At 38.1% G+C, this 144,179-nt stretch overlaps 1 protein-coding gene and 1 long non-coding RNA gene across 4 annotated transcripts; one reads left to right on the forward strand and one right to left on the reverse strand.

Moving 5' to 3' along the window:
* The first annotated feature begins 12,335 nt into the window (after positions 1 to 12,335).
* On the forward strand, positions 12,336 to 51,219 carry RIPK2 (receptor interacting serine/threonine kinase 2). Its single transcript, XM_010353860.2, has 11 exons — positions 12,336 to 13,108; positions 18,183 to 18,336; positions 20,683 to 20,838; positions 28,703 to 28,860; positions 31,023 to 31,072; positions 31,949 to 32,110; positions 40,002 to 40,087; positions 43,983 to 44,072; positions 46,520 to 46,613; positions 49,566 to 49,727; positions 50,306 to 51,219. The coding sequence occupies exons 1-11, from the start codon at positions 12,936 to 12,938 to the stop codon at positions 50,641 to 50,643; spliced, it is 1,623 nt and encodes a 540-aa protein (XP_010352162.1). The 5' UTR covers positions 12,336 to 12,935; the 3' UTR covers positions 50,644 to 51,219.
* On the reverse strand, positions 19,233 to 111,953 carry LOC115899574. Of its 3 annotated transcripts, none has more exons than XR_004059225.1 (3): positions 111,652 to 111,953; positions 20,758 to 20,811; positions 19,233 to 19,385 (listed from the first exon to the last, which is right to left on the reverse strand). It is a non-coding gene; the product is annotated as an uncharacterized LOC115899574 (long non-coding RNA). The 3 variants fall into 3 exon arrangements; XR_004059226.1 differs by lacking the exon at positions 111,652 to 111,953 and adding an exon at positions 68,896 to 68,961; XR_004059224.1 differs by lacking the exon at positions 111,652 to 111,953 and having other exon boundaries at positions 20,758 to 21,486.
* Positions 111,954 to 144,179: the final 32,226 nt, after the last annotated feature.

Consider the following 144,179-nt stretch of genomic DNA (forward strand, 5'->3'; position numbering starts at 1 on the left):
CAGAAATACAAACTACCATCAGAGAATACTATAAACACCTCTATGCAAATGAACTGGAAAATCTAGAAGAAATGGATAATTTCCTGGACACTTACACTCTCCCAAGACTAAACCAGGAAGAAGTTGAATCCCTGAATAGACCAATAGCAGGCTCTGAAATTGAGGCAATAATTAATAGCCTATCAACCAAAAAAAGTCCAGGACCAGATGGATTCACAGCTGAATTCTACCAGAGGTACAAGGAGGAGCTGGTACCATTCCTTCTGAAACTATTCCAATCAATAGAAAAAGAGGGAATCCTCCCTAACTCATTTTATGAGGCCAACATCATCCTGATACCAAAGCCTGGCAGAGACACAACAAAAATAAGAGAATTTTAGACCAATATCCCTGATGAACATCGATGCAAAAATCCTCAATAAAATACTGGCAAACCGGATTCAGCAGCACATCAAAAAGCTTATCCACCATGATCAAGTGGGCTTCATCCCTGGGATGCAAGGCTGGTTCAACATTCGCAAATCAATAAACATAATCCAGCATATAAACAGACCAAAGACAAGAACCACATGATTATCTCAATAGATGCAGAAAAGACTTTTGACAAAATTCAACAGCCCTTCATGCTAAAAACTCTCAATAAATCCGGTATTGATGGAACGTACCTCAAAATAATAAGAGCTATTTATGACAAACCCACAGCTAATATCATACTGAATGGGCAAAAACTGGAAAAATTCCCTTTGAAAACTGGCACAAGACAGGGCTGCCCTCTCTCACCACTCCTATTCAACATAGTGTTGGAAGTTCTGGCTAGGGCAATCAGGCAAGAGAAAGAAATAAAGGGTATTCAGTTAGGAAAAGAAGAAGTCAAATTGTCCCTGTTTGCAGATGACATGATTGTATATTTAGAAAACCCCATCGTCTCAGCCCAAAATCTCCTTAAGCTGATAAGCAACTTCAGCAAAGTCTCAGGATACAAAATTAATGTGCAAAAATCACAAGCATTCTTATATACCAGTAACAGACAAGCAGAGAGCCAAATCATGAATGAACTTCCATTCACAATTGCTTCAAAGAGAATAAAATACCTAGGAATCCAACTTACAAGGGATGTAAAGGACCTCTTCAAGGAGAACTACAAACCACTGCTCAGTGAAATAAAAGAGGACACAAACAAATGGAAGAACATACCATGCTCATGGATAGGAAGAATCAATATCGTGAAAATGGCCATACTGCCCAAGGTCATTTATAGATTCAATGCCATCCCTATCAAGCTACCAAGGAGTTTCTTCACAGAATTGGAAAAAACTGCTTTAAAGTTCATATGGAACCAAAAAAGAGCCCGCATTGCCAAGACAATCCTAAGTCAAAAGAACAAAGCTGGAGGCGTCACGCTACCTGACTTCAAACTATACTACAAGGCTACAGTAACCAAAACAGCATGGCAATGGTAACAAAACAGAGATATACACCAATGGAACAGAACAGAGTCCTCAGAAGTACTACCACACATCTACAGCCATCTGATCTTTGACAAACCTGAGAGAAACAAGAAATGGGGAAAGGATTCCCTATTTAATAAATGGTGCTGGGAAAATTGGCTAGCCATAAGTAGAAAGCTGAAACTGGATCCTTTCCTTACTCCTTATACGAAAATTAATTCAAGATGGATTAGAGACTTAAATGTTAGACCTAATACCATAAAAACCCTAGAAGAAAATCTAGGTAGTACCATTCAGGACATAGGCATGGGCAAGGACTTCATGTCTAAAACACCAAAAGCAACGGCAGCAAAAGCCAAAATTGACAAATGGGATCTAATTAAACTAAAGAGCTTCTGCACAGCAAAAGAAACTACCATCAGAGTGAACAGGCAACCTACAGAATGAGAGAAAATTTTTGCAATCTACTCATCTGACAAAGGGCTAATATCCAGAATCTACAAAGAACTCAAACAAATATACAAGAAAAAAACAAACAACCCCATCAAAAAGTGGGCAAAGGATATGAACAGACATTTCTCAAAAGAAGATATTCATACAGCCAACAGACACATGAAAAAATGCTCATCATCACTGGCCATCAGAGAAATGCAAATCAAAACCACAATGAGATACCATCTCACACCAGTTAGAACGGCAATCATTAAAAAATCAGGAAACAACAGGTGTTGGAGAGGATGTGGAGAAATAGGAACACTTTTACACTGTTGGTGGGATTGTAAACTAGTTCAACCATTATGGAAAACAGTATGGCAATTCCTCAAGGATCTAGAACTAGATGTACCATATGACCCAGCCATCACACTACTGGGTATATACCCAAAGGATTATAAATTATTCTACTACAAAGACACTTGCACACGTATGTTTATTGCGGCACTATTCACAATAGCAAAGACTTGGAATCAACCCAAATGTCCATCTGTGATAGACTGGACACATATACATATGTGTAATGTATGTACACATATGTGTAATGTGTACATACATTATGTGTATGTATACATACATAATGTATGTACATACATTATGTACATACATTATTGTACACATATGTGTACAATAATGTACACATATGTGTAATGTGGCACATATACACCATGGAATACTATGCAGCCATAAAAAAGGATGAGTTTGCGTCCTTTGTAGGGACATGGATGCAGCTGGAAACCATCATTCTTAGCAAACTATCACAAGAAGAGAAAACCAAACACCGCATGTTCTCACTCATAGGTGGGAACTGAACAATGAGATCACTTGGACTCGGGAAGGGGAACATCACACACTGGGGCCTATCATGGGGAGGGGGGAGGGGGGAGGGATTGCATTGGGGAGTTATACATGATATAAATGATGAATTGATGGGTGCTGACGAGTTGATGGGTGCAGCACACCAACATGGCACAAGTATACATATGTAACAAACCTGCACGTTATGCACATGTACCCTAGAACTTAAAGTATAATAAAAATAAATAAATTTTAAAAAAAAGAAAAAAAACACAAAAGGCTAGAAGAATTACGTATATACGAAAAAAACCTTATTAGTTTCAAAAATGTGTGTATATAAATGAGATATTACTACACATTTATTAGAAAGCTAATATAAAAAATAGAGATAGATTCAGAGAAATGGAATCTTTCGTACATTGCTATGGGATGTTAAATGAAGCAGTCACTCTGAAAAACAGTGTGGCTGTTTGTTAAACAAATTAAAAATACTTTTACTGTGCAATGTAGGAATTATACTCCTGACCATTTATCTCACAGAAACAAAAACTTATGTCCACACAAAAATCTGCACACAATTATTCATAGCAGCTTTATCTGTAATAGGCAAAACTTGGAAATAACTAAAATATCCCTCAACAAGTGAATGGTTAAAACACTATGATACAGTACACAATGGATACTAAAGAAGAACCAAACACCAATTCTTTTTTTTTTTTGAGATGGACTCTCGCTCTGTCACCAGGCTGGAGTTCAGTGGCACGATCTCGGCTCATTACAATCTCTGCCTCCTAGGTTCAAGTGATTCTCCTGCCTCAGCCTCCCGAGTAGCTGGGACTAGAGGCGTGCACCACCACACCCAGCTGATTTTTGTATTTTTAGTAGAGACGAGGTTTCACCATGTTGGCCAGGATGGTCTCGATCTCCTGACCTCATGAACCGCTCACCTCGGCCTCCCAAAGTGCTGGGATTACAGGAGTGAGCCACCGCGCCCGGCCCCAAACACCAATTCTAAGCAACAACTTGGATGAATCTCAAGGTCATTATGCTGAGTGAACAAAGCAAATCTCAAAATATCACGTACTTTATGACTGTATTAATGTAATAGAGATGGAAAATAGATTAGTGATTAATAGGGATTAAGGATGTTCGGGGAGTTGGGGGTGAGTGTGAAAGTAAAGAGATAGTATAAATGAAATCTTTGTTATGGTGGGATAGTTCTGTACCTTGACTGGGGAGGTGATACAGGAATCTACACATGTGATAAAATGACATAGAACAATATACATACATTGGATGAATGCTATATTACTGGTTTTTATATTGTATTATAATTCTGTAAGACATAACCACTGGCAGGAACTGAATGAAAGGATACATGAGACCTCTCTGTATTACCTTTGCAACATCCTATAAATTTATAATTATCCTAAAAAGTATTTTTAAATTGTAGCTGAGTACATTAGATTCCTGGGGCTGCCATAACAAAACTACACAGAATGGTTTAAACAACAGAAATCTATTGTCTGGAAGCTAGAAGTCCAAAATCAAAGAGCCAGCAGAGTTGGTTCCTTCTAGTAACTATGAGGCAGAATCCATTCCATTCTTCTCACTTAGCTTCTGGTAGTCTAGTCTGTTCAATAGCTTGCAGATAGTGTTCTCCCTGTGTCTTCACAGTATCTCCCCTGTAGGCATGCTTGTCATGATGTACAAATTTCCCCTCATTATAAGGACACAGTCAGGATTAGGTCCCATCCTAACGACCTTATCCTAATTTGATCAGCTGTAAAGATTCTATTTCAAAATATGGTTGGTCACATTCATCAGTATTGAGGGTTAGGACTTCAACATCTTTTTGGGAAACATAGTTCAACCAATAATACTGGGTCTAAAAGAATCAATTGTACAAGTACAAGAGGGAAAACCTGTTTTAAAGGCACTTCATTAAGAAAAAAAGATGAAGAAAGAAGAATAGGAAGGGGGAGAGAGGGAGGGGCAGGAGGAAAAGAAGGAAAAAAAGAAGGAGGAGGAGGAAGAAAAGGAGAAGAAAGAAAAGAAAGAAAGACAAGACAGAATGAAAAAAGAAAGAAAAGAAAAGAAAAGAAAAATTAATTGAGGCCCAACCTAAATTAATAGTGTAGCAGGGCTGCCTAAAAAAAAAAAAAAAAAAAAAAAAAAAAAAACAGAATGCCATCCTTTGTGTGAATAGATTCAGATCAAAGACAGGTGCAGCCACAATCCCTCTCATCTGTCAGATTTCACAAAAAATTTTCTAATGTATTTGGAGGTGGGGATATTGATGAATACAGGACAACCACAGAGACTAAAAACCAAGTTGAAGTAAAAGAAGACTAAAGATGACATATCTATCTTCAAAGTATTTATCTTTTAAATCCCTCATACAACCTTAAAAGGGGTAGACCCTTTGTTTCAATTGTCTAGGTAGGAGAATTAGACTTTTTTTTTTTTTTTTTGAGACGGAGTCTCGCTCTGTCACCCAGGCTGGAGTGCTGTGGCCGGATCTCAGCTCACTGCAAGCTCCGCCTCCCGGGTTTACGCCATTCTCCTGCCTCAGCCTCCCGAGTAGCTGGGACTACAGGCGCCGCCACCTCGCCTGGCTAGTTTTGGTGGTTTTTTTTTTGTAGTTTTTAGTAGAGACGGGGTTTCACCGTGTTAGCCAGGATGGTCTCGATCTCCTGACCTCGTGATCCGCCCGTCTCGGCCTCCCAAAGTGCTGGGATTACAGGCTTGAGCCACCGCGCCCGGCCGAGAATTAGACTTAATACAGTAAAAGCCAGTAATACTAAGGCCAGAATCACCTCCTAAAATTTAAAATGTTAGAGAATTTTATCAAAAGAAATCTGTAACCAATGGAAACGGCTTGCTCAAAATTTAGTGATTTCCCTTTTGCCAGGGAATGTTCAAAAGAACTGGTCAACTCTTCATTAGATATTCTTGAATTAGGTGGGAGATTGTACTAGCTCAGTATCTCCAACTGCTTTGTTTTGTTTTTATTGTTCAGCACTTTCACAGAAATATATATTAACTTCACCTTCTTAGAATTTTTTAAAAATAATTTCACCATTTGTCCAAATGGTAAAAGATTTAAATGTAACTTTAAATTGAAAAATGTTGGGAGCAAGCCCCCCAAAATCTGGCCATAAACAAAATCTCTGCAGCACTGTAACATGTTCATAATGGCCCTAAAGCCCAAGCTGGAAGGTTGTGGGTTTACAGGAATGAGGGCAAGGAATACCTGGCCCACCCAGGGCGGAAAACCGCTTAAAGGCATTCTTAAGCCACAAACAATAGCATGAGTGATCTGTGTCTTACGGACATGTTCCTGCTGCAGTTAACTAGCCCAACCTATTCCTTTAATTTGGCTCATCCCTTCATTTCCCATAAGGGATGCTTTTAGTTAATTTAATATCTATAGAAACAATGCTAATGACTGGTTTGCTGTTCATAAATATGTGGATAAATCTCTGTTCAGGGCTCTCAGCTCTGAAGGCTGTGAGACCCCTGATTTCCCACTTCACACCTCTATATTTCTGTGTGTGTGTCTTTAATCACTCTAGCACCACTGGGTTAGGGTCTCCCCAAACGAGCTGGTCTCGGCAGAAAAATATTTGAGAAAAGTGTTATTAGTAAATATCACATTAAAAGGTTGATTTCCATGTAATGTTTCCTAATAATTCTAAAGAAAAAAAATCATTTTATCAGTCAATTTAAATATGACATGTTCAATTTTAGGATTCAATACAGATGGCTAAATGAGAAACATGATTTTTCTAATTAAATGTAAAAAGTATATTTTTCTATCTCATAATAATAGACTATCATCAGATACATCAAATATTAAGTTTTGAGGGGAAGGTACCAAATGTACCCCAAACATTAGTTTTCCCATGTAGTACATTTATTATCATGCAATTATAGAGACTTCCCCAGGATTTGTGCTTTTAAAACTTACTAGGTGCATTTAAACCAAAAATTAGAAAAGTTTACAATATGAAATGTTTGAAATTCTTAAATTTGTAGCTTTTTAAGTAGTTTATTTTTCCCTTTTTTGTCTTGTGTCTAATTGAAGAGATACGCAATTTCAAGGTGCAATTTCCTAACATAATACATACAGGTATAAATAAACCTTATCTCATAGAAAAACAAATCTCGCCGGGCGCGGTGGCTCAAGCCTGTAATCCCAGCACTTTGGGAGGCTGAGACGGGCGGATCACGAGGTCAGGAGATCGAGACCATCCTGGCTAACACGGTGAAACCCCGTCTCTACTAAAAATACAAAAAACTAGCCGGGCGAGGTGGCAGGCGCCTGTAGTCCCAGCTACTCGGGAGGCTGAGGCAGGAGAATGGCGTAAACCCGGGAGGCGGAGCTTGCAGTGAGCTGAGATCCGGCCACTGCACTCCAGCCCGGGCGACAGAGCAAGACTCCGTCTCAAAAAAAAAAAAAAAACAAATCTTGATGTAATTTTATAGAATTTTGACCAGATGAAATCAGTATATAGATGTGATTCTTGTTTTTTAAGCCAACTTTGCATTCATATTCTAATATTTTCTTTCTTGTTTAGTTGATGTATTTCAGCATCAGTATACCTTAAACTTTCTATCTTAAGCCAATTAATTGTGGGAATTGAACTATATGTATATGAAGATATATATAATTTAATTTCCCATATATGTCTAATAATGTATGTTTAAAACTGTATACTGGTAAATCCTATCATGAAAGCTAAAGGTTTAGGGTTGTGATTAAAAAATATTTAGAAGGCTTCTGATAAAAAGAATCTTAGCATTTACATGAATTTAGAAGCACTGACCACTTCAGAAATCAGCAGACCAACAATGTACCATCCATCTTAAAAAGGAAGGAAAGTAAGTGTGTGGAGAAATAGCTATTTTCATCATCTACAGTAAAAGAAAACTAGTATAACTTCAGTGAAGAACAATTCAATGACATGAACCAAAGTTATAAACCAACATACTCTTTGATCCAGCAATTTGGCTTCTGGAATATGTAGATATACATGTATGAAATAACATAAGCAAAAATTAACTATTGCAGCATTATCTGTAATAGCATATGTGTGAAAACAAAGTAAATGCCCATTAATGGGGGATAAATTATGGTATATCCATCAGCCTTTAGAAAATAAAAAAAGATGAGGGAGCTTTTTATGCATTCATATGGAAAGATATCCAAGATATATTAAGTGAAAAGTAAGCAAAGTGGATGGGTATATAGGGTTATAATAATTACATAAAAGTGACAGATATTTTATATATTTTATATATAATTAAATGTAAACATGCACACATAATATATAAATATAATATACAAATATATAATATATTATATTATAAATAAATAAACACATTCTCTAGAAGCTTTCTTTAAAAAAGGAAATGGAATGAAATATATATTATATATATATAATAAATATATAAATATATAGTTATATATTTATACATAAATTATATATATATTTATATATAAATTATATTTTTAAGTATATTTTTAAATATATATTTTTAAATATTATATATATATGTATATTTATATTAAGTATTATATTTATATTATATTTAATTTATGTTTATTTTTTATTGTTTTTCTAATTATAAAATTCTATTTATTTATCAATTATTCATAAAAATTTAATTTTTTATATTCTTTTTAATCATTTATATAATCTTACTTTAAAAATATATAATTATTATAAATATTTAAATAATTTAATTTAATTAATAATTAAATATGTAATATTAACTATTATTTAAACATAATTTTATAATATATTTAATATAAATATATTATATTATATATTTATATATAAACATATGTTATATATTATGCAATATATTAAATTATATATTTATAATATTAATATTTTCTATCATATAATATTAATTATATAATATATTATATCATATTAATATTTATGTATAATATATATTTATATATTTGTATATAATATATAAATATGAAAATATATAAATATAAAAATATAATAAATATATAATATGTAAATCTATATATATTTATGTATGCATATACAATATATACTTATATTTATATATGTGCATGTTTATTTTATATTTAAACCAATTAACTTTTTATTGAAGTATAAGAGTGAACATGACTGTAATCTTCAAGAATTTTCATAAACTGAACACACCCATGCAACTGGCATCTAGATCCTAGGTCCTGAATCAAAAAATAGAACATTGCCATCATCCCAGATACCTCATCATTAGCTTCTAATCAATGCCTCTCCCCTACTAGAGAGAAGATTTCTATAAGCATAAGTTAGTTTTATTTATTTTTGTACTTTATACAAATGAACTCATGCATTATGTACTCTTCCACATCTGGTTTTTTTCATCCAACATTATATTTGTACACTGTTTCATTTCATTCCCATTTAGTATTATATTGCATAAATGTGCCAAAATTTATTTATCTATTCTACTATTTATGGATATCTGGGTAATTTCCAGATTGAGACTATTATAAACACCACTGCTATGAATATTCTAGTAGATGCATACACATGTCCACATACCGAAGCAAGGAATTACTGGGTCATGGGGTCTGCGTATCTGCAGTTGTAATAGATACTGACATACAATTTACAAAATTGATTGTACCAATCAACACTCCCATGAGCAGTGTATAAGAGTTCCTGTTGCTCCAAATCCTCACTCGCACTTGGTATATTCTGTCTTTTTAATTTTATTCTTTCTACTATTTGGATAGTAGTGTTGCACTGTGAATAAAATTTGTGATTCCCTGATAATGAATGATGTTGAGCACCTTTCACCTCTTTTTCAAGGATCTAAGTCCTCTTCTCAATTTTTCCATTGCATTGTAAGTCCTTATTGTTTTAAATTTTAAACCATGTGAATATGGTTTTAAAAAGTAAATTTAAAACTAATGTAATTAAAAATACAAATAAATTCCATAAAGTTCTATGCTTCATGTTCTCTCCTTCTTAGAGATGTATATTAGCATTTCAAAAGCTCTGAAAAGTTCTACATTTTTCGCCACCACAAAACAGTTTAGAGAAATGTTTTTTCCCTGTCTGATACAATTTTCATGGAATTAACAATTGTCTCCTTCTTTTTACTTGTATTTTTTTACAATTCGTTCTCCAATTTTATCCCAGATTTCATTAGATCTATCAAACATCTATATAATTTCTCAAATACTCAAATTAGATAATCTATCATTTCAATTACTGTAACTACTGTTTTCTCTTAAAGTCTGCCATCTCCCTGTTCAGTGAAAATGGGTTGCTCTCCAATTCTGTCATATTTCTCTCATTCTGGAGTTTCCCTTCTTAATTTCCTGGTCCTGTTTTCTGGATCCCATGTCTTTCTTTTTCTAGGCCTACTCCCATGTTTTGCTGAACACATTCTCTAGGAGCTTTCTTTAAAAAAAAAAAAAAAAGGAAATGGAATGAAAGTATTTCATCCTTGTATATGTGAAAATGTTTTTATTCTGCCCTTATATTTGACAGATAGTTTGACTACAGAATTCTAAGTTGGAAGTTACTGTCCTTTAAAATACTGAAAAAATTTCACTTCATTATATTTTAGGATAACAATGACTTAGTAATATTGTTAAGAAATACAATGCCATTCTAATTCCCATTCCTTTAATTTTTGTTTCTGCCCTTTGAAAACGTTTAGAATCTTCCCTCTATTCTTAATGTTCTCACCTTTTTAATGATGTGCTTTCATGTAGGTATTTTTACTTGGTGAGCCCTTTAAATATGAAGACCCCTGTCCTGGCAAAATTTTTTAAACTATTATTTTGATATTTCTTCTCTGTTTATGCTTTGTTCTCTTTTTCTAGGACTCATGTTTTTAATTAATTGACTGGATAAATATGTCAGGCCTCTGAGCCCAAGCTAAGCCATCATATCCCCTGTGACCTGCACGTATACATCCAGATGGCCTGAAGCAACTGAAGAACCACAAAAGTGAAAATAGCCATTTCCTGCCATAACTGATGACATTCCACCATTGTGATTTGTTCCTGCCCCACCCTAACTGATCAATTGACCTTGTGACACTCCTTCTCCTAGACAACGAATCTCAGGAGCTCCTCACTGAGCACCTTGTGACCCCACCCTTGCCTGCAAGAGAAAAACCCCCTTTAACTGTAACTTTCCACTACCTACCCAAATCCTATAAAGACTGCCCCACCCCTATCTCCCTTTGCTGACTCCTTTTTCGGACTAAGTCGGCCTGTACCCAGGTGATTAAAAAGCTTTATTGCTCACACAAAGCCTGTTTGGTGGTCTCTTCACACTGATGTGCATAACAGAATCAATGGATAGAAAAGTTTTCTGAGTACTTTCTAAGAAAAAAGCTTATTGGCCGGTGGCTCAGGCCTCTACTCCCAGCACTTTGGGAGGACAAGGTGGGCGGATCACGAGGTCAGGAGTTTGAGACCACCTTGGCCAACATGGTGAAACCCCGTCTCTACTAAAAATACAAAAATTAGCTGGGGGCTGGGCGCCTGTAATCCGAGCTACTTGGGAGGCTGAGGCAGGGGAATTGCTTGAACCAGGGAGGTGGATGTTGCAATGAGCTGAGATCCTGCCACTACACTCTAGCCTAGGTGACAGAGCAAGACTCCCTGTCGAAAAGAAAAAAAAAACAAAAAAAAGTTAATTAAGCAAGAAAGCACAGGGCATCAGACCATATATTTAGTGCTGAACATTTTATTATAAATGATCAAAAATTTTTAACACACTATCGTTTACAACCTCCCACTATTGTAAAACCTAACATTGCTACTTTCATTTCAGGTAATGCAAAAATACGAGACGCATTAGCTGTCTGTAGGCAGAAATCTGTTCGAGTCATTCCTTATTACTGAAGCCCTAGAATTAATTAAACATCTAGTATGGACTTGGTATTGTATTAACATTTGCACTCATATCTTACAAAATAGTCACCTAAGTAGAAAGGTGTTCAAAGCAGCAAGATGGAAAAACGTTTGCAGTCTTTTTTGGTTGGCATGAAACACTGACTGCATTCCTCCCAGATTTATAAGAATTATTTGCAGTCTTACCTGGAGTTAGAGGGATGGGCTCTCTCAAGGTTATTTTTCACTCTGCATATATATACTTACGGAAGTAAGAAAGAAGAGGGAGAAAGGCAGATCCCACATAACAGCGGTTAAACACCTGAACTTGCTCCACTATGACAGGGTTTATCATCCATCTCTCAGTCCTGAAGTGACTGGAAATATGGAAATTGGAGTCCAGGTAGACAGGTGAGTGTACAACCTCTTAAGTGTGGAGCCCTCGGAATTCACAAGATCCCCCAAATCGCTTCCTGCGCAGGCGCAGAGTAGGGAGTGAGTCAGAAAGCAGAACCCCGAGCCCCCTAAGAAAGCCCCCAGCCAGACGCTGCAGCTACCGGGATTGGCAATTTCCGGAAGACCTGTGGCCCAGAGAATCTTGGCGGCCGGTGGTGAGGGTGAGGGTGGGGGGTGAGAGTGGGGGGTGAGGGTGGGGGGAGGGGGAGGGGAGGGGTGGGGTGGGGTGGGGTGGGGAGGGGGTTGGCGGCTAACCAATCCGACACCCGCCAGCAGGCTGAAGAGAGGGGCTTCCCAAAAGGAAAACTTTCCCAAACCTGGGGGATGGGAAGAGAAGACAAAAGGAGCGCTTCTGGCTCCCTTTCCCACTTCCCGGCCGCCCGCCCCAGCCCTCGGCCTCGGCTGCGCGACCCCGGCGGAGGATCCCGGTCGCAGGCCGAGGCGAGAGCCAGGCGGAAGGGGCGCGAGCGGGCTGCCCCTCTCCCTGCCTTGCTGTCCGCCGCTGACGTAGCCTGCGAAGTTTGGGGAGGGAGGAGCTCGGGCAGCCCGAGCTGGTGGCGGCGCGCGCCGGGGAGGGCCGGCCGGGGCGGCGAGAGAGGAAGCTCCTTGGGGCGCTACGGCGTTGGCACCAGTCTCTAGAAAAGAAGTCAGCTCTGGTTCGGAGAAGCAGCGGCTGGTGTGGGCCGCCCGGGGAATGGGCGCCCTCGTGACCTAGTGTCGCGCGGCAAAAAGGGTCTTGCCGGCCTCGCTAGTGCAGGGGCGGATCTGGGCTCCCGAGCGCGGCGGGGGAGCCTTGGGAGCCGCCGCAGCAGGGGGCACAACCGGAACCGGCCTGAGCGCCCGGGACCATGAACGGGGAGGCCATCTGCAGCGCCCTGCCCACCATTCCCTACCACAAGCTCGCCGACCTGCGCTACTTGAGCCGCGGCGCCTCGGGCACTGTGTCGTCCGCCCGCCATGCAGACTGGCGCGTCCAGGTGGCGGTGAAGCACCTGCACATCCACACCCCGCTGCTCGACAGGTAGGCAGCCAATGGGCTTCCCGGGAAGAGCCCCCAACTATCCTGCATCCCCTCAAGCCCCCAGACAAGCGGGCTCTAGAGCCCAAATGGCAGTGACGGCTTGGGGCCGGCCCCACCTCGTCACCGCTAGGCAGCCCTTCAAGCTTGGGAGGTAGGGAGCACCGACCCTTCAAGCTCTGGCACGGTAGGGAGCACGGGCTTCTCTGGAGATGCAGCAGTTGCATTCCTCCACGCATCTCTCCATTTCCCTTTCTCTCCTTCCCTCTTACTCCTAAGCGTTCTCTCTCCGTACTCCAAAAATCAGCAATCACTGCTTAACTCTAAACGCCGGGTTTATTGAAATTGGTGTGTGTTTATATATAGTGGTTGTGGGTTTTGCTTGCTTTGTTTTTTCCTTATTTTTGAAATCGGGCTGTAGGGCTGCAGTGTCCCGTAGGTAGCCCTTAGCCACAGGTGGGTACTGAGCACTTGAAATGTGCCCGTCCGAATTGAAATGTGACCTAAGTGTAAAATACCAAAGTTTGAATGCTTAGTATTTATTTTTAAAAACTTGTAATATTTTATTAATATTTGTTTATTATATACTGAAATGATAATATTTTTGATATCTTGGGTTAAATATAAGATTAAAATTCATTTTAATGTGTTTTTTTACTTTATGTGGCCATGAGAAAATTTTAAATTGTATGTGGTGGTTTTCACATTATATGTTTATTGGACAGAGCTGCTTTAGAATCTAGGATGTTTTGCTTTTTATTGTTTTTGTTTTGTTTGTGGTTTATTATGTGTTGTCAGGAACGTTTTATATCAAACTCAATATAATTCAGTTTCTCCCACTCTGTTTCTCTCACGGGAAGATTAAGTAGAGGAAATGTGTGCTATTTTTGCCACAATAAATTGAACCAAAAGACTGTTAAATGGCCAGAAATTGTAAATGGCTTTCACTTACTGGTTTGTACAGGTTTTAAGGGAAGGTTAGCATTAGTTTCTGTTTTCAGAAGAACATTACAACCGCGTGCCATAGACCTGTAACTGTGTATTAGTCAATGGGTCTGGTCACTAGTCTTGCGTATTTTACTTCCTATAGGGATTTAACTAGGCCCAGCATTCAGTTCTTAGTGAGTTAACATCCATGATTACAACATTTTCTTCTCCTCCTCCTATATCTAATGTGAAAATACGTCATCACAGATGCCTGATTGGCCAGAAGCTGTGAGTATCCAGTATCAGATAAATTCCTCAGCTTCTGCCCTGCCAAAGTTACTGGATTTTCACCTACCTGTGACTTTTCTTCATTGTCTCTCACTGTCAGGCTTGGATGGCCTAAATGGCACAGGAGATCTGGGACACCTCTAGAGCTTGTTTCCACTTCTTTTCTATCATAATCCAGATTCAGTGATATACAAGGTGTGGTGTCTGTTTACTCTGGGCCTTATATTCTGTGGAGCAAGTGCTGGGCAAGTGTGTATATGTGTCTGTAGTCAACTTTTAAAGGTGGTGGTTGGTTAGAGAGGATGGGTATATGTTAGAACCAGTTATGCGAACACTGTATGGAAATGTAGCACTGATGGACCCAATAGGTATTGAAAAGCCAATTGATCCTCCCACTTTGGGTGCTGCTTCTCAGGATTTTAGTTTATCTAAGCTTTGTACAGTTTGGGGACCAAGAAGTGAAGAGGGAGTTTCTTTCCCATACTCATGAACAATTTTCATAGTCTAAAATTCTTCACTGAATTGGGTAGGAAATTAATTCTGTCTTCGAGGAAGCCATAAGACCAGTGAAACACTCGGGCATTACTGCATCGCATTCTTTTTTCCAATGTGTTACTTAAGATCTTATCATTGCAGTATTTATGTAGTCTGAGCATTAGACGAGGCTATGCAGTTGACTCACTGGTGTCTCTTTCCTCACTTATAAAATAGGAATAATAAATACATGTGTGTCTCGGGCTATGGAGAACAATGTTTGCATTGTTCTTTGGGATGACCTGAAAGAAAAATAAGTTTATGCAATGTTACATGCCCTTATTTTAATGATTGGTGAATCAGTCTCCATAACCTGACTTCTGTCCGATAAGTGGACCTTCCCCAACAATCTTCCCACCCCTTATGAGTAATTAATCCAATTGGTTGATCAAATACCCTGTAGATGACATAACTGTTTTGATTAAATTTTTGAGTTAATTTTGGTGATGTGACTATAGAAGCTGTACTTTACGCCTTTATTTTCAAAATATAAAAATGAATTTTTAAAATCTTTTTGCTTTTAAAAATAATTTCCTACTCACTCAATCTTGCCAAAAATCTATCTTCAAGAACTGTCCTACTATATTCTTTGATCAAGCAGTAGGGTAGAAAGAATGCAGGCTTTAATGTCCCATAATTGCAATTCAAATCTGATGCCAACCCTGCCACTTATTAGTGCGACCATTAGAAAAGTATTAATTTTCCTGAGCCTCAGTGCCCTCATTTATGAAGTGGAGATAATGAAACTATGTTTAGAGGGTGATCTTAGGATGCTAGTGCACGTAAAGTGACTGACGTGTAATAGGGTCACAGTGGAAAGAAGAATGTCTCTTAATGGGAGGAGGAAAGAGTGTGTGAAGTATCACTGAGACTTCTGCAGCATGCACTCTCTGTTGTTCTTAGTATCCAGGAATCTTCAGGGTCATCCTCTGTTGTTGGCCCAAATCTCTTGGGGCAAATACAGAACTATTTCCATCTAGGGAATAAACGTTTAATTGAAATGGGTCTCACAAACTGATATAATTGGTTTCCTAGCAGTTGGAGTATTAAGTGATTGAAGAGATTAAGTGACAGAGAATGAGAGAAGCTTTTCACTTTATGCCTTCTGGTTACTCTTGAATTTTAAGACATATAAGTATATGACCTATTCAAAAAATAAAAGACCAAGATTCTTTTGCTTTGTTTTTTTGTTTGTTTTTAAAAGCAGTCCATCTTAGTCTGGTCTAGAATGTCTGTTGCTATTCATATTTCAACAGCCATTCATTCAGAGCTTGAGAGGTGTAAGAACTAACTTACCATCATTACTTACCTAATAGACTTCTCCTGGAAACATTTCTATTTCTGTCATTGCTGCAACCAACATCCAGTCACCCAGGGTAAAAAAAAAATGACATCTCCCATTCCTTTTCATTTTTTGTTTAACCCCCTACAGTCAGTCACCACAACCCGAGCATTCTATTCACTTAGTGTTTTTCTTTCCATTTCCACTGCTACCTTTGTAGTTTTAAGTTCACGTCTTAACTGGTATTAAAATCTCCTAACACCTGATTTTCAAACTCTACCACTTTCTACTAATCCTACATCTTGTTGCCAAATTAATCATCTTAAAATTTTATTCTACTGTCATTCCCTGACTCAGAAACTTTCAGTCACACCAGGTACGTTGGCACACCCCTGTAGTCCCAGCTACTCAAGAGGCACAGTAGGGAGGGCCAGTCTGGGCAACACAGCAAGATCTGGTCTGTTAAAAAAAAAAGTTTCCAGCCTGTATTCTGTATGTAAAAAAAAAACCGTCAAATAAACAAACCATCAGTCACAATTTAGTGACTGCTAAATGAAGTTTCACCACCCTAACCAGGCTTTAAGACTGAGAAATGGCCCTAACCTGTCTTATTCACCTTCACTCCTTTTATATTACATATCCTGATCTGCATTAAACAATTCAAAATTTCCCAAATTTAGCCTTCCCTTTAACTTCCTTGAATTCATTTGATACCTACCTATTTGAACATCTAATACATTACTATGTCCAGGGCACTGTTCCAAGTGCTAGGCATATACAGGTTAAAAAGAAAGCACATCCCCTCCTCAAGTGGAGGCCTCATTTGTCTTAGATACCCTCCAGTGTTTAAATTCTGTTCATTCTTATGGTACAGCTGGGATCAAAATCCTACTTTTCTGAAGATTGTAAACGACTCTCCTAACCTCAAATGTACTCTCTTTTCTCTGATTTCCCAATAGCTTCCTTTTATTTTCTCTTTTGGTGGCATTTATTACATTCTGCCTTATATTTTTATTTTACATAAAGATTTCAGGGCAACTCAAAGGCAAAGACTATATCTTTTTAATTTATATATTTTCCATAATGCTGAGCATCATTCTTTATCCATAATAAAAGTTAAATGTGGCCAGGCAAGGTGGCTCACACCTGTAATCCCAGCACTTTGGGAGGCTGAAACTGGAGAGTCACTTGAGCCCAGGAGTTTGAGGCCAGCCTGAGCAACATAGTGAGACCTTGTCTCTACAAAAATAAAAAAATTAAAAAATAGGCATGGTTGCATGCCTGTGGGGCTTGCTGGCTGCTGGGGAGGCTAAGGTGGGAGGATGGCTTAAATCCAGGAGTTTGAGGCTGTAGTGAGCAGTGATCACACCACTGCACTCTAGCCTGGGTGACAAAGAAAAATAGAAAAAAAAATAGTTAAATATATATTTGTTTTATATATGCATAAGCAAATGAACCTGGGAGCCAGTTACCCCAGCAGTCTATTAATATTATTAAGCATTTACTTGTTCTCAGTGTTCTTTTCCTGAGTTCTGGTATATAATTTATAAATATTATTGACTTTTATGCAGCTATTAAATCTATAATATTTAAATGTTTTAATATTCAGGATATTTGGAAAATGTTTATATGGTATGCAACCATAAAATTTAATATAATATTCTGATAAAACATGTTCATTTGAATACAATGTAAACTTAATATAATTAGTTCAAGCACCAATTATTCTAACCTAGATAGACTTTATAAATTTAATACTATGTTCTTTCCCTTTCCTAGGAAAAGTACAATAATAATAACCTGTGTTTAGCACTTTTACCTGTCAGTGGCTTATAGAAGTTATTTTAGTCTCTAAACAGACTTGTGGAATATATAGGGTAGGTATTATTTGTATTTTAAATATGATGAAACTAAGGTGCAGAGAAGTTGCATAATTTACATGAGGTCACATAGTTAATTAATGAAAAAAATCCAGGCTTAATCTTATAGGCATGATAATTGTATATTTTGTATTACTTGAAGTAATTATGCATTTTCTTCTCTTAGTGAAAGAAAGGATGTCTTAAGAGAAGCTGAAATTTTACACAAAGCTAGATTTAGTTACATTCTCCCAATTTTGGGAATTTGCAATGAGCCTGAATTTTTGGGAATAGTTACTGAATACATGCCAAATGGATCATTAAATGAACTCCTACATAGGGTAAGTATTACACATTTTTAGTGGCCATAATTGCCATTTTTACTATTCAAACTATATTTTACTTTGATTTTATATTTGATCAGATTATTTAGGGTTATATAGATGAATCAAAGAATAATGAAAAATTATCACAGGGATAAAATTTTACCTTTTGTGATATTTTTGTGTTGATTAAAACACTGTGGATTCAGGACCTGTACTCTAGATTATTTTGCCTGAGTTACCATTCCTAACATTTATACCAAATTCTAGTATTTATATGCATATTACGTGGGTAGAAATGGAAAAGATAAACTCTGCACACTGTAAAGTCCACTGTTAAGTGATATTTTATTTTATATTAATAGCAATTTCAAATTCAAATTTAATGTTACTAATACCAGTTTATGAAGTTCTGAATTAGCAGGCCAGATATTAATAAATTATCTGAATACCAGATACATTAGCTTTTCTAATAATAGACAGTGGTATGAGCCATTTACCTTTTTTCCCAAGGTACCAATCACTCTCTCTTTGTGAATCCCATGAGTAAACAAATTCAGGGGTCCTCATTCTCAAAATATATGTATTCATTATTAATATTATCATGAGTCTGTAGTTTCAGTAAATCTTTTTAAACCACTTGGTCCATTTTGTGAGGGTTGGCTTAATTAAAACTGTAATAATCTATAAAATCCAATCAATGGATACTCCTAAATGATAGTGTAACACAATGCCCTGTAAGTGGCCAAGGGAAAGTGGGTGCCACTGTCAGTCAGTCATAGAGTAACTTCCTCTCTGTTTCAGAATACATCACATTCTATTCATGACTTGTGATCATTTGAAACAAGGATGGAATAAGTAACTGGTGTCAGTCTGTAAGATTTGTATAACTACCACAGCAACCAAGATACAAATATTAATAAATCACAATTTCTCTTTTATTTTTGTTGAGAAATGAATATAAGTAGAAATCTAACATTTTCTTCCCACACCCCAGCAGATACTCTGGCACCCAAATTTGCAGCTCACTGGACATTCTACAGCCTCCTCCGGGGGATTGCTAACTCCTGAAAAAAAATCATAAAATATAGAGTGAGCACTTCTCTGCCTTGTCTCTGTGATCACAAGCCTCCATATTACATTATGCTGCAGAGAGGCCTGGTAACTGCTTTAAACTGCGTAATTTTCAGAAAAAGTTACCTTCTTTATAGATTAAAAGATTCAGTTTCTCTAGGGGACATGGCTCTGTGTGTACCAGAGAAAGTAATGTTCCACATTAGTCTTTTGTGTTTCATTTGGTTTCCTGTATTGCATTATTTAGGGTGGGATTTATCTTGACGTGCCCTCCCCCAGCCTTACAAAATTCATTGAAAAAACTCAAGATGTATCATAAACAGTCTAAAATATTTTGAACCACTCCCCCTGCCAGATTGATCACTGAACTATAAGCTGACGCATTTGCAGAAAAACTTCTCAAGATCAGTTTTGTACTTTCAGTAGAAGCAGTCTTTTTCACAGCATTTAAAAAAATGTGGCATGGTGCCTGGTGATTCATTGTTCATCTTCCCAAATTGCCTGACCTTCTGAAGTATGTTCATTCTCCTGGGAAGCTACATTAACTTTTGTGTTCAGAAAACATTTATTTTAAGAAAGCTCAGATGGATGTTGAGTACTATGAAAAATAAAACGTTATGTTTTAAATGTGTCTATACTGTATAGTTTTAGAAACAAAAATGATTGTCCCCTTCCACAAAAACAAATCAAAAGGGTAATTTTATAAGCTGGAATGCAGATAAATTAATTATATGATTAAACGTATGATAAATTAGTGCTTAGTCAATAAATATGGTCATAATTTGTAACTGATGCAATGATTATAATAATAAAGTCTGATTTTATATTAATAAAATTAAAATTAAAATTTTGAATGAATGGCTTGGTATTTACTAGAAATAAATTGTGTGTAATTTTGTGTGTATTTGTGTGCACTCAAATTACCTGATTAAGACATAGAATGGGGAGGCGGATGTGGGTGTAAAGTATATGACTTTGGCTATGTATAGACACAAAATAATTGAGATCTGTGTCAGTTGAAGAAAGACCCAAAACCATGTAGTTGCATGACCAATATAAACTAAAAGGAAGTACTGATGCTATAAAGTTATCATAATTTTCTCTAGAAAGTGAGGAAAGTAAGACACATAAATGTTAAACCCTATCAAATTGACGCTATTTTATAAAAATGTGCATATGTTTTAACCTTAGTTTATACTGTATTTCCTCATGGAATATTTAACTTCTAAGTGTGAAACGTAGTGAAATTTGGACTAATTTTGTTTTGTTTCTTTTCACATATATATGAAGAAAACTGAATATCCTGATGTTGCTTGGCCATTGAGATTTCGCATTCTGCATGAAATTGCCCTTGGTGTAAATTACCTGCACAATATGACTCCTCCTTTACTTCATCATGACTTGAAGACTCAAAATATCCTATTGGACAATGAATTTCATGTTAAGGTAATTACTTTTTTAAAAAGTTTATCTGTTTCCTTATCCTTATAGTTTTAAAAAATACTTTTTAGTTATTTCTTCGACCTAGACTCTTTCATATCTCTCCTTAGAGATAGGGACCAATGAATAGTAATTTCCGTAGCCCCTAATTTCTATCTTCTATTCTCCTTCTTACTACTGCAGTTAGGAAGCTATTCCTAGACAGAGAGAGAATTACAATATAAAATACAAAGCCATTATGTTTCTTCATTGAATTGTCAAGATCACCTTTTTTGTTTTATTTTTTATTTTAAAATTATTATATGTTTATAGGAAGATGCAAAGGTAATAAAGAGGTTTCATGTATCCGTCACCTGGTTTCCTGCATTGTTATGTCACACATAATTATGGTATAATTTTAAGACCAGGAATTTGACATTACTACAATGCGTGTACATAGTACCATTACTTTATCACATGTATAGATTTGTGTAACCACAACAATCAAGGTACAGCACTTCTCATAACATCACCACAAAGATACCACTCATGCTACCTCACCCACTTCCTCTCTACCACAATCTGTACCTCTAACAACCACTAATCTGCTTTCCATCTCTTTAATTTTGTCATTTTGAAAATGCTATATAAGTGGAATCATATAGTATGTGATATTTTGAGATTGGCTCTGTTCACATCACATAATGCTCTTGAGATCCATCTAAGTTGTGCTCGTAACAATAGTTGTTTTTTATTGATAAATAGTATTCCACAGTATAAATGTACCACAGTTAACCATTCAGGAATATTTTGGTTCTTTCCAGTTTGGGGTAATTATTTACAGAGCTGCTGTGAACAAAGCTATATAGGTTTATGAGTGAACATTAAGTCTTCATTACTCTGTGATAAATGCCCAAGAATACAAATGCTGGGTCATATGGTAAGGGTGTGTTTAGTTTTTTGTTTGTTTGTTTGTTTGTTTTGATACAGAGTCTCCCTCTGTCGCCCAGGCTGGAGTGCAGTGGCCGGATCTCAGCTCACTGCCAGCTCCGCCTCCCAGGTTTACGCCATTCTCCTGCCTCAGCCTCCCGAGTAGCTGGGACTACAGGCGCCCACCACCAGGCCTGGCTAGTTTTTTGTATTTTTTTAGTAGAGACAGAGTTTCACAGTGTTAGCCAGGATGGTCTCGATCTCCTGACGTCGTGATCCACCCGTCTTGGCCTCCCAAAGTGCTAGGATTGCAGGCTTGAGCCATGGAGCCCGGTCAGTGTGTTTAGTTTTTAAAGAAAGTATCCAACTATTTTCCAGAGTGGCTGTACCATTTTGCATTCCACCAGCAATGTGTGAGAGATCCAGCTATTCCACATCCCCTCCAGCATTTGTTATTATCACTGTTTTCTGTTTAACTGTTCTAATAGATGCATAGTGATATCTCATCTTGTATTAATTTGCATTTTCCTAACTGCTAATGATATTGAACACCTTTTTATATGCTAATTTGCCACCCATACGTGGCTTTCAGTGAAATGTCTCTTCATGTCTTAAACTCATTTTCTAAAGGGAGTCCTTGGTTTTCTTACTGTTGAGTTTTGAGAGTTCTGTATATGTTACAGTGGTAGTTCATCAGATATGTAGTTTGCAAATATTTTCTCCCAGTTATAGTTTATCTTTTCATCGTTTTAACAGGGACTTTCACAAAGCAAAAATTTTAATTTTGATGAAGTTCATTTTTTTTCTTTTATGGATCATGCTTTTGCTGTCATCTCCAAGCACTTTTCACCAAGTCCTACTTACTGAAGATTTTCTTTTTTGTTTTCTTCTATACGTTTTATAATTTTATGTTACATATGTAATCTGTGATCCACCTTGAATTCATTTTTGTGTAAGATGCAGGACTTAAGTGCTGAAGACGCTGGCTATTGTGATTCCACAGCTGTTCTATATCTAACTGAGTATAAATAAAAAGTAGTTTTTGAGTATTAATACTAAATGTAACTCACCATCTTTTTATATATCATTTTGCTATACTTCTTTTAATAACATATGTAATCAGAAAATTATTGTAAATATAAAAAACGTTCAAAGACATCAGTAATAGAGAAGTTGAAACAACAGGGAAATTAAAATGAGAAATGTGAGAAAAAATAAGTGGGAAAAAGTTTTATTGAAGACACTCCTCTCCTTAGAAGAAAGTGGTAGGGGAAGAGAGAGAGAAGCAAGCTGCTGCCTCAGTATTGCTAAGAAAAAAAGAGACTCATCTATTGCATCAATTATAGAACCATCAAGTAGAAGTACCTTAATGGACACTTAGTTCTCTGAGCCCTCACTGCAACAATCCCTGTCTCCCAAAACAGTTATCCTGTAACAGGGAGTCTTAACATCCTAATTGAATAATTGTGACATTTTCTTAAATGATCAACCAAATTTCCTTCCTGGAGTGCTTCCACCCATTGATCCTACTTCAACTTTTTGTGATAAACAGAATAAATCCAATTTCGTTACTTCAACAGGACAGCCCTTTCAATATTTGAAGATAGCTATGAACTGTCTCCCAACCCCTCACATACAAGTGCATTTTATCCATCTCCCTGATAAATAACCTTAGTTCCTTCAATTCATTTTCTTATTGCATGGATTTTAATCCTTGGTGCTGTGTAGATGCATCTGTTTGTTTAAATCTCTCTTAAATGTTGATCGTCAGCACTGAACACAATACTATTTTTGGTGTGGTTTGATGAATGTAGAATTTAGTGAAAGTGTCATTTCCTTGGCTCTAAATACTTAATAGTTCCTTAATAATTCATCAGCTTTCCGGGGGTAGTCATTATCACATAGTTCAAATTGGGCTTAGTGTCAACAAAAAACCCATAGAGGTTCTTTTTCCCACATATTGTTGCTTAAGCCACCTCTTCTTATGTACTTTACAGAATACTTTAAAATTAGAATTTTATCTTGTTAGATTGGAGCAATTGCTTCAGTCTCTTAAGACCTTTTCAAATGTTATTTCTGTAATCCAAAGGTTTTACGTTTCTCTCCAAGTTTTGTGTGATGCTCAAATTTAATTAGCTAGTTTTTTGTATCTTTAAGTCATGATTAAATATGAACCAGTACAGAGCTCAAATCAGAGCTGTATCACATGGCCATAAGAACCTTCATCTGGGTCAATATCTGTCCTTTTGTTAATCTGTGCTTTTGGAGAAGACTCATTCAGTTTGCCTGGAATACTCCTGAAAGTGCTGTTCTACAGCCCATATTTCTTCGTTCTGTCCTTAAAAATTTTATGAAAGTCTTTGCTTAACTGCTTTTCTCAGCTATTCTCATGACTTACTCTGTCATCTTCTCCATCCTCATTTTCAGAGTGGCTTTCTCTCACTACCCGCCTAGTTCCTCTCTATTCTTTTACTCTGATTTATGCTTTCTCCATTATATTTTGCACCATCTGACATAATATTTTTTATAAATCTATTTATTGACCATCTCCCCTAGTTAGAATGTATGCTCCGTGAAGACAGAAATTTAGTCACTTCATTAACTGCCACATAGCCAGCATATGCCATAAAGAAATATTCAATAATTATTTGCTGACTGAACAAATGTGCAAATTCCTGATCTTCTGTATATACCAGATAGGCCTACTAACTTAGAAGTCTAATATGTTTTTATTAAAGTGCATTAAAATATTTTATAATATACAAACCATTTATACATTTACTCTTTGACAGTATTACTGCTGTCAAGAAAGGAAACCAGGCCAGGAGCGGTGGCTCATGCCTGTAGTCCCAGTACTTTGGGAGGCCGATGCGGGTGGATCACGAGGTCAGGAGTTCAAGACCATCCTGGCTAACACGGTGAAACCCCATCTCTACTAAAAAATACAAAAAGAATTAGTCGGGCGTGGTGGCGGGTGCCTGTAGTCCCAGCTACTCAGGAGGCTGAGGGAGGAGAATAGCATGAACCCAGGAGGCAGAGCTTGCAGTGAACGGATATCACGCCACTGCACTCCAGCATAGGCGACAGAGCGAGATCCGTCTCAAAAAAAAAAAAAAGAAACCAAATTGGTCATTCCTTTACTTAATGAATGTTTATGAAGCAACTACTATGTGCTGGGCATTGTGCCAAGCACTTGGGATGTATTACCCAAGATCAGAAATTGACTACTGTTCTGATATAATTTGTTTTTTGAGAATTTTTGCTGGCCCTTTCATTTTCTATATACTTAGAAAATACCCCTTTTTATAAACTTTTTGAAATTTTTAAGCCAGGTGCTATGGTTTGAATGTGCCCCCTCCAAAATTCATACGTTGCCAATGTGACAGTGAAGAGGTAGGGCCTTTAAGGGGTAATTAGGCCATGAGGGAGGGCTTTTCCATCCCTCCTGAATGAGATTAAGAACCAAAAAAAAAAAAAAAAAGCTTCATGCGGCTTTCAGGCAGCTTGCCTTTCTGCCTTCTGCCATTTGAGGAGTCCACAAGTAGGTGCTCACCAGACCAAATGTCAGTGGCTGGATCTTGAATCTCCCAGCCTCCAGAACTGTGAGAACAAATTTATCTTCTTTGTAAATCACCCAGTCTGTGGTATTCTGTTATAGCAGCACAAAAGGACTAAGACAGAAATTGGTACAAGAAAAGTAAGGAGTTTCTGTAACAACCATCTAAAAATGTGGAGGTAGCTTTGGAACTACATAATGACATATAGGCTGAAATCATTTTTGAAGTGGATGCCAGAGAAAACCTAGATTGCCATGAAGGGAGCATTAAGGGCAATTCTATTGAGGGCTTTGAAGTGAAGAGAGGGGCTGTAGAGAAACCTTCATTCTTTTAGAGATTACTTGAGTGGTCATCGAGAGAATCTTGCTGGACATATGGACAGTAAAGACTATTCTGACAAAAAGTCTCAGATGGAAAGGAAGAACATAGTATTAGAAACTGGAAGACAAGTCATCCTTGTTGTAAAGTGGCTAAGAACTTACCTGAACGATGTCTGTGTCCTGCGACTTTGTGGAAGACAGAACTTAACATTGAACTAGGATATTTGGCAGAAGAAATTTCCAAGCAACAAAGTGTTCAGAATGCTGGGTGGCATCTGTTAACTGCTTATAGTAAAATGCAAGAAGTAGAAATGACTTAAAGGTGAAATTTATAATCAAATGGGAGTTAGAATATAAAGATTTGGAAAATTCTCAGACTGACTATGTAAAGAATAAAAAATTCTTTTTAGGAGAGAAAAACAAAGAGTGTGGCAAAGTAACTGGTTGATGAAGAAATTAGCATGGATGGAGGGAAGATAGGTGCTACTCATCAAGACAATGGGAGAATGACCCCAGAGGCATTTCAGAGATAGTCAAGGCTGCCATGCTTATCATCACAGGGCCAGAGTGTGTGTTCCTTGGTTATTCCAGTTGTGGTTCAAACAGATCCAGATGTGGCTCATGTCACTGCTCCAGAGGGCAGTATGCATTGGTGGCAACCATGTGGTGCTAATTCTGCAGGCATGCAAAGTGCAAAAGCTGTGGAGGCATGGCTTTCTCCACCTAGATTTTAAAGAGTGCCTTGGAAAAGCTCAGGGCCCAGGCAGAGATCTGCTTCAGGGTGGATCCTTCACAGAGTCCCCACTATAAGGCAGTGCTTAGTGGAGCTAGGTAACAGGGCTACCCCTAGAACCTCAGACCTGTAGAGCCACCGGTGTGCAGCACCAGCCTGGGAAAACCAAAGCATGTGACTTGAATATGTAAGAAATGAAGCGTGGACTGTATCTAGCAAAGCCATAGGGGCAGGGCTGCCCAAGGCCTTGGGGTTCCACCTCACCCCAGTGTGTCCAGACGGTAGTACATGGAGTCAAAGAAGATTATCCTCAAGCCTTAAGACTCAGTGTTGTTTCCTCTGTTGTGTTTTAGACTGACTTGGGACCTGTTACTCCCTTTTTCTTTCCTGTTTCTTCCTTTTGGAATGGGAACAGCTATCCTGTGCTTGTCCTACTATTTTATTTTGTAAGCACATAACTTACTTGATTTCGCAGGCTCACAGCTAGAAAGGAATTTGCCTCAGGATGAATTTCACCTTGAATCTCACCCATATGATGTTTAGATGAGACTTTGGACTTAGGCTTTGAAGTTGATACTAGAACAAGTTGAGACTTTTGGGGGCTATTGGGCTGGAACAAATGTATTTTGTATATAACAAGGACATGAATTTTAGGGGGGGCACACGCAGAATGCTGTGATTTGAATGTGTCCCCTCTAAACTTCAGATGTTGGCAATGTGATACTATTAACAGATGGGACCCTTAAGAGGTGATTAAGCCGTTAGGGCTTCTCCTTTATAAATGAGATTAAGGCCCTTAAAAAAGAGAGATTTCATGCAGTGTTGGAGGACTGAAACACCAGGGTTTAAGGATAGGCTCCTACAAATATGTCAGACTTATTCTTAGCTTCCTAGGTTGCCTACTTTAGAATACTCCATATATTTCTATAGGTTGCAAATGTTGATTTGCAAAGTCAACATTTTTTTCCCCTTTTTAAAAAATCAGACTGACATTCACTTTTCTGATATCCTATAATACCTCTCCATTTTGTCCCACAAAGAACACTAATAACACTGAGGAGGTATTTGCAAATTATCTGAATAATTTGAAATATATAGTTGTATAACTTTTCAACCTCTTTAGACTTCATTTTCTTCATCTCAGACCAGAAACTATTCTTGATAGAGATAACAAAAGCAAAGTAATAATGACCTCTACTTTCTTTTTCATCCATCAGTAGTATATACTTGGTCCTTTTCTGTAAATTCAATTTTTAAAATCTTGATTATTTTTATTTTTTTTCTTAAATTTACTCTTTTATTATAGCAAATGAATGGAAGATTCATTTATTCTACCCCTCCTTTTTGGGGATGGAGGCCATACTTTTTTTTGTCTCAAATTCATCTAAATGCTAATAAAAATTATGTATTTTGTTAAAATCAGTAAAAAATATAGGAGGTAAACAATGGAAACAAATGATGTGCTGCATGGAGCTCATTTCACTCTGCTGAATTCTAAATTATGCAGTAAAATGTTCTAAGTAATTTAAATGTCTTTAAGGATTTCCCATACTCCCTTGTCAATTAAATATTATTTCTGTTCTTACATTTTGTCTTATGTTTTTTTAAAATAAAGTAAAAAATAAGGAAGCTTTTAAATATTTAGTTATAAGATACTGTATAATATGTGCACAAGATTTACAATTGAAGCAAAACTGTACAGGACATATCAAAGGCACAGAATATTGTCACTGATAATTCTTTAGACACCTATTATATTGGATATAAATATGCTTTATATGCAATTATACTGTTTCTATGAAATACTTCATTTAGTGATCAGCATAAAATTGTGTAACAATTATCTTTGCAATTTTGAGATTTTGCTTATTTCGTAATTTAAGAATGTTACCTTTAGGGCATTATGAATACAACTGTATAAACCAGAATTATAAACAATGACCAGTGACAACTGCATGAGATGTGAGTAGACTTGGCAACTCTGTGAGATGTAGAAAGCACATGGTACCAAGCTATATGTCATGAAAAGGTGTGCAAGGTACACACTCATTGAGAATAACAGACAAAAAATGTCTCTCTTTAATTTTCAAAAATTAGTTTCTCTTTTGAAATTTGTAATGTTATATTAAACTTTAAGTCAGTATGTATTGCTTCTAGAGTTATTTGGCTCAGCACTATGAAATTTAATTTTGTAAAAAGTTGGTGGAATATATAGAAATAAAATATTAAAATATATTACATTTTCTCTGGTTTGATATCTAAATACGGTGAATATACACAAAGATAGTTGACTTTTGGACTTTTTAAAGAGGAAATTTCTTAATTCAATTATTTGCTCTTTTCCCTTACAGATTGCAGATTTTGGTTTATCAAAATGGCGCATGATGTCCCTCTCACAATCACGAAGTAGCAAATCTGCACCAGAAGGAGGGACAATTATTTATATGCCACCTGAAAACTATGAACCTGGACAAAAATCAAGGGCCAGTATCAAGCACGATATATATAGGTATAATAAGGTTGCTTTTTCTCAGAGTTAACCTTGTCTCAGACACAAAATTCGTCAACCAGAATTTTGAAGCTAAATTTTAAACTGTGATTTTTTTTTTTTTTTTTTTCTGAGACGGAGTCTCGCTCTGTCGCCCAGGCTGGAGTGCAGTGGCCGGATCTCAGCTCACTGCAAGCTCCGCCTCCCGGGTTCACGCCATTCTCCTGCCTCAGCCTCCCGAGTAGCTGGGACTACAGGCGCCCGCCACCTCGCCCGGCTAATTTTTTTTTTTTTGTATTTTTAGTACAGACGGGGTTTCACCGTGTTAGCCAGGATGGTCTCGATCTCTTGACCTCGTGATCCGCCCGTCTCGGCCTCCCAAAGTGCTGGGATTACAGGGTTGAGCCACCGCGCCCGGCCTAAACTGTGATTTTTATTCTTCTCTCATAATTGTGGTGAAAATAAACTTGAGGCCATGGTGATTAATATTTTTCAAATTAAAGAAATTTAATGATTTGCTTAAGAAACTTTTACATCCTTTAAGAAATTTTAAAGCATCTTTTCTTATCCTATCAATTTATAATATAATAGTTAAGGATTTTTATCATATGTGACTTGGAAATGCAGAGGGAAACAGTGGTTCCTAACATTTTAGCTTTAAGTTTCTCAACTATTCAACCTTTCAGCTTTTGATATCTATACATCTTTTTAGGTAAATAGACCAACTCTTAATCATACTGGGGATGTTTCTATTTAAAGAATCCCTAATATTTGTATATGTGTGAATTTTTTATACAACAAATCAATGGATTTGATAAGATCATATTTCATATTTCAGATGCATATTACTTATAATCTCATAATGCAGTAATAAGCATAACACATTGTTCTTGACACTGGTTATTTAACCAGAGTAAAAGGAAGATGATTATTTACATAAGTTTAAGAGATGGGGACATTCACCTCATGTATAAGTTACTCTTATCTCTTTTAATATACTAATGAATGCAAAAGCACACTCTCTAAATTTGCTATGAACACATTTTATAGTCCTTTAAATGGCTTTTTGCCATCTTTAATAAATAACCTGTTAATGAATCATTTTAGGAACGAATGCCATATCTCTACCAGAAAACTATATATTTAATTAAATTGCATATTCCTTTTCTTCAAAAGCAATATTTCTTCAAAAGAAATAACAAAAATTTTAATTTTTGTTATTTCTCATTAAATCCAAAGCCAGCCAATCCATTTTAGTGGCTGCACTAAAACAATTAATATAGTGTCTTTACATTCACATTGTATGAATATAAAAAATTGTCCTTTTATATTTTGATTTCTGATATTTTTAATTCATTTTGAATGATATACTGAGGGGAGGGGAAATGTATTTATAGCTTCCTAAGGTAAAGATCATGTTCTGCTCAACAATTCTTGAAAACTGGTTTGATTCTATAAAAATGGGCCAATTTAAATCTACCAGTCATTCATTTTGTGAATTTTCCCTTTATGTTCAATTTCAGTATTCGCTGTCGGGGAAATATGAGGAAATATTATTCCTTTATTTGGGTAGGAATTCCCTCTGTACTCCTCACTCTCCCTGTAACAGAAGGTGTTGGTAGTAATAAATTCTATGTGTCCATTTTGAACGCATGGTTAATGTTGGGGTGTGGCAAAATTCTTATATCCTATTTAACCATTTATTCTAATTATAAACTCTATGCAGGTTAACCCTGTAATTGACATCTGAAGTTAAACCGTAGGCAGGATATTTCTACTACCAAAGAAGATAGTGCTGAGAGCAGAAAAAAAGGCAGTAGAATAGAGCTCCATGAGACAATTTTTTTCTTGCTCTTTGTGAAAAGTAATATCATTTAATTAAAGGGCATAGCTTATCTGAGTGTTCAAGAATTATTCCTAGTATTAAATCATCCACAAAAAGTTAATCTTGCATGTAACGTTAAACTTTTATTATAGTAATTTCCTAATTTTTTAACTTAAAATTGATTTTCTTTCAAAACTAGATGAGCATTTGTCATCTTCATTGTATACAGTAATTCTTTGCTGCCTTATCATTTTCAAAAATGGTATCTTCACAGTCAGCTTTTAAAAGTAGTGCTATTTTAGTTTATTAGGTAGAGTTCATTTAAAATATATAACATGTATGTTCTTATGTTAAACAGCTATGCAGTTATCACATGGGAAGTGTTATCCAGAAAACAGCCTTTTGAAGGTAAGTATGTTTTGACTTTTTTATGCTCAATAACATCATGTTAGTAGGTCACTCTCAGAACTATCTAAAAATCATATTATTTTAAATCTGCTTATTCATTTTGTGGAAAACACACTAAACCAACAATTTATCAATTGTGAATGCATCACATACTGCAAAATATACTGGGTTAAGGATCCAGTTGTGAGTCTGCTATATACTGGAAGATGTACTGTATTAAGGATCAGAAAAACCCAGATTTTAATTCTTGTTCTGACAGTAATTAACTCTGTGATCAAGTCACAAAATCTCTTGAGTCCTCATTTTTGTCACCTGCATAGTAAGAATTTTAAATTATTATTTCCAAGTTCTAGTCTAGCTGTAAAATTATTTATATGATAATTTAATTACTGTTCCCTCTATAAAGACTAGCAAATATTGAAGACTAATCTGTCCTTTTTATTCCCTGAAAATATTGTTTATTTCTTTATTTTGAGGTTTGTGTAGGTCAGCTTGTTGTGTAACAGAAAACAACCTTGGAATCTCTGTAGCTTATGAAATAAACATTTATTTCTCATTCACATTAAATATTAGTTGCTGTAGCCCTTCTTAGTTTGGCTAGGTTTTGCTCAGCTGTGCTTTACAAATACTCTGTTTACCAAATCCGATCATATGGCCAAGCCCAGAATTAATGAGATCAGGATATAAACTCCTTCCATAGGAATAGACAAGTCTGGCAATGGTTTGGGGTATATATATTTCTTTTACAGAAAGGGGGGTACAACATTATTCCTAAACTTTTAATATTCACTTATTTTCTGTTAGTTAGTTTTAGATGTAAGTAATATGCTGAATCATAATATATTTCTAATGAATGCAATCTATTTGTTTTGACAGATGTCACCAATCCTTTGCAGATAATGTATAGTGTGTCACAAGGACATCGACCTGTTATTAATGAAGAAAGTTTGCCATATGATATACCTCACCGAGCACATATGATCTCTCTAATAGAAAGTGGATGGGCACAAAATCCAGATGAAAGACCATCTTTCTTAAGTGAGTATATAGTTTTAACGTGGACTCTTTGAATTACAGAATTAGTTACTATACTGTGAATAAAATATTTCTTGAAAAATTGTGCAAATTAGATGACTAGCCAGAAGTTGTTTAAATTATTTTCCGACTTATCATAGCATTTATATATGAGTAACTCCTTCTAGAGCAGAACTGAGAATTCCTAACAAAAAAGAGAAATCGTGTGATAGGAGTAACAATTTCCTTCATATATTTAACAAATATATCTTGAACCCCTACCATGCGCTATGTACCTACTGGAGTAAGCCCTGGGAACAGAGTAGTAAAGAAGACAAACTTTCTGTAGCTAGTTCACATTCTAGTTGAGAAGGCAAAGTGAAAACAAATAAGCAAGATACAGATTGTGACAGTCTTATTAGGAAATAAGCAAGGTAATAGACTAATTAAGGGAGGGAAACAAAGGCCTTTATTTAGGAGCAAATATTTGAGCTGAGATTTGAAGCTTGAAAAAGAGCCAGTCATTCAAATGCTGAAGAAAAAGTATTCAACCAAACAAAACAGCAAGCATAAAGGCTCTGAGCCTAGAAGAGAAAAAGTTTTATATTCTCAAGAAACAGTGAGAAGGCCTGTGTAGCTAGAATGTAGTGGGCAAGGAAAGGAATTAGATGATATTGGAGAGGTAAGAGAGAGGCTATTGGCCATCATTAAAAGGTTAGATTTTTATTCCAAGTGCAGTGGAAAGCCATTAAAGTATGTTTTGCAGGGAAGTGACATGATCTGATAAGAAGTATAGGTGAAATTCTTACTGCTGTATGGAAAGTTGATTGGAGAAAGGCAAAAGTAGAAGCAAAGAGGCTAGGAAAGAAACTTTCAGGAATTTTCTAATTGAGGTGGAAATTCTGAAGATAGAAGAGTTACAGAATTAAGATAGTATTTCAGAGGTAGAATGGATCAGACGTCCAAATGTAAATGTAGGAGAAAATCTTCATGACCTAGGGTTAGGCAGAATCTTTAAATATGACATCAAAAATAAATAGAATTCATTTAAAAATTTATAATCAGACTTTGAAAACATTGGAAACTTTTGCACTTCAAAAGGTCCTATTGAGAAAAGAGAAAGCCAGGCATTTAGTGTCCACGACTTTAGTCCCAGTTACTTAGGAGGCTGAGGCAGAAGGATCACTTGAGCCCAGGAGTTTGAGGATGTATAATAATAGTGCACTGTGATCGTGCCTGTGAAAAGCTACTGTACTCCAACCTGGGCAACATAGCAAGACCTCATTTCCAAAAAGGAAAAAAAAAGCAGAACCACAGACTGGGAGAACATATTTGCATAACATATATCTGCTAAAGGGCTTGATTCTGGAATATATAAAAAACCCTGACAAGTCAATAATAGGACAGATAGCCCTATTTTAAAATGAGTAAATGATCTGAATTTCACCAAGGGAGATATACAAATAGCTAAAAAGCACATAAAATGATGCTCAATATTATTAGTCATTTGGAAATGCAAATTAAAACTGCAATGAGTTACCACTTTATACCCACAAAAATAGCTATAATTAAAGACAGAAAATAACAAGTGTTGACAGTGATGTGGCAAAACCAAAATCCTTATACATTGTTAGTGGGAATATAAAATGATGCTGCCTCTTTGGAAAACAGTTTGGCAGTTTCTTAAAATGAAAGATAAATTTACCATACAACCAAGCAATCCACTAACAGGTAACCCAAGATAAATGAAAACATTTGTTCACACAGAGACTTGTATGTGATTAGTGATAGGAGCATTGTTTATAACAGCCAGCAAGTAGAAACAGTCATAATTACTGCTGCTACTACTACAACAATACATGAATCTGTTGTTCCAGGAAGAGTCCAGGATCCTAATATAAAATTGAACATCACTAACATATTGGTAGTCTGGACTGGTTCATCTAAGAAGGTAATGTAGATAGCAAAGAGGGACCCATAGTAGAGCTCTGAAGCATTCCAGCACTTAGAAATTGAGAAGAGCAAGAAGAAAAAGAGACTGAGGAAGAGAGGACGGTAGAGAGTATAGTCTTTGTGTCTTGGAAGTCAAGGAGGGGTATGGTCAGACATGTCTAATCTGCCAGGAGGCCAGATGAGACAAGCAGGATTTTCCAACATTGTCATCACCAGTAATCCAAACAAATGGAGTTTTAATAGAGATATGAAAACAGAAGACTGATGTACATTTAAAAAAAAAAAAAAAAGAAAGACGTGAAGCCAATTTTGGACAATTCCAGGAAGATGTTTGGCTCTGAACAGAAGCAGAAAAAAATGAGGTGATAGCTAAAGGATGATATGGGGTCAAAATTTTTTCCTATGGACAGGCACAGTGGCCCAAGCCTGTAATCCCAGCACTTTAGGAGACCAAGGCAGCGGGATTACTTGAGTTCTGGAGTTCGAGACCAGCCTAGGCAGCACAGCAAGACCTTGTCTCAACTAAAAAAAAAAAATTAAAACATTAGCCAGACATGATGCGTTGTCTGTAATCCCAGCTACTTGGGAGACTGAGGCAGGAGGATTGCTTGAGCCCAAAATGTTGAGGCTGCAGTGAGTTATGATCGTACCACTGCACTTGCACTCCAGCCTAGGTGACAAGCAAAATGCTGTTTCTTAAAAAAAAAAAAAAAAAAAAAAAATCCTGGAGAAAGGTAAGAAACAGTAATAGAATATGTGTTTGATGGTCAAATGATCCAGTGGAGAGTCAGAGATTGTCAGTGCAAGAGCTGAGAGAGAGTATCAGAAACAGAATGCTGGAGAGGTGGAGGAAATGGTATTCAGAATGCAAGTGATACTGTTTACATTTGTATGAGTATGTGGACACTTTTTTCTACTGTAAGAGAAATGAGGTTGGAGAGATGGATACAAGTACAAGAAGTTTGTAGATCTGGTTGTAGGACCCTGAAGGAATTCCCTCTCATGGCTTCTATTTTCTCAGTGTAGTGTGAGAGCAGATGATCAGCTAGCTGAAAGGAAAGATGAAGGATGGGATGTAAGAGGTTGAAAAGGGGAAGATAAAATACAATGCTCTTACTCCTGCTTTCCCTTTCTAAGTTCAGAATATATTGAGAAAAAGATGAGGAAGAAAGACAGATGGTGGTCAAAATATCAGTTTCATTACTGATAAAGCTAATTGGAGAATGTACCTTTAGATCTGCAGCCAAATGGGCTTAGTAGCATTTTACCCCTATAGTTGATAGCTTTACCAGCCCACCACAGGCCCCACCCTGCTTCTACATAGGGAAGCAGAAAATGTATGCATTCTTTAGGCAAGCTGACTTTTAAAAGAAGGAGAAAACTGCAAAGGAACCAGATAAGCATGCTGAGTTTTTCTCCAAGATTAACAAATGAGGTAAGTCTGAGGGGCAGAAAGAAGATGGAAGAATTCCTCCTATACTTCTCTCTTCCTGTTGGAAACATGAAGAAAAGGACTTAAGTGTCTCCTCCAGCAGTACAAGATAATCATGTTAGACAGCAATTCTCAAACTTTTAGATCTCAATACTCTTCAAAATTACTGAGGACCTCAAAGAGCTTTTGTATATGTGGGTCATATCTATTAGCATTTACTGTATTAGAAATTAAAACCAAGGAATTATTGTTTTTTTTTTTTTTTTTTTTTTTGAGGCGGAGTCTTGCTCTGTCGCCCAGGCTGGAGTGCAGTGGCCAGATCTCGGCTCACTGCAAACTCCGCCTCCCGGGTTCACGCTATTCTCCTGCCTCAGCCTCCCGAGTAGCTGGGACTACAGGCGCGCGCCACCTCCTCCAGCTAGTTTTTTCTATTTTTTTTAGTAGAGACGGGGTTTCACTGTGTTAGCCAGGATGGTCTCGATCTCCTGACCTCGTGATCCGCCCGTCTCGGCCTCCCAAAGTGCTGGGATTACAGGCTTGAGCCACTGCGCCCGGCAACCAAGGAATTTTAAAATGTAGGAATATACAAGAACACAGTCCATTACCTGTTGAAGCAGTGTTCTTATCACACCTTATTTATAGGCCTCTGGATAAATCCACTATATACTTGTTTGGGGATGACAGTAAACAGGGAAAATAATGTCTTAATACTAGTTACTTTGAATATAGTTTTGACTTCATGAACCCTCAGGAACCACCCCCCCCAGGGGTCCCTAGACCACATTTTAAGAACCACTTATCTATGAGAACAGTAGATGTATTTGGGAAGCAAAACAGGATTGCTGAGTAGTATTTAGTGTATGTAGTGTTTAGTTTGGGCCGTTAATCTAGAGAAACTAGTGACCCCACTTCTGGTCAAGATGGAGTAACAGGGGCCAATTTGCCCTCCTGCCTGAAACAACCAAAAAACCTAGACAAAATATGTGAAAGAGTGGTTTGTTTTTTTTTTGTTTGTTTGTTTGTTTTTTTGAGACGGAGTCTCGCTCTGTCGCCCAGGCTGGAGTGCAGTGGCCGGATCTCAGCTCACTGCAAGCTCCGCCTCCTGGGTTTACGCCATTCTCCTGCCTCAACCTCCCGAGTAGCTGGGACTACAGGCGCCCGCCATCTCGCCCGGCTAGTTTTTTGTATTTTTTAGTAAAGACGGGGTTTCACCGTGTTAGCCAGGATGGTCTCGATCTCCTGACCTCGTGATCCGCCCGTCTCGGCCTCCCGAAGTGCTGGGATTACAGGCTTGAGCCACCGCGCCCGGCCAACAGTGGTTTTTAAGACACTAAATATCAGGAAACAAAGAACAGCAATCTCTGATGGACGGGAAACAAATGAAGTGAGCCTTCCAATTGCCCAGCTTCCTGCCTTGAGAGTTTCTAGATGCAGCATGGGGAGAGGAAACTGAGGTGGAACCCAGCTGACACTCAGGGTCTAGGAGACAGGGATGACAGTGTGGGTAGACCAAGGCAGATAGACTTCATAGGACATTGCACCAGAAGGGAAAAGGTACACAGAGGAAGAGCCCAAGAGATTTGCAGAGGGTTCCTCTCAAGTATTCAGTGGAGCACTGATCAGTACAGCGTGGATAAGTCAGTAAGCCAAAAGCCAAAATCTTCAATGAGCATAGGAGAAAAGCAGAAGTTTGCAGAGAAGTAAGTGTTGCCCAATGCCATGAACTTTAGAGGATCTAGAATTTTCACAGAAAGAAGAAATTACTATTTGGAAATGGCAAAGAGAGGACAACAGAGATATGTACCCTTCCTCATAGCTCTGGAAAGAAAGAAATAAAATATGAACCCATTACCTTAGCAAATTTTGATTTGTAAATACAATACTGATGAACAGTGGATATAAGTATTGAATGAAAAATACAATGCATTGCTTTTTTTAGTAATGAGAACTCAGAGTTTATTTTTAGACTAACTAATATTGCCTATAAACATATCCAGCCTTATATCTGACAGTATGGTGTGAGTGAGTGTGTGTGTGTGTGTATTTAATTTATCACATTTCTTACAAAGTACTGTTGTCTGCCTTAGGCATTTTTCATTTATAGCCTTTGGGATGCTACTGTTTTGTTGTTATTGTTAGGTTTTGGACTTTGTTTTTAAATGGAAGCACAACTTTTTTTTCCTAGGATGACAGCTTCCTATTTTCAGTGGGAAGGTACCATCATTGATTTATAAACACACTAATGCCCTACACAGCCCGTCAGTTTTATTTTAAGGCTCTGGTGTATATTGGAATGGTGAAAAGCAGGTTCTGGGAACCTGAAAGGGAAGGGAAGAATAAAAAATCAATAATAGGGAAAGTTTAAGTGTATTCAATAAAGACATTCTGTCAATATGACCAAATGGAAGAACATGAAATTACAAAGGGATGTCTAGATACCAGAGTAAGCACAAGATGCCTACTTTTGGATAAACCTACTGAAAAGAAATGAAAAGTTCACAATGACAGAAATTTTGGTAAAAAAATAAAGGAAGCTTGAAAAACTAAAAGCAAGCTATATTTTTCCTTTTTTTAAAAAATATAGGTTAACTGAATTAAGGAAAGGAGGAAGATCAGTAAACCTTTGTTGAAAAAGTGACTATTTCAGAATATACATTCTGAAAATGGATTTAACTGTTCAATTAATGTATATATTAAATGGCAAAGTAACACAGTAGCAGAGAGGAATCATAAATATTCTGTTTTTCAAAAGCCTATCAAAGTATAGTTTACTTACCTTAAAATTTATCTATTCTAAGTATACATTCATTGACTTTTTAGTATTAATAATTTTACAGTTTGCAGCCATTACTATAATCCAATTTTAAAGTATTTCCATCAACCCCCACAAAATCCCTCATAACTATTTACAGTCACTGCCTGTTCTCATCACTAACCCTACGTAACCAGTAATCTATTCTCTGTCTTTCTAGATTTGCATTTTCTGGATATTTCATATAAATGGAATGATAACAAAGTGTGGTCCTTTTGCATCTGGCTCTTTTCACACTTAGCATAATGTTTTTCAAGTTCATCCAGGTTTCAGCATGAATCATAGTTCAGTAATTTATTGTTGAATAATACTTCATCGTATGGATGTATCACATTTTGTTGATCCATTAGCCAGTTGATGAACATTTTGATTGTTTCTACTTGTTGCCTATGTGAATAATGTTGCTATGACTGTTCACATACAAGTCTGTGAACATATCTTTTCATTTCTCTTGGTTAATTATCTGTGAGTAGAATTGCTGGGCTATATGATAAATTTATCTTTAATTTTTAAGAAACTGCCAAACTGTTTTCCAGAATAGCCACATTATTTTATTCCCACCAGCAATGTATGAGGGTTTCATTTTCTCCACATCACTGTCAACACTTCCTATTTTCTTTTTAATTATATTTTAGTGGGTATGGAGTGATGTCTCATTGCAGTTTTAAAGTGCCTTTTCTTATGATGTTAAGCATCTTTTCATGTGCTTCTTGAAGACATTTGTATATCTCCTTTACTGAAATTCAAATCTTTTACTTGTTTTTTAATTTTGCTATTTTTCCTATTATTGTCATGGGTCTGTATATATTGTAGATACAAACCCTTTAGCAGATACATGATATGGAAATATAGTGTGCAAGATTGCAGCTTCTCTTTTTATTTTTTCTTAATACTGTCTTGAAGTGCAAAAGTGTTCAAATTTTTTGAAGTCCAGTTTTCAGGTTTTTTGTTTGTTTGTTTCGTTGAGATGGAGTCTTGCTCTGTTGCCCAGGCTGGAGTGCAGTGGTGCAATCTTGGCTCACTGCAAGCCCCGCCTCCTGGGTTCACGCCATTCTTCTGCCTCAGCCTCCTGAGTAGCTGGGACTACAGGCACCAGCCACCATGCCCTGCTAATTTATTTATTTATTTATTTATTTTGTATTTTTAGTAGAGATGGAGTTTCACTGTGTTAGCCAGGATGGTCTCAATCTCCTGACCTCGTGATCTGCCCGCCTCGGCCTCCCAAAGTGCTGGGTTTACAGGCATGAGCCACCACACCCGGCCCAATTGTCAGGTTTTTTAACGAATTTCATTTTTGATGTCATATCTAAGAACTTTGCCTAACCCAAGATCATGAGGATTTTCTCCTATGTTTACATTTAGGTGTGGGGTCCATTTCAAGTTAGTTTTTATGTGTAGTGTGATATAAGTATCTAAATTTATCTGTTTCCAGGTGTATATCCAACTGTTTTAGCATCATTTGTTGAAAAGGCTATCCTATCCTTTCCCCATTGAATTGGCTTAGCATGTTTGTCCAAAAACAGTTTTTTTAGGTTCTCAGCCCTATTCCATTGTTGCTTATGTCTATCTTTATGTCAGTAATAAAAGCTCATAAAACAGCTGAATGTCATCACTTTGGGAAGAACTGACTTGAGGCCTTGTATGTTAAATGTTAACATTTCACTTTAATAATTAGAAGCAATCTGAATTCAACCTATATTTTTTTTTCTCTTATGTAGAATGTTTAATAGAACTTGAACCAGTTTTGAGAACATTTGAAGAGATAACTTTTCTTGAAGCTGTTATTCAGCTAAAGAAAACAAAGGTAAATTGCCAAATGGAATGCTGGAAATTAGAAATTTAAACAACTATATATTATTCATGGAGATTTTTAGTTAAGTGTAGTTTTTAATATATATACTTTTCACAGATAATAAGCTACAGTTTTGGAGTGAGAAAATTTACCAGAGACTATCAATACTACTTTTCCTTTGTCACCAAAAGCTTTTCTATTTCATTCAAATGGCCACCTTCAGATTTTAAAGACATTTCCAGGACCAGGCGTGGTGACTCACACCTGTAATCCCAGCACTTTGGAAGGCCAAGGCGAGTGAATCACTTGAGCCCAGGATTTTGAGACCAGCTGGGCCACATAGCAGGACCCTACCTTTATTTAAAATGTAAAAAAAGAAAAAAGAAAAAAAAAGACATTTCCAGAACCCTTATATATCAGACGTAAGTTTAAAAATGTATAATCACAGCCACTTGTTTACAGTGAATGCACTGAGCCATTAGAGGCATTTGTTTGTTTTTTAATGTACATTTATTTTCCTAAAGTTGTAATGCCTGGAGAATTATAGATGTCTGGGTTCTCGCACTTCTCTTTTAATTTAATGTACATTTTTTTCTGACATTCCTTGCCAAGTTTAACTGTAGAATTTTTATTACATTTGAGACCAAAGTGTGTTTGTTTTTTCATTTTTCCTCTCAAACACTTCATGTTTTATAGACCAAGGTAGCAGTAACAGTTGATATGAATTACCTGGGAGAGCTGTGTTATTTACTCACTCTGATTCTTGTGGGTCGGAACAATTGAAGGGACCTATTACTGCAGGGTTGTTTTTTTGTTTTGTTTTTTTTTTTTCAATATTACTCAAAATCATTTAAAAAGCAACCACAGTTCATTAAGGCAAGTGCTAAACTATGCTTACTTTGCCCTAATGAACTGTGGTTTGTTAGGGGATGTGGGTTTCATTAAATTGTAGTTAATATACAATATAAAAACCAGCCGTTAGCTAAACTTGTGGGGTGTGAACAAGCAAAATTTACAATTTTTATAACCAAGTGACATTGCTTGCCCCTTGTGGCTTGCTGGATCTAGTGACATAACCCTTGGTTTCAAAGGGAAATGCATAAAGGAAGGAACTAAAGAGGAACTGTGTTTTTGTTCTTTTAGTAACTTCTCACTGGCTCCACCACTTCTGAGTAGGTAGTGTTTTCCAGAGAATACCAATTTCTCTATTCCTTAACAGATTCAAAATTTTTTTTTAGTTTGTAAAGATGGGGTATCCCTCTGTCACCCAGGCTGGAGTGCCGAGGATCATAGCTCACTGCAACCTCGAAGTGCTGGGCTCAAGCAATCCTCCTACCTCAGCGTCTCCAGTAGCTTGAAACTACAGGCGTGGGCTACCACACTCAGCTACTTTTTAAGTTGCCATATATTTTCCACTTAGGATTGTTCTTTAAAAAAAAAAAAAAAAATCTTGTATCGATTCTGTGATACTTATAGGGCAAGAATATCATCTGATTTTATAGATGAGATAACTAAGGTCTTCCCTTATCCATGGGAGATACATTCCAAGAGCCCGGCAAATGCCTGAAACCATGGGTAACACTGAACCCTATGTATACTGTACATACATACCTATGATATAGACATACATACTTTTCCTCTGCATATATACCTATGATAAGGTTTAATTTATAAGATAGGCACAGTAATACATTAACAATAACTGACAATAAAATAGAACAATTCTAACAATATTCCAGCTCACTATTCTTGCACTTTGGGCCATTAGTAGTAAGAGTTGACTTAATTAGTAATGAGTTACTTGACCAGCCTAGGCAATGTGGCAAAACCCCATCTCTACAAAAAATACAAAAAAAAAAAAAAAAAGCTGGGTGTGGTGGCACATGCCTGTAGTCCTAGCTACTCAGGGCTGAGAAAGGAGGATCACTGGAACCCAGGAGGTAGAGGCTATAGTGAGCTGGCACTCCAGCCAGGGTGACAGAGTGAGATGCTGTCTCAAAAAAAAAAAAAGAGTTCCTTGAGTACAAGTACTGTGATCCTGACAGTTGTTCTAATACTGACAGGATGGTAGCTTATACAGCATGGATATGCTGGACAAAGGGATGATTCACATCCTGAGTGGAATGGAGCTGTAGGGTATGAGATTTCATCATACTACTTAGAACTGAATGTGACTTAAAACTTACGAATTGTTTATTTCTAGAATTTTACATTTAATATTTCGAAACCACAGTTGAGCAGGGTAATAGAAAATGCGGAAAGTGAAACCAAGATGAGAGGGGTACTACCGTATAGGGAAGTTAGTCACTTATGTACACCTCACACATTAGTAAGCTAATGTCAGGGACAACAGTGGAACACAAATTAAATAAGATTCTTCATAAAGAAATTTCTGAGCTAGATGTGATGGTACATGCCTATACTATAGTCCCAGTTATTCTGAAAGCTGAAGCAGGAGGATCGCTTGAGCCCAGGAGTTCTAGTCCAACCTGGGCAACATACCAAGACCCTGTCTCTTAAGAAAAAAAAATTCTGAAAGCCAAGATTAGTAGGGAAATTTGTTTTGAGTTTCCTACATTTTTTCAACTCTTGGAAGCAGCTCCCATAATTTATGTTTTCCTAGGTAATTGGCTTCTATATCTTGAATAATAAACACTGAACAAAAATCGTTTTTTTTCAATTCATTTCTTCTTAGGGACTGATTCACTAGTTCACAAGTAATTTGAATGATCATAACTGATCAGTTATGAAAAAGTGTTACTAATTCAAGGATATTGCATTATCAGAAATGTTTTGGCAAATTTTATAAGCACAGAAAAACCTTACATAACAGAGACAAAACCAAAAACTCATTTTAAAGGGTCATATAACAGTATATTTATAGATGTTTATTGAACTGCTGTGTATAAAGCCCTGTGCTAGGTACATTATATATACAGATAAATAGGAGTAATTTCCTCCTGAAGTTCCTTAGCCATGTAAATGGAACATGCAGTCATAAATGTGCATAATGGATGGCTGGGTGTGAATTCACCAGTTTCCAAATTCTGAAGAATAGTTGGCATTATGATGGTCTGGGGAAGAAAATGATTGATAGGTTTTTAAATCACTGAGTAGTGATGGAAAGTAATCAAGTCTAGCTTATATAGACAGGAATAAATCACTTAATTTTAACACAAAAGAATAGTATTTAAGTAAATCATCTACTCAGCAGCTACCATTTATTGGATGCTTACAAGTAATGTTAGGGCCTTTTTGCGTATATTACTTTTCATTTTCTTTACAGTAATCCTTCAAAATAGGTATTTTTATCTCCAGTGTACAGATAAGTAAACTGAGATTAAATCTAATGTCCCACATCAAACAGATGTGGGAATCTAAATCACATCTGATTGGCTCCATGGCCCCACCATTCCATTATTGACACTCTACCTCCTTTACTTAGTCTAAGCCTCAATCTCTTAACTATAAGATGAAAATAATAATAGTACTTACAGGCACAGTGCCTAAAATGTGGTAAATACTTAATTATAGATAGACATACAGTCACACTCCCAAAAATTTATTAAGTACCTACTTTATACCAGTTATTTCGTATTTATAAGCTCAATCTCTAGAACCATCCTGCATGTAGGTATTATTAGATTTTAAGGTTGAAGCTCTGAGACACTGAGAGAAGGTAACCCATTAATATTAGGTAGGATTCAAAGTCTGTGTTTCTAAAGTTATTTCCCCTGTTCTACACTGTCTCTTCCTTCAGTTATATGTTATATTCCCAACTCTTTATATTTTCTTTCCATGTATTTTGCACAAACATATAAAATGTGTTAATTAGATTGTATTTTACTTCTATAATTTCCTAATCACCTCCAGTTAAAGTGTATATGTATTTATGTATTCATTCCAGTTACAGAGTGTTTCAAGTACCATTCACCTATGTGACAAGAAGAAAATGGAATTATCTCTGAATATACCTGTAAATCATGGTCCACAAGAGGTAAAAAAAAAAAAAAAAAAAAATTACATTAAACTCAAAATGTGAGAAGAATTTGAAAAAATCATTTGGTCTAAGCCCTTCTTTTATAGAAGGAAAACTAAAGTCCAGGTAGCTTTTAGGATTTGTTTGGTAGCTCATGGCAGTCTCCAACTTGAAACTCAGCTCTACTGATTCTCCGTTTATTGTTCATCCCATCAAATCACAATTATTGCTTCTTTATTTGGCATTGAGTTCTGTCGCTGTCATTGGTTTATACAATAAACGACGTCCCAGGGTAGTATGTAGGCAAATCATTGATTACAGTTTTAACACTATATTTATGCTACCTTGTTCTTACCTCTTATCATAATTAATGAGAGGCTAACATTGCTGCCCAAGAAGAAAGATTTCTTTAGTAGCATTCAGTCAGACTTATATTAGTCTGAATTAGTAATTTCTTTTAAGAATGTATACGTATGTTCATTTTACAGAATCAGAAAAGTAACATAGATTGAGCATCCCTAATCCAAAAATCCAAAACGCTCTACAATCCAAAACTTTGAACACCAACATGATGCACAAGTGGAAAATTCCACACTTGTGTTAGTCTGTTTAGTGTTGCTATAACGAAATACCTGAGACTAGGTAATTTATAAAGAAAAGAGGTTTATTTGGCTCACAATTCTGGTAGCCAGAAAGTTCAGGATTGGGCAGCTGAATCTGATGAGGGCCTTAGGCTGTTGGCACTCATGTTGGAAAGTGGAAGGGGAGCAAGCTATGCAGAGAAATCACATGGTGAAACAGGATGCAGGAGAGTGAAAATGAGGAAGTCAGGGTCTTTAACAGCTTGCTCTCTCAGGAATCCATTCACCACTTCTAGAATGGCACCAAGCTATTCATGAGGGATCTTCCCCCATGACCCAAACACCTCCCATTAAGCCTCACCTCCCAACACCACCACATTGGAGATCAAATTTCAACATGAGATTTAGTGGGGACAAATAAACCATGTCAGACCATAGCAACATCTGACCTCATATGATGGGTTGCAGTCAAAACATTGTTTTACAGGTGGGCACGGTGGCTCAAGTCTGTAATCCCAGAACTTTGGGAGGCCAAGGTGGGTGGATCACTTGAGGTCAGGAGTTCGAGACCAGCTGGCCAACATGGCAAAACCCCATCTCTACTAAACATACTGGGCATGGTGGCCCATGCCTGTAATCCCAGCTACTCTGGGGGTTGAGGCAGGAGAATTATTTGAGCGAGCCAAGATTGCACCACTGCAGTCCACCCTGGATGACTCCATCTCAAAAAAAAAAAACTTTGTTTCAGGCACAAAATTATTTTAAAATATTGAGTTAAGTTATCTTCAGGCTGTGTGTATAAGGTATATATGAAACATAAATGAATTTTATATTTAGACTTGAGTCCCATCCCCAAGATATCTCATTATATATATACAAATATTCCAAAATCTGAAAAAAGTCCAAAATTCCAAACACATCTGGTTCCAAGCATTTCAGATAAGGAATACTCAACCTGTAGTATCTTCAAAACGAACCTTAAAAATAGTACATCACTTTTTTAATCACTTGATGTACAGTATTTCATTTGATCCTTGAGCCCATTCGTGCATATTTTTAAATAGACAGTGTGGATAATACAGCCAAAAACCTGAGAGCCAGAGAGTTTAAATGCCTTATTGAAAGTTAGCTAGTAATTCCATGACAGAGCTAGGAGTAGAGTTCTCCATTACTTTTTCCATGGTTTCCTGTGCCTCCATGTGGAAGGAACCTGAGGTGCTGAGAACAGGCATTTCTAAATCTGTAGGAGACCAGACTTGCAGATACCAAATTTCTCATTCACTATTCTAGTTACTAGCCACAGTCTCTGAGATCATGTAGAAAATACTGAAAAAATAATTATTCTGATGTGACATTATTCCCCTATTTCCCCCATTTGTGTTAATTAAGAAAATAAGTTTATCTTTGTTGGTTATTTTATAGATGTATGTGTTTCTTTAATTTTGTAAAGTATAATTTTTAGTACTTTTGTAGGCTGGGCACAATGGCTCACACCTGTAATCCCAGCACTTTATGTGGCCAAGGCTGGTGGATCACTTGATTGCAGGAGTTTAAGACCAACCTGGGCAACGTAGTGAAACCCCATTTCTACAAAGAATACAAAATTTAGCATGGTGTGGTGGTGTGTACCTATAATCCCAGCTATTCAGGAGGCTGAGATGGGAGGTTCACCTGAGTTCAGGAGGGCAGGGCTGCAGTAAGCCTAGGTTGTGCCACTGCACTCCTGACTGGGCAACAGAGTGAGACCCTGCCTCAAAAAAAAAAAAAAAAAAAAAATTAGTAGTTTTTATCTTCATTTGTGATAAGCCACAAACAAGAACTATTTAGAAATTAAAGCTCTATAATTTTTATTAACCTAAACCCTTTATTTTCTATTTACTTTAGGAATCATGTGGATCCTCTCAGCTCCATGAAAATAATGGTTCTCATGAAACTTCAAGGTCCCTGCCAGTTCCTCAAGACAATGATTTTTTATCTAGTATGTAAATTTTCCAATCATTATTTACTTGCAAGTCTTCCATTTTCTTTCAAGATCATATTTCTGGCAAGCAGTCATGATTTCTATGGAACTTTAATTTGCATTTATAACTCATGTTTTAAAGTGACAGAGTCTAAAGATATGAAAAAATAGTAGTGTGATATTTAACAAATACATTTAAGTTTTAAGGCATTATGTTTGGCCAGGCGCAGTGGTTCACACCTATAATCCCAGCATGTTGGGTGGCCAAGGTGGGCAGATCACCTGAGGTCAGGAGTTCGAGACCAGCCTGGCTAACATGGTGAAATCCCATCTCTACTAAAAATACAAAAATTAGCCAGTCATAGTGGTGGGTACCCATAGTCTCAGCTACTTCGGAGGCTGACACAGAAAGATTGCTTGAACCCAGGAGGGAGGTTGCAGTGAGCCAAGATTGCACCACCGCACTCCATCCTGGGTGACAGAGTAAGACTTTATGTCAAAAAATAAATTCTTTAAAAAAGGCATTATGTTAGACACTGCCAGAAAATGTCCGCAAAAAAAAATCTCTTATAAGAAAAAGGAGAAGTGTTTCTAAATAACTATTATATGAGATGGAAAGTGATATAAGAGAGACATAGATCTAGAGCTATGGTATTATGGGAAGAGTAACACTGTACAAAGGACTTGCACAACAACCTTGTGAGAGAAATGTCCTTATTTTACAGATTTAAGGACTCTGGATCACATAGCTAGTAGCTGGCACATCTAAGACTTTTGATAAATATTATCATGTCACTCTACTCTACCATGTTGTCATCATGAAATTATTTCTGGCTGAAGGCTGGATCTGTAATAACAAAGGATAGGCATTCCAGGGAAAAGGAACAACATACAGGTACAGAAGCAAGAAAATACAGAGAACAGTGAGTAATTTGGTTTAGCTAGTAAAGAAGATGAATGAAAGAAGATAAAAGCTAAGTAGATTGGAGTCATATCATCAGGAATTCTAACCTTCAGCTAAACTATTTGGACTTTTTTACTTGAGTAGGAAGCAACTATTGCAATTTTTTGAGCAAGGGAGTGACAAAATTTTTTACTTTGGGAAGATTCATTCTGGCTGGAATGTGTAGGATATTTTGAAAGGAAAAGGAAACTTGAGATGGCGAGATCAGTTAGGAGACTATTACTGTAGTACCCATGAGAGATTATTAAGAACTGATACAGAGTGAAAGAAAGGAGGGGTGGTATATGAGATGTTATAGACAACTAGATGATAGGACTTTGTAACTTTTCACTTAGAGGAGCGATGAGAGAAAAAAGCGGTAAAGCCAAATAAATTGTTAAGCCTAGGGACTGGGAGAATGTTGGTGCCATTAAAAGAAATAGAAGTTAAAACATGTTGCGTGTGGTGGCTCACACATGTAATCCCAGAATTTTGCGAGGCCAAGGTGGGCAAATCACTTGAGGCCAGGAGTTCAAGACCAGTCTGGCCAACATGGCAAAACCCCATCTCTACTAAAAATACAAAAAAATTAGTGGGTATGATGGTGCACACCTGTAATCCCAGCTCCTTGGGAGGCTGAGGCACAAGAAACGCTTGAACCCAGGAGGCAGGGGTTGCAGTGAGCTGAGATTGCGCCACTGCACTCCAGCCTGAGTGACAGAGCAAGACTCTGTCTCAATTAAAGAAAAAAAAGAAGAAGTTAAAACAAGTTTTAGAGTTAAGAAACATTACACTTTCGGCCGGGTGCGGTGGCTCAAGCCTGTAATCCCAGCACTTTGGGAGGCCGAGACGGGCGGATCACGAGGTCAGGAGATCAAGACCATCCTGGCTAACACGGTGAAACCCCGTCTCTACTAAAAAATACAAAAAACTAGCCGGGCGCGGTGGCGGGCGCCTGTAGTCCCAGCTACTCGGGAGGCTGAGGCAGGAGAATGGCGTGAACCTGGGAGGCAGAGCTTGCAGTGAGCTGAGATCCGGCCACTGCACTCCAGCCTGGGCGGCAGAGCGAGACTCCCTCTCAAAAAAAAAAAAAAAAAAAAACAAAAAGAAACATTCCACTTTCAATGTTTTTTGTTTTTTGTTTTTAATTTGAGGTACTAGGAGCACACAAAGGGCTGATGTCCAGAGGGCTTTTGAAAATATAAGATTAAGGTTCACTGCTGAGTGTGTTGGCTCACAACTGTAATCTTAGAACTTTGGTAGGCTGAGACGGGCGGATCACCTGAGGTCAGGAGTTCGAGACCAGCCTGGCCAACATAGTGAAATCCCATCTTTACTAAAAATACAGAAATTAGCCAGTTGTGGTAGCATGGAACTGTAATCCCAGCTACTTGAGAGGCTAAGGCAGGAGAATCTCTTAAACCTGGGAGGTGGAGGTTGCAGTGAGCTGAGATCACAACCATTGCACTCCAGCCTGGGTGACAAACTCCAAAAAATAAAAAAGGGAGAGAGGTAGGGAGGGAAGGAGGAAAGGGTGGGAAGGAGGAAAGGGAGGGAGGGAGGGAGGGAGGGAATATATAAGGCAAAAGTTCATTGAAGACAGAAAATGTAATTGTGTGGATTGGGGAATAGAGGGGATGATTAAGTCCCTGAGGCTGAGTGGGATTCCCAGAAGAGAAAGTAGAAAGACAGACATCATATATAGATTTAGAGAACATATTTAAACTTCAGAAGGAGTAAGAAGACACAGGAAAAATATGGGACTATGTGAAGAAGTAAAATTCTATGATTTATAATTTACATAGGACAGACAATTGCTGACAGAAATTATAGTGAAAGCATTCCATATAAACCCTTTTTTGTTTTAAGAAATATCTACTTGCAGAATTAGGTTTCTGAACTAGCCTTAATATTGTGGAAACTAAAGACATTGGAGCCTACCTTCTGTCTGCTCAGATGTTGACATGTTAGCCAATAGGAATTTCTAAGGCGTATTCCACCTCTAATGAAGATGTTGTATTTTGTAGGAAAAACTCAACACTGTTCTTTTATGACACTGCATCGCTGTCCTGGAAATCACAGTTGGGATAGCACCATTTCTGCGTCTCAAAGGGCTGCATTCTGTGATCACAAGACCATTCCATGCTCTTCAGCAATAATAAATCCACTCTCAACTGCAGGAAACTCAGGTAAATATTTACTGTGAAACACCTTGTAAGTGATGCCATTTAGCTTACCTATCTATGTTCAGTGGGTTTACCATACAGTGAGATTTATTTGTCTTTATTTCCTCAATATGATAAATACATACCTTCTTAAGTAGGAAAATAAATCCCAGGAGATGGGAATGATGACATGGCCCAAATGGTATTCTGTGAACATCTAAATAGGGAGGCAGTACTAAGAGGAGGTATTAACATATTACTAATTAACAAATTTGCAGGTATCTTTTATATTTGAAACAAAATGGACATTAAACAAAACTGAACAAATGCCAGAAGATGGGAATGATGACATAAAGTGGTTTTTGCCCCATGATTTATACCATATAAAAAGGCAGTGCCTTTTCTGGGGAGTGAGGGGGAGATAGCCCAAATCTCTGAGTGTTTCCTGAAAAATCATAGCATTCTCCCAAATACTGGTGTTCCATATTGGCACAATCATAGGAAAATTAGGTTTTATGCTTTATTGATTTTTCATGGAATTTTACTTATTGCTGTGTATCTGTCCTCATCTTTTAAATTATTCATTCCTTGCTCTTTTTCAGAACGTCTGCAGCCTGGTATAGCCCAGCAGTGGATCCAGAGCAAAAGGGAAGACATTGTGAACCAAATGACAGAAGCCTGCCTTAACCAGTCACTAGATGCCCTTCTGTCCAGGGACTTGATCATGAAAGAGGACTATGAACTTATTAGTACCAAACCTACAAGGACCTCAAAAGTCAGACAATTACTAGACACTACTGACATCCAAGGAGAAGAATTTGCCAAAGTTATTGTTCAAAAGTTGAAAGATAATAAACAAATGGGTCTTCAGCCTTACCCGGAAATACTTGTGGTTTCTAGATCACCATCTTTAAATTTACTTCAAAATAAAAGCGTGTAAGTGACTGTTTTTCAAGAAGAAAAGTCGTTTTATAAAAGGATATTTATATCTCTGTTGCTTTGACTTTTTTTTAATATAAAATCCGTGAGTATTAAAAGCTTTATTGAAGGTTCTTCTTTGGGTAAATATTAGTCTCCCTCCATGACACTGCAGTATTTTTTATTAATTAATACAAGTAAAAAGCTTGAATTTTGCTACATAGTTCAATTTTTATGTCTCGTTAACAGAAACCACTTTTAAAGGGAAATAATTATTATTCTTGTTCATAACAGTGCCTTAAGGTATGATGTATTTCTGATGGAAGCCATTTTCACATTCATGTTCTTCGTGGATTATTTGTTACTCGTCTAAGATGCAATTTGATTTTATGAAGTATATACCCTTTTACCCACCAGAAACAGTACAGAATCTCTGCCCTAAAATTTCAGGCTTAATTTCTCTACAAAGGCTTATTAATTGAAAACTCCATTAATAGGATTACATTTTAAAGTTTTATTTATAAATTCCCTTTAAAGAAGATATTTCAAAGGTAAAACAATGCAATATAAAGAAAAAAATAGATATATTAATACTGGCTGTCTGTCCCCATTTTTAACCTCAGCCTTCCCTACTGTCACCAACAAACAAGCTAAATAAAGTTAACAGCCTGATGTTTATCCTTCTGTCCCTTTCTTCCTGCTTATATTTAGAACATATGCTCATTTGGGAAAGGATCTTTTCTGCATATTATTATTATAATAATACATCATACTGCAACCTGCTTTTTGCCTTTAATAGTACAGCCTTCCAGATCAGATATGGCTCTAACTTACTCTTTTTACTTGCTGCCTAATACCCACACTGTTTTTATTTTCTTAACTTGTCCGTATCAAATTTAGCCCAAACAATAAAAGTACAGTGTGAGCACTTTTTTGGTTAATGGGTTATTTTACTATATGAGAACTTACAAGGAATAATAGCCGTTATCTGAAACCGCATAGCAAAGTCAGCAGAAAGTGAGATACAGAGTAAATTTGAAAAGATGAACTTTTAAGAAGCAACAGACCCAAACCTGAAAAAAGTTTGAATAAAAGAAATTAGATGGCATTGAGGCAATTAAATATTTTATTAGAAATATAAGTATTTTAATCTACATTTTAGCACTTGACATTAACTTGTAGCTCTTACTGTGCCTTTCAGAAATATGGAAATCTATTAATTTCCATATTTGGAAATTAAATGAAAACTGAACACGAGTTATCTATTAAATTTTAAAAAGCATTGAGATACAAATTTTATTTGTGAAGTAAAAAATAGAGAAAAAAATTCTTTTGGAAGCTTTCCCTTTTCTCTGTACATACTCTAAAAAGAAATTATTTTGAATATCGATGGCCTCAAATTGACTTTTATACTGATTTCATGAGGTATATCTGGATTGATAAAATGAACTTTGCCCTGTTTTTTATTCTCTGCAAAGATCTAAAAACTCATAGTCTGTGTGCTTTATGGCTATGTGCTTACGGCCACTTTCTCCCACACTTTACTGTATGGAAGACACACGTGTAGTCATCCATCATCACAGCTATGCAAACTTTTTCTGCATAAATAATAACATGTTAATAAGAAGATGTCAGGGATTAAGAAGAATCTGCAATGAGCTCTCATCATCTCTTCATGGGATTATTACAATCTCAGCAGTTGGTTTTTATTATAACCCCTATTTAGTAACTGCTACTTAGGGGAAGATGAGACAGATTATGCTGAGTTTGACTAGTTAGTGTACAACAGGCTCTGGCATAGAGTAGGCACTTTCTGAATAACTCTTTAATGAATAGTGTAATGGAATGAAAAAATAGAGAAGGGGAGATGTTTCCTTTAAATCTTATTTCCCAAAATGTAGTGCCAGCACAGCTAGTAGTAAGTGGGATTATTTTAGGTCATATGTAGGCTTACCACTAAATGGCATCTGAGTCACTTAGTAAAGGACATTCTTTTCCATTCTTTTTTGAGCCTTATAATTAAATAAAGGAGAATATCTCAATGTTTGTGCTAACATCTTTTTATCCCTCTTGTTAACAAAATGAGAATAGGCTTTAGGCTCAGAACTTCAGAAACAATATTAGCAAGAATTTTATGGGTTTTTTATTACATTCTATTTGAAATTTATACTTCTACATATGACAAGTAATAGTTTTCTGTTTTTACTAAAGTTTTATTTCATAATATTTAAATAAAGACAATTTAAGTACTATTAAGTAAATTATAATGCAGATAGCACGTGAATGTGCTATCATAGAAGTAGTAAGAAAATGACAGATTAAAATTCAGTCGCTCCAGGAAGGGACCTAGTAATTTATTTTTTAACTAGCTAGTACTAGATAATGCTAGAGATATCATTCCTTGCAGTGGATTTTAAGACAGTGCTACCCAGAAGTACAGTCCACAGACTGGCTACATTTAGCATCACCTGTAGCATGTTAGGAATGAAACTTCATGACTCCTATCTCAGACCGACTGAATCAATCTCTGGGGGTGAGGTCTAGGAATCTGTTTTAACAAACTCTCCAAGCGATTTTTACTCATGGTAAAGTTCAAGACCTTTATTTTAAGAAATACTATAGATTTGTACATAAAATAATCTCTCTAGGTTCACAGATGTGTTTTCATGAAGTCTGATAGCCATTCCTTCAGAATGTACACTCTGAGATGATGTTTCATTACAAAATTTTACTTTTGTTTTGCATCCAATTTGAATTCCCAAAACAATTTTAACATGCTTTGAATTCTGGAAAGATAGCTTCACTTAAACATGAAGATCATGGCGAAGCGCGGTGGCTCACGCCTGCAATCCCAGCACTTTGGGAGGCGGAGACAGGTGGATCACAGGGTCGGGAGATCGAGACCATCCTGACTAACACGGTGAAACCCCCGTCTCTACTAAAAAATACAAGAAATTAGCCGGGCGTGGTGGCAGTGCCTGTAGTCCCAGCTACTTGGGAGGCTGAGGCAGGAGAATGGCGTGAACCTGGGAGGCGGAGCTTGCAGTGAGCCGAGATCACGCCCCTGCACTCCAGCCCCGGCGACAGAGCGAGACTCCGTCTCAAAAAAACAAAAAAACAAAAAAAAAACATGAAAATCAGATCACTATATTAGAATCTACAACTCAGTTCTTTAGGGAAGAACTTCAGAAGGGGCAAATGCTTGAATTATGACAGCAGTAGAGCTGAGCTGATATAAGAGGATCAATACAAGAAGAGAGACTACGCTGAAAGTCATACTAAAGAAATTCGCATAACTATGAAAGATTTGGGTGTTGCAGCAGTTGTGTCAAACAGTGGGGGCTGTTTTTTATTTCTCTCTACCATTAATCTGCCTACCCTCAGCCCCTTCAAATAATTTGTGAAGAAAAAAATATGGCCAACTGGGAGAGAAGGAAAATCAGTAAACGTTCATATTTAGCCATTCTCGCAAACATGTTTCGGCCAGGCGCGGTGGCTCACGCCTGTAATCTAAGCACTTTGGGAGGCCGAGGCGGGTGGATCACCTGAGGGCAGGAATTCGAGACCAGCCTGGCCAACATGGCGAAACCCTGTCTCTACTAAAAATACAAAAATTAGCTGGCAGAGGCCTGTAATCCCAGCTACTTGGGAGGCTGAGGAAGGACAATCACTTGAACCTCAGAGGGAGAGGTTGCAGTGAGCTGTGATCGCACCATTGCACTCTAGCCTAGGAGACAAGCGACATTCTATCTCAAAAACAACAAGAAAAAAAGTTAGTAATGTGTTTCTTCAAAATTGTGCCTCCCATCTCCCACACAGCCTAGTTCCCAAATTACCTGTTGCTTTTTCTCTCTCCACTGGATCATTTCTTTTCAAACACCCAGATTTCCTTTAAAAACAAAATTTCTTTACTTAACCTATCTATCCTTTTTCATTCTTTTCAAGGAGTTTATGCTACACGACCTCTATGTTGTTACCTATTTCTTTGTTTAAACTTTGATGTCATGTAATTAATAAATGGGTTGAAAGGAACAAGTGTGCATCTGATGCTTCAAAATCCTCTACCCAAAAGATGTTAATAGACGTTTATCTCATGAGTAAACACTTCCATACATAAAGGGGGAAGCTTAGTACCTTGTCAGGCAATTTATTTTATCTCCAGACAGTACTATCCATACTTTCTTTTTTTTTTTTTTTTTTTTTTGAGATAGAGTCTCACTCTGTCACCCAGGCTGAAGTGCAGTGTTATCTCAGCTCACTGCAACCTCTGCCCCTCCAGGATTCAAGCGATTCTTCTGCCTCAGCCTCCTGAGTAGCTGGGATTACAGGCACCTGCCACCACTCCCAGCTAATTTTTCTATTTTTGGTAGAGACAGGGTTTCACCATCTTGGTCAGGCTGGTCTTGAACTCCTGACCTCGTGATCCACCTGCCTCAGCTTCCCAAAGTGCTGGGATTACAGGTGTGAGCCACCGCGCCTGGCCAGTACTATCCATACTTTCATACACTGATTTAAAAATTGATTTCCAGCCAGGCACGGTGGCTCACACCTGTAATCCCAGCACTTTGGGAGGTCGAGGCAGGTGGATCACGAGGTCAGGAGATCGAGACCATCCTGGCCAACACGGCGAAACCCCGTCTCTACCAAAAATACAAAAATTAGCCGGGCATGGTGGCATGCGCCTGTAGTCCCAGCTACTCAGGAGGCTGAGGCAGGAGAATCTCTTGAACCCAGGAGGCAGAGGTTGCAGTGAGCCGAGATCGCACCACTGCACTCCAGCCTGGGCGACAGAGCAAGATTCCGTCTCAAAATAAATAAATAAATAAATAAATAATAAAAATAAAAATGGATTTCCCTGTAGTATATATCAACTTGTCCTGATTCCAAACCTTGGAATATTTTACAGGGTAAATCTAATCCCTCTTCTATGACAGTATCTTATATATTTCTAAGGAGCTCTTTTATTTCTGGTGATTTTTTTTTTTCTGCTTCAGAAGAATTCCTACTTTCTTCAGTGGTTATTTAAGAGGCATGGTCTATATTCCTCTCAAAGTATGGTAGCCACAACTAAACATGGTGCTCCTACTCAGGTCTTGCCAGCACAGTTAGGATATCTGCTCCGTTATACTTAAATAAAATGCTAATGGACCATTTTATAGTAGTCACATGTCATTGTCAAATTAATATTTAACTACCAGCTAACAAATTCTTCATCTGTACACCTGTGTTGTTTCGCTTTATTTCTCCACTTTTCAAAGAGGTAAATTGAATTTTTAGGCTCATATATAACAATTTGCCTTTATCTCTTTTTTTTTTTTTTTTTTTTTTTGAGATGGAATCTCGCTCTGTCGCCAGGCTGGAGTGCAGTGGCACAATCTCGGCTCACTGCAACCTCAGCCTCCTGGGTTCAAGCGATTCTCCTGCCTCAGCCTCCCAAGTAGCTGGGATTACAGACAGGTGCCACCACGTCCAGCTAATTTTTGTATTTTTAGTAGAGATGGGGTTTCACCATGTTGGCCAGGATGGTTTCGATCTCTTGACCTCATGATCCTCCCTCCTAGGCCTCCCAAAGTGCAAAGTGCTGAGATTACAGGCGTGAGCCACAGCGCCTGGCCTATCTCTTTTTTTCTAATTCATCCCTAGTTCCAGTCATTCAATACATTTTTTTATCCCTAAATCTGGTATCTTTCAGCTTGTCATCCACAAATTTGACAAACTTGCTTTTTATACTTTCATCCAGGTTACTAATTAAAATGTCAATTGTGCTGAGCCATCCAAGCATGAAGTTGGCAAAATACCACAAGCCTTCTTCCCTTCAACTTGACAAAGCTCATCACTATTTAAGTACAATCATTAATCACTAATGAATATAATTGGAATATTTTAAAGTGCTTCCTTTTTTAACATAAAAAATATGGAGTCTACAAATTTAGCCTACATGTTCTCTATTTCTGGGCAGTTTTGAACACAAAGAATTGGCTTGTGTTTTCATTGAAAATGTGTGTTTCAATGTAAATCCACTTTTTTTTGCTACAAGTACATTCAATTATTAAAATGGGGAATGCTTCTTCTCTTAAAATATTAAATGGGTATTGTTCAGGCTCTGCTTATACAATGTGGTGCAAGACACTCTCTGCCTACCAAAATCCCATGATTTAGGATGCCAACCACATAAAGAACTTCCAAATTCAACATCTGAAAAAAAATACTAAGAAAATGAAAGACTAGACAGAAGATAATTTTAAAATACTTATATAATAACGTTAGAGAGACTTGAGAAAGTTGTCTTCAAAACTAGAAGAAATTGTTAAAAAATAGAAACAACTAATGATCTAGGAACATTTAAACTATTATTCTCATAATAATAACACAGAACCCGTCTATTCTTGAAAACTGTCCTTTTTCTCACTAGAACTCCTAACCTGGGAGTTTGTTAGGGTAGATAACCAGTCCAAGTCTCTAGCTTCCCTATGTTTGGTTGATTCCTTTTTGGATGTATTTGGCAACCCTGAGCAAACAAGGAAGCTACCAACAAAATAACTGAAAGTACTTTTCATTGCTAGTTTGAAGGCTCCTCCCCTCACTAAACACATGTTGCTGGGCTTTTGCCTTGTCACTTCTTCCTTCCCACTGTGACTGATGCACTCCTCATCATTCTAAGAGATGCTTAGGGCTGGCAGGGTGCCCGTCACCTTTGTTTCCACCAGTGCCCCTTAGTGGAATGGTACAAAGTCTAAAGGGGCAAGAAAAAATTTTTTTGAAAAATTAACTCTTTAGTGTTTTGGGCACAGCCTGATCACAAACTCATGAGATATATTTCGCATAGGCCTCCCGACAAAGTTAAAAGGACTCAAAATTCTGAATTAATTTTGATCCCAGGGGAGAGTTAATAGTTTTAGAATTTTAAGCTCATTAATCTAACTAAATTCATTCTAAGGAATATGGAAGCTAGTACTGGGAACCTGGGCCCAAGAAAATGTTTTAACTTTAATTATTTTTAAATTAGAAGAAAAAAATGGATATATAACAATGAACAGTTTAGATTACATATATCTTTATAATAATGCAATTGTAAAAAATAATTGTAATATCTTTTATAGTGGACAGAGCCCACAAAAGCATAAGTGCCTATGCCAGAGGTGTGTGAACCAGAGCAACTCCATTTTGAATAAGGGCTGAGTGAAATAAGGCTGAAAACTACTGGGCTACATTCCCAGGAGGTTAGGCTTTCTTAGTCAGGGTGAGACAGGAGGTTGGCACAAGATACAGCTCATAAAAACCCTACTGATAAAACAGGATGCGGTAAAGAAGCCAGCCACAACCAAGATGGTGACAAAGTGACCTCTGGTCATCTTCACTGCTCATTATATGCTAATTATAATATAATTATAATACATTAGCATGCTGAGAGATACTCTCACCAGGGCCATGACAGTTTACAAATGCCATGGCAACCTAGGGAAGTTACCTTATATGGTCTAAAAGGGAGAGGAATCTTCAGTTCTAGGAATTGCCCACCCCTTTCCTGGAAAATTCATGAATAATCCACTTCTTATTTAGCATATAATAAAGAAATAACTATAAGTATACTCAGTTGAGTAGCCCATGCCACTGCTCTGTCTATACAGTAGCCATTTTTTACTCCTTTACCTTCTTAATAAACTTGCTTTCACTTTATGGGCTCACCTTGAAATTTTTTTTTTTGCACAAAGTTCAAGAACTTCTCTTGGGGTCTGGATAAGGACACCTTTCCAGTAACACCTAGAGCCCATGAATGCCCTCATGCAGCTCTGACTGTGAAGTGGCTGACCTGATGGTAGTCTGAAAAGTTTGCTTGAGACTGTAGCCACTGTGAAAGTTGACCTTACAAACTGGGTCATTCTTGTCACACCCAACTAAAACAGAGTCAAGAGCAGCAGTCAGGGCACATACCATTGCTCCAAGAATGTAATTCTCTGCAAGCTTGGCTGCTGAGACTGCCTGCTGTAACCTGAAACCAGTTTTATCTAAAGGCTACTGAAACAATCTGCTGCACCTCTAAGACTAGCTTTACAAACCACCACCATCACTCACCAAAGAGCTTGCCAGCTCCCCAAAACATTACTTGAGTCTATGAACTTTCTTGAGTAGTGGTATGTAATATTTCTCCTTTTTATAAACGCTCTAACCTTCTCTTTGTTCTTTAGATATACCAAAGACAGGACTAATCAAATATGCTACTCCAGAGGTGCTAGGATAGGGGGCAAAGGGCAGGGAAACTAAATAGTGGCAGATTAGGCTTGTCCATGTCAGGAAGGACCAGTGGCCCACACCACTAGCGTGTTGAGGAAAAAGCAAGTGGAAACACAATGAATACTGCAGGTTAAAGGTGTGGCCCCTCAGAGCTTGAGCATTTTCCCCTTTCCACTTGCCAAGACCCTGAAAAAAGGCTGAGATTCATACTTCCCACCAACCATTTCAGGTTAGAGCCTGCGCCACATTCAATTTAACTTAGAAACGTAAACAAATCTGTCTTGTTCCTGAGCGTTATAGGCAAAATCATGCCTGATATATTGACTGGTATGGTCTTTTTAATTACTATTATTGCTTTAGGTTGTGTATTGACTGATTGCCCCCAAAATGATCTGTTGAAGTCCTAATCCCCAGAACTTATGAGTGTGACTTATTTGGAAAGTGGGTTTTCACAAATGTCATTAAATTAAAGATCTCAACAAGATGAGGCCATCCTGGATTAATTGGGTGTGCCATAAATCCAGTGACAAGTGTCCTTATAAGAAGAGGGCTGGGCATCGTGGCTCATGCCTGTAATCCCAGCACTTTGGGAGACCAATGCAGGCAGGTCACTTGAGGCCAGGAGTTTGAGACCAGCCTGGCCAACATGGAGAAACCCCATCTCTACTAAAAATACAAAAATTAGCTGGGTATGGTGGTGGGCATCTGTAGTCTCAGCTACTTGGAGGCTGAGGCAGGAGAATAGCTTGAACCCAGGAGGCAGAGGCTGCAGTGAGCTGAGATCACGCCATTGCACTCCAGTCTGGGCAACAGAGTGAGACACTGTCTCAAAAAAAAAAAAAAAAAAAAAATAGAAAGAAAGAAAAGAAAACAAAAGAAGGAAAGAAAGGAGAGAAGACACAGACAAAAGAAAAGGCGATGGAAGGCAGAGGAAGGGATAGGAGTGGCACAGCCACATGCCAAAGAATGCCTGGAATCACCCAAAGCTGGAAAAGTCAAAGGGAAAGGACTTTTACACCCCTAGCCTTCAGAGGGCGTGTGGCCTTGCCAACACCTTGATTTTGAACTCCTGACCTCCAGAACTGTGAGAGAATAAATTTCTATTGTTTTAGGCCACCAAGTTTATGGTAATATGTTAATGATAGTCCTAGGACATTTTTAAAAATATACTTTATTTTTTAGAATAGTTCATGATTTCTTGAAAGATTGAAAAGCTAGTGTAGTAAGTTCCTATATACCCTGCAGCCAGTTTCCCCTACTATTAACATCTTCCATGAGTATAGTGTAGTTGTTAAAATTAATGAACTAACATTGATAATATAAAAGAAAAATAAAATCTCAGGACCCTCTAAATTTACCATGCCAAGGGGGAAATTAAGCTCTGGAGACTGAATCATGAAGCATGTTTGCAATTAGATTATAGATTAACTCTCTCTTCCTCATTGTTCTTGTTCTGTAAATGACTAGAAGAGACCAGAGACCAGACCTTTATCCACTTACAATTACTGATCTTTGTTACAGAATAACTGCCTCCTTTACTGTTCAATACCTCACTCAGACCAGATGGTGCAAAAGACCTGATAACTACGAGAATCTCCGTGTGAAATGTTAAATATACCTCTGAAAATAGGTAATTGGAAATCTAAGCTGTTGGAACTCTAAATTACTTTGAACCTTAAAGAAATGTGAGGTTATGGGGCCTGAGTCACGTGACAGGCAGCTGTAACCTTTCTTGCTCTGATTATAGATTAGCCTTCCTCACCTACATTGTTTTCTAAAATGTTATATATTACTAAAGGACACTAGGGAAGACCCCTTCCCTCTTCCCTGTTGATCTTTATTATACATTAACTTCCTATTATCTTTCTCACAAAAAGGCTTTATGGTTATCACATTGTCTTCAGATGGAATATTAAATATACTCTTTTAAACTGGAAAGGAAATGAAAACATCTGTACGGAAAACAAAATGAACTATAACTAATTAAATGTTTATAACTCATAAAGCAGCCTTGTATAGAAAATGTTATATATAATCCTACTCCATTTTCTGCCTATATATGCAAGAACTTTTAACTTCAGAGCACTGACACCATTTCTCTGGAGTCTGTGTCTTTTAAATAGCCGTTCCCAGCTTTTCACTTTAATAAACTCTTTATAACTGGATTCTGATCCATTCGATTGTTTCAGCTTGACATGCCTTTCCTGAAAGAAAAATACCACCTCAACAAATCAGATCATTGTGACTATACATTAAGCCTAACATAGAAAGATGCTGAAATTCTGCTAAACTTCCCTAAACTTTGTGAATATGAGTAATAACTTCTATACTTTGGAACACTGACTTCCATTCTTTAGAATCTGTGCTTCCCAAGAAGCCTGGCTTCAAACTTTGCACTTGAATCAACTCTGTTTAAACTAGATTCTGAGTCAGACATGGTGGATCACGCCTGTAGTCCCACCACTTTGGGAGGCTGTGGCAGACGGATCACCTGAGGTCAGGAGTTTGAGACCAGCCTGGCCAACATGGTAAATCCCGTCTCTACTAGAAATACAAAAAAAAAAAAAAAAAAGGTTAATCAGGCAATCCCAGCTACTTGGGTGGCTGAGGCAGAATTGTTTGAACTCGGAAGGCAGAGATTATAGTGAGCCAAGATCACACCATTGCACTCCAGCCTGGGCAACAGAGTGAGACTCGCCTAATGTCTTTTTTATGCTCCAAGATCCCATCCAGGATGCTGCTGAGGTGTAGAAAATGATTCCCCAGCCTATGGGGCTTGGGCATGCTAAGTGCTTTTGAAAATTGAAAGGCCTCAGAAACAAGGTCCTGTCTAACCTTGTGTTGTTTCCCCAGCCCACTTCCCCTCCCAGGACAGGAAGGGACTCTCTCTGGAGTTTCCTCATCTGTTCAAAAAAAGTGTCTTACAGAAAAAGAAAAAAAGAAAAAAAAAAAAAAAAGCACACCATTGCCTTCTATCTGCTTCCTAAAATCTCATTATCTATTGCAGAAAAAAGACAAGAATGCAACCACACCTGGACAGACTTGTTTTTAACAAGATAATTCCTGCCTCTGGAGCTCAGAGAAAAGTTCAAAGAAAATCCTTTACAAGTTAATTACTGTTTCCCAGTCCATCTGTTCTCCCTAATAGTCATTTACTGCCCCTCAAAGAATTGCCTATATCCCCCAGTGCCTCTCTCCCCTATGAAAAAGGGTATATAAGCTGTACCCCATTGGAAGATTGGGGAAATCACTTTGTGATTCCACCACATTAATACATTTGTATGCCTTTTCTCCTATTAATCTGCCTTTCATCAATTGATTTTCAGCAAACCTTCAGAGCAAAGGGCAAAGGGGAAGTTTTCCCCTGGCCTCTATAATACCACATTACATTTGGTTGCCCTGTCTCCTCAAACCTTTGCATGTTTTTGACCCATCAATGAAAACACCTTTGCAAATATTATGACAGTGAGAGAACACTACCATGACTCATCGCCTCTTGCTTCTAGTCTCACAGGCTGGCTGTCTTCACTCATTCCTGGGCATAGACCAAGCTAATCATGGGAAAATTTTAGTATATAGTTTAATTATTTAAATAAGGATCATAATAGTCCTTCCCTAAAACTGACCCCTGCCTTGCTCAGAGACCAAAGCTGGCTTTGTAAAATTAATGAAAGTTTATGACCTTAGGATTGTGGGAGGGATCTGAATTCTGCTAAAATGTAGGCATAGCTTCTGTATTCCCTTACTGCTCAGGAGTGGAGTCATGTGGCCAGAGGTCACAAGATTTGTGACTTCCCCACTTGCTCCTATAGATAGTGTCACTATTGTAGAACCTAAGATTGGTCTTCTGAGATGTTTTTCAGATTTTTGCAGTCTGGCAACTGACTGATCCCACCCAGACCCGTGACTCATGACTCAACCGGTTCTACAGCTCTCACTCAGAGGCGGACACAGCTCACAAGGATCGTTTTCCACACCCCTATGATTTCATTTCCACCCAATCAGCAGCACCCATTCCCTATTCCCCTGCCCACCAAATTATCCATGTAAACCCTAGCCTCTGAGTTCTTGGTGAGACTGATATGAGTAATAACTCCAGCCCTTCCATTTGGCTAGCTCCACGTTAATTAAACTCTTTCTCTACTGCAATACTGCAGTCTCAGTGAACCGGTTTTGTCGGTGCAACAGGCAGGAAGAACCCATCAGGGGATTACACGAATTCAATATCCAAGAATTATTCTAAGGAAATAATCATAGGTGTGTGTAAAGATTAAGCCACAATGATGTTCACTGAGGCATTGCTTAAAAACTATTGAGAAACCAAAATAGTTTTTGCTTTTGGGGGTTATATCAATCCTTATTTGCCACTAGAAGTTAAAACTGAGAGGTCAAGAATATATTAATTCATTTAAAGACAATAATGAAAAATACATCTTTATGAAGTTAAGATGTATTTTTCATTTTTCATCCAAAATGAAAAACAGTTGATGAGAAGAGCCACATTATTTTACATTTTTGCATATCTATTTGAATGTTTAAAAAAGTAAGTAAATAGAAGAGAACTTAGTTTTCATATCTGCATTCAATCTGCTGCAAAATCACATGTCATGTAGCCTCTGGAAAACTCCACTGTTGACCTGTGAGAGTATGAGAGTAATAAATGCAATAACATCTCAGAATTATTATGGAAATAGTTTTGACCTAGCAGACCCCCTGAAAGGTCACAGAGTTTCTGGGTGATACTTTGAGAAATGCTGGCTTAATACAACAAAAAGTTTAAAACAACATAAAAATTTCAAATAATCAAAGATATTATAAATGACCCTCAATACTATTAAATGAGAATAAACACAATTCTTATTAACTAAATCATATGCATATTTTTGTCTTTTTATTCTCTTATTATGCTGGCAGAATTACCCCTTCTCCTGCTAAGAATAATCCTTTGTTTCTGCCTTTCTCCTCCAGCTTGTTAGATGACTCTCCCTCTCACTTCATTCCAACTGTTCCCTTAGATATTTTCCTTCTAGAAACACTTAAGCCTCCCGAGAGTTTCTCATCATTAAAAAAAAAAAAAAAAAAAAATCAGCCCTTTCTGTCTACTTCTGTCTCTTTCCTCTTTCCATTAACAGAGAGGATTTTTTCTTCTTTTTACCTCCCTGCTTTCTAAATTCACAGTCTAGTGATTAGGTGTTCAGATTTTGTTTTTCGGTAAACTAATTACACATTCTGTTTTGGAATTTGCTTCTTAAATATTTATATGTCATTACATGTAAATTACATTATTTTTTAAACTGTTATATGGTGCTTCATTAAATTGATGTACCAATATTAAATCTATTTCCTCTTGATGAACATTTCAATTTTCCTAACTTTCTGCTATTAGAAAAAACATGAATAGGTATGGCATATATATTATTATGTTATTCATTTATATGTAAATGAATTTATATAAAATATAAATTTAAATTAATTTATATGGTTTTTTTTTTTTTTTTTTTTTTTTTTTTTTTTTTTGAGGCGGAGTCTCGCTCTGTCGCCCGGACTGGAGTGCAGTGGCCGGATCTCAGCTCACTGCAAGCTCCGCCTCCCGGGTTTACGCCATTCTCCTGCCTCAGCCTCCCGAGTAGCTGGGACTACAGGCTCCCGCCACCTCGCCCGGCTAGTTTTTTGTATTTTTTAGTAGAGACGGGGTTTCACCGTGTTAGCCAGGAAGGTCTCGATCTCCTGACCTCGTGATCCACCCGTCTCGGCCTCCCAAAGTGCTGGGATTACAGGCTTGAGCCACCGCGCCCGGCCTAATTTATTAAAAATTTAGGCCGGGCGCGGTGGCTCAAGCCTGTAATCCCAGCACTTTGGGCCTAATTTATTAAAAATTTAGGCCGGGCGCGGTGGCTCAAGCCTGTAATCCCAGCACTTTGGGAGGCCGAGACGGGCGGATCACGAGGTCAGGAGATCGAGACCATCCTGGCTAACACGGTGAAACCCCGTCTCTACTAAAAAATACAAAAAACTAGCCGGGCGAGGTGGCGGGAGCCTGTAGTCCCAGCTACTCGGGAGGCTGAGGCAGGAGAATGGCGTAAACCCGGGAGGCGGAGCTTGCAGTGAGCTGAGATCCGGCCACTGCACTCCAGTCCGGGCGACAGAGCGAGACTCCGCCTCAAAAAAAAAAAAAAAAAAAAAAAAAATTTACTTTAAGTTCTGGGATATATGTGCAAAATGTGCAGGTTTGTTACATAGGTTTACATGTGCCATGATGGCTTTTTGCTCCTATCAACCTGTCATCTAGATTTTAAGCCTCACATGCATTAGATATTTGTCCTAATGCTTTCCCTCCCCTTGCCTCCCACCCCGCAACAGACCCCGGTGTGTGATGTTCCCCTCCCTGTGTCTGACTTCAAACCATACTACAAGGCTACAGTAACCAAAACAGCATGGTACTGGTGCCAAAACAGATATATAGACCAATGGAAAAGAACAGAGACCTCAGAAATAACACCACACATCTACAACCATCTGATCTTTGACAAACCTGACCAAAACAAGCAATGGGGAAGGGATTCCCTATTTAATAAATGGCGCTGGAAAAACTGGCTAGCCATATGCAGAAAACAGAAACTGGACTCCTTCCTTACACCTTTACAAAGATTAACTCAAGATGGATTAAAGACTTAAATGTAAAACCCCAAACCATATAAACCTTAGAAGAAAACCTAGGCAATATCATTCAGGACATAGGTGTAAATTTTATATATATATGTGCATACTTATTATTATTATTATTATTATTGAGACAGCGTTTTGCTCTTTTTGCCCAGACTGGCATGCAATGGCGTGATCTCAGCTCACTGCAACCTTCGCCTCCCAGGTTCAAGCAATTCTCCTGTTTCAGCCTCCTGAGTAGCTGGGATTACAGGCACGCACCCCCATACCTGGCTAATTTTTTGTATTTTTCGTAGAGACGGGGTTTCACCATGTTGGCCAAGCTGGTCTCAAACTCCTGACCTCAAGTGATCCACCCACCTCGGCCTCCCAAAGTACTGGGATTACAGGCGTAAGCCACTGCACCTAGCCCATACTTTTTAAGTATTATGGCACAGGTCTAGAAATTGAACTACTGGGATCAAAGAGTACGAACATTTCAAATGTTAGTGAATATTGGCAAATTCTCTCCTAGGAGTTGGTATCAATTTATATTCCCACCAAAATCTTAATTATGGCTGGACTTCTTGAGAGAGCTGTCTATAGCAATTCTCACTGTTACACTTCCCCAGTCACTTGATTCACTCCTCAGTGCATTTAATCTGGCTTCTGTCTGAACCACTCCACTGAAATTGCTCTTGCCAAAAGTGACTAACACACCCTCCTAGTTTCTAAATCCAGGGGAAGCTTTTCAGTCCTCTTCCTATGTGATGTAGCTGAATGCCCTCTCCTTTTCTAATGGTTCTCTTCCCTTTTGTGACACCAGACATTCCTGCTTTTCCTCCTATGTCTTGGTCTTCTGGTCAGGGGCTTTAGGTGTTTATTCTTCTTACTCAGGTTCAGTCTGGGCCTCATCTTCTCACTCCAAACCCTTTCTCGGATCTACCTCATTCTGCTGCATGGTCTTATTGTCATCTAAACATCAGTGCTCCCAAAGTCAGCCCTTTCTCCTAAACCTGAGATTCACTTCATACCAGACCTGCCAACTGGCATGCTCCACAGCAATCTCCACATTCCAAAGCTAACCTCTTCATTCCTCACTGCAACATACACCCCAACTTGATTTCCTTCTTATGTTTCCTTTCTCATCATCTGTCCACCATCTATACCACCATCTATACCACCATCTATACAGATGAACTTCAATCTTCTGTCCCTCACTCCCTTCTCTCTCTATGCTCAAAGACCCCATCATCCATATCCAGTTAATCACAAGTCCTATTGATTCTACCTCCAAAATATTTTTGTTTTCAGTATAGCAGTGTCAGGGGCATGTGAACCAGAGCAACCGTATCTTGAACAGGAGCTGGTAAAATGAGGCTGAGACCTACTGGGCTGCATTTCCAGATGGTTAAGGCATTCTAAGTCACAGGATGAGATAGGAGGTGGGCATAAAATACAGGTTATAAAGACCTTGCTAATAAAACAATTTGCAGTAAAGAAGCCGGCTAAAAACCACAAACCAAGATGACGAGAGGGGGACCTCTGGTTGCCCTCACAGCCACAATCCCACCAGCGCCATGACAGTTTACAGATGCCTTGGCAACATCAGGAAGTTGCCCTATATGGTCTAAAAGGTGAGGCATGAATGCCTCAACAACACCCCTTGTTTAGCATATAATCAAAAATAACCATAAAAATGGGAAACCAGCAGCCCTCAGGGCAGCTCTGTCTATGGAGTAGCCATTCTCTTATTCCTTTACTTTCTTAATAAATTTGCTTTCACTTTACTCTATGGATTCTCCCTGAATTCTTTTTTGCATAAGATATAAGAACCTTCTCTTGGGGTCTGGATCCAGACTCCTTTCCTGTAACAACTTTTTCCATCCCCACTGCACTACCTTACTTCTGATCAACAGCATCTCTTTACCAGATAACTGCATCCACTTAAACATTCATCTAGTATTAAAAGCAAATCCACCCAAGTCACCCTCTGGCTTACTATACTTCAGTGACTTCTCATTATGCTTAGAAGAAAAAGCTGCAGGAATCTGCTGATCTCTCTAATCTCATGTCACTTCACCCTCCTCTCTGGCTCCTCTGGGGCTCAGTGGCATCCTTGCTCTGCCTTTCACAAATGGGATTTCTTGACAGGGATCTTCTCCTGACTTCTTCAAATCCCAGTTCAAACCTCATTTTTTCAGATGATCTTCCCTAGGACCATATCTAAAGTAGGTGCCCAGTCACTCTCTCTAACATCACCAAAGTATTCTTTTTTTTTTTTTTTTTTTTTTTTTTTTTTACCATATCTCAAAGTGTAAATATTTGGTTTAAACATCTACAATTATCTATCATTGTACCCAGCCTTCCCGACCCTGGGGTGTGGGTTTCTTTCCATGGGCCCCCACTAGCTCTCTTTACCCACCGCTGAGTTATAGCTGTCAAGGGTATCCAAATCCTAAACCCTGAAACCTGTGAATTTTACTTTATAAGACAAAAGGGATTTTGCTTTTTGGCAAAATCTTGAAATAGGGAGATGATCCTGGCTTTTTCAAGTGAAACCTAAATGTAATGACAAGTGTTCTTAAAGAGTGAGAGAGAGGGACATCTTATTACAGTTGAAAGAAAGCATACAATCAAGGAAACAAAAATTTAAAGATGCTATGCTGCTATCTTTATGATGGAGAAAGGGGCCAGGAGCCAAAAATAATGCCAGGAATGCAGCTCTAGACCCTGAAAAGTCAAGGAAACTGATTGTCACCTCAGAACCTCCAAAAGGAATAACCAGCCCTACCGACCTTGACTTTTGCCCAGTGAAACTGATTTTGGACTTTTGGTCTCCAGAACTGGAAGAGAAGAAAGTTGTGTTGTTTTAAGCCACTAAGTTTGTGGTAATTTGTTGTAGCAGCAACAGAAAACTAAAACACCACTCCCTATCACAGTTTTAACTCCCTATCTTGCAACTGTCCCTATCCCCCACAAGACTGTAAACTCTTTTTAGAGACAGGTTCTCACTGTGCCGCCCAGACTGGAATGAAGTGGTGCAATCATAGCTTATTGCAGCCTCAAACTCCTGGACTCAAGTGATGTCTTTTCACTCCTAAACCCAGCCTCAGTCTCTCAAAGTGCTAAGATTAAAATGTGAGCCACCACACCCAAACTTTCTATAAGCCTAGCAGAGTACCTATCAACAAATGTGCTCAATTGATATGTCTTGAATATTGCTAAATAAATTACGGCATACCTACCGATATGGTTTGACTGTGTCCCCACCGAAATCTCATCTTGAATTGTAGCTCCCATAATCCCCGTGTGTCATGGGAGGGAACTGGTGGGAGATAATCGAATCACGGCGGCAGTTACTCCCGTGCTATTCTTGTGATAGTGAGTAAGCTCTCACCTGATCTGATGGTTTCATAAGGGGCTTCCGCAGCACTCGGCACCCATTCTGTCTCCTGCCACCCTGTGAAGAGGTGTCTTATGCCACGATTGTAAGTTTCCTGAGGCCTCCCCAGCCACTCTTAATTGTCAGTTAAACCTCCTTCTTTTGTAAATTACCCAGTCTCTAGTATGTCTTTATTAGCAGCATGAAAACAGACTAATATGGTAAATTTGTACCAGGAGCAGGGCACTGCTACAAAGATACCTGAAAATGTGGAAGCAACTTTGGAACTGGGTAACAGGCAGAGGCTGAAACAGTTTTGAGGGCTCAGAAGAAGACAGGAGAATGTGAGAAACTTTAGAACTTCCCAGAGTCTTGGAGGGCTCAGAAGACAAGATTTGGGAGAGTTTGGAACTTCCCAGAGATTTGTTGAACAGCTTCAACCAAAATGCTGATAGTGATATGGACAATAAAGTCCAGGCTGAAGTGGTCTCAGATGGAGATGAGGAATTTGTTGGGAACTGGAGCAAAGGTGACTCTTGTTATGCTTTAGCAAAAAGACTGACAGTATTTTGCCCGTGCCCTGGAAATGTGTAGAACTTTGAACTTGAGAGAGATGATTTAGGGTTTATGGTGGAAGAAATTCCTAAGCAGCAAAGCATTCAAGAGGTGACAGAGCATAAAAGTTTGGCAAATTCACTGCCTGATGATGCAGTAGAAAAGAAAACCCATTTTCTGTGGAGAAAGTCAAGTGGCTGCAGAAATTTGCAAAAGTAACAAGAAGCTAAATGTTAATCACCAAGACAATATGGAAAATGTCTCCAGGGCAGGTCAGAGACCTTTACAGCAGCCCCTCCCATCACAGGCCCAGATGCCTAGGAGGGAAAAATGATTTCCTGAGCTGAGTTCAGGACCCCCATGCTGTGTGCAGCCTAGGGACTTGATGCCCTGAGTTCCAGCTTCTCCAGCCATGGCTAAGAGGGACCGAGGCACAGCTCAAGCTGTGGCTTCAGAGGGTGCAAGTTCCAAGCCTCGGCAGCTTTCATGTGGTGTTGGGCCTGCAGGTGTGCAGAAGTCAAGAACTGAGGTTTGGGAACATCTGCCTAGATTTCAGAGGATGTATGGAAAGGCCTGGATGTCCAGGCAGAAGTTTGCTGCAGTAGGGGAGCTCTCATGGAGAAACTCTGCCAGGGCAGTGAGGAAGGGAAATGTGGGGTTGACACCCCCACACAGAGTTCCCACTGGGGCACTGCCTAGAGGAAATGTGAGAAGATGGCCACTGTCTTCCAGACGTGTGGAATGATAGACCCACTGACCCACTGACAGCTTGCACCTTGCACCTGGAAAAGCCACAGACACTCAATGCCAGGCCATGAAAGCAGCCAGGAGTGGGTTGTACCTTGCCAAGCCACAGGGGCAGAGCTACTGTGGCCGTGGGAGCCCATCTCTTACATCAGCATGACCTGGATATGAGACATGGAGTCAAAGGAGATTATTTTGGAGCTTTAAGATTTAATTACTGCCTCTTTGGATTTCAGACTTGCATGGGGTGTGTAACTCCTTTGTTTTGGCCACTTTCTCCCATTTGGAATGGGTGCATTTAATCAATGCCTGTACCTCCATTGTATCTAGGAAGTAACTAACTTGTTTGTGATTTTACAGGCTCATAGGTAGAAGGGATTTGCCTTGTCTCAGATGCAACTTTGGACTTGGACTTTTGAGTTAATGCTAGAATGAGTTAAGATTTGAGGGACTGTTGGAAGGGCATGACTGTGTTTTAGAATGTGAGGACATGAGATCTGGGAGGGGCCAAGTGCAGAATGATATGGTTTGGTTTTGTCTCCACCCAAATCTCATCTTGAATTGTAGTTCCCACACACCCCATGTGTCACAGGAGGGACCGGGTGGGAGATAATTCAATCATGGGGGCAGTTACCCCCATGCTATTGTCATGATAGTGAGTAAGTTCTCACGAGATCTGAGGGCTTTATAAGGGGCTTCCCCCTTCCCTGGACACTCTTTCTTCTCCTTCTTGCCACCATGTGAAGGACATGTTTGTTTCTCCTTCCACTATGATTATAAGTTTCCTGAGGCCTCCCTAGCCATGCTGAATGGTAAGTCAATTAAACCTCTTCCCTTTATAAATTACCCAGTCTCAGTTATGTCTTTATTAGCAGCATGAGAATGGATTAATACACCTACATAATAGAATATTTATATATCCTTAACATGGAATTATAGAAAAAATATCTAATGTCATTAAAAAGTGAGCAGAATATATTTAGTGAAAAGTATGAGTTTCCAAAAAAACATATTCACTATGATTCAAAATGTATAAATTATATATGTACTATGTGTAGCATATACAAAAAATTTAGTAGCAGTCTCTAGATGTTGAGACTGTAATCATTTTATCTTAACCTTTTAAACTATCTGTACTTAAATTTGTTTCTGCAATGAACAGATATTTGTTTTGTAATAGAAAAATATGATGCTTTGAAAAGAATGCTCTTTTCAAAGAGCATCAATAACATAATACTGACCATGCATCAATAACATAATACTGCTCTTAAAATGGTGAACTCTTGCACAGGGATGAAATTAGTAGCTTCTTCATGGAGAGAAATAATCAAACCTATTATTGCTAACATTTTCAGATGAATTATTTAATAATTAGTATTCCTTTACCAGAAGGCAAAAAACAAAAGTCTTCAACTGAAGTGATTTAAAGAGCTTCCCTCTCTTTGCTGATATCTCTTGTGCATGTGTAAAATAATTATTAGGGAAGAGCACTAATGCACTTCAGAGTCCTCAAGTAACAGCCCTATTTGGCAGCCATTAAAGGAGTTAGGCTTCTAGAAGTCCACCAGTAGGACTAAGACAGAGCTGAAGCTCCAGAAAACAAGAAAGCCATTGCATCATCTGCCAGGTAAGAGAAGAAGGCTTCAGATTCCAAAGGAAATAATATCACAATTGCTGTTCCTCACACTGGCAAAACCCTTCACTAACTGTAACTATTTCCCATATGGAAAAACCAGATCTCCTTTTCTTTCTTTTTTATTTCCTGTCCCAAACCACAGCCCCTCTCTCTCACTGCTTCTCCCTGAGAATAGATGCAAGATTCCATGTGCCCTGTTTTAATAAAAAAAAATACTGAGCAATTAGATACAATGTTCTGGGCTTTCCAATCATATCATGGGCAGAACCTGTGCTTTTCTCAGGTCAGGGCTCCAAAGAAAACTCCACTTCACTAATCAAAGAACTCTTGTGGACACAAGACTGCAGTCTGACGCAGCTAATGCCCAACTCAAGCTAGATGGGGCAGAGGCAGCATGACTGGATTTTCCCCCAGGAGAAGAAAATTTGACTATTTCTATCAATTACCAATCATAGTAACATAACTCTTTGATTGTTTGAACAGAGAGAAAAGTACAAAGGGTACTTTTCTTTGAGGAATTTCTAATAGCTGTTCTTAAAAAACCAAGTGGCATATGTAATGTATTTGCTTTGTGAAGCTTTCAGTTATCTTTTAAAAAAATGCATTGTTCTTACTGATTTATGATGTGGTTAGAGAGTAAGCATGTGGCTTAAATGATCAGGTGTTCTGATTGTTCAGAAAGGATATAAATAGATTGATGTATCATGGAATCATTTTCCTGCACTTTACTAATCTGAAATATTGTTCCATCCTGTTGACCTTGTATTTTTGCATGATTGATTGACTGATTGACTGATTTTGAGATAGAGTCTCACTCTGCCACCCAGGCTGGAGTGTAGTGGCACAATCTGGGCTCACTGCAACCGCTGCCTCCTGGGTTCAAGTGATTCTCATGCCTCAGTACCCCAAGTAACTGGGACCATAGGCACATGCCACCATGCCTGGCTAATTCTTGTATCTTTAGTAGAGACAGGGTTTTGCCATGTTGGCCAGGCTGGTCTCAAACTCCTGACCTCAGGTGATCTGCCAGCCTTGGCCTCCCAAAGTGCTGGGATTACAGGCATGAGGCACCATGCCTGGCTAGATTTATTAAGATAAATCTGAGTAACCGTGTGTTCTGGATTTTCAAAGAGAGACCTTATTCTTTGCACAAGCTGTCAAACCTTAATTTTTGTCTTACTGAAATGGAGTAAGAACCATACCAATTTCTATACCATTTCCATATCATAGCTATGAGTGTTTTGAAAGTTCTTTTTATGGCTGCAATGTCCTCCCCATTAACTTTTCATTCAATGAGTTTGCAGTGATTCATATGTCATGTCTGGTCTGGATGAAAGCATTTTTGAGCCTTAATACAGACTGTCTTCAGGGACTCAGAGAAAACCTCTTGTATGTTTGCATCCAGGTAAACTTAAATTTTGGCATGATTATATTTCAATTCAGTGACAATATACAAAAATGCACCCTTAGATATTTTTGAATTTAAAAATAATAAAGTATTTGGTATGTTAATATAGAAAAATATAATACCAGTGATTGAACTATAGTGAATTTAGTACCTCTTACAGGAAAATTTTCCTTCAAGAAAAGCCAACCTATCCTTTGAGACTGTAAATTTTTCACTTGAAAACACTGTGGAAATTCCCAATGGGATAGTAGATAAATAAGGATGTAAAAGTAGGGGCTTATGGAATCCTCAGCACACTCTGCTAAGAAAGACACACACACAATTGCCTTACACAGCATTATCCACATTGTTAGGTTTCATGACTTCTCGCTGATGTACCCCCCTCCCCAACAAGAAATGTAATGATTATATTTACTATTTACTCATTCCAGAATTGATAGTGAATACTGTGCATATGCCAGGCACTGCTCTAGAGAGTAGAAATGCAATGAAAAATATAAAATTCCTATCTTCAAGGTATTTATATTCTAGGAGGAGAGACTGGCCATACAGAAACATTGTCTTTTGTCAGAAAGGTTGGAATGTATGAGAATGTATCCAAGTGAGTAAGAGATTTTGTTAGATAGTGATTCATGTTATGAAGAAACCAACTTAGAATAATAAGTTTCAGATGGATTAGGGGAAGAAGGACCTACTTTAGGTTAAAAAATTGTTAGAATACTTTATTTAAAAGCAAGCCCTGAAAGATTCTCCCAATGAAGAGAAGGAGCATGCCAAGTAAAGATTTGGAGGAGGAGGAGCTCTTAAGGGAAAACAACAGCCAATGTTCTAATGGGGGATTAGCTTCCCATGTTTAAGGGACCAAAAGGAGGCCAGTGTGATTGGAACAAGCAGTTAAAGGACTCAAGAGACATAGGTTCTAGGAATGCAAATAAAACATAATCCTTGCCCCAGGGATCTTAGCCTATTGAAGAAAATTAAAATGCAATGTAAAAGATTAGTTGGGCTGCAATGAGCTCCTGGAGGAAGCAGCAAGTAACTTGTCTCTGGGATTATGGGAGTGTCTTTTGGGTTTGGAATGATGACTCAGACTTCCTCAGGTACATGAAAGAGGAGGAAAAAGTGGCATTGCAGGTAAAGTTTACAGCATGTGCAAGACAATAACGCAAGAAAGACCTAGTAACCTGGTGCAGCTGAAGCAGAATAGTGTGCAGAAGCCAAAATAGAACACGGCCTTTGGTGAAGAGTTTGGATTTCATGTTATGTGTAATGGAAGCCATCAATCAAGAGAAACGATATGGTGTTGTCTGATTTATGTGTTTGAAGATCACTAAGGCTGCTGTGTAGAGGATGAACAGTGAGGGACAAGAGCAGGGAGAGCCATTTAAGAGACTGCTCCATAGATGATGCCTCCTCCGTCAGGGGAAGGAATGGTCAGATTTCAAAAGCAGAACTGGTAAGATTTCAGAAGTTTCTTAAATTACTTATTAATAAGTGCCCAGCAATTCAGTGCTAGGCTTCCTCCATCTTTCTAAGATAGAGCTTATTGGCCGGGCGCGGTGGCTCAAGCCTGTAATCCCAGCACTTTGGGAGGCCGAGACGGGCGGATCATGAGGTCAGGAGATCGAGACCATCCTGGCTAACACGGTGAAACCCCGTCTCTACTAAAAAATACAAAAAACTAGCCGGGCGTGGTGGCGAGCGCCTGTAGTCCCAGCTACTCAGGAGGCTGAGGCAGGAGAATGGCGTAAACCTGGCAGGCGGAGCTTGCAGTGAGCTGAGATCCGGCCACTGCACTCCAGCCTGGGCGACAGAGCAAGACTCCGTCTCAAAAAAAGAAAAAAAAAAAGATAGAGCTTATCATGCCATATCAGTGTAAACTTCAAACGTCCCAAATATTCATAGGATAGAGGCCAATCTCTGTATTGCAAAACTCCTTAAAGTTATATTATATATTATCTATTATATAATATATATTTATTTATATATAACTGCTAACTTTAAGGAGTTTTGCTATGTATATTAGTTATATTATATATTATATACTGTATTAATATATTATATGTTATATATAGTAGTATATATAATAAATATATTATATAATACATTAATATGTTATATATAAACACATTAATAATATCTATTATAAAGGCCAGGCACAGTGGCTTACACATGTGATCCCAGCCCTTTGGGAAGCCGAAGTGAGCAGATCACTTGAGGTCAGGAGTTCGAGACCAATCTGACCAACATGATGAAACCCCATCTCTACTAAAAATGCGAAAATTAGCCAGGCATAGTGGTGTACACCTGTAATTCCAGCTACACAGGAGACCAAGGCACCAGAATTGCTTGAACCTAGGAGGCAAAGGTAGCAGTGAACCATAATCGCACCACTGCACTCCAGCCTGGGCAACAGAGCAAGACTCCATCTCAAAATAATAACATAAATTATATTAATATATAATATGAATACGCCCATTAATTAATAAATATATAATATATATACACAGACATTTTCAGGTTCTACTCCTAATACCACCCTCTCTGTGTCCTAAACTTCAGCTGCACCAGGTTACTAGGTCTTTCTTGCGTTATTGTCTTGCACATGCTGTAAACTTTACCTGCAATGCCACTTTTTCCTCCTCTTTCATGTACCTGAGGAACTCTGAGTCATCATTCCAAACCCAAAAGACACTCCCATAATCCCAGAGACAAGTTACTTGCTGCTTCCTCCAGGAGCTCATTGCAGCCCAACTAATCTTTTACATTGCATTTTAATTTTCTTCAATAGGCTAAGATCCCTGGGGCAAGGATTATGTTTTATTTGCATTCCTAGAACCTATGTCTCTTGAGTCCTTTAACTGCTTGTTGAAATGGATAAATGAATGAGTAAATCTTGCTAAAAATAGTCATTGTATTCATTTGGTGACAGCATATTAGAACCTTCTAGAGAATTATTTAACTACTCTTCACATTGACTGTCGGTTTGAGAGTTGCCAAGAAATGTTTTCACCACTTCTTTTGCGGTCTTATTAACAGCATTTCCTTTCTTCTCACAACCCACACGTGTGATTTCAACACAAGACGACTGATCTTTTTTTCTATAATGCCGTGGTGAATGTGCCACATCCAGTGATGGAGAACCAGCAGAAGGCAAGCAAGACGAGAACCAAGAAGAAAAAGTCCAAATGAAGTAGAACACCACTTTATTGAATGGTATCTGTCTCACGTGGGGCATATGGTTGGCTCAGGTGTATTTGTGTCTGCCAAGGGAGTTCTGACGCATACCGCCTCTTATGGGCTTTCCCTGATCATTTGGGTCATTGCTGGATTTTTTTTCACTGTTTGGGGCTTTACGTTATGCAGAGCCAGGAAGCTCATTCCGAAGTCAGGAGCAAGCTGTACATACATCATGGAAGCCTTCGGTGAATTAATTCTCTCCATCCAAACTTGGTCATCTTTACTCCTCACTGAGCCAACAGGACATGCCATAAAGGCAATTAATCAAAGTTATAAAATATGTCATCACACCACTTTGACCAGACTGTGAGTCCCCATATGAGGCAGTGAATTGGATCTTGGCCACCTGCCTATGTGAATGTAGTACTTTTCCCTTCAGACTCTAATCAAGATTTCATAGGCTTTTTGTTTGTTTGTTTGTTTGTTTTTAGACAGAGTCTTGCTCTGTCGCCCAGGCTGGAGTGCAGTGGTGCAATCTCAGCTCACTACAATCTCTGCCTCCTAATTGCAAGCAATTCTAATGCCCTAGCCTCCCAAGTACCCAAGTAGCTGGGACTACAGACATGCATCACCACACCAGGCTTTTTTTTTTTTTTTTTAAGTAGGGACAGGGTTTTGCCATGTTGGTCAGGCTGGTCTCGAACTCCTGACCTCAAGCAATCTACCTGTCTTGGCCTCCCAAAATGCTAGGACTACAAGCATAAGCCACTGAACCCAGCCCATAGGCTATTTTTAAAGTCCTATCAACCTAATATTTTAAATTGAGCTGTGAGCCACTCTAATTGTGGGAAGCAGCTGTTTCTACTTCTAATAATATTCAATTTTTTAACTTAGAGCCTTTTATCACCCTGAAAGTTGTATTCATTTATTGCAGATTATATTAATTACAAATTTTATTTGGAATTTTATTTTAATTAAATTTTATAAAAAATAATTGGTCACTTCAGGTTCATTCGTCACTAATGGTTTATAGTTAGTGGGTGATGAACCTGGAATGAGAATCTAAATCTTGATAGTTTATTTCTGTTCCATTGCATTTCATTATGAATCATCCATATGTTAAAAACTGTGGGAACATAAAAATAAAGTCTTACTCAATGAGCTAAGACACATATACATAGCTTAAGCAAAAATAAGATTCCATCAGAAATGTATGAATAAGTACTGTAATATTTCAAAGGTGAGACAGAGAATATATGAATTACTTTTAAAAAATAGTTTCTTAGAGAAGGTGACTTAAAGATTGGATTTTGACAAACAAGAAATATTAGGATATATACAAGAGAGCATTTCATGAGCAGAGTGAGCAATCTAACAGTGGGAAGTGGTCAGGAGGGAAGGCATGGCAAAGGGAAATAAGAGCTGTTTTCTATGTGAATGGCACACCTGGAATTGTATTAAACACAAGGTAGCCTTAGTTTTCTCCACATAAGTAGAAGAGAAGCCTGCTGTGGTTCAGCTCAGGTCTTTGGACCTAACTCTGAGATCTCCTTTATGAAAATTTTCAGAGCTCATGGAGCCACTCTAATCATAGGGTAGGGAAGGGTAGGAAAGATAAACTAAGTAGATAAGTTTAAGAACTACTATGCAAAATCTATTTCTTTAGCATATAGAACGTAGTTTCATTTTTTTAAATGTAGATTTAAGAGTTTTATTTTTTAAACAATAGACTTTTGTCCTATTGAAAGTTTTCCATGAACACTGATTCTTGGAATAATGTGTTCCTGTGATGTAATTAGCATAATGTTACATTTCACTTACTATATTCATTTTCTCTATTTATTAACTGCCTAAGTTATATCTTCACGTATGCCAAGGTCTTCACCCTCATCTTAACTAAATCTATGGGTGGCTATTTCAATATTAAAGGTAAGACCAAAAACTAAGTATATGTAAGCAAATAAGCAAAAAATACTCATGGAGTTGTTAAATAAATATTAGTTATATATCAGTGAATATTAACTACTATATTACACAAATATTAACCTATGATATAGTTTTTAGAGACTAAACTAGACTGATTAGTAAATTCTAAGTTAGCTAATATTACAATTTAAAGAAAGGTAAACACCTATGCAAATTTGTGAAGCATTTCATATTTTTGAGGATCATAAAACTACCTATCAAGTACTATGCTTATTACCTTAGTGATGAAATAATCCATACACCGAACCCCTGTGACATGCAATTTACCTAACAAACCTGTACATGTACCCTCAAGCCTAAAATAAAAGTAAAAAAAAAAAAGGCCGGGTGAGGTGGCTTACGCCTGTAAATCCCAGCACTTTGGGAGGCTGAGGTGGGAGGATCCCTTGAGACCCAGCATTTGAGACCAGCCTGAGCAACATCTGAGTTCTATTTGTTGCTCATCTCTATTTTTAAAAACTTTTTAAAAACAAGTATCAGAGCTTACTTAAAAAAAAAAAAGAAAATGTTATGACATGTCAGATGTAGCCACTATTAAATGTCCTAACTATGAAAAAAGTAAATCTATTTAACTTTTCAATTTTCAGTGGCTTTTTGGCACAATTATCTCATTCAATCATCAAAACCAATCTGTAGAATAAGCAAAGCAAGTATTATTCCCACTTTATAGATCAGAAAAGTGAGAATTAAGATGACGTTTTTCCCAAAGTTACCCAGGAAAGCCATTCACTAAACCTTTTGCTTGAAAAATGCTAGCTCTGGGTCTGGCACAATGCTAAGTGCTGGCTATACAAAGACAGACAAGACATACCCCTATCCTTCAGGAACCACAACGCCATCTTGAACATGTCTTCAAAATCTTAGATATGTATAAAACAAACTGCCAAGGTAACAGACTCCGGAAAAGCACTATAACACCAAGTCAGGAAACAGATTCTAATTCAACTCTAGTGGTTTAGATCAGTTTGAAAACATTACTGAAACCATGCCAACTTTGTTTTCTCAACAATTAAATAAAAGTGACCCTGAGGTGAAATTCTTAGGACCTTCCAGTGTCAAAAATTTAATGAACTGTAAAACATTAAGAATTGATACTTGAGGCCAGGCATGGTGGTTCATGTGAGCCTATAATCCCAGCACTTTGGGAGACCAAGGCAGGTGGATCACCTAAGGCCAAGAGTTCGAGACCAGCCTGACGAACATGGTGAAACCCTGTCTCTACTAAAAATACAAAAATGTCCAGGTGTGGTGGCTCATGCCTGTAATCCCAGCACTTTGGGGAACCAAGACGGGCCAATCACTTGAGGTCAGGAGTTCGAGATCACCCTGGCCAATATGGTGAAACCCAATCTCTACTAAAAATACAAAAATTATCCAGGTGTGGTGGCATGACCCTGTAATCCCAGCTACTAGGGAGGCTGAGGCAGAAGAATAACTTGAAACTGGGAGGCGGAGGTTGCAGTGAGCTGAGATCACGCTATTGCACTCCAGCCTGGGTGACAGTGAGACACTGTCTCAAAAAAAAAAAAAGAAAGAAAGAAAGAAAGAGAAAAGTAAGAATTGATACTTGGAGGTCCAAAGTCAAATTTATATCATTGTGGCCAGGTGTGGTGGCTCAAGCCTATAATCCCAGCATTTAGGGAGGCCAAGGTAGGAGGATTACTTGAGCTTAGGAGTTGGAAGGAAGTTACAGGGAGTTATGACTGTGTCACTGCACTCCGGCCTAGGCAACAGACTGAGACTCTGTCTCTAAAAATTAAAATTAAAAAATATTTTTTATCATTGTGTGATGACTATACCATGTCTTATTAGCTTGCTACTTTGGTAAGGTACACACTTTTTAAAAACCATTCTGATAATAGCAGTTGTTTTATTTGTTACTAAATGGTTTAGGCCATGCAAATTAGCACCACCGAAAGCTCAGATAACTCAAATTAAATGAAAAGTTTTGAGACACTATTTTTTCACCAAACGTGCATTGAACTCTCAGAGGAAAATAAAATAGAAAGAAGCATTCTTGCCCTCAAGGAGATCAGATTAGGGATAAAAGAAGAAAACAAAAACATAAACAACCAAATATAATGTACTGTCTACTAGGAACAATCAGGTCTTAGGAGCTGGGAAATCTTCATCAATTCCAAAATGAAAATTAGAGAGAAAGGGGCATTCTGACCCTCAGTTTTGTAAACTCAAACACAGATTTTGGCATTAGGCTGAGAATAAACTTTTTTGTTAATAAAATCAGAATGCAATGCCATTTTTAAGGGCAAGTAATAGAACGGTTGCTGGGCTTCCGTAATTTCTTGAGGAATACTTTCTCTTCTAGGAGTCAGATTTGTGCTCAAGCCCAAATTGTAAATAAAGGAACATAGATGGGGGTTGTCTGGTCATCTTCCCAACAGAGATACTGTAAATGAGGCTTTAGATTTGAGTATTTGCCCAAGAAATGCATGAATGGATACTACAAGGGTCACTTCTCTGACCTTCTGCCAACAGTTTTAATTAGCTCATTCTTTAGGTATGTTAATAGTTCCTAGAAAACTAGCTCTTTTTCAAATTATAAACTATTTCAGATGTACAGAATATAACAAGGATTTCATGTACCCACACATAAGGTGTTAATATTTTACCATATTTGTTTCCAGATTTTTTTTTTTTTTTGAGACAGGGTCTCGCTTTGGCACCAAGGCTGGAATGCTGTGGCATGATCACAGTACACTGCAGCCTTGAACTTCTGGTCTCAAGCAATTCCCCTGCCTCGGCCTCCCTAAATGCTGGGATTACAGGTGTGCACCACTATGCCAGCCTCTTTGAGATTTTAAGAAATAAAAGACTGTAAGTAGAAGGAAAGCTTCATCTCCTCATCTTTCTCTCATCATCACCACCTTTTTTCTCCTCAGATTAAACAACTATCCTGAGGTAAATATGAATCATTTCCAAGTAGTTTTTACAAATCTGACTACATATGAATATATCCATACATAATGATGTCATTTCATAAATGGTACTACACTGTTCATATCCATTTGCAACTTGAGGTTTTCTCTCAACTTACTGGATGTGTTGAGGCACATCCATGTCTCTATGTCTCGCTGCACTTGGCATAGTGCACACGGCAGAAAAGTGGAAGAAGCTGAACTCTACCTCAGGAGGGGAGTAGACTATTTCTTTAAGACAACTGCGAATCTCTCCTCTAATCCTTCATGTCATGACTTTTTCCCCACTCTTCCAGTAAGTTTTTATTATCAGTTAAGTCATGATTCAGGTTCCCAGGATGAGCTCACCATGGACCCAAGTCCCCCTTTATCACCCTGGGAGGAGGACTTAGGACAGAGGTGGGGCAGAACCCATTCTCATCCTTCCAGGAATTGTGGCTTCTGCCCTGTAGTCACCCCAGGTTGAGACCCAGGATATGAAGCTGGGGGACTTGTACACATTCCCACTACCATTTGCACACAGAGACATCCCTCTCTTCAGCCATCATTACCTTTTCACAGTGGTAGAAGTCTGGGTAGTTCTGCCAGCAGTTCCTGATCTGGTTCTGGTTGGGGAAGCAGCTGTCAAAAGTGGCAGTTCTGTAGTTGACATGGGTCTCAATGTATTCTGCTATGTTGCTAACTCCTAAAGACGCCCCTGATGTACCTCTCAGCTCAGTGTGACCCTCAGCAAAGACTATCATGATTTTTAATTTATTGGGCAGAGAGAAATCTTATTATCAAGCTCTTGAAAGAAATAGCTTTTTTGTCCCTCGTACTATTCACACAACTAACACTTGCAAAAGGTCAGGGAAAATGAGTAGTATACATTAATAGCCAGGAAGAGATTAAAATTGAAAAGATGGCCCTGTAAAAATTTTACATGTCTTGGGAAAATTGTCTTCAAACTACTGATCCTGTGAAATATTTTTAGAATGTTGTTATGTTTGAAAAAGCTCATTGAAAATACCTGGGGAAATTTTTGAAAGGCAAAGAGTTAGAAAATGAACTAACCTCATATCAAGTTAAAAAGCTTTTGTAGAGCGAAGGATATAGTCAACAAAGTGAAGACACAACCCACAGAATGGGAGAAAATATTTGCAAACTACCCCTATGATATCCAAGTTGTAAGACAAACTCCTCTTTACTCTTCCCTCTCCTCTCCCCAAGCAAAAGAAAGAATTCTCTTCTAGGGCTGTGAGCTGTACTGCCTTGGGATGCAGGGAGGGGTGGCACACACACTCCCTTGGCCACCCTGGCTGATATCTCACTGGGTCATATGCCTGCCAAATCTGATTCTGAGCCCAGCGCAGCAACAAGACTTGCCCAGGAATCGCAGTTCTTGTGGCCTAGACTACCTTTCAACTTTATTTAGGACCCAGAGCACTTTAGTCCACAGTGGCGAGGCTTGCTAGAACACAGGTTCTGACTACTGGGATAGGCTACCCATTCTGGATAGAGCTGGTCTAAATGCTCCCTCCATGGGTGCTGACTGAGTTCTATCCCACGTTGCTTTTCACTGTGACAAGGTAGTACCGAGTTCCAATGCAAAGTCCACAGATGCTGCACTCTCCCACCCCCAAACGCACAGGCTGTCTTTGTACCATATGGCCGCTGCTGAGGAATGCTGGAAGAGCACCGTCAGCAATTTAAGGCTGTCTTTCTTATCCTATTCAGTGCCTCTTTCAGTAATATGAGGTTAAAACCAGGTACTGTGATCATGCACCTGCTTGTTTGTCATGCAGGTCCTTTTTGTGTAGATAGTTGTTAAATTTGGTGTTCCCACAGGGAAGACTATTGGTGGAGGCTTCTATTCAGCCATCTTGCTCAGCCTCCACAAATGCTTTCTGTGAATTTTTTAAAAAGCAGTCAGGTATAGAGAGAATAAAACAGTGATTACCAGGGTTGGAGTGTGGGATAGGAACTGGGAAGATATTAGGTCAAAGCATGCAAATTAGCAAATATATAGGATGAACAAATGGAAAGATCTAATATACAATATGAGGACTATAGTCAATAATAGTGTGTTATATTAGGATTTTTTCTAAATGAGTAGATTATAGCTGCTCTTGTCATGGGGGATAAATGAGTAACTGTGTGAGATGATGGATATGTTCCTTTGTTCCATTATAGTGACCTTTTTACTGTATATGTGCATCTTATAACGTCATGTTCCATATCTTAAATACACATAACGATTTTTTTAAAGAGTCAGCCTTTTCCAGGATGTGGGAAAGGATTTGCTTGCAGCAGCTAAGTAACATCACATACTGTACGTAGTTGCTGATCAGGATTTACATAGCAAAGCACTTACGTGGAAAAACGCTAAGTAGACGAATACAAAGAGACACGGGCCACCTGAAGAGCATAGCAAAACAAGCTGTGAAAAATAAGTACACATACATACCCTCTGCTCTAATGTTCTTAAAATCCCCTCCTGTCACACACTGCAGTTCCCTGTTTGGCCATCTCAGCTGCCCTAAAGCTGGCTAGAAAAATGATGGGCAATTAGAAAGCTGCTCAGCAAACCAATTACAAAGAGAAATAAGAATATTATAGTATGGACAAGTTTGGAAGAAGATTTAGGGAAAACATTTCTAGTTTGAAATGGTGAATATTAAAGATGGAGCAGTTCCCACAATCATTTGAGTCTATTTTTTATTGAAATGATAATAACAAATTAGCTTTGCTAATCTGATTTCATTTACTACAACAAACTCTATGAAATTTTTGCTGCTGATGGTATCATTGTCCTTATCTTTGAGATGGGTAAACCAGATCATTCACAGCGATGTAAGAGGGATTTATCCAAGACTATATGCCAGTGATTGGGAGAGCTCAAGGCTCAAACTCAGACGGGGTGTGTGTGTGTGTGTGTGTGTGTGTGTGTGTGTGTGTGTGCAGTGATGGGATCACAGATGACTACAGCCTAGAACTCCTGGCCTCAACCTCTCACAGTGCTGGGATTGCAAGTGTGAGCTACCACGGCCAGCCAGTCTCATGTCTTCTGACTCCAGCTACTACAGCATTTCTGAGATACTATGCCTTTTCTTGCCAGTGATGAGTGAGGTCAGCTGCTACCCAGTAAATGAAATGGCTCCAGTTTTTCATTTCCTCTTGATTATCTTGTCTAGTGGTTGCATTAAATCTGGAAATACTTGGTCCTGTCTGCCTCCAGCCTACTGTTCTCCTGACTCCTGATAAGTGACTAAACAAAATGACAAGTGCAAGGGGATTTCCAGTCCTATTAGCATGTTTCTTTGTGGTCTTTGATTTTTCAAGAGTAATAAGAAAAAAAGCCTCTTCTATATGCAATCTGAATTTCTCTCCCTTTCTTACCATGTGTAATTACATAGAAATACCAGTTGCTGTGTTTGCACAGCACCCAGCTGATAACAGCGAAAGCCTCTCATTCTTCACACCCATTTCCCAGGCTCTTTAATATGGGCTCAAGAGAAGGGCACTTCCCCTGCAGTTTAAGCATGATCCAAGTGGAATGATTCACACCAGGCCCTGCTCTTCTTTTCAATGTAAGTAAATCTGATGTGTATCTTACAGAAACTGTTATTGGCAAGAATTCCTCCCCTGTCCCACTCATGTTCTATATTCATATTTCTGAGATAATTCACAGATCTCTACCCAGATTTAAATTAAGGGAAGTGCATCTTAAAGCTTCTTAAATCTATGACAGACCTAAGATCCTGGGCCAGAGACTGACCAGAAACAAGCAGGTTGTAGGGTTTGAAGAAGCACATTCCTCCCTCAGGTCCTCTGCACACCTTCCTTCCCCTTTAATGGGACAATCAGGAGGCAACGTCACATCTGTCCTTCTTGAGTTCTTGCTAGTTTTTTAAAAATCTATTTATTTATTTATTGACTGTATTATGAGACCAGCTAATTTTTGTATTTTTGGTAGAGAGGGGTTTTTTACCATGTTGACAAGTCTGGTCTTGAACTCCTGGGCTCAAGCCATTCTCCTGCCTCAACCTCCTGAGTAGCTGGGACCACAGGTGCATGCCACCATGCCCAGCTAATTTAGAGATGGGGTTTCACTATGTTGGCCAGGCTAGTCTTGAACTCCTGACCTCAAGTGATCCACCCGCCTCGACCTCCCAAAATGCTGGGATTATAAGCATGAGCCACCGCACCAAGACCCATTAGGTTTTGAGTTTGTAACCTTAATTACAGTATAGCCATATAAACATTAGTTTTTCTTCATGAAATAACTGTAATTGAAAGTCATTTCTTCCCCTGACTATACACTATCCTTTCAGGTTATACTTGTGTTTTGCTGTTGTTCTTGCTGCTGATGCTTTATGGATTTCAGAATGAGGGAAAGGGAAAAAAGCATAGGGAAGCTGATCCTCTTCCACACACAAAGGGCCATTCGGCTGCCTCTCTTCCAGCCACAAAAGGAGACAGAGCAGACATTCATGTGGCTGAATTCCTAATTTTCCATTATAGCTGTCTGCTTGTGTGAAAACAAGGGTAAAAAACAAAGACTTACGTTAATCTTCGCTTCAGTCTATTTGGCATTTCTTGCACTTCCAAGTCTGAGGGATGAGTTATCTACCACAGCTAGGAAAATTTATCTCTACGCATTTACATTTGAACATTTTTGCCAACTAAATAAAAGATAGAATGCTCTTAACTATTGCAAAAAGATGATTACTTTTTTCTAATATATAAGACTAAAATTTCTGCCCTATCTAGTTTTTTACATAGAAAGATTAATTTCTATGAATCATTGCAAAGATAAAAAGAAATTTTCTGATTAAAAATATTTATTCAATGCAAATACTAAAAAGGGAGGATTTTAATATCGTTTCTACTGATGTAACTTGTCTTAATGGAAAACATCAGTGGACCATGGCTTTGAGAATCTCAGACTCACAATAATTAACACCTGCTGTGTTTGCAATGTGCCAGACATGGCAGTAGAGATCAGGATTTCAGAAATAAGTTAGATGTAATTCTGTCCCCAAATAATTTATGCCTAATAATAAAAACAGGTTTATGCCCACTTTGGAACCGGTTGGAAGCCAAGTTTTTATTATTTATTTATGAGACAGAGACTTATTCTGTTGCCCAGGCTGCAGTGCAGTGGCACAATCTCATCTTACTGTAACCTCACTGTCCCAGGTTCAAGTGATTCTTGTGCCTCAGCCTCTCGAATAGTTGAGATTATAGATGTGCATCAACACACCCGCTAATTTTTGTATTTTTAGTAGAGACAGGGTCTTGCCATGTTGGCCAGGCTGGTCTCAAACTCCTGGCCTCAAGTGATCCATCCACCTCAGCCTCCCAAAGTGCTGGGAGTACAGGCATGAGCCACTGTGCCCAGCTGGAAGCCAAGATTTTAATGCAAAATAAGAATTATCTAGGGTGAAGCTATAATATTGTGAAGGGAGTACAGAGCTGGCTTGAGATTAGAAAGGTTTTCTAGAGAGGTCACCCTCCTGGGGCCCAAGGGCGTGCTCACTCACCAGCTGTGTTCCAGCGTCTGTGTGCTGCTCTTGCCCTCCTGCCTCTTCTCCAGCTCCACTGCTGTCTGTTCCAACAGAGCAGACACAGCGTCCTGGTGCCTTTGGATAATTTTAGCCCTGAGTATTTAACCTGCTCTGAGCAGAGCTGAGCCTTTGGTTTGGAAACCTTGTAGCCACAGGTAGCGAGGAAAAAAATTTCCTTTTTTTTCTTTGTTCATACCTAGTCCTTCACATCTTATTAAATATTTTTTAGGCAAAATAAATGCCTATGAGAAAGAGGCCAGGCATGGTGGCTCACACCCGTAATCCCAGCACTTTAGGAGGCTGAGGTGGGCAGATCACTTGGGGTCAGAAGTTTGAGACCAGCCTGGCCAACATGGGGAAACCCCGTCTCTACTAAAAAAAAAAAAAAAAAATCAGCTGCGCATGGTGCTGCCGCCTGTAATCCTAGCTACTCGAGAGGCTGAGGCAGGAGAATCACTTGAACCTGGGAGGTAGAGACTGCAGTGAGCCGAGATCACGTCACTGCACTCCAGCCTGGGTGACAGAGTGGGACTCCGTCTCAAAAAAAAAAAAACACCTATGAGAAACAAAGACAACTTTAAAAACCTAATCTTTATCAAACATACATACCTAGGGATTTATCCTAATGACAAAATTTAACAGAATTGAAAAGGTAAGTGTGGCAATGTTAACTTGTTAACTATACTTTTATTTGTGAGAATAAAAACAAACAATAACGAAAGAAACTATGCATCAACTTGGTGGAGAATTCCATGGCTGACAAAAATGATATTCCAAAAAAAATAGAAAAATATTTATGATTACATATCAAATGAAAATAGCAGAGCCTGACATGGTAGCCTGTGCCTAGGATCCCAGCTATTTATGAGGCTGAGGCAGAAGAATCGATTGAGGTGGGGTGCAGTGGCTCACGCCTGTAATCTCAGCACTTTGGGAGGCCAAGGTGGGCAGATCGCCTGAGGTCAGGAGTTCGAGACCAGCCTCACCAACATGGTGAAACCCTGTCTCTACTAAAAATACGAAATTATCTGGGCATAGTGGAGGATGCCTGTAATCCCAGCTACTTGGTAAGCTGAAGGAGGAGAATGGTGTGAACCTGGGAGGCGGAGCTTGCAGTGAGCTGAGACCACACCACTGCACTCCAGCCTGGCCGACAGAGTGAGACTCCGACTCAAAAAAAAAAAAAAAAAAAAAAAAAATCAATTGAGCCCAGGAGTTTTTGAGTCTGCAGTGAGAGCTATGATCACTCAACTGCACTCCAGTCCAAGTGACAGAGCAAGACCTCGTCTCTTAAAAAGAAGAAAGAAAAAATAAGAGAATACAAAAGAACATTAGTAGTATAGCATGTTGGGTCAAAAACAGATTTTTGGAATATGACAATCCTAATCCAAATCACATTTAGTTACTTAGGAACTGTATGACTTTGAGTATTTTCCTTATCCATAAAGATAAGGCTCTGTTTTCTCATTTGTAAACTAAGAATACCAATAGCACTAATTCTATCACATGGGAATAATTCTTTTGTTAACTGGAATTCACATTTAAAAATTTTATTGGAATGTCTCCATTAAAAATACTCATTTGAAAGTCATTTACACTAAAAAAATTTCACCTTCTTTGCAACACACTTTGTATTTTAGATTTAAATTTTGTGTTTCATCATGAAATAACTGACAGAATCTACTGATGTGTTATCATATGTTTTGCAGAACTCGGTAACTCTACAATCTTCATGGTGAATAAGCCTTAAAAATTAAAACTAAGCAAGTGAAAATAGAGTGCTAATTATTTAGTGAAGTTATGGCTCTCATTGTTTTTTTCTTCCATTGCATTCATGGCTCAAAATCAAAGCCATTTTTCTTATGAAAGAACAGCAATAAAGTTTCATTAGAAAACTTAATTAAGAGATGTTGAAATATTTACGGAGTAGAAAAGAAGGAAAAAATGATAAATCACTTAGAATAGGAAAAGGAAACAAAATGAGTGAAAGAGTACTTGTACAGAGAACAGATGAAATGGGTTAATAAAATGGAATAATAAATCTGTGTATAACTTTCAGAGATGGCTATGATTCCAGATATGATATCTACATGCAACATTTAGTATACTTGATAGTTTCATTTTAACTCAGTAATCATAAATCTATAAAATTTAGAAATGCTGAGATAATATGACTTGCTGTTTCTGGCTCATGGATTTGTCACTCAAGGCTGTGATACAAAATACATTATCAAGCTTACCAGGCTGCCTCTTTCATTTAGTGGCAGAAGGTTGTGAATGATACCATATTTGCCTACAAATGTTAACTAGCTCATTCGCTCCTGCATCATTGGCAGCACTTGATGAATATCATAAATACCAACAGGCATTTCTATTTCCTCTTTTACAATAAGTTTATTGAGATATTTACACTCTTTTACCTAGAGATGTTTTTGATTATCATCAGTGCTACAAATTGGGACAACTGCAGTAGCAGGTACCAAGGGATTTCTATCCTGATAATTGGGGGTGGAAGTAAATGTGTTTCTTAGTTGGAAGGCACAGTTAAAAGTAATTTTAGTGGGCCCAGTGCATCCACCTATAGTCTCAGTCACTCAGGAGGCTGAGCTGGGAGGATCACTTGAGCCCAGGAGTTTGAGCCCAGCCTGGGTAACACAATGAGGCCCCCACCTCAAAAAATAATAATAAATAAATAATAATTTTAGTTTCTCGGGCGCGGTGGCTCAAGCCTGTAATCCCAGCACTTTGGGAGGCCGAGACGGGCGGATCACGAGGTCAGGAGATCAAGACCATCCTGGCTAACATGGTGAAACCCCGTCTCTACTAAAAATACAAAAAACTAGCCGGGCGACCTGGCGGGCGCCTGTAGTCCCAGCTACTTGGGAGGCTGAGGCAGGAGAATGGCGGGAACCCGGGAGGCGGAGCTTGCAGTGAGCTGAGATCCGGCCACTGCACTCCAGCCTGGGCAACAGAGCGAGACTCCGTCTCAAAAAAAAAAAAAAAAAAAATTTTAGTTTCTCATTCACTTGATGCTTTTCATGATCAAGTGAAGATTGGGCTAAAGATTCCAGTATTAAAAGGTTCCTAAAGACAGTTAAGAGTCGTATTTTCACGGGATCAATTTTCCTGGGGCTTAGGGTGATCTTAAAAGTCACAGTGAGCTCTGAATTTGTTGCTACACAAGCAAAACTAATCTTATAAATCTGGACCCAATGCTATATATCACTTACATAACAAGATGGGGCCATGCAGTGGAGTAGAACAAGGTGACTATAATGGAAGAAGCTGTAAACATCTTAACCTGGGAAAATAGTAGAATAAAGAGCAGTGTCAGAGAAAATAGGCCACATGGTAGCGCCAACATTTATGTAATCATTTATTTTGCTTTCTTGTATCCCTAGCTAAGCCCCTTCTTCCTCTGTGTGTGTGTGTGTGTGTGTGTGTGTTTGGTTGTGTATCCTCTTCCTGATGAGATTCCCTCTTTACACTGGTACAATCAACTCCTTAATTGGAATTAGAATTTATCTGCCTGGAATTTATACATATATCTTGGGATTATATTTACCAGTAAAAAAAGACCTTCAAGTTTACAGAGACTATATGGTAAGAAATCTAAGCTTAATTTTCCTTTCCTTGCACTATTTGACTTACGACGGTAACCATGCGAATGGATTTATGCTTCAATGTGTAAAATGACAGGATTTTCCTCCTTCACTTCGCACATGTACACATGCACAAAACAGACACTTAATGAATGTTACTTTCTGTTTCCTTTTGTAGGACAGTGTGTTAGCCACCTATACAACACATTAAGAAATTAGTAGGCAAAGCAAAAGACCAAGAGAGAATAGCTCCAGTAGTTAGAAATATGAGCTTTGGTTTCAGACCTGATTTTGAATTCTGGCCTTACCATTTAGCAGGTCTCTGTCCTTAGAAAAATAACTTAAACTCTGATTCTCAGTTTCCCCTGGTACAAAGTGAGGATAATACTACTTAGGCCATAGGATGTTTGTTAACAGTAACAAGCTATTGCATGCATGCAACACACAAAGCACAGTTCCTAGAACATAATATGTACTCAATTACGAAAAGAATTTTAATTTCTTTTTAAAAAGGCATACCCACTAATCATTAGAATAAAACAGAAATCAAAACCACAATGAGATATCACCTCATACCCATTAGGATGGCCACTATCAACAAACCAGAAAATAACAAGTATTGGTGAGGATGAGGAGACATTTGATTCTTTGTGTACTGCTGGTAGAAATGTAAAATGGTGTAGCTGCTACTGAAAACAGCATGATTCCTCAAAAAACTAAAGATAGAATTACCATGTGATGTAGCATCCCACTTCTGGGTATAAATACAAAAGAATATAAAACAAGAGCTCGAAGAGGCATTTGTTCACCTATATTCACTGCATCATTATTCACAAGAGCCAAGATGTGGAAACAGCCTGAAATTCTGTTTGTAAATGAATGGATAAAGGAAACATTGCATATACATATTTAGCTTTTTAAAAAAGAAGGAAATTTTGTTATATGCTACACCATCGATGAACCTTGAAGACATTATGCTTAGTAAAATAAGCCAGTCACAGAGGAACAAATACTGTATAATTCCACTTATGTAGAGCTATGCAGAGTAGGGGAAACCACAGAAACAGCAAGTAGAATGGTGGTTTCCAGGAGCTAAGTGGAGGGTGAAATGGAAGTTGTTATTTGATGGACAAAGAATTTCAGTTTTGTAAGATGAAAAAGTTCTAGAGATCTGTTACCCAATAATGTGGATACAGTTAACACTACTGTAATAATGCACTTAAAATGGTTAAGAGTATAAATTTATATTATGTTTTTCACCACAATTTTACCCAAAAAAAATAGGGCATACTGAAAAAAAAAAAAAAAAGTGCATCTGTAAGGATGTTCTCTCTAGCTCTTCTCAATGCCAGAATAGAGAATGGGGAGGAGAAAGGAGAGATGAAAATAAAGAAAGTCAAAAACCGTTTTCACAGTTCTTAAATTATGTGTATGGGATTCCTTCAGGTTAATTAGGAAAGAAAAATCTGTGTAATTGATAGTAAAGTTAATTTGAAGCATCCTTTCTCCCTCAGCTTTGGGAATACTCAAAAGAGGGGATTAGAAATCACCCATTAGAGATAAGAAATGTCTGTGAATGTATTTATACAAATGCTTTGCCTTAGAATTGGAAATAAGAATAGTTAAAAGGAAGGAAACAAAACTTTGAAGGGAGGGAAGGAAGAAGGCACTGCAGAAAAAGCTTATAGTTTGGAGTCAAGATGATAAGTTTGAATCCTCTTCCTACTTGGTTATCCACTCTGGGGATGACTTTGTCAGTAAAAATGGTGATGACCATACTTTTCTAATAGAGGTGTTGTGAGAACTAACTCAAGATATTGTGTTCAAGATGTTCTTTTCATCTCTTGAAACACAATCCACATTTTACTTGTGATTTTACAGACAGGCAAACTGTAGCTAATTACCACCCCAAGGAAAAACAATAAGCAATTTCTACCTTCCTACTCACTGGGCTACTCATTTATTATTTTGACACTTGTTGTTAGTCTTGTTAATGAATGTCAATAGTAATTCACTATGGGAAAGTGTGGGAAATTTCTATCTTCAAAGTGAAAATGTGACAACAAACCCCCTGGGCATTAAAGGAAATAAACCAGAGCATTTACTAAAACAAGGAAGCAATGTAATGTTTCTTAAGGGCAAATAAGTACCTCGAATCATAGCTCAACAATGTGATTTCTATTCATGGTTCTCCCTCCTTCTACAGATAATCTAAAATATTTACAAAAGGTAATAACCAAACTCACTTCCAAAGACAAAGGAGAGAATTTCACCATGAAAGAGAGGAAATGAAAGAATTTTTGAATAACCAGGCTGATAGGATTATGGATTTTTTCCAAAAAGGAAATAACTAATTTTTTTTCCTTGGGGTTTTTAATGAAAGGTCCTCCACATCCTAAAGTATGATGGGGGGAATGTCCATTGGAATACCTCTTGGAGTTAGTTCACAATACTTAGAATTAATGTTTCCCAAAATTGTGTTTCAGTAATGCTGCTTCCTATGTTTTCTTTTTTCTTGTATGTTGTAACTCCAACAACAAAATACACTTAGCTGTTTTACTACTCTTGACTAACAGATTTGGTTGGTGAACAAGAAAAAAACAGAAGAAAATCTAAGTAGAACTCACTGGATATTAACAACCACGTGCCATTTTCTAAAACAGCTCAGACTTGCCTACAGCCTTGTTTCTTTTGTTTTGTTTTGTTCTCGCTCTGTCACCCAGGCTGGGGTGCAATGGCGCCATGTCAGCTCACAGCAACCTTGGCCTCCTGGGTTCAAGCTCAGGTAATCTGCCCACCTCAGCCTCCCGGAAGGCTGGGATCACAAACGTGAGCCACCGTGGCCAACTATAATCTTGTTTCTTGATCAGTTTTGCTTGTTTTTTTTTATTGGCAAAGAAAACTCATCAGGGGTGTGTGTGTGTGTGTGTGTGTGTGTGTGTGTGTGTGTGTGTGATAACCCTTTCTCTGCTGGAGTTGGTTTACTTTACTACTGAACTTTTAAAAATCTCTGATTAAATATTTTATATTAATATTTATTTTTGCTTTAACATGAAAATTCAACCAGTATAATTTGGGCAGGGGGGTGCATACTTAATATTAAAAGCACTCACTTATGATCTTAATAAGTTAATTAAAGGAAAGTTATTAAGTAATATTACCATAGTAAAAGTAAAATAATTAAACAAAAGTTCAGCTCTATCTTCCAGTGGTTATTGCTTTTATTAGCTCACAATGAACCAACATTAGTTTCTTTTGCCAGTGTCTCTGAATACTAACAACAAAGCAGTTCCACCGGTTTCCACTTCACTGATCTACTCTTGATTTATATCAACAGTGAACCTTTCACTTAGTTACTTCTTAAACTTGCTTTCCACACATCCTGTTTATGTGCAGTCAGCAGGAAGAAAACAAGAATGTGCATATGAGCAGGAAGGGAAAGATGAAGAAATAAAATGCTTTCAGAAAAGTAGAAATTTCTATGAAAGTCCCCAGCATATTTTTTTTAAACACTGGAAACAGTCTTTGTGAATCATCCAATCTGACTGTTAGCTGTCATCCAGCAAATCCTTGAAGATGAGGAACTTGAACATTTAAACAGAAGTCGATGACACATTCTTTGTCATGTTTTCTTAGTTCTCTAACTAAACCAAGAGTTTGCCATCGAGATGTTCTTTAATTAGGCTTCACATCCATGGCATTATGGTTTAGAGAAATAAACCAGACTCCCTAGAATTGGAGTCTGGATTCTGGCTAGACATGACTGTCCAGTGATGTGACCTTGGCAATTTTCCTTAATTCACACGGCCTTACGTACTCTCTGGAGTTACCTAAAATTTCTGCCTTTAGAGATTAAGGGATATTGGATTTAACAAGGATTCATAAACCCATAAACAAGAATTCCAGAGATAAAGGCATTGGATTGATTGCCCTGTTGGATCAGGAAGAAGCAGAAAGCTCCACCATGAGGTGTGGGAATAAAGAGCAGATAAAGTTGATTGAGGTTGAAGCATGTCAATGAAAGGAGAAAGGTGGTGGGTTATCCTGGCATCTGTATACTGCTCTTCTTTACCCCAAGGCCATTCACGGTTGGCTGAGATGCCCAGGAGTAACATGGCTTGAGAACAGGTTTTTGAAGGATGAAAAGAGGATATTTACCTAAAAGTGTCACCAGGAAGCAAGGAGAAAGCCTTTGTCCTGGTACTTGGCAATAAAGTTCAAGAGTAAAGACTGTATCTGAGATTGCAAAGAAAGAATAGCAGGTTAAATATGGAGGCATGGACATTATAAAAAGTATATCTTTTTTTTTTTTTTTTTTTTTTTTTTTTTTTTTTTTTGAGGCGGAGTCTCGCTCTGTCGCCCGGACTGGAGTGCAGTGGCCAGATCTCAGCTCACTGCAAGCTCCGCCTCCCGGGTTTACGCCATTCTCCTGCCTCAGCCTCCCGAGTAGCTGGGACTACAGGCGCCCGCCACTTCGCCCGGCTAGTTTTTGTATTTTTAGTAGAGACGGGGTTTCACCGTGTTAGCCAGGATGGTCTCGATCTCCTGACCTCGTGATCCGCCCGTCTCGGCCTCCCAAAGTGCTGGGATTACAGGCTTGAGCCACCGCGCCCGGCCAAAAGTATATCTTTATTCAAGTAACACATACTCATTGTTGAAAAGTTAAAAGGTACAGATAATCACAAAATAAACTCACTACAGATAAGTGCAGAAATAAGCACTGTGAACATTTTGCTGCACATCATTGCAGGCTTTTCATAGATAAACCTTCTGCAGGTATAAAAAGTATCAGATTCAAATATCTGTGGGTTGTGCTTGCTAGACAAGTCTTAAGCTGTGTATTATTAAAATAAACTTTATATAATTTATCGTAGCTTATTGTGAAAGGGTCAAGAAATCAAGATAGCTGTTTCTCTTATTTCCATTAAAAATCTATTCATTTCATGTTAGGAGGACAGTTAACTTGTTACCAAGCAGAACTGTATTTAAAAAGTATTTGAAAACTATTCATAGCCTATATGATAGTATTTAGTCCTGGTTAGAGATGAAGCTTCACAGTGCTGTTTTATTCATCACATTAACCAGCTATAAAACACAGGCCTTTATCTATAGCAGACAGATAATTTCAGGATTTATATGCAGATACCCTATAAAGTCACATGATATTAAAATCAGTGTTTTATTACTTATTTATTTTCAGATGGAGTTTAGTTCTTGTTGCCCAGGCTGGAGTGCAATGGTGCGATCTCAGCTCACCATAACCTCCGCCTTCTGGGTTCAAGTGATTCTCCTGCCTCAGCCTCCTGAGTAGCTGGGATTACAGGCATGTGCCACCACACCCGGCTAATTTTTTATTTTTAATAGAGACGGGGTTTCTCCATGTTGGTCAGGCTGGTCTTGAACTCCTGACCTCAGGTGATCTGCCCGCCTCGGCCTCCCAAAGTGTTGGGATTACAGGCATGAGCCACCGCACTCAGCCTTCAGTGTTTTATTATTAAGAACTCTCAAGTTACTTGTAAAACTAATCTAATTAAAAGTGGGTCTAAATATTTTCCAAAAAATAGGTTTATGTTCTATATACTGGTTTTTAGTTGAGGTGAAATTCACATAACATAAAATTAATTAACATTTTGAAGTGAACAATTCAGTGGCTATTAGCATATTCACAATGTTGTGCAACCACCACATCCATCTAGTTTTGGAAGTACTTCATCACCCCAGATGGAAACCTGGTACCCACTAAACAGTTGGTCTCCATTCCTCCCTCCCCCTAGTGTCTGGCAACCACTATTCTACGTTCTAGCTCTAAGGATTTACCTACTCTGGATATTTCATATAAATAATCATACAATGTCTGACCTTTTGTGTCTAGCTTCTTTCACTTAACATAATGTTTCTGAGATTCATACATACTGTACTATCACTTTTGTAAAAAGTTTTAATACTTACTATGGTTGAATAATATTCCACTGCATACACACACACACACACACACACACACACACACACACACACACATATATGTATCTCCTGATTTGTTTATCCAGTCATCTCTTGATGGACATTTGGGGTCGTCTGCATCTTTTGGCTATTATAAAAAGTGCTGCTATGAATGTGTGTGTACTTGAATTCGTCTGAGTACCTGTTTTCACTTCTTTGTAAGTTTAATTATAAAAAGCATACGAAATTTTAATTAGAGGAATTTGTTCTAATTATTTTTAAATTATTGATGTAGGATTCCCTAGTTATTTAGACTATTTCTCCTCTTCCTAAAGAGAAAAAAACAAAAAAAAACAAAAAAAAACACCATATTTTCCAAAAGTTGGGAAACAGCCTATAGCTACAACCACAACCAATCCAACGTCCCTCTAATCCCCACCCTCACCCCCACCCATGTCTTGCTCCCATCTCCCATCCCAACACTCACTCTAAAAAGTTAACCATGGCCGGGCACGGTTGCTAACGCCTGTAATCCCAGCACTTTGTGGGGCCAAGGTGGGCGGATCACCTGAGTTCAGGAGTTCAAGATCAGCCTAACCAACATGGTGAAACCCAGTCTCTACAGAAAGTACAAAAATTAGGCAGGCATGGTGGCAAGTACCTGTAGTCCCAGCTACTTGGGAGGCTGCGGCAAGATAATCACTTGAACCCAGGAGGCCGAGATTGCAGTGAGCCCAGATTGTGCCACTGTACTCCAGCCTGGATGACAGAGCGAGACTGTCTCCCTTAATCAGACTAGCTAAGCAGCCCATGGAAGGTAAAAAATAAAATTCATTTTAAGTAAAATTTTCAAAATGCTTAAAATATACACAAGTATTAGGTCCACTAGATCCAATGCCTTTATGTCAATAGTAAGATGCACATACAAGACTTGGTGAGGATATAATTGTTTGCTACAGACCGTCCCCTACTTAACATGGTTCAACTTGCATGTTTTCACTTCACAATAGCTCAAAAGTGGTTCACTTTCTGTACATTTCTCAACTTAAAACGGGCTTGCTATGGTATCCTCAACTCATGATGGGTTTATCAGGATGCAACACCATTGGTAGTCAGGAGCATCTGTATTTGCACATATCTAGGTGATGCTTAGCATTTCCAGTTAGGCTTCCTAAATTTATTTTAAATGGTTGGTATTATTTTGAATTGTGTTCACTAATACAATGTAACAAAAACATTTTAAAATACAATGATAAATATGTTTAAGCAGATTTTAAATGGGTTAGTGAAAGCACCAGAGTATTTCTGCCATTTTCTTTAAGGAAACTATGCTTACTTTGGAATTGTGAAAGTTTATCTCAACACATTTCCTCTTTGAATAGAGACAGGGTCATGCTGTGTCACTTAAGCTGGAGTGCAGCAGCACGATCACAGCTTGCTGTAACCACGAACTCCTGGGCACAAGGGATTCTCTTGCCTAAGCTTCTCAAGTAGCTGGGATTACAGGCATGTGAAATTATGCCTGGCTAATTTTTTTTTAAGTTTAGTTTTTGCAGAGACAGAATCTCACTGTGTGGTCCAGACTGGTCTCAAACTCCTGGCTTTGAGTGATCCTCCTGCCTCGGCCTCCCAAAGTGCTGGGATTACAGGCATGAGCCACCACACCCGACCATCAACACATTTTTATTACACTAGGCATTTGGTTACATTTCTTTCCAATTTCAGCTTTTGTTTTGAATAACCAAAAAGTGCTTCTCACAAGGCAAAAATAACTTCCCATGTTAAGTTCCATAGAGAATATCACTTTGGATACTGCAAGCTTTTGCCTTTTAAAAAAAATTAGAAGTTTTAATGGATGAAAAGAAGCCAGAAAAGGAGACTGAGAAGAGCTGGAAATGTAAGAGCAAAATCAAGAGCACGTAGTATTGATAAAGCCAGGAAGGAGTTTCAAAGAAGAGAAAGAGTGATTATAGAAGAACCAGGGAGAGAGGTGCTTGCTGCACATTCCCATCTGCTGACCTCACTTCCTCTCCCCTCCTGAACCCTTTCTCTATGCCTGAAAGCACAGTCCATTCTCCCTTGGCTACCGGTATCCTCCTTCGTTCAAAAATTGTTATGAATGGCTGGGCGCGGTGGCTCACACCTGTAATCCCAGCACTTTGGGAGGCCGAGGCAGGTGGATCACGAGGTCAGCAGTTCAAGACCAGCCTGGCCAACATGGTGAAACCCCATCTCTACTAAAAACTACAAAAAGTAGCCGGGCATGGTGGCGGGCACCTGTGGTCCTGGCTACTTGGGAGGCTGAGGCAGAAGAACCGTTTGAACCCGGGAGGCAGGGGTTGCAGTGAGCCACGATTGTGTCACTGTACGTACTCCAGCCTGGGCAACAGGGTGAGACTCTGTCTCAAAAACAAAAACAAATTGTTATGAACATGGGAGGTTAAGGATACCATTCCTATTGGGGGAAAAAAAGAAAAAGAAAATGGGAAGGAAATGTAAGTGTAATAGCATATCTGAAAGAGCTTTGGAATATATCTATAGGACACCGTGTACATGATGGAAGTCAGAGGAAATGTCTGCTGGTCTAGGTGACTCAGATGTATCTTTCAGTGGAAAAGAGTTATAACAACATGGGTCAGATGTGACAGTGAATCTACCATCTCAGCAGGAGGTACTATTACATGTGAAATGGTTCACCAGCAAATTCTTCATAATTCGCCATTCATACTGCCTGTATTTCATCACCAATGATTCACTCCTCATTCTCTGACCTTTAGTTTCTCCCTCTGCCTTAATGCCCTTGTGCTGTGAACACTGTGCAGAGTTCTTTCAGAAGCTCAGATTTTAAATGGACAGGTACACAAATTTGTAGCAGAGGTATAAAATAAAAAACAAATTGAGAGTCATGACTGGAACTCTACGAATATTGCTATGGTGCCAAATCTTTAAATAAGTTCATGAAGCCAGGAGTTCTAGGTAAGCCTGGGCAACATAACGAGATCCTCACTTCTACAGAAAAAAATCAAAAATAAAAAAAATTAGTGAGGCATGGTGCCACGCGCCTGTAGTCTCAGCTACTTAGGAGGCGGAGGCAGGAGGATTCCTTGAATTCAGGAGTTTGAGACTGCAGTGAGCCATGATTGCATCACTGCACTTCAGTCTGAGTGACAGAGCAAGACCCCATCCCTAAAAATAAATGAGTTCAGACTTGAGAAAGCAATTGTTGAGAAATAATGAAGACAAGAAGGATTTCTTATCATTAGTGATGGTGGTGCAATGTTTAACAGGTGAAAATAAACACTTAGAACTACACAAATTCTGTCTGATCCTCTTCTTGTCTATCAAGAAAAATAACTTCAATGAAAACTTCCAGCACTTGGAAAAGATAAAACAAGCACATTTAAGAAAGACCCAAAGTTCATTTGATAGATGAGGAATATGAAGTCCATTTAGTTATTTTCATTGTTCAAGAGAAATACTTTTCAGAGCACTAAAAGGAGTTGTCCATGTCAGCACAGGTCTGTTCTCAGTAATGTTTTAAGAATTTCAAAGAAGGGATATAAGCATGATCTAATGTAAGAACAGAAAAAAAAAAAAAATTCTATCTTGTAAAAAGCACACACTGGACAAGGTTGCTGTGATTCCCAGTGCAGCTTTCTAGTAATTGGTTACCACGGAAAGGAGTAAGTGGCTTCCTGACACAGCTGGCTGACTGGATGCATGCATTTACCTTTCTTCCCAAATCCCATAGAAACGTCAGGAGAGTAAAATTAAATAAAAATAAATCTCAATAAATTTTAGAAAATTCAGAAGTAGTTATTGGAATATATTGAGGAATTTCTGGAATATATTGATGCTGAAATATAACAGAGCTAAGCAACCCATGAATCCAGACCCATGAAAAAGAACTTTAAAAATAAAAGATTGCCCAGCAGAATTCTGCAAAAGTCTCACAATCAAAATAAACAGGCTGACTGGCAAAAGGAAGCCCTGGGCAGGGGCCAGGCAACAAGTAAAGGCAGAGCTGGTCCTCGTGCCATCTAAGGTCCAATGCGGATGTGTGCCCCAGGCTGTACAGTGAGAGCTTCTGTATAAAAAGATTCTCAACATGGACACTCAGTCCAGAGAATTAGGGCCTCACCACCAGCTAATGATAGCTGCATATTCTGTAAACAAACCATACTCACATCTTAAAAGAAAAGCCCACCTTCTCTCTGCCTCACATAGCTGCTTGAGTCAGACCTGGTTTACTCCAAACTTAAGCTTCTAGCCATGCAAACGAGGTCAGGAGATCGAGACCATCCTGGCTAACACGATGAAACCCTGTCTCTACTAAAAAATACAAAAAGCTAGCAGGGCGAGGTGGCGGGTGCCCGTAGTCCCAGCTACTCAGGAGGCTGAGGCAAGAGAATGGCGTAAACCCGGGAGGCGGAGCTTGCAGTGAGCTGAGATCCGGCCACTGCACTCCAGCCTGGGCGACAGAGCGAGACTCCGTCTCAAAAAAAAAAAAAAAAAAAAAAAAAAGAATTCTTTTATTTTATTTATTTACTTATTTATGTTTAACTTTTATTTTAGGTTCAGTGGTTCACGTGCAGGTTTGTTACATAGGAAAACTCGTGTCATAGGGGTTTCTTATACAGATTGTTTCATCACCAGGTACTAAACCAAGTACCCAACAGTACTGATCTTTTCTGATCTTCTCCCTCCTCCCACCCTCCAACCTCAAAGTAGACCCCAGTGTCTGTTGTTCACTTCTTTGTGTCCATGTGTTCTCATCATTCAGCTCCCACTTATAAATGAGAACATGGGCATTTGGTTTTCTATTCCTGTGTTAGTTTGCTAAGGATAATGGCCTCCAGCTCCATCTATGTTCCCACAAAAGACACAGTCTCATTCTTTTTTACAGCTGCATAGTATTCCATAGTGTATATATACCACATTGTCTTCATCCAATTTACCATTGATGGGCATTTAGGTTGATTCCATGTCTTTGTTATTGTGAATAGTGCTGCAATGAACATTTGCATGCATGTCTCTTTATGGTAAAATAATTTATATTCCTTTGGTTATATATCCAGTAATGGGATTGCTGGGATGAGTGGTAGTTCTGGCAAACAAGAATTTTTACACTCTCCAGAAGCCAATAATCTTCAAATTAGTATCCTGTCTATTAAAATGACCAAACAACCAAGAATCAACAAACAACCAAAAAGACGTACAGAGAGGCCAGGCACCGTGGCTCACGCCTGTAATCCCAGCACTTTGGGATTACAGCCAAGGAAGTCAGATCGCCTGAGGTCAGGAGTTTGAGACCAGCCTGACCAACGTGGAGAAACCCCATCTCTACTAAAAATACAAAAATTAGCCGGGCGTGGTGGTGTGCACCTGTAATCTCAGCTACTCAGGAGGCTGAGGCAGGAGAATAGCATGAATCTGGGAGGCAGAGGCTGCAGTGAGCCAAGATCATGCCACTGCTCCAGCCAGGATGACAAGAGCAAGACTCCATCTCAAAAAAAAAGAAGAAGAAGAAGAAGACGAAGAAGATGTACAGAGAAGCAACAAACTCAATAATCAGAAACTAAAACCTGAGAAAATGCAATATAGGGCACAGAATAAGGTGCTGAAATAAGTATGTTTAATGTCTTCAGAGAGGTTCTAGGGGGTTCTGAACCCACAAAAATTAAAATAAAAATGGCCACTAAACACTAATAAAGATGTTTAAGATTATTAAGATATTTACAATAAGAAAAAGAGTTGGAAAAAAGGGAAGCAGTGATCATTCCAAGTCAGTATGAACTGATGAAGCACAAGTCATGTCTCAATCATTTCATTTCCTGTTTTTAGAGGTCATCGGACTAGTAGATTGGGGAATGCCAGTGGCATCATATGTCTTGTGTCTGGAAAGCCATTAAATTATTGTTTCATGATACTGTACTCTAAAAACTAATTATATCTTACCAGTGATTGATGGTTAGAAAAGTAAGCTAATAGAAATTTCCATCACCTCGAATAGAAATTTCTAATTATCCCTCTAGATTGTAAACTTCTTGAAAGAATAAAACATTTTCTGTATCGTATTCAGCCTATCCCCATTGCCTAGAACAATACTCAGCAAATGACAGAGACTCATTAGAAATGTATTGAATGAAAATTAAATTTAATTGTAATTAATGCAAAGTCTGTGTTTAAAAGCACGTATGAGATGAAAGACAAGTAGCTGTCTTCTCAGTTCATTTGGGAATAATGTAGGCGTTTTAGTAGATTGTCTACTTAATGTTGCCAATATTGTGACATGGTGGTTAAGAGAGATATAGATAAAAGGCTATGGTCATTGACAAATAGTGCAGAACACAGGTACAAGAGCTGTGACAGAGTGTATTTTTCCAAACAATATATCTCATCCCACATGCTTTCTTACAATGTGACTTTTTGACTTTTGACACTTCTCCCACTGACTGGTGGCGGTCTATGTTTCTACCCCTTGAATCTGTGTGGGTTTGTAACTATGGCAGAAGTATGACCATTTGACTTGCTAGGCCAGATCATAAAAGGCCATATAGCTTCTTCCCAGTTCTCTTGGGATACTCACTCTTGAAACCCATGATGTTACATCAACAGCTCCAATTGAGGTCTCAATTGACAGCCAGCATGAACCAGATATGTAGGCAAACAAGCTTTCAGATGATTTCAGCATTAGCCATTAAGTCATCCCAGCCTTCAAATGTCCCCAGCTGAGGTCCCAGACAGAATAGGCAAGCCATTCTTCTGTGGTCCTTTCAAATTCCTGACCCACAGGATCTATTTGCAGAACAAAATAGTTTTTGTTTCATGCCACTAAAATTTGGGGCAATTTGTTATGGCAGCCATTGATAACTGGAACAATAAGGAAATAGGTATGCAAATTGTTCTGCATTTACTCAATAGAATATTATGCTGCCACAATTAGAAGAGTTCATATTGAAATAGAATGTTTATTATTATTATTCATTTACTCATTAAAGAAACATTTTTGAGCCCACTATGTGCTAGGGGATGTCTGAGGATACAACACTGACCCAAAGTCCCTACTGAAAGTCCTCACCCTGGCCTGTACATTTTGATATCTCCCATTATTAAGTCCTCAGTTTTTATGGTTTTAACCACTGACGATGTTCAGAATTCTGTCTTCAGCTCTGACCTCTATCTCGAGCTTCACAGCTGCATATTGAATGCTTACCTGCTGTCACAAGTTGGCTATCCCATAGGCACCCTAAACTTTAGTCAGTGTCACTAACACCTACACGTGGTCCTAAACCAGCAACCTGGGAGTTATTGAAGATTTCTCTCTCTCCCCTCATCTCGCGCCACTTGACAACCTTGGCTCTACAGCCACAGAAGCCACTGAGCTTATGGCCATATTATCTGAACCCATCCCCTTTTTGCATCCCACTGCCACTGCCTGGGTTTATGTCATCATTTTCTCGGGTCCCCCAAAACAGTTTCCTAATTAGTCTTTCTGCCACCAGGAGCCTCAGATTGCTACTATACAATGCTGTTATAATGCTTTTTCATAATATACAAATATAATTGTTACTATCATGTTTAAAATGTTTCACTTATCCTTCTTCAGAATAAAGTCCAAGATTCTTATCACTGACATATAAATGGAAGGAAGTTACAGAACAGCATGCAGAGTATGATCCCACTTTCTAAACATATGTAAACATACTCCCATATGGGTATACGTATGTTTATATATGTATAAAGTTACTGGATGTTCAATAAAATGTCAACAGGTGTAATCTCAGAGTGAAAGATTTCAGATGATTATTATCTTTTCTTTGTACTTGTATGTATTATTTTAATACATACAATATGAAAACCCTTTTCAAAAAATGAACGTTTCATTTTCACAGAAACAAGAAAACATTAAAAATATTAAAGAAAGAGACTCTTTGATATCCAGTGTTGGCCTGTTCAGCTTTGCAGTTTCCCTCTCTTCTCCCAGTCCCTGATACCATGTTGATCACTTTCCTTATCTCAGCAAATTTGCTCTCCAGAGCCTCCAATCCTTCAGACATCCAGCTTCTGCCTGGAAAGCACTTTCCTTTGCTTTTTGTTTGGCTGACCCCTACACACTGACCAGAGTTGAAATCAGTTATCAATACTTACAAGAAGCTTTTTCTAGTCAGTCTCCTCTCTAAGCTCCTATGTTGACCTCTACCACCACCTATTACATTGCTCCATAACCATCTGTTGGCCTCCATCTTTATAGCCAGTCCTACACACCAAGGTATCCACAGAACCCACCACAAGTCTAGCATACTGAAAGCATTCAATGAAATGTTTCTCAAGGAACTCAGTGAAATACTATTTGGGGGAAACAAGAAAGGTCAGTGGGAAAGGTTTTGGCATTCTGCTCCTTGGGTTCAAACGTCTAGTTCTGTCACTTTCCAGCTGTGGGACCCTAGAAAAGTTACTTAACCTCTTTGTACCTTAGTTGTGACATCTATAATATGAAAATAGTAACTATGTCATAGGGTTGTTGTGAAGATTAAGTGATATAAAGTGTAAACAAGTTCCACTGATGGCTTCACTACTGAATTCTATCAAACATTTAAAGAGGAACTAAGGCCGGGCGCGGTGGCTCATGCCTGTAATCCCAGCACTTTGGGAGGCCGAGACGGGCGGATCACAAGGTCAGGAGATCAAGACCATCCTGGCTAACACAGTGAAACCCCGTCTCTACTAAAAAATACAAAAAACTAGCCGGGCGAGGTGGTGGGCGCCTGTAGTCCCAGCTACTCGGGAGGCTGAGGCAGGAGAATGGCGTGAACCCAGGAGGCGGAGCTTGCAGTGAGCTGAGATCTGGCCAGTGCACTCCAGCTTGGGTGACAGAGCGAGACTCCGTCTCAAAAAAAAAAAAAAAAAAAAAAGAGGAACTAATACCAGTCCTTCTCTAACTTTTCCAAAAAATTGAAGAGGAGGGAAACTTCCAAACTTGTTTTACAAGGCCAGCATCTTCCTGATACCAAAGACCAGTAAAGAAAATTACAGGTCAATATTCCTGATGAACACGGATGCAAAAATCCTTAACAAAATATTCGCAAACCAAATTGAACAGCACATTAAAAGGAACATTCACTTTGAAAAAGTGAGATTTATCCCTGGGATGCAAGTATGGTTCGCCATAAGTAAAATCAAAAACTGTGATATATCACATCAACAGAATAAAGGACAATAACCATATGATAATCTCAACAGACGCAGAAAAATTATTCAACAAAATTCAACATCCTTTAATGATTAGGAAAAAAAAAACTCTCAAAAAATTAGGTATAGAAGGAATGTACCTCAACACAATAAAGGCCAAATAGGACAAGCTCATAGCTAATGTCATACTCAATGACCTATAATCTTCTATGAATTATAAAGAAAATTTCCACACAGTGGAAACCCTATCATCGTGTCATTTGTGAAAACATGGATGAACTTGGAAGACATTATGTTTAGTGAAATAAGCCAGACACAGAAAGACAAATACCTCACTTATGATCTCACTTATATAAGGAGTATAAAAAAGACAAACACATAGAAACAGAGAGTAAAATGAAGGTTACCAGAGGCTGTAGTGGTGTGGGGAGACTGAGGAGATGGCAGTCAAGAACACAAACTAATAGAGCTTGAATACTGTCTTTTTCACACTCTGCTGTACTCACACGAAACATTTTCAGTTATTGTAATTTCTACTTTTAGTGATCCTTTAGAATTATAGTTTTTCTAAATGTTTCCTTAGCAAAATTTCTGACTTGATAAATACCTGTTGTATAAAATGAAGGGGAAATGAAAGCAACTGAATTTAACCGAATTAAACATAATTGAATTGAATTGCAAAATATGCGAAGGTATTACAGTACTTAAATGTAGCTATATTGTTATCGCTAGGGGGAGCTCAGCACTTAATTTGTATTCTAAAAGAGTCCACCCTGCTGGCAGTCAAAACAGCAGTTTGTATCCCATTGTGCTGTGTGCGAGGGGCTTCTACAGAAACTAACAGCATTATTTTCCTAGAAATTGAAAGCGACTGAATGCATTAGCTCTCATGCTTTTCACGCCATTTGGAGCAAGAATAAATGGTTCATCTCTGTGGCGCCACTGTCAAAATAACACATACACTTCTTTGAATGTAGCTCCAAAATGTCTCATGCTTTTTGCAATGGTCCAAGATGGAACAGAAGAATAAAGATTAGAACATGATGCACGAAATATGCTTCAGCACAGAGATCTCAGTGGCAGAGTCTATGCAGGTCAGACAGCAGAGTAACCACAGGAACAAGATCTGAACCTCAGGAGATTCTCCACCTCTAAATCTGTATCATTATTACATGTGAACTTCTTATAAGTATATTTCTTACGATAGATGCCTTTTTTTATAAGCAAGGGAGCAAGGGAGACCTCTATTTTGTTGCCACTCCTTATGGCCAAAAGCCATGAACTTTGGATTCAAGCTGTTCTTTAAAAAGCTTAGATGAGATGTTTAAAAGACAGTAAACCTTTGCCAAGTCCTGGAGATGACAGATTTTGAACAAAAATAAAAGATGGAACTAGTTTTCACAAGAATAATTGAATCAAATGAGCCTGTAAATAAAATTAAAATAATAACATCACATATTTTTTCACAAGCCTGATTTCTAGTGAAGAAGTTAAAACATAATAAAAATAAGAGATCCAGGCATTCCTTTTTACTTTCCCAGCCAAGAGCCAGTAAATACGAGCCTCAAGACACTCCAAACATGGCTATGTGCAAGGCCTGAGGGGAGGTGTTGAAATTCATGAAATCACAGACATAAAATCTGGAAGGAACTCCAGAGCAGCTGTCTACCACTCACCTACACAGAAGTCCCTCATGCCACCTCTGATCCCTGTGCCTTCTAGGGCAGTTGTGCTGTTCACATAGTGGGGAGGGGATCCCACCCTGTGTTCAGGCAGCTTCATCCCATTGGATGTCTCTGCTTCTGCCAGAGAAACTCGTCTTCTTCAGAAGTGGAATTTCCTGCTGTATAACATCATACTTTTATTCTGATTCTGCCTTTTGGCAGAAGGTTAAAAAGTCTCTTTTCTTGTTCTCAGGGAAGGTGCCGAATATAAACACGGACACAAGTCCTCCCCAGCTACCACCTTCTTTTCCCCAGTCTTATGACCCCTGCCACCAAGACTTTTTATATCCAGGCAAAATATTACAGGTTTAATGACTTTTTAAAATTAAGATGTACTCTTCTCATTTTTTCCCTTGGTACAAAACTTTGGAGAAAAATTAGAAAATTCAGACATGCTAAATGAAGAAAATGACCTTACCGCTCAGAAGTAATCTTAGTTATCTGATTTTCTATGTCAACATATATCTCTTTATTAAATTTTTTTCATAAAATAGGATATTATTATTTTCAGCTCTTTTTCGTATAATCAATCAATTACCTACGAACACATTTTTAAAGCTGAATAGTACTCTAATGGGTGTTTTTACCATATTTATTTAAATAATTCACTACTGTGGGATATTTAGGTAGTTTTGAATTTGGGCTGTTAGAACAATCACTAAAAATTATTGTAGATGCATTTTTTGCAAGACACTTGTATTATTTTCTTCCATATTCATTTACTAAACTAAAATCTCTAGTTTTTAGCGGTTAAACCTTTTAATTCGAAAGTAAAAATATGTTCTTTATTTCCATAACAACTTCTTATGAAACATAGTCCAACTCCATCACTGTCCTCATCGACTTCAAAATCGTAAAAAGTGTACCTCTCTTTGGACACTTTTTCTGAAAAGCTGCCTCTCTCCCTCAATATCATTTTGTCAAAGAGGTTACCTGACCTTCTGGTCTAGATTAGGTCTCTGTTATAATGCCTCAGCACACCTTTTACTTGTCCTTCATGGCATTTTTCATTATTGTAACTAAGCAGGTGATAGTATGATGATTTATTTAATTCCTGGCCTGTTAGAGCCACACAAGTAGAAACCATGTCTGCTATTTCAGTGACTATCAAAAAAATATGTACTAAATAAAACACTTATTGAATAAATGGAAATATTTCTATATTTTACAGCAGAGTGTATGTAGACCAACGAAGTCTACCGCATGATTTAATGTGCTATATTCACAGTCCTTATTCTGCAGGGCTGGCAGAAATTTATATTGAGGGTTTCTACTTCTTGTCACCTCACCTCCTGATGAGTCATAGTTTAGCGATTTTCTACACAGGGCTAAGGCATTGAAGAAGTCCTTCTGGTCATCGATCATCTGTTCATAGACATTACCTGGCCACTGTTCCTCTCTGCATGGCCTCTTTACGTCTGTGGCTTTTCACAGCTTCTGTGATATGTCTGAGACATGCTGGTGGGCATGTAGAGAGGTCCTACTTTAAGGTAAATAAAAGCTGGCTGAAAATTTTTTGTTCTCACTCCATAGCTGTTCTAGCCCAGGTGCTTAACATGTGAGGGAAAGGTATTCAGATGACTCTTCCCTCAGCAGCCATCCAAATGCAGGTATATAGGAAACATCAAGCAGAAATCACCCAGCTGAACCCATCAACCCCTAGAATAGTGAAAGATAATAATAAGTCACTAAATATGCAGTAGTTTGATATATAGCAAGAGACAACTAGAATACACCACTTAGGAATATAATTTGACAATATTTATTAAACTTAAATTAATACATACTTTAACTCCAGAATTTCATATATTTACTCTATAGATATACTGAAACACATACAAAGTAACATGTAACAAGATATACGCTGTAGCTTTGTTTACATTAGCAAAAGACCAGAAATAATCTATATGTCTCCACAGAGGACAGGTTAAATACTGTTTGGTAAAGAGAAACAATGGAATATGCTATTTAAAAGAATGATGAGTCACAGTATACACTAATATGAAATCATATGGAATAATCCCCAAGTTATTTGTCATTTTCACAGCAGGACAGTATGTTTAAGGTGTAATCATTTGTGCAATAAAAATAATATGCATATGTATACCTTTGTAAATGCATGGAAAATCTCTGAAGAATACTTAAGAAAATGGGTAACAACTGTCTCTAGGAAGGGGACTTGGACATTTGAAGGACAAGGAGTGAAAGAACAACTTTTCATGTAAACTTTTTCAATTGTGTACTATGAGCATGTATATATTATCTATTCAAATAACTTTCACATAAATGGCCCAGTTATACCAGTAGACGATCTTCCTTTTTTTTTTTTGAGACAGAGTCTTGCTCTGTCATCCAGGCTGGAGTGCAGTGGCTTCTATCTCAGCTCACTGCAACCTCTACCTCCCAGGTTCAAGAGATTCTCCTGCCTCAGCCTCCCAAGTAGCTGGGATTACAGGCATCCGCCACCATGTCCAGATAATTTTGTATTTTTAGTAGAAATGGGGTTTCACCATGTTGGCCAGGCTGGTCTGGAACCCCTGACCTCAGGTGATCTGCCTGCCTCAGCCGCCCAAAGTGCTGGGATTACAGGCATAAGCCACCATGCCCAGCCACTATCCTCATTTTAAAGATGAGAAAACTAAGCTCTAAGAGCTGAGGTGATTTGTTCAGCATCTGAGAGGTAGCCAGTAACAGAGCAAGGTCTGGAAATGACTCCTTAAGTGGAGCTCTTTTGTTTGGCTAGAATCCCTTAAGTTTATCGCTTTTTAGTAAGTCCTTTCTTTTAGCATTTCCAGGAAGTACATTTTTCAGCCTGCTCTGCTTCCAGACTACAGTCCCTTAGAACTAACTAGATGTGTTTTGCATTAGTTTCCTATTGCGGCTGTCACAAATGACCACAAACTTAGTGGCTTGAAACAACTCAAATTAATTTTCTTACAGTTCTGGAGGCCTTAAGTCCAAAATGAGTCTTACTAGGATAAAACCACAGCATTGCTAGAGTTGCATCCCTTCTGGAGGCTCCAGGGAAGAACCTATTTCCTTGTTTTCCCCAGCTTTTAGAGATGGCACGCATTCCTCGGTTCATGGCCCTGTTCCTCCACATTCAAAGCACATCACTCTCACTTCCACTGGCCCATTTCCTTCTTTGATCATCTTTGATCTTCCTGCCTCCCTGTTTTAAGAACGCTTGTGATTATATTGGGCCTGCGTGGATAGTACATACAGGATAATCTTCCCATGTCAAGATCCTTAATTTAACCACACCTGCAAAGTCCCTTTTAAGATATAAGGTAACATTCATAGGTTCTGAGGATTAGGATATGAACATGCTTGAGGGGCCATTATTCAGCCTACCACATTAGATGTAAGTTTAGGGAAGTCTCATAAATGATGTCTCCGTTTCTCCATCTATAAAGCAAGGATAAGAATGCTACCTATTTTATATGGTTATTTTGCAGATTACGTAAGTTAATATATTTAAAGAGCATGCAACATTGCCTGACACATTGTAAGCACTGGATATATGTTATCTGTAATAGTAGTTATTGTTTACTGACCCTCTAGTTGATAGCTTGTTACAGCCTTTCATCAAGAAGATTAATAATCTCTTATATCTTCCTTTAGATCTAACATATGCTAAGAATATAAAAAAGAGGCCTTTACTTAATTTTAGCAAAACACAGTGTAACAAAGTCAGTTTTGAGGGAAACAACACACTCAACAGATGAATAGAATTAATTTAGAATAATAGCTAACATTTTATATAGTATCTTCCATCTGTGCATTTTCAAGTATACAACATACACAGTGAGCCCTTGTAATCAATCTGAAGTGTTTGTTGAGAATTTACTACTTTCAAGGCTCTGTACAACAGGGATACAAAAGGCAGAGACATTTCAGGTTATCCTGGATTTTAACAGCTGAGATAAGTGAATCTCAAGGAGACCAACTTGCAGTGTCACACAGCCAGAACTGGAGTTGAGAATGTGACTCAGGAGATGAACTATAAACAGAAAAAAAAAATGGCAAAGACACTGCACTATATGATATAATATGTGCTAAGTGTCTATAAGTGTGAAGAGATTTCAGATTCGGAAGAATCCATTAAGATGTATGGATCAGAAAAAGCATCATGAATAAAATGCATAACTTTTGGATAAAGAGAGTAAAGACAGAGAAGGGAAAAGAGAAATTTTGAGTGTGAGCCAAGACACAGAAGAAAATATCCCAGAAATGTGCTGGAGAAAGTGTGCATTGAGTATTTATTTGTAATGAAGAGCAGAGATAGAAAGAAACCAAATGACTTCTCCATAACTTACACTGTGGGGCGAGGATGGACGAGAACTACATGTGGGAAGGGAAGCTTTGGCCAACTCTTCCACAGTGCAGGGTGAGGTCCATAGGACGCCCCATTTCCCAGGTCATTCCTGATGTAGCAGGAAGCCAAGCAACAAGTGGCCAAAATAGTTCATTTTAGAAGAAGGTAGAGACAAAGTTGTCTGTCTTGAAGCTTGAGACATTACGTAAGCTCTGCTTCTCGATATTACAAATACACATACCTGGCCAGGCGCGGTGGCTCATGCCTATAATCCCAGCACTTTGAGAAGCCGAGGCAGGCAGATCACAGGAGGCCAGGAGTTCAAGACCAGTCTGGCCCACATGGCGAAACCCTGTCTCCACTAAAAATACAAAAATAATTAGCCGAGTTTAGTGCTGCATGTCTGGAATCCCAGTTACTCAGGAGGCTGAGGCACGAGAATCACTTGAACTCACCAAGTAGAGGTTGCAGTGAACTGAGATCACACCACTGCATGCCAGCCTGGGCAACAGAGCAAGATTCTGTCAAAAAACAAACAAACAAACAAAAAATCACCCCAAAACAAAAACAAATACACTTACCTATAAGGTAGAGTTCGACATGAAAGCTAAGGCCCAGGAAAGTTTGATAACTAATCGTCGAAAGATAATGTAATTACTACGATTATTGGACATTTCAAAAATGCTGAGAACTGTGCTATCACTTGCTTTACATATATTAAGCCCTTTTAAACCCCCCCCCTCCCCGAGGTAGGCATTATTATCACACAAAATGAGATAATAATGAGAAGCCAAGAAGTTAGTGTTCGTCCTCTACATAGCTGCACTGAGCGCCCCACATTTCCCACCATGGCAGCCTCTCTCCATTCAGTGGTGGATTCTTGATATATGAAATAAATACTTCCCTAGCTTTTTGTTTCTTGAAAAAGATTACAAGAGATTTCTGTAAACTGACTGACAAAATCCCAGAAAGAGAAATGTAATAAATGCTAGATAATCTCTATGTTGAGTAACCTCAAGACCACGAAGCTTGATTCCTCTACATCTGTACTGAGAAGATGGCAAGGAGAGGGGAGAATGGCAGCAGTGTTTCCTTTTCTTTTTGCTTCCTCCAATCAGATACAGCTGAATCTAGCAATCTTTGTCTGAGGTGCATACCAAGAAGTTGGGAAAGGTTTGGGATAGATCGCAGAGGAGTCATGAAAGATTCTATCTCCTATTGCCAGGAAGAAATAGCTGAGCACAGGTGGGCAACCTGAGCCCCATGTAATTCTGTTATAGCTAAGAGAACCCAAAATGTCTGGGCCATCAGCTTATTGACTGCTACCTCTAATGCTAGAAGAAATGAGTGTTTTCTCTATGAAAAAAAATTGTTGAAATGCCTTTAAAATTTTAATGAAATTCTTCCCCAAGCTACCCCCACCCAACTCCTCTTCCAAAGCAAAAGTACCCAAAATATATGGCTTTGTGATACCCTTAATGTCTCAGTATTTTTATCATATGCCTCAGGCCAAAAGAAATACCTAATAGGCCAGATGCCATAGCTCACGCCTATAATCCCAGCCCTTTGGGAGGCCGAAGTGGGCCGATCACTTGAGGTTAGGAGTTTGAGATCAGCCTGCCAACATAGTGAAACCCGTCGGTACCAAAAATACAAAAATTAGCCGGACATGGGGGTGCATGCCTGTAATCCCAGCTACTTCACAGGCTGAGGCACAACAATGGCTTGAACCCAGGAGGTGGGGGTTGCAGTGAGCCAAGATCGCACCACTGCACTCCAACCTGGATGACAGAGTGAGACTCTGTCTCAAAAAAAAAAAAAAAAAAAAGAAAGAAAGAAAAGAAAAAATAAATACCTAATAGGTAAGCTTATTAGGTAGTTAGGGCCAATTTAATTTGACAAATAAATTCTTATGTCTTATCAATGTAATGGCCATTTGAAAAAAATCAGAAACATAAATAAAAGAAAAAATTATACTGTCATTTTGCTCCTAAAGGGCCTCAATGTGTGTGCTGGCTGGGGATTGGACAACTTCTCAAAACTCAGACACCACCACCCCACCACCCTCAGTTTCTGGTTACACATGGATTTTTCTTTCTTTCTTATTTTTTTTTTTTTTGAGACGGAGTCTCGCACTGTCGCCCAGGCTGGAGTGCAATGGCCGGATCTCAGCTCACTGCAAGCTCCGCCACCCGACTTTACACCATTCTCCTGCCTCAGCCTCCCAAGTAGCTGGGACTACAGGCGCCCGCCACCTCGCCCGGCTAGTTTTTTTGTATTTTTTTAGTAGAGACGGGGTTTCACCGTATTAGCCAGGATGGTCTCGATCTCCTGACCTCATGATCCGCCCGTCTCAGCCTCCCAAAGTGCTGGGATTACAGGCTTGAGCCACCGCGCCCGGCTTACACATGGATTTTTCTAAGGGTAACAACTTTTTATCAGCAACTGCTTTTATTTCAGCAACAACTGAAAATGCAACCTTGCAAAAATATTACAGGACGATTAGCATGATCTAATTTTAAAACTGAACTATTTTGAGCTTGGAATTTACAAATAACACTGTGATCCCCCGTGAGTTCACTGAGGGTGCTAAGGCACACAGTTTGGGATCTGTGCTGGGAAGTTAAGCTACTGAGGTTGAAGCCTTAGAAGAGTACATGAAGTGGAACTTCCCCATTTTCTCAGTATTTGTTCGTTTCCCCTGGGGAACACATGTTCTAGAGTAGAACACAAAAAGGAAGTAGCAGCCAGGTGCTGAGATCCACCAGGTGCTGAGATCCACCAGGTGCTGAGATCCACCAGGTGCTGTTTTTAGTCTGATCCTTAGAGAATAATCCCTGCCAGACTCTCAGAACCACCACTGCTTGCCACTGTCTAGCATGGAGTGGTGATTTTTTCATCAGGCTCTTTTTATTCATATAATCCTTTCATTAAAAAAACTTGATGTTGTAGAAAGATAGCTAGATTTACAGATGATTGGATTGGGGTGCTTTTTGTACCACCTCATAAGTAACCTTGGGCAGGTCACTTACTGTTTCCAAACTTTAGTGCTGAAGATAATCCCTTTCGGTGTGCAATCCAACATTTTATTTTATTTTGTTTATTTATTCTTTGAGTTTCACTCAAAAAATTTATTTATTATTATTTATTATTGTTTATTTTTGAGTTTCACTCTCATTGTCCAGGCTGGCGTGCAATGGCACGATCTCAGCTCACTGCAACCTCCGCCTCCCGGGTTCAAGCGATTCTCCTGCCTCAGCCTCCCAAGTGGCTGGGATTACAGGCATGGGCCACCACGCCTGGCTAGTTTTGTATTTTTAGTAGAGACGGGGTTTCTCCATGTTGGTCAGGCTGGTCTCGAACTCCCAACATCAGGTGATCCACCTGCCTTGGCCTCCCAAAGTGCTGGGATTACAGACAGGAGCCACTGTGCCTGGTCGCAATCCAATACTTTAGTTGTAACTATATAACACATTTGAATGAGGCAAAATATCTCTAACTCAATGTGTATAAGAATCATTTGAGGGCCATGGTTAAAACGCAGAAACCTAGGCTCAATTCTCAAATATTCTCATATAGCAGGTCTAGGATGGGACCCAGGAGTCTGCTCTTTTAACAAGCAGCTCCCCCACCCCACAGTGACATAGACTCAGGGAGGTTAGGAGTTGAAAACATTACTAAAAGGTATTGTTTATTTAAATAGTTGCATGTATTTAATTTCATCCTCTCAACTAACCTTTTAAAGTAGTTGGACTGGCATTATTTTCATTTTATAGAAGAAGAAACTGAGATTGTAAAAGTAGGATGATGGTGGCAGCCCCAGATCTTACGTGCAGGTAGGGCGCTGGCATGGAAATCTGGCCAGAAAGCTGGAGAACTGGTTTTGTAGACACCATTGCATAGCAGATACACTATTTCACTCAGATTGGATGGAGCTTGAGGCTGCTGATGGCCTCTCCCAAGGCCCACACCTCCCAAAGTCCTTGGCCCTATTCCATTAAGAGGCTTGCCCAACTTCTCTCAGTTACTGTGAGGCAGAGTTAGAACCAGAGCCAGAACTCCTAGTCTAGTTCTCTAACTATTACTACCACACATTGACACTACGTTTGTTTTTGGAAATACAATATCTGTCTGACTTTATGATATCTTTTTAGTTAACACTCTGCTCTTAGTAAATATAGAAAAGTAATATATTCTTCAAAAGTAAGGTATTTAATCAAGGCTTAGGGAACTTTTTTCCTAAACGTTTACTTTGCCTACCCTAGGAGAGGTCACTAATCAATATTATCGTTATTAAAGTAATAGCATTAATAAAAGACCCACTTTTCTAATCTTTCACTCTGTGCCAGGTAGTATGCTAAACCCCTTTACAAATAGTATGTCTAATCCTTACATCAGCACAATCAGAAAAATGTCATAGCTTCATTTTAAAGATGAGGAATTGAGACTCAGTGCGACCAAATAACTTAAATTCACATGGCTTGCTAACATACATAGAGTCATCATTTAAAACCAGGTCTCTGGGATTCTAACTTCCTGATATTTCCTCTGTATCACTCCACCTCCTTGTGTTAGTAGACATTATTCTAATGACCAGAGAGACTGAACTTGTCTTATATATATATAACATACTTAATACATAAATGTCAGTCCACTAAACTGCATATTCCTTGAGGACAGCATGTCCTATTCATTTTTGGATTCCGCGTACCTAACAAAGTGCCTGGCACATAGCAAACGCTCAATAAGTATTTAATAAATTTAAAAATTTTTTGAGTATATAGATATATCTAATATTTCAAACAAAGCGTATTTTAAGACATTTTTAGTTTTTCTCAATCAACAAAACTTTTGACCAAATAAAAAAATCTCTGTCAAGCTACAGTTTTCACAAAATATAAAACTTTCTTTGTTTCCTAATAGCTGAGCTACAAGTAACTTTCTCACAGTTGGGGAAGGATCATGAGGTCACTCAGTCCACCCTGGAATGGAATGCCCACTTGTTGCTTGTTCAGGGAACTGATGATGCCAACAATTCTTTGTCTTTGGTATAATCAGACTCTGAAGTGGGTCCAGCCCTCTCAGTACAGGCTGCCAATGCAGGCAACATCACTTCCAGATAATTGCCCTCGGTTCTGCTGACTCGGAAAATCAACTCCCAGTCAGGCAGGGGGCCCCTATTCAGATGGGACCAACGTTTCTTAACCTTTTTTTAGGGGTTGGGAGGTGCTGGAGGAGATGCATGAAACACTTTGAAATAAAAGTGGATTCATGTGAACCCTGAAGCCAATGTCAATGAACACCTAAAATAAGATTAAAAGTAAACTATTTTGTAAAACCAAGCATTTCCTTTTCCCACTTTTAAAATATCTTCTCCTGGAAACGATTTGAGTTGGGTAAAGTATAGATTTCAGTGGCTTATCTAATAGATGGAGAGACATCAGAGTGATTTCTGACACTCCTTATGACCCAAAATATTATTCAGCAGCAGTTTGTCCTGGATATTTGTTCATTCTATTGTTGGCATTGGCACATCTGGGGAAGTTCATATTTCCATCAAAGAAAAATACAGATTAAAAGAAAACTACATAGTAAAATTTTATTTCCACTGAGTGAGCTTGACAAGCTATTACAACTTTCACTCCTAAGTTCAATGTATAAGATGTTAGTTATCTAGAGGTTATAAATCACTTCTTACACATTTAAAAGCAGCAATACAAGCTGAGTTATGGCTATGAAGAATCTCCCCACAGCTGTTCCAAGAGTCAAGACAGTGCCCTGACCACCATGTTTACAAGTGTTTTTGACTTTGCAGTATCTGCAACTACAGATGGCACACACAAAGCATCCCCAAACACTTTTTGGCAAAACCAGTTTGGAAACGTTTATCTTACTCATGAGGCATGTTTCTGTTATGTAACACAGCACCCTGTGAAGAATCACAAGGCCTGGAAGGACTGTACCCTCTCTGGAATTTCTAGATCAGAGGTGAAATAACAAAAGAATATGAACTGATGAGACTATAAAGATAAAATGTTTTGTCAAGTTGTAGTTGAGGGAAATTGTAGTGATCCACCCAAAGGCCTGTTATTTGCTCTGGTAAATATTATCATTCTACTGTTTTACAACTGAGGAAGCCAAGTTTGGGAGAATATAAGTAACCTTCCCAGTAGCACTGCTAGATAATACGACAAAGGTAAGATGACAGAGTCAAATGATCCCATATTCCAGTACCACATGGATTCTAACATCCTTTCCTTAACTGAATATATGTGAAAAATACGATTGTTTAGTTATTTCAGATACTATGGGAGGCAACATTAGTGTGAATAATACAGTGTAAATAAAAGAAACATTTTCTTAAACTTTGATATGTGTTTCCATATCTGTTTGAATATAGATATTGCTGAAATCCTGAAAATTCATAAAACTGCCTCATTCCCCAAAGTCAGGATAGAAATTTAGGTATCTTGATTTCAAAGCAAATCTCATATTTCTTTACTTTTCAATGGTTTTTGGATTTGGAATTTCCAAGGCACAAAATGGTATTAATGTACTTATGGGGATAAAATAACTAATTGGAAATCAGAATTGTCTGAAACACACGGTTACTGTTTTGCAAAATATAATCTAGGGTTATACACAAGAAAGGTGATAATGTTAACAGAGAAGTTACTAGATCTGAGCTCATGAAAATGTCATCGGAAAGTTAAAGACAAAATTTATTTTAGATAAGTCTGTATTGTTTATGCATTCACAGGACTAAGCAGGTGATACTTTAGTAACATGCCTTGCTATTTCTAAATCATGGAGAGACAGAGAATGCTTGGAACTAAAAAGGAAGTTGAACTAATTAATCTGCAGTGATGTTTTCAGACTGAAATGTTATATTCTACATTTCGGAAAGAATTACACTTTGCAGCCAGCTAAAGATCTTGGAAAGGAATACAAATATTAAACATCCTGACAAATATTTTCCTATCTACAAGGTATTTAAATTTCTACAGCATATAGCAATGGAAAATCTAGATAACTAAAACTGTATTATATGATATGGGGTTGTAGTTTTCATTAAATAATAATACAACATCAAAAATATTAAACCAACAATAAAAGTAGTATATACTTTTAGAAATTAAAAAAACTAAAAAGAAAATTTTTAAATTCAATATACTGGAAGGTAAAGAGGAAAAACAAACACCAAACCATGTCAAACACAGATAAAGATAACATGTTGATATGTTTTCTTCCTATCTTTTTTTCAAACGTAAGGCTTGGGCATTTTTTAACCCATATAATTGAAACCATGCAAATCTGTACACTTGTTTAGAATTCTGTGTGAATCTACCCCATCTTATTTAACCATTCTCCTATAGTCAGACATACAGAATGTTTTTTTTTTCAAATATAAGTAACATTGTTACTACAATTATATTGAAGAAAAGATTGTTTCTAACAATCTTTTGTTGCTAGCAAAAGATGGTTGCTAGCAAGAGGATCAAACTATATAAGTCATTGAAAATTTTATTCTACATTACAAACTGTATTTCATTACTTCTGCGATGAACTTTTAAAAATATTTTAAAATCTCTGAATCTGTAATGCAACATACAACCAACCCATGCTGTTAAATTTCACTTTTGGCTAGGCAGTAGTTTTCATTGCCTTTGTGTGTGTGAACTCAGTGGGTACACCTGGTAGCAACAACTGGATCACAGTACCCCTCCACATTTTGGTTCACAAACTCTAAAGGGGATCATTTGAAGAAGAAATAACAGTCTTGGCTATTCCCTGAGAAATTTCTATTGACATCCTTCTGGCAAGATCAAGAACACACATTTCAAAATTTACATACTGGGATTTAGCCACTCTCCCTGAAAGAAGGACATAACATTTTATCCTTGATAGCACAGGAGACAAAATTATTTAGAGAAATGTGGACATAAACAACTCCAATAAAAGAGTAACACAGAGATTTGGATTCTGAATATAAAGTTGGTTGCTTATATTTTTCGTTTTATACATGCATTAGAAATATAAATAATAAAAATTCATGTCTAAAGAATTCTAAAATAACTAAGTATAAAACAAATATTATAAATAAGAAATTATTGTGTTAACGTACAGGCAGTTTTAGTTCTTCCTTAGTGATAAATAAAAGTTGCATCTTAAAATTGAAGGAGTTAAACAAATATGACATTCTGACTACTGACTATTTAGGTGAAAGGCATTTGAAAAACAGCAGGTGCAAAAAGATCACTCTGAACTCTGTGCTGTTTCTTAAACGCAGAAGATGAAATTCCCATGTGAAGGATGCAACATCCTTATCCTCAAGGACAAGAAGGACAAGAAATCAAGACCAAGAGAATTATATACAGACCCGTTAACATAATTCTTATCTTTTAAGCTCCCTACATAATTTAGTTGTGTCTTCACAATTATTCTTTGTCCAATTCAGTATGTAAGTAACTGACACTTAACTGGTTCTTTAGGTCTTCATGTCTTTATGAAGATGCCAGTGCAATATAAACTTGTATTAAATAGATTTGTGTGCTTGTCTTCTTTTGATGTATCTTATGTCAATTTAATTTTCAGACTCAGCCAGGATCCTAAGAGGATGGTGGTAGAGTTTTTCCATTTCTATGGTTTCTTGGAATAAAGATGGGAATCTAAAAGACGGGAGTGCCTACTCAGGAGGCTGAGGTGGGAGGATCACTTAAGCTTGGGAGATCAAGACCAGTCTGGGCAACAAGGCAAGACCCCATCTCAAACAAACAAACAAGACTGGGTTGCTCCACTTGCTCTGGAGCCTGAGGAGGTAATCCTGGGAGAACTGACAAAAGCTTGCAGAAGGCAGGAATTCTTAACTAAGTCAGTTATCCTGGGTCTCTGTCTATAGTATCTGGTTGAGAGAGGAAGACAAAAAAATTTTCCTTATTCCTTCCTTTCCAAATTCAGATTGGCAGAAGAAAAATCAGTTCTTTGAATTGTGACCCTTTTGAATTTGGATCTGGCTACTCCTTGGTCATTGATCCACACTTTCAGGAATGGTCCTTGTTTTCCTTGTTTCTCTTCTGTATTATTTGTTATAAGGAGCAAATTCACAGTAAGATTCTCCTTTTATTTTGTCTTGAGAGCTCAGCTTTGTGACTAGTGAAAATACTATCTCTGCTCTCTGCCAGGCACTGGGGGTGCAAGTTGTTAGGCTTGCAGCAGGCGACTCAGCTAGCCCACCGGCTAGGTGTCAAAAATACAAAGTGCCTATTAGTGTGACTGACCATGCCATCTCTCAGGAGAATTTGTCTTAATTGTCTCAACCTTCCATGCTTTGTTAACAATGGAAGGCTTGGCTTTCTCAGGCTATTCTTAGGAGTAACTTTGGATCTTGAGGTGGACTGCATCTTTTGCACCCTCTTTGGAACACATTCTTGTATCTAAGATGAAAAGACTTCCTGAATTTAAGCCATAAAAAAAGCTTAACAGTTTTTAGTCAAAATTAAAGTAGGTATAATTATTTAGTAGATTTGCTTTTTTTTTTTTTTTTAACTAAAAGTATTTTTATGGATAGCTCTCATTCTACAAACAAATAAAAATATCACCAAAACTGTCCTATTGTTACCTATGGGAAGATATGTTTTTTTTTTTTGTTTTTTTTTTTTTTGAGACGGAGTCTTGCTCTGCGCCCAGGCTGGAGTGCAGTGGCCGGATCTCAGCTCACTGCAACCTCCGCCTCCCGGGTTTACGCCATTCTCCTGTCTCAGCCTCCTGAGTAGCTGGGACTACAGGCGCCCGCCTCGTCGCCCAGCTAGTTTTTTGTATTTTTTTTTTAGTAGAGACGGGGTTTCACCGTATTAGCCAGGATGGTCTCGATCTCCTGACCTCGTGATCCGCCCGTCTCGGCCTCCCAAAGTGCTGGGATTACAGGCTTGAGCCACCGCGCCCGGCCGGAAGATATGTTTTAAAGCAAGAAAATAAGTGCTTACATAAAGTATTATCTCAGGACAAATATAAACTAACTTAAATGTTCTTTAAGGTCATGAGATCTGAGATAATCCTTGGTTTAAAAAAAAGGTAGTTTAAGGTTAGTGGTTTAATTAAAGCAGGCATACTTTCAGAACTGTCAACATTAAATATAATGCATACAACTTATTCTACCTGGATTTACTAATAAAAATTCTTACATATGTAAGATTGTAAAATTATAAATTCAATCTAAGAATAAAATGTACAATAAAAGTAAATTACCTAATGTATGTCGAGCATGACAGTAAAACAGAAAAAGGAAAGGCTGAATGTTTAACTTTGTAGGTGTTTTACTTCAAAAGTGTTTAATACTTGCCTAATATATATAGATAAGGATAAAAATGGTCAGTAAAACAGTAAGTTAATGATGAGATGTAATGTCTCATGAAGCTTTCACAGACAATTCAAGTATAATTGTTAAAGTAAATTAATAAATGTAAATGTAAACAGAATAACAATTTATAAATAAACTTTTCAATACTGATATGTTTTATAAGCCATGTCTACCTAAACATAGTTTCCAGAATCTTTTCAGTGACTTAAAACCTTAAGTTATATTAACTGAAATGGTGGATATTCATGGAATGTCTAGATCATTTCCAAATAAAATATAATACTCAAAACATTAATTGCTGAAAATAAGTTTGTCTATGTTTGACTTATTGTTACAGAGGAACAAAAAATATTTGGGTCTATTAATAAACATATCCTGTGCTACACTGACAAACTGTGCTGTAAGACAGCATTTATTTCCACAAATTAAGAAATAAGGTATTCACTGATTTATGAAAGACAATGTTTGCTTCCAAGTTCTCACTAGAAACTGAAGTCACTAGGAGTTAAGAATCTAATCAATGTATATACTCAAAATTACTAGAAATAATAGGGGAAAAAACTTTGTATACAAAGTACACAAGGAAAATAAGATATTTTTGGTAAGAAAAGTTACAAGATATGAAAGATATATTTTGTTACGGAAAGAGTAATTTTGTTTTAGTTTAGAGGTATTTCAAAGGTTGTTTCAGAAAGAATCAATGAATAAAGGATAAAAACTGAAAGAATACAGAAAGTCAAAAAGAGAACAAAACAGGAAATCTTATATAATCAAGCTGAGTAAATTGAATGAATTTACTACAAGTTTTTTTAGAACAAGCCTTAATATAAGGAGTAAACTGATGTAAAACTAGAATTTGGTCTTCTCTGTTAAAAGAACAAAGTTTACTTGGAGATTAGTCTGACACTGATAAGAAAATTATAAAACCATTTTACCTTTTAAATAATTTGCCTACAAAACAAAGATTTTGTGTTTTATCAAAATAATTTCTTGTGCTTCATGTTGTCTTTTATCAGGTCTCAACAATTTTAAAAAACTGAGCCTCTCTGTTAAAGAAGTTAAGCTTTTCCCTACAACCTTTTTTAAGTTTCCATATTTGCCTTTAAAATCTTTTGTTACTCTGGTATGGTTTCACAGTTAATTGTGATCCTCTTTAATCAAGCGTTTAAACATTTTGACACTTTTGACAACTTTCTGAAATCAAATTTTTCTTTTCTTTTTTCTTTTGAGAGGGAGTCTCACTCTATTGCCCAGGCTGGAGTGCAGTGGCACAATCTCAGCTCACTGCAACCTCTGCCTCCGGGTTTAAGTGAGTCTCCTGCCCCAGCCGTCCAAGTAGCTGAGATTACAGGTGTCCACCACCACACCCAACTAATTTTTGTATTTTAGTAGAGACGGGGTTTCACCATATTGGCCAGGGTGGTCTCGAACTCCTGACCTCAAGTGATCCACCTGCCTCAGCCTCCCAAAAGTGCTGGGATTACAAGCGTGAGCCACTGCACCCGACCAGAAGTGTTCAAAATGGGATCCTGAAATGTCTCAAAAGCATTTATCCTCTCTCCTTATAAAAAGAGAGATCCTAAACTAGGCTTATTTGGTATGCTAAATGTACATGGGATGCATTGTTAAATAATAAATTATACTTAACCTTCTTTGGGCTATATTTGTTATGTTATTAATATGACTATTTTCAAAATACTCATATTACTAGTTTCCTCTAATATTTGACTACAACTCTCCAAATTAATATTTCCAAATTTCTCCCATCCTTCTGACTTGAAATCACTAAAAAGTTAAAATTGCCCTTTTCCTAAGACCCTGAAAGCTGAAACTGGACAACCTGATATAAACTTCAGAGAAATCATTCTATGAGATCATGTGTGAACAACTTTCACGCCTGCTGCTATATAGATCACTTAGAAAGTTAATCAGAACACCCAATGGCATTACCAGAGATATTCAGACTACAAACCAGGAAATTCATCACAATTGCCACTACTTGTCCTCACTCCTCTATCTAAAGAAGCTTAGAGCCCAGCATTTAAACATCTTCTCAACTTACTGCCCATTGGACTCAAAAATTGGGTTTATAACTTGCTCCAACTATTACACTTTTCCTTTTTTTCTCCCCCCCAAAGAAATGCCTCCTATATAACACTTGTTTGCTCACATCATCTAGAGGCCTAACTTAGATGGGAGCCCACGTACAACACTGCCTTCTAAAATGAGATACAGCTGCTTAACTGGACTGAACTATTCTCATAACTAAGACTGATCCATTCAGATTTAGGACAATATACTTAGAATTGTTATCTTCTGCTTGCTCCAATTAATGTTCTTCTCTCGCTTTGCAGATATTTTGCTACTCACCTGATTTTTCTCTTCACAGCTAGTGACTCAGCTTTTTAATAACTTCTAGGGAAGTTCCCGATGGAGGAAAATGGGGTTAAAATACTATTTAAGTTAAAGGTACTGGAAAAACAGTAGGTGTACTCTGATCTTTGTGCTGTTTCTTAAAAGCAGCAGATGAGATTCCCATGTAAAAGATGCAACATCCTTATCCTCAAGTACAAGAAATCAAGACCAAGAGAAGTTTACACATAACGTGATAAACTAACTCTTCTATCTCCCCAAATAATTTATGGTTTCTTCATAACTTACTATTCTTTATCCACAAGTAAGTGAATATGTTTCCTCAGGTCTTTGTTTCTTTATGATACCTCCAGTGCCACCTAAAACTTGTATTAAATAATTTTGTATGCTTTTCTCCTTGATCCGTCTTATGTCAATTTAATTCTTGGACTCAGCTGGGACCCTAAGAAGACGGAGGTGGAATTTTGATGCCCCTACAAGATCAATGACGTTTTAGATCCAACAAAGCATGGTCATGGTGTATTGCCAAATTACTCTTCAAAGGTGTTATATAAATTTACAAACCAGCGAAGTGTGATGGTGGCCAAACATTTAAACATTTTAAAATTATATTAAAATATTTTAAAATTCTATATTACATATAGAATATATTAGGAAATGAAAATAGGGTAATACAAAATACAAAAACTTATTAAAGCATTTATATTTATGGAAGACTACTTAAATATAAATTTACACACATCTTTCACCTTGTGCAAATTAGGTGCATAAGAAATATTTGTTGATGATAATGTGCTTCTTAATGCTATAGTAGCAGTGTTAAAGTATAATATTATTGAGGTAATAGTTAAACATGACGTATTTTGACATTAAGTCTGCCTTTTGGCCAGGTGCAGTGGCTCATGCCTGTAATCCCAACACATTGGGAGGCCAAGCTGGGCGGATCATTTGAGGTCAGGTGTTTGAGACCAGTCTGACCAACATGGTGAAACCCTGTCTCTACTAAAAATACAAAAAAGTTAGCTAGGTGTGTTGGTGCACGCCTGTAGTCCCAGCTACTCGGGAGGCTGAGGAAGGAGAATAGCTTGAACTCGGGAGGCAGAGGTTGCGTAGGCCAAGATTGCGCCACTGCACTCCATCCTGGGCGACAGAGTGAGACTCCTTCTCAAAACAAAAACAAACAAACAAACAAAAAAACAGTCTGCCTTTTAAAAGGTATTTATAGTAAAGGAGAACTTACAACAGATTCACCCTCATGCCCTTCACAACTAATACGTCATAGTTTTTCTAAAACTGTATTTCTTTAATTGTCAGAACAACAGCTGGATTTAAATTAAGATGAAGCAAGATCTGGAGGTTCTAGAGAATATAATAATAAAAATATAGAAAAAAATAATTTAAGCTTTCGTTTATTAAGTATCTATAGAATCAGGCCAAATACACACATCATATCAAATAAAAATTTCATGCAGTAGGTATTATTATCCCTAGTTAACAGAAGATGAAACTGAATCTCAGGCCAAGTATTTAGAGTGAAATCACAGTGGCAGTCAATGGCAGAGAGGATTCAAACTTAGGTCTCTCTAACTTTGAAGCATTTTATACTTTATTTTAATCATTACATTCCCAATTTGTAACTTAATACTAACTCTCCTCTGTACCCAAGCAAAATTCTGATCTCCAAATTACAGACACAAGACCTACAGAAAATACTTCCAACATGTAAGACAAATGATTCATATCCCTTGTCGCTCCCACAGACAAGGCTAATGATAGTCACAGGTATGACCAGGCAAGTCTAGGAACATAAATACAAATTGCTAATAAATAGTTAAGTAAATATTTAAAAACACTTTATCTTACTAGTGACTGGGGAATGGCAAATTGAAGATACCATTTTTATTTATGAGACAAAAATTCAAAACATCACAATGGAGGCCAGGATTTGTGAATTAGTACCTACAAAAATATTTATTACTATTTTTGGGACTATAAAATAGTACCTATTTTAAAAAGTCAAGATACAAATACCTTTTGGCCTATTGGGACTATTTCTTGGTATGCATCCTATAGAAATTAACTCAAGTGGGCCAGGATGTATGTCTGACTTTTTTTTTTTTTTTTTTTTTTTGAGACGGAGTCTGGCTCTGTCGCCCAGGAGTGCAGTGGTGCTATCTGGGATCACTGCAAGCTCCGCCTCCTGGGTTCACGCCATTCTCCTGCCTCGGCCTCCCTAGGGCTGGGACTACAGGCGCCCGCCACCACGCCCGGCTAATTTTTTGTATTTTTTAGTGGAGAGGAGGTTTCACCATGTTAACCAGGATGGTCTCGATCTCCTGACCTCGTGATCCGCCTGCCTCGGCCTCCCAAAGTGCTGGGATTACAGGCGTGAGCCTCCGCGCCCGGCTTTTTTTTTTTTTTTTTTTTTTTGAGACAAAGTCTTGTTCTGTTGCCAAGGCTGGGGTGCAAAGGCACGATCTCGGCTAACTGCAACCTCCACCTCCCCGGTACAAGCAATTCTCGTGCCTCCCGAGTAGCTGGGATTGCAGGCATATGACACAACACCCAGCTAATTTTTGTATTTTTAGTAGAGTAGGGGTTTCACCATGTTCGCCAGGCTGGTCTGGAACTCCTGGCCTCAGAGGGGTGATCCACTTCTGTCGGCCTCCCAAAGTGCTGGGATTACAGGTATGAGCCACTGTGCCCAGCCATATGTTTGAGAATATTCTTAACAGCAGTGTTGAAATTATAAAAGGACAAATTAAACCAGTTGGGGACTGATTAAATAAATTGTGGCATATTCATTAGAATATAATTCACACTTTTAAAATAATGAAGTAGATATACAAGTAGTGTAAGGATATCTGTGATATGTTACTGGATAAAAAAGCAAGTTGCAGAATAATGTGTTAGTTATGATACAATATGGTTAACAAAAATAATGCATGTCTGTATTTTACAGCAAAAGGTATAGCAGGATAGAAACTGAATTGCTAAAAATGGTCACATCTGGCTAGGTGTGGTGGCTAACGCTTGTAATCCTCGCACTTTGGGAGGCTGAGGCGGGATGATCACTTGAGCTCAGGAGTTCAGGACCAGCCTGGGCAACATAGTGAGACCTTGTCTTTATTTTTAAAATAAAACAAACAAACAAAAAAATTAAAGAAAAAGAAAAAAAAAGTTACATCTAAGGAGGGAAAGTTGCAGGGAAAAGTAAAGAAACATCATAATTTTGGTAAAATTTAGTAATTTTCAACTATTATCATCATCATAAAAATATTATTAAGTAAAAAAGATAAACACTTTTTAAATTATATTGTACATTTTTTTGAGACAGGGTCTTGCTCTACCAGGTTGGAATGCAGTGGCACTATCTCAGCTCACTGCAGGCTTGACCACCAGGGCTCAAGTGATACTCTCGCATCACCCTCGTGAGTATCTAGGACTATAGGCAGGTGCCACTGTGTCTCGATAATTTTTGCTTTTTTTTTTTTTTTTTTTGTGGCGACTGTGTTTCTCCATGTTGCTCAGGCTGGTCTTGAACTCCTGGGCTCAAGCAACCGGCCTATCTCTCTCTCCCAAAGTGCTGGTACTACAGGCATAAGTCACCACACCCGGCCTGAGAGAAACATGTTTAAAAGTGAGAGAAGTACATTCCTAAACGTGTTGCATGGATAGAAATTGATTTGAGAAAAATCTCAAGGTGATCAAGTTAAGGAGACAGAGTTGCAAACCACTTAGTCCGATTGTCTCACAGTTAAAATTCTTCCAATCTGAAGATGCTATCTTCTGTTACCTGATTTTCTCATTGAAATTATTGGAGCATAATTTATATATAATAAATTTCAATCAGTTTGAAGTGTACAATAAGTTTTTACAAATGACAGAAACACTACTATACATTTAGTTTTAAGGCTTCTGTGTCACTCTTGCTAAGGATCTGATAACTCATTATTTCAGGCACATTTACACTTTTAACAGAATTCTGTTCACATCCTTTAAACCAAAGGGATAAAACTCTTTTTAGGATTCTTCTACCGAAGCACTTTATATCAGGACAAACTATCCATGTGCCATAGCCCAGGCCACTCATGAAAGCAAGATACAAATAAGTATCTGTGAGATCTCTAGGGTCTAGACAAGTACTCAGATTCTAGAAGATAAATTACCCACTGGAATTCCCATTCATTTCCTATTTGTTCCCAATTCACTTGCACCTGTCAGTTCTCTATGCCCCAGCTTCTCGGTTCAGTAGCCTCAGTTTGATAGTTCACTTTTGGCTCCCTTTGATTTTGGGTAACCTGTGAACCCTCCACCTATTTGCTGTTTTCACCTTGGCTGGCTTCTACAGTATTTGCTCACTTCATTCACAGTTGCATCTTCTACCCCCACCTAGCCACTTGGAATAAACTGTCTAACCCCCAGCATGAACACTTAGAACTTAGCTCAATTTTTTAAGGATAAAAAATATTTGGGGACTTTTCCCTGTCAACTCACATCATACTGTGAAGAACTCTTCTCCTGTGTTCATGGCTAAAGCTGATCCTCTGTTCTTCCTTTTACATCTTTTGATTTTATATTTGGTTTACTCTTAATACTGACTAGGCTCTTTGACCCAATCTCTAATTGAGCAATCTTTAAACTTAAATTCACATTTGGGGGTAGAGATATATTATTATCATTTCTTAGACAGGGTCTCACTCTGTTGCCTGGGCTGAAGTACAGTCGTGAGATCCTGGCTCACTATAGCCTTGACCTCCTGAACTCAAGCAATCCTCCAGCCTTAGCCTCTCAAGTAGCCAGGTGTGGTGTTTCACGGCTGTAGTTACCCAGCTAATTTTTTTGTATTTTTTGTAGACAGGGTTTTGCCATATTGGCTAGGCTGGTCTCGGAATTCTGGGCTCAAGTGTTGTGTCCGCCTCGGCCTCCCAAAGTGTGGGGATTGCAGATGTGAGCCATGGCACCTGGCCTAGGAAATGACATTATAAACATCTATTTCAGTTGACCTTTTTTTCCCAAGCAGCCTGCATTACTTTTGCAACTTTTTGTATTTAAAAAAATCACTTTAAGACAAAAAGAGTAAGACAGAAAGTCACAGCTATTTCAAGGGAATCATTTGCCAGATCTTGACTTTATCTTCATGTGAACTGTTTCCCAAGAGATCTTTACCATGGCTCATCTCCCTCATTACAAAAGAAAGGCAAATTTCTCAATCATCCTGAACTTTACTATAATGCTTCAAGTATAAACACATCCAGCATACAAAAGGAAAGGAAAATCTGAAGTAGTAAAGTTGGCGTTGAGAAAGTGGATTATTCTAATGACAGGCTAACAATAATTTTTGCAAGTGAGGGGTTTTCCGATTCTTTTTTTTTGAAACAGAGTCTCGCTCTGTCACCCAGGCTGGAGTGTAGTGGCACAATCTCAGCTCAATGCAAATTCCACCTCCTGGGTTCAAGGGAGCACACCTGACTAATTTTTGTATTTTTAGTAGAGACAGGGTTTCACCATGTTGGCCAGGCTGGTCTCGAACACCTGACCTCAAGTGATCTGCCCACCTTAGCCTCCCAAGGTGCTGGGATTACAGGCATGAGCCACCATGCCCAGCTGGGTTTTCCAATTCTTTACTTTCAGCAGAACTGGAGGAGGACATAATCCATTATGTCAGCTGACATATATTAAAAATAACTCTTTTTCCTTTTCTTAAAACTACATGTTAGAGTTGTGAGAAAAAAAAAACTTAAGTCATTATGTGGGTTTTCTTTTTGATGCATAACTTGGAAAGACTTCAAAATGACATAGCTACAGTAAAACTTTTTACATTTGCATCTACTTATTTATGTAAGCACAGTTTCTCAGGATGTAAAATATGCATATTAAAAAGTAAGAATGGAATTTATGCTGAACCTTGTCTCATTCTAGCAGCTAGTAATATTCATTAAGGTAAAATTATCCTAGTTTGAAATTTAAAAAAATAGATCCACCCATCTCCTTAAGGGTGCAATTCCAATAAAAGTTTAGCTTTTGTTTCTAATAATTGCATACATTTTATATATTATACTTCTCTTATGTACCAATGTATTGTTTCATTGAAAACTCGAGAAAGAAACTTTAACACTCAGAGCTTTAGGATCACAAAATGTCATTTTATAATTCAATTAATATGGATATTATTGTTACAGAAAAGTATGATAGGGTGATCAAAATAACATTTTCAAGCTTAAAAACTACATTAAGATAACAGTATAAAGGGAGAGTAGAATAAAAATCTGAGTTCAAAGAGAAGGAATTATGTGGTAATTAGGACTGTTAAAAGGGAAATTGTTCATTCATATATAAAAACACTTATTATGGAAAATTTCAAACATATACAAAAATAGAGAATGATATAGTAAACTCCTACCACCTGGCTTTAACAATTACTAGTATTTTGCCAATATTATTTCATCTATTCCGCCTTTGTTTTTTTTGGCTAAAGTTTTAAAGGCAAATTTTAGATATTTGTTTATAATAAATCATGTATTTGTAAAGCAAATTACGACAGGTATCAATTTAGTATTGTACTTTGAGTTAATTAGAAACATTACAAAAGAGTAATATTTTTTAAAGTCAATTTTTTTTTGAGACAGGGTCTCACTCTGTTACCCAGGCTGGCGTGCAGTGGTGCCATTTTAGCTCATTGAAATCTCTGCCTTCTGGGTTCGAGCAATTCTCCCACCCTAGCCTCCTGAGTAGCTGGGACTACAGTGCGCCTGGCTAATTTTTTGTACTTTTTATTGAGATGGGGTTTCACCATGTTGGCCAGGCTGGTGTCAAACTCCTGACCTCAGGTGATCCACCTGCCTTGGCTCCCAAAGTGCTGGGATTACAGGCGTGAGCCACCACACCCAGCCTAATGTCAAGATTTTTAAATGTCAATATTTAAAATATATAATATACAAAATTTACAATATACAATAATTAGACTATTTTGTTGATTCTAAGAAGGACATTAGTTTAAAAGGATAAGCATGACACATTGCTTTTCTTAAATTATTTTGCTTTTAAAAATACATATTTTGTTTTGGACATAAGTATAAATTATAACAAGAGAAGAATATAATATTTTGCAGCTTTAGATGCCTTGTGACATCATTATAGTCTGTCCCTTCTTTACAATTCCAAAATACAAGAATTCTGAACACTAAATTTTTCGTAAATTTAGTGTATGCTTATTGGGCAGCAGAATCTACCAGAAATTATGTGAAGTTAATTGACTTAATGTGAATATATTTTTTATTGCAAATATATTCACTATGTTTGACTAGGAAGTATTGCCTCAGACCCTGATGGAGTATTACATGCATGATGAAAGGTAGCATATGTTTTTAAAAATGTCTGAAACATTTTTAACATGTGACCTCAAGGGTTTCAGGTAAGATGTTCTCACTTGTAAGTGGGAGCTAAGCTATGAGGATGCAATGGCATAAAAATGATATAATTGACTTTGGGAACTCCGGGGGAGGGCGGAAAGGGGATGAGGGACAAAAGACTACACACTGAGTACAGTGTACAATGCCTGGGTGAAGGTGCACCAAAATCTCAGAAATCACCATGAAAGAACTTATCCAGGTAACCAAAAACCACCTGTTCCCCCAAAACTACTGAATTAAAAAAAAAATTTGGCCGGTCATGGTGGCTCACATTTGTAATCCCAGCACTTTGGGTGGCCAAGGTGGGCGGATCACAAAGTCAGGAGTTCGAGACCAGCCTGGCCAACATGGTGAAACCCTGTCTCTACTAAAAATACAAAAATTAGCTGGGTGTGGTGGTGGGTGCCTGTAATCCCAGCTACTCGGAAGGCTGAGGCAGGAGAATTGTTTGAACCTGGAAGGCAGAGGGTGCAGTGAGCTCAGATCGTGCCACTGCACTCCAGCCTGGGCAACAGGGCAAGACTCCATCTCAAAAACAAAAAGCAAACAAACAAAATTTATTTTTTAAAGTTTCAGGTAAGGGGTTGTGAACCTGTAGTCATATATTTAATTTAATTTAGCTGTAAAAAATTGACATGGTATATTTTCAAACCATTTATTGCATTATTTACTTTGCAGTTGGCAGTCTGCTCTCTGTTGAGTTAATGAAATGGAATATAGTATAAAGCAAATAAGCACCACATTCACATAGCCGAGGGCCACGGAAGCAGAAAGAACTATGCTTATAAGTAAAAATACTAGGATCTTTAAATGTAACTCAGCTAACACACGACAACTTTTTTTTTTTGGTATTAAACTTATTTTGTCTAAAATATAATCAAATGCTAAAAGCCTGCATTATTATTAGACCCATTTCCATCTAGAAATAGCAACTGATTGGTGAAATCACTAAAGAAACTCCATGCTGGAAATCTTAATCATTTGAGTTATTTCTTAAACTCCTCTTTGCTTCAAATACCTTATACTTCCCAAGCCCTACAGTCCCTCCTTCAAATAATATAAATGGGACCTTTATGGCTTAAGTAAACAACGAAACATGCTTTATCTTTTAGAAAACGTTCTGCAGAAATTTTCCAAAATAGAAATAGTATGCCTTCTTCACATTTTGACTGTGGCAAATGTTCTATTTGTACAATCTAAAAAAAATCTCAATTGTTCAGTGTTATATCTGACAATCCCCAAGAACCAAAACCCTAGTGAGTGTCAAAAATAGGCTGAGCACAGTGGCCCACACCTGTAATCCCAGCACTTTGGGAGGCCAAGGCAGGGGGATCACCTGAGGTTAGGAGTTCAAGACCAGTCTGGCCAACATGGCGAAATCCTGTATCTACTAAAAATACAAAAATTAGCCAGGTGTGGTGGCAGGCACCTGCAGTTCCATCTACTTGGGGGGCTGAGGAAGGAGAATTGTTTGAACCTAGGAGGCAGAGGTTTTTGCAGTGAGCCAAGATAGTGCCACTGCACTCCAGCCTGGGCAACAGGGCAAGATGTCATCTAAACAATAACAACAACACAAAAAGTAATAAAATAAAATAAATAAAGCCACAGCAGTAAGCATGTGAATAACAAAAGAATCTTAAAATTTGTTAGGCCAGGCATGGTGACTCACGCCTGCAATCCCAGCACTTCGGAAGGCTGAGGCGGGTGGATTGCTTGATTTCAGAGTTTGACACCAGCCTAGGCAACAGAGCAAAACCTCATCTCTACTAAAAAAAGCTAGTTGTGGTGGTGCATGCCTGTGGTCTCAGCTACTCTGGAGGCTCAGGTTGGAGAACTGCTTGAGCCAGGGGAGGTCAAGCCTGCAGTGAGCAGTGATTGTGCCACTACACTCCAGCCTGGGGGACAGAGTGAGCCTGTCTCCAAAATAAATAAATACATAAAAATAAAATAAAATTTGCTTAACAAAGAGCGTAACACTAAAAACAGCAAAAATTAAAGTATTATTTAAGCCAGCTTATTGGATTTATGCTTTTTCTTAGGTGTTCAAAAATCAATTCTAGTTCTTAATAAGAATTACCTAAGTTATGGAGTTGTATTTACTAAGATATCTAAAATTAAAATAACATCATCAGGATGCTAATCAAAAGATGCAAATTCTAAGATCAGTGAAAAATGTGAACCATAAGGTTTTATATTTTCTTCTAGTCTGGCAGGAGGTTTGGTTATTATAAATTTTATTACAATTCATTTCTAGTCTCAGAACTGCTGTGTTAACTGAATAGTCACAGGACTAGGAAGAAGGGAAGACACTTTTTTTCCCTCCTCTTTCTCTAGTCTAATATTCTGGCTAATTTTTAAGTGATTTTTCTATTAATCACATGCCTACTGCTGTGATTTTACTTTTCACTGGACTATACTGCCTCCAGCCCTACTTCAGAGTGATCACTCTATCCCCTTATCCTCACCATTTAACAATCTCTCCCCAACATTTGGCCCTAACCTGTGGCAGTGCAAGAACCATGGCAGTCAGAGGTGCCAGGGTAGTTAAATCGGTAGCAGCCACCGATTTAAAATAAAAAGCAGTGGAGAGGCAGACCACAAACTAGCACGAAGTCAACCAACAGGCATAACCAAACTCCTCTTGACTGCTGTCTAATGTTCACTGTCCCTTGAACCCCATCTTGTCCTAAAATATACACTCTGAAAAAGGCATGTAAAGAGTCAGCTCTGGGAGTTCCAACAGTAGTGAAAAGAAGTAGTAACATAACATCATCATCAAGGGAGATCTCACAACTGCTAGATATTTCCGCTTAAAACAGTATCTTGTAGCATTATACAGGTTCATATATATAAGATCATTTCCCATGCTCAATAATTTTCTAAGGCAGGTAAATCAGGGGAGGAAAAGTAGAGAAACTGAGATATGCAGTGATTTGTCCAAGTATACATGACTAGGTGCATATGGCACTGATGTTTTCAGAGTATAGTGGTTTAGAGTGTACTGGGTATCCAGACTTTGAAGGCTGGAATTTTGACTTCACCATTTCTGAACTGTGTGATCTTGAGTAAGTGATTTAATCTCCTTATACTGGATTTTCACTGGGTTGTGTTAGGGATTAAATATATTAATATATGTAAAGCACTCTGGGACAATGGTCAAGCTAAGTGTGTGCTTCTATTCACTTCCCAGGAAATAGTATTTTCTAATCCCTTGATTTGTTTAAGTAAAAAGAAAAGTCAACATTTTTGCTTCTGGCTTATACTGCTTGTCCAATCTTTAGATAAATAGCCAGGTAAGATTCTAAAAGAAGCAACTAGTCTGGGAGAAGTAACTATCCTAGGAAGGCACTAAATATAGAATATATTACTCACCAGTAATAAGCTCAGAAGGCCAAAATCCACCTGCTCTCAGAATGTAAATGAGAACCCTGGTCGCTCTCTTGAGCTGTTCAGGCTGCACCCTCTCATTCTGCATTAAGTAGTAATCTACCCATCCTTTAAAAACTACTGTTAACACTCTATTATCTGAAGGTAACTCAAGAATTAGATCCTCCTTGGCTTCGTTTATGTCCAATGAGTGATATACAAACAAGATTTGTTATTATTAGGAATAAAATACATTTTATAATAAAAATATTTCCTTGGTGGTGTGAGGCTTACATGGATTAATATGTATAATGCTCTTAGAAGTTCTTGATGAGTATTCCAGAAGTGTTAATTATTAGTATGTGCCCTCTTCCTTATTTTCACCCACTGACCCCTGACAATCATGCCAGTCACACACTCAACCCTGCTTTCGGCTGTTTTCACTAAATTAACATAATACCTCTGGGACAACAATCTCAAGATGTAGTTCACTGTTCTAACTTCCACATTATCCAAGGTCTCATTAAAGGTTCATCTAGGGAAGAAGCCTGTGGGACATTTGAGACATCTGGAAGTGGCTAGGTGTCCTTGCTGTAAACCCAGTCTGTGTTCTAGGGTAGAGCCCTCCCCCATTTCGGTGAGGAGTGAAGAGTCCTTGCTGAGGGCTTTAGGAATGGACTGTTGTGAGCTTTCCTTCTCACTCCCATTCCCATCCAGCCCCTTGTGCTCCCATTACCAACCACGTTTCTAAATTTTCATTTGGATAGCTTTATTTCTGACGTAGCTTAGCTAGCCATGAAGCTCTGTCTTATTTACACAATTATGAGATTGATTTTTAAAACATATATAAAAGGGTAATATGAGTCTTAAATTTCTCTTAAAAATTTTTTTTCTAGCTGTTTGTCCACATCTCCATGTTTCCATTTTCAGAACAAATTAGTTTTTCTTAAGACATTCTCTGCAGAAAGACAACACTGCATACTCAAATTCTTTAATTCATTTAAAGATTGTGTGATTCCAGAAAAATAACTTGTTTTTCTGGTAAGAAATAACTTACCTTAAATGAATTCCTTACTTCTCTTAAAGCAGGGAGGAGCCTGATCTCTAATATAATCTGTGGATGTAACATTCATTAGAACACAACATGGTTTGCTTTCCACTCTTTCATTTAAAGAGTTTTTTTATTAGACCTTGGCCATATATTTGGAGAGGAGGAAGAGAACTGTGATAGAGATATGGCCATGACCATCTAGTTTTCTCAATGGACAACTGGATTTGATACAAAAAGACCTCAACTCTGAGCCAACCCAAACCTGTAGTACACTGGGGGATAAAAACACAGAAAACAGCCAGGCGTGGTGCCTCATGCCTGCACTCCCAGCACTTTGGGAGGCCGAGGCGGGTGGATCACGAAGTCAAGATATCAAGAACATCCTGGCCAACATGGTGAAACCCTGTCTCTACTAAAGTACAAAAATACAAAAATTTGCTGGGCATGGTGATGCGTGCCTGTAGTACCACCTACTTGGGAGGCTGAGGCAGGAGAATCGCTAGAACCCAGGAGGTGGAGGTTGCAGTGAGCCAAGATCGCGCCACTGCACTCCAGCCTGGACGGAGCAAGACTCTGTCTCAAAAAAGAGAAAACAAGGAAACAAACAAAAAACACAAAGAAAAGTTCAGAATGGGACTTACCTGGTTTAGATGTTTAAGTTAGTAAATCCCATGTTTTATGCCTAAAGGCTCAACAGGAAGGAATATAATTAAATATGTTATGATATAAAACAATAGTGTAACTATTAGGAAATTATTAAAATAAGATTTTAAGAGAATGTTAATAAAAGTCAAATTTTGAAAGTATGTGTATATATATCTAGTATATGTTTATATGGGTACATATATGTATATTACAGAAGGAAATATACAAACGTATTAACAGTTGTTACATTTAGCAGTATGATTCTTATATCTCCAATTTTCTTTTATTCTTTCTTTCTTTCTTTTTTTTAAAGAGTCTTGCTCTGTCACCCAGGCTGGAGCGCAGTCGCGCCATCTCAGCTCACTGCAACCTTTGCCTCTCATGTTCAAGCAATTCTTGTGCCTCAGCCTCCCAAGTAACTGGGACTACAGGTGTGCACAACCACGCCTGGCTAATTTTGTATTTTTTTGTACAGATGGGATTTCACCATGTTGGCCAGGCTGGTCTAGAACTCCTGACCTCCAGTGATCCACCCACCCTGGCCTCCCAAAGTGCTGGAATTACAGGTATAAGCTACCACATCTGGACTCATTTTCTTTTTTTTTACAGAAATATATACCCTTTTTCTTAATTTTCTGTAATAACCATATATTTCTTCTAAAGTAGAAATTTAAATATATTTTAATGGAAGAGGGTTATTAGCTTAAACATGTTTGAAAATTATAGAGAATAAATGTTTTAAAAACATTCCAGGCTGGGCATGGTGGCTCACACCTGTAATCCCAGCACTTTGGGAGGCCGAGGCAGGTGGATCACAAGGTCAAGAGATCGAGACCATCCTGGCCAACATGGTGAAACCCTGTCTCTACTAAAAGTACAAAAATTAGCTGGGTGTGGTGGCACACGCCTGTAGTCCCAGCTACTTGGGAGGCTGAGGCAGGAGAATTGCTTGAACCTGGGAGGCAGAGGTTGCAGTGAGCAGAGATCATGCCATAGCACTCCACCCTGGCAACAAAGCAAGACTCTGTCTCACAAAACAACAACAACAACAAAAACAAAAACAAACAAAAAAAAAACACTCCACATATTTGATAAAGCCACAATGTCTCTTCCTAATAAAATTCATTTTTCAAGAATTACTAAACTGGCCAGGTCAGTGGCTCACACCTATAATCCCAATGTTTTGGGAGGCCAAGGCAGGAGGATTATTTGAGGCCAAGCGTTCTAACCAGCCTGGGTAATGCAGTGAGACTGTTTCTACGAACATTTTTTTTTTTTTTTAATCAGCTAGGCATGTTGACATGTGCCTATAGTCCTAGTTACTCAAGAGGCTGAGGCAGGAGGATCACTTAAGCCCAGGAGTTTGTGAGGCTACTGTGTAGCCCGGGCAACAGAGTAAGACCCTGTCTCAAAAAAACAAACAAACAAAAAAACAAGACAATAAAAAACAACCCAATAATGGGCAAAAGATGTGAATACCCACTTCACTAAAGAAGATATATGAATTGCAAATAAGCACATAAAAAGATGCTCGGTCAGGCGCAGTGGCTCATGCCTGTAATCCCAGCACTTTAGGAGGCCAAGGCGGGCAAATCACGAGCTCAGGAGTTCGAGACCAGCCTGGCCAACATGGTGAAACCCTGTCTCTACTAAAAATACAAAAAAGTAGCTGGGCGTAGTGGCGGACACCTGTAATCCCAGCTACTGGGGAGGCTGAGGCAGGAGAATTGCTGAAACCCTGGAGGTGGAGATTGTACTGAGCCAAGATCGCGCCACTGCACTCCAGCCTAGGTGACAGTGAGATCCATCTCAAAAACAAAACAAAACAAAAAGATACTCAACAGTATTAATAATTCATGAAAAGCAAATTAAAACCACAATAAGATGTCACTACATATCACCAGAATGTCTAAAATCAAAAGACTGACTAGCATTAGGTGTTGGTGAGGATACTGAGTGACTGAAACTATCAGGCATTGTTGGTGAGGATGGAAAATGATACTGGCACTTTGGAAAAGAGTTTGGAAGTTTCTTATAATGGTAAACATACTCTTGGCTGATAACTCAGCATTCTCACCCTTAGGCATTTCCTCAAATAAAACAACATATATATTTACCCAAAGACCTGTATACAAATGTTTAGCTTTTAAAATTTGTATTTATGAGAGCCCCAAACTGGAAACAACTCCAATGTCCTTTAACTGGTAAATGGGTTGTGGCAGTTCATACAATGGAATTCTATCTCATAATAAAAAGGAGGACATTCCTGGAAAAAAGGATGCCTGGCACAAAGGCTCAAGACAAGGAATAGCTTGGTGTATTGATGTAACTACTAGGATTTCAGGATTGCTGGAAGGTTGTGTAAGGGGGTAAGCCATAGTTAAAACAGACTACATACGTTGTAGAGTATGCTAAGACATAGGGCTTGTATTCTTGGTGAAGGGCATAACTTCTACAATGGGATTTGGGCAGAATAAGATAAACAGGCAGACACTGAGATGAACAGAAAAGAAAATATTTGTTCAACGAGCATGAGTTAGCATATTGTCAAGGAATCCTAACCTGCACCGGTAGGCTAGGAAGTCAAAGACAGGGAAGGGAACAGTGGCATCCTTCCGAATTTTCCAGATAGTGTAATTTACATATATAGGACAGGTAAGCTCTACATGTGTTTCTATGTAATTTCTGCATGTTTGCATTAGATTTACAGTTTCTCTTTCAATGTTCAAGTTAACACATTATTAAAATCAGAGTAGTGACTGTATAGACACTATCAGAAATTCGATACTTTCCAAGTAATCAAAAGACTATGGAGGGAAAAATAACATAATATTTTCTTCTGTCAATAGAGTTAATAGGCCAAGTGCAGGGGCTCACGCCTATAATCCTAGCACTTTGGGAAGGCAAGGTGGGCAGATCACTTGAGGTCAGGAGTTCGAGACCAGCCTGGCTAACATGGTGAAACCTCATCTCCACTAAAAGTACAAAAATTAGCTGGGCATGATGGCATGCGCCTGTAATCCCAGTTATAGGAGGCTGAGGCAGGAGAATTGCTTGGCCCCCAAGAGGCAGAGGTTGCAGTGAGCTGAGATTGCACCACTGCATTCCAGCCTGGGTGACAGAGAGAGACTCTATCTCAAGATAAAAATAAAAAATAGTTAATAAAGTTTTAACACTATTTTACTCTAGGTTTTGGCACTAAAATATATCTTCATAAGATGAAGCTAAGAAGCATAACGCATTTCTATGTAAATGAATTACACAGAGTTTATAGGCCACCATTCAATTTAAGAAATTTGTTGAACAAATAAAGCCCATTAGGATGGGTTGGCCATAGCTATAGGAGTGTCCCAGATAGAAATCTAAAATAGGAAGAAGCTGGATCATGGTCATCAGGGAAAAGTTGGAACTAAAGAAGCAGAGGAGCTAGCAGAAGCAGCCATCAGAGTTGTTCCCAGAAAGACAAGTTATAGTAATGGAGACTTCTTGCCTTTACACCAAGTTTCCTTGGCAGTCCTGCATGCTCTGCATCATGTGAACGGAGTAACCAGAGGGCCATGCTGGAAGGAAAGAATGCATATCTAAAGGAATGAATAAGTAGGGGACTGAAGATAGAGTGTAAGACAATGGATCAGTTCCAATGGGCTATACCACTTCTCTAAGAATATTTAACTAATTGGACTCGTAACTTGTGGCTGTGACATGTATGTCTAAACTTAGCTCAAGCATGGCTTTGTCCACTTAGTGCCCCAAATCTGCTAACTAGATTTCTATTGCAAGCCAAAACTCTTGTGCCCACTTTTACTTAATTCAGATTAAAAAATAGGTATGCTTTGTTCCATGTGTCGGTGTCAAATGTATTGGTTTTCCTAACAGTTCAGTCTATTTAGAACTTTCTTGGCTTTTGCTAGTCCTACTCTCATGGAATGGAATTCTGACTCTGAGTAATGAATAATTAAATGTAAATGATTCTGCTAAAGTGGTTTCACTGGCTGTAACTAGATGCCAAATAATAATAAAGGTATTAAGTATTATGCATACCAGTAGTGATTTCAAGTTCAAAGTTCTGGTTTGATCCTTTTGGAAAAAAAATAATTTTACTGTGCCCAGGGAATGATGGTCATTTAGAAACCACATAATATTAGACTAAACTGAGCCAACTATTTCAAGGGGGGGGAAACAAAAAATTCTTTACTTATCACCTTTGTATCCATGATACAAGTAAATGTTATTATAATGATAAGGAAATGATTAATAAATCCAATCAGAACTCCTAAGAAACTATAATGAAAGATTAGAAAGACTTGCAAATATTTAATAAATAAGTGAATTGTAGGTTAACATATCAACACAAGCTGATATTAGAAAGACTTCTTCCTCCCAATACAAACACATGGATCAAATATAATAATGGAAGATTTGGTTGCAATGTCAAGCCTGAAATTGACAGGAAAATCTCCAAACTAAATTCCCTGCATACAACCATGAGTAGTAAGGGGCTGACCATCCCATGAAATGGAAGAAGCTCAGCCACTGACCCTGCCTAGAAAACTGCAAGGAAGCTTTGCCCCCTGTCTAAAATATTGGGTGGAAAAGAAGTTACCCACTGGAAGCCAGCACCTCTGCCTGCGGGTAACTGTGGAATGATCCTAAACTGAGATGTTTGCATTGTAACTGGTCCAGGTATGGTGAAATCCATCAGCCTAGGCAGGGGCAAATATAAAACTACCCTGTGGTTCAGATTCCATATCCTAAGTACATAACAAGAACACCCAAATCAAACCCCTGCTGGAGAAGAAATTACAGATGGAAATTATAATCTGCTTCAGGAAATGAATGAATCACTGTAAGAAAGTATTAGCCAGACACAACAATAGGAAAATCCGTAAGCCAAGGAAGAGAAAGAAGGATATAGTTTAGTTATAAAGATACTTTGACATAAACATTTGTAAGGAAGGAAAGAATACAATGACAACGAAAGAACAAGGCTCTATGGTACGAGTAGGCAGATTTGTACAGGAGCCAAATAGAATCTTCCTGCAAATAAAATATACACTCATGAGAAAAAAAAAAAAATACTTAAATGGATAGAGTTCAAATCTCTTTTCTTTCATTAGTTTATCTACAGCTCTGGTGGTCTTTTGTTACTTAACTCTGGAGATTAACTCTTACATACATGTTTTTTTAAACAGGAAAGACTAATTTCCCCTGCCACCCTGGAATTGCACATAGAAGATTAGATATGCTTTACACCCTTTTTTGGAAATTGATTGAAAACTCTAGTTTTGAGCTCTGGATGCCACACTAAATTTCCAGCATACTTAGCAAGAGTTTTCATCGAATTCTATTAAATTAACATAAAAATACACATAAGCACATTTCTTAGCACTCTCCCAAAAAGACACACTTTTCAAACATTCTAGTTACAGTAAAGTAACAGGTAATTAGTTAATCAAATCATTATTTTAACTGTGTTATGACTGGTATATATTCTAAAACAAAATTTAAAAAATAATTTACATTTATAATTAAAGCTATGATTTCTGGTACTTATAAAATCTGTTTTTAGTCTCAGAACAAGGAAAAATATGGATATTTTAGTAATACTATGTAATTGATAATATCACTATTATATAAATGAAAATTATCTTATTTTTAAAAGAGTTTCACAATTTAAATACCTTAGAATGCCAAGTTAATAATAACTCTCCTACCATAGAAACGTATCAAGAATAAATTATATAATGGTGGAAATTCATGTTTTCTTTGAAAATAACCTTGTATTTAGTATATTTGGCATTACAGTTGTTTCCTTCAATTCTATAGAGAATAAATGCAAAATTGTAGTGGATGTTCAACAGGAATGACAGTCTTCCAATAAGTCACTGTTACCTGTTAAATACCTCTTGTGACTAACATCCAAATCAATAAGCCATGTAACAACGAATACACATACTATACATATACAAGAACTGCTAGGTCATACAAACTTTGACTGGGGAGACTAGTCTTTTAAAATTGAAAGAAAATAAAGGGCAAAATAGCAAAAATATACTTAAATGGAAAAAATAATATCGGTGTCTTTATAAAAAGCATCCTATTCAGTGGCATAAATTTAAATTCTGAAGGCTCTGGGGTGAAATGTGGAAAATCAGTCCCTTTCCAAATGTAAGTCTGCATCTTAAAATTTTCCCTGATTTAAAGAACAAATTAGCACTGAAGAAGATGATCAGGTAAAAAGAACATCAAAAATACAAAGAACAGTTGTATTCTTTTTTTTTTTTTTCATCTCGCTCTGTCTCCCAGGCTGGAGTGCAGTGGCGCAATCTCAGCTCACTGCAACCTCCACCTCCCGGGTTTAAGTGATTTTCCTGCCTCAGCCTCCTGAGTAGCTGGGATTACAGGCATGTGCCAACATGCCCGGCTAATTTTTGTATTTTTAGTAGAGACAGGGTTTCATCATGTTGGCCAGGCTAGTCTCAAACTCCTGGCCTCAAGTCATCCATCCAACTTGGGCTCCCAAAGTGCTCAAAGTGCTGAGATTACAGGCGTGAGCCACCGTGCCCGGCCAAGTTGTATTTATTCTAACTTTTTTAAAAAAAGATAAAACAGATTAAGGGAAGGTAATGTACTTTGCAAAATACTGATTAGATAGGTTTATACAGCACCAACCATACAGCAATATTTAAATCTAACTCTGATTTAAAAAATAATAATAATCAATTTTCCAGTGGTGAATATTCTTAATAACTTTGCTAATAAAGGCTGAGAGACTGAATATGCAAATAGACAATGGCCAGAACATATATAAAAATCAAACTTTGACCAACAACCTTTAGAAACCTGTCCAGGGAAGCAACCCCCTTACCTACAATAAACAGTCCAGAAAGTCAGTCTGATATAAGTCAGAATTGCAGGAAGCCAGGTTGTTCTCTCTAGTGAAAATCCAGGAAGCTAAACAAAACCATCAGTCCCAAATCGTTAGGACTTGATTAACAACTGACAGCTTCCCTAATTGTTGTCCCCACTTCCAACGTAGAACCAACTAGAGAAAGCCGAATATGTATCCTAATCAATCACAAAGATGCTTTGCTTCTGGTGTTTGCCTGTATCCAGCATCCCCATGCCAATAGTCTCTGATCAGGGCATCCCAGAAGCTTTTCCACTCTTTTGCCTGCTTCTGAGTGTCTGCCAAAATGCCAGTGAAAATGGCTGACTCCCTTGCTATAGCAAGCTCAGAATAGCCTTTGCTTTTCTCATTTAATTGGTCATCATTTATTTCCACAAACCCATGTAAACAGAAGGTATTACTAAAGTTAGTATTT

This window comes from Rhinopithecus roxellana, chromosome 9, assembly GCF_007565055.1.
Source record: "Rhinopithecus roxellana isolate Shanxi Qingling chromosome 9, ASM756505v1, whole genome shotgun sequence".
NCBI lineage: Eukaryota > Metazoa > Chordata > Mammalia > Primates > Cercopithecidae > Rhinopithecus > Rhinopithecus roxellana.

What these genes read in the sequence shown, in the direction of transcription:
- RIPK2 (XM_010353860.2), top strand. Translation starts at nt 12,936, where the DNA reads ATGAACGGGGAGGCCATCTGCAGCGCCCTGCCCACCATTCCCTACCAC. An exon ending in ATCAAGCACGATATATATAG is followed by an intron (nt 28,861 to 31,022) that starts GTATAATAAGGT and finishes TATGTTAAACAG; the next exon opens with CTATGCAGTTATCACATGGG. An exon ending in CAGAAAACAGCCTTTTGAAG is followed by an intron (nt 31,073 to 31,948) that starts GTAAGTATGTTT and finishes TTGTTTTGACAG; the next exon opens with ATGTCACCAATCCTTTGCAG.